This window comes from Paramormyrops kingsleyae, chromosome 17 (genome assembly GCF_048594095.1).
Source record: "Paramormyrops kingsleyae isolate MSU_618 chromosome 17, PKINGS_0.4, whole genome shotgun sequence".
In the NCBI taxonomy this organism is placed as follows: domain Eukaryota; kingdom Metazoa; phylum Chordata; class Actinopteri; order Osteoglossiformes; family Mormyridae; genus Paramormyrops; species Paramormyrops kingsleyae.
Window position 1 is genome coordinate 1902598 of NC_132813.1, and position 138586 is coordinate 2041183.

Genomic DNA, 138586 nt, shown 5'->3' on the forward strand with positions numbered 1-138586 from the left:
GAGTGTTATAATAAACAGCGGAGTCTTAGGGCTGCCCAGCTCAGCGCTCAGGGGTTTTCTGTTACATCACCACTCATCCTAAATCACATCTACACTCTGCACACAACCTGTGAGCTTGTCAAACATATACATTTTGCCTACAGTGTCAGAAAAAAAGTACCAATTTGTACCTTTGAGGGTACAATTACTTGTCACTGGGGCTGACCCTCATGGGCCTGCCAATTGTACCCTATCTGTAGGTAAAGGTACAGAAATGAACTCTGAGGAATATTCTTGTACTATTGGAGGTATATTGTTGTTGTTTGTGCTGCGGCTAACAAAACTATACCAGAGCTGTATCCATTTTTCTGACAGTGCAGGACCATCCAGAGCAGTAATGCAGGGAAACTGAACATGAGAAACCTTCCCTCGCGGTCAGCTATAATGCCACCTTTGACGGTGGGGCTCCGAGCACAGAGCAGCTAAAACCTCCTATCACACCTGCCACATTAATGGAAGACAGGGAAAATGTAGTATTTCTCTCTGCCAACAGTAAAGTAATACTAACATCCGTAAGAAAGTCTGTTAAGACAAAGTCTCTTTAGACAGGGCAGTTATGTCATTTCTTGGTCTGTTTATATACAGCATGAGCATAAAAAAGGTGTGTTTGCATACTATCTGTTACAAACTTTACTTTCACTGCAGAGAGGAGAAAAACACTGTGGTCACATACTAGCTTCCTGTAACAGTATTGACTGAGTGCCTGAAGAGGGTGTGAAGGGCTGAGACTGAGTGAAAGGCAGAGAGTCACAAAACAAAAACTTTAAAAATACTGCTTGTGGCTAAACTGGGGAAAACCCCTTTTCGGTCTTCAGTCATGACATCAGGTATAAATCGCTGTTTTCTAATAATGTTTTTTGGCTATCTTCAATTTTAAATATGCAGAACATTTGTAGCAATGCTGACATGATGGAATTAGACTGGGTTTGGAAAAAGGGGCTTCTTGTCTGAGAAATTAAATATTTTATTTGCATCATACAAAACATATATAGTGTTCACTTCATCTGCAGTAAAAAACATTGTTGATTTATAGCTTTTAAATTATTTACTTTAAACTGTTTGAAGTATTAGTTGATCACTAGTTTGGGGTTAATGATGTTGTAATGTATCACAACACATCCATGTAAAGGGCTTTGGGGTGACTCTGTTGTGAAAGGCTCTATATAAAAATAAACTGAATTGAATTGAATTAATCAGTATCCACCAGATAAGAATATTTAAACTGTTAAACCAGATATCTTCTATTATAGTCAGGTCCTGTCCCCTTCAGAGGTTCACTAAAGGTTAATGTTAAAAATATAATGTGCACACCAACATACTCTGTGTTCTGGGAATTCATGGATTTCCACCATAAAGAAGTTTTACTTCTTTATAAGTGACATCATTTGTAGCAACAACTGAGGCCAGGTAAAAGTCAAAGGTTACCATACCACCAATGAATGAAGACTTTGTTAGTACTATGACACAAGCAAGTTCTCTTTTTGGAAGAAATTACCTCTTTAAACTACGATAACAAAGACAAAAGAGGAAATGCAGACTAAATTAGTTTACCATCATTCTATTCTGTTCTTCAAAATTAATTGCATTTACAATTCATATAAGTGTTGTATACCTAAGTGTAATTTTCAATAAAGACACGTTTTTTGCATTCACATGAACTCCCAATATGTCATACAGCCTTTTCAAGACACAGAAAGGGCCCGAGTGTCTTTTCTCGTCACCATACTTTCCCGAAATCCCCCCATTATCCTACCTACAAGGTTAATGGCGATAAGAACAAATGGTATCGTAAAATATATCTTGGAAGGTGGAAGGATTGTTTTCTATTATTATTTTCAAGGGCGAGTTCATGAATCTAAGGATAAATACTTTGTAGTACACTATATTTTTATTTTAGCTATTTTATTTTTTTTATCTAAGATTACGCAGTATTTGAAAAAATGTTTGATCAATTAATTCAAGTATAAAGATGCCGGGGTAGCTGTCATTGCCCAGCAGAAGGAACGCGCCGTTTTACGGCGTCTCTCCCCCGCCTAGCGGACGGAATGCTAGCGTGGGTTTACGGTGGAGAGACGCCGTAAAACAGCGCTGAGAATAACCCACTGCCGTTATAGCTTTGGCAACAACGTACGCTTTGCAAGCCCCCTCCAGTCCCAAGGTTTTGGTTTTTGTTGTTATTAATATGGGCCGCTTGGTGTTAAACAACGACATTTTCCTCCAAAAAGTAGTTCTCAGCGATTAACCGTTAGTAGATTTTTTTTTCATTCTGCCTGCATATTGCTCAGACGGTAAGTTATTAGAGAGTCCGGGAATACAGTTAGCCCCTTTAGCTGCAGCTAACGAACCACACATAGTTTAGCCATCTATTTACAGGCTAAGTTATTTCACACTGCGGTGCTCATATACAGCTCTAGATAAAGACGTTGATGTTGATTAATTTTCGGATTTATTGTGATTGTGCAGCATTTTTAGCGCCAGAGAGCGGTGTAGCTATAGCTAATTTCGGCTAGCCTAACCGACTCTCTGCCCTCTGTAGTAACGTTTGATTTTTAATTTTTTTACTACGTGTATTTAACTCAGGGTTGCCAGATCTGTCGCTTTTGGACCGTCATGCTCACGCATGCATAACGGAAAATCGGAATGATTATAGGTTAACGACGCGGTAGAGTCGCTAGTTCTGCCTCTGCTTTCTGCCTCTTTGTAGAACAGTATCGGAAGTTTGAGCTGACTTCCTTGTAGACATACCTGTACTGTATATCGTGAAACTTTTGTAATTGACTCTCCTGTAAGTACTGTAATTCCTGTTAATCCTGTCAGATTTGTTACTGATGTCTTTTTCCATAACTGTTCTGATTGCCTCCAGAAGAAGGGGGGGGAGAAGATGCCTCCAAATGCTGAAGATGTGCGCAAGAAGTTCATCCTCGCCACGGTGGAGAACTTCTTTGGCCTGGGGTCGTCGTGGACCCGAGCTGTGGGCTCTCTCACTGGGGCACAGGAAATGGATAACTTTCTGGATGATGTCAGTGAATTTGTCCTGTCTGTGAACAAGTCTGGAGCAGAGCTGCAGGTGTCCAACAAGGCAAGACCTCTGCAGCTTTCTTTCACACAGCCAGCCTCATATCGTGCATGAGGTTCCTCCTGATGGGCTCCATGTGTTGAAACAGATTGATTCCGGTGACAGTGAAGACAAAGTTCTGGTGTTTTTCAAGTTGAGGCCCACTGTGATCACAGAGGAGAACGTTCACCGCAGCATCCTGGTCTCGTCTATGCTGGAGTCCCCCATTACCACGCTGTATCAGGCCCTGAGGCAGGTGTTTGTGCCTGTCCTTCTGAAGGTATGTGTTAAAAGCTGGAGCAGGTGCACCTTGCAGTACAGACAGGGTCTGTACAGCTAATGCATTAGTTTTAATGAAAATACCTGTTTTGTACTTTGAAAGGATGAGAAGTGGAGCAAGACCTTTGATCCCAACCTTCAGAGCCTGTTGAATGATTTAGAAGCTGGTCTGGGTGCAGTAGTTAGACAATCAGACCCAGAGGAGGTGGGAAAGAAGCATTTGAGAGAAGATTACTTCCTGGGTAAGGGCTGACCAAAACCATCCTTCTTATGGTGCTGAACTGATAGTTACCTAACTTACCTTAGTACTTTTTTATTTTTTGTTTTGAAAGTGGTTCTCTCTGGTTATCCTGTATCTGTTAGAGGTCTTCTGTCAGATTTCAATTTTCAGTTTTATCTGTATAGTGCATTTTCACAACATTACATTGTCTCAAAGTGCTTTATATTATCCCCGCCCAGATGCTGTTTGTAGCTGTTTGCTTTCTCGCTGTCTTGTTCCCTAGGTGTCCTGACCCCGGCTGATGAGTATCAGTACTGGGCAGACGTCTCAGCCACAGGACAGAAGACGGCTGCCAGTGACAGGGCGGCTCATTTCTCTGAGCTGCTTCAGCCCTTGGCTAAGGTACCGCCACCGGCTCATCTGTCACTCGGGTAGCTCCTCATTTTAACGTGGGTCGCTAAGACTTCTGTCTCGGGTCACAGGACTACAGCAGTCTGGAGAGTGTAGCCCTAAATGATGCCTTGGAGCTGGTGGAGGTCACCCGTGAGGTGGTGGATGATGTCTGGAGGCAGACTGATCACGAGCCGTATCCCGAGGCTCGCATGTGGCATCTACTGGATGTCATCGGTAAACGAGCAAACGGAGATGGTCTCTTTCACTATTCATCTGCTCTGTAAAATTTACATCGTGTTGATGCATTTATTAGCTATGATCTTCATATCATTTTACCGTAGTCAGTTTGCTGCCCTTGTTTGGTGTAGGAGACCATTCTGAAGTTCCGCTTTTCACCTTGTCACCAATAGGCCAGGCTCTGTGCAGTTATGTTCAGAAGAAGCTGAGCATGCTGAAGCTGTGGGAGGACCCTTTCCTCAACGTGAAGGATTGTCTGCAGTCTGGCGTTGCCATCTGTGAGCACTGGGTGGGGGTCTGTGAGCAAACGACGGGCCAACTCTGGAAGCGGTACACGCCTCACGAGTGGAGGGGCGACCAGCACCATCCCCAGCTGCCTCAGAGCCTGGCTAAACGCCTCAAAGAGGTTAGACTGACTATCTACCTGTGCACCTCTTACTGCACCTAAGGTTTACACACTGAATACCCCATGAATTCATTGGCGTCATTGGCTCTGCCTGTTACTGAGACTTGTGCATGTAATTCCTTTGATTCAGATTTTGACGATCCGTACGGTCCATGAGAAACTGCACCGGCTGCTGCCCCCCGGCAAACAGCCCCTGCTCTCGGGCCGCGCGTTCGAACCGTTCTCTGGCCTCAGGCCACTGCTGTACAACTCCTACACTGAGGTGAGGGATCGTGCCTCTGCTGTTAGGGGAGATCCCTCTTACAGCGCTTCTTGACGGCCCTTCAGCGTGTATTTCCCTGCCGAGCTTAATTGGGTCTTTATGTTTTTGCCAACCGGCCATTTCAGCCACTGTGGAAAGCGGCCATTTTACAGTTTGACCGTTCCATCGCCCCAGCTGAGCAGGAGGCGGCCTCCAAATTGAAGGCCTGGATTGGAGACGTCCAAGACAATCCTCAGCAGGTGCCATCGACCATGCACTCTCACCTTTACCTGTACTTCCTTTTAGGAGCTAGAGCACACATACAGAAATGTTTATTCATTGCTACTGGAAGAGTTTTAGTTCTAGTTTCTCTGTGATTAGTCTTTAACTGGTACCTCTTAGTAATATGCGAACATCCCAGCCGTTATAAAGGTGCTGTAGCTGAATTTTCTCTAATGACCTTGTTGTCTTTCAGCTCCTCCAAGCTTTTCAGAAATACCAGGAGCTTATAAAGAGGCCTAACATCAGCAAGGACCTCCTGTCTGAGAGGGAGACCTTACTTGCCAAACTGCTAGACTATGTCAAGGGTGAGTAACTCTGCATAGAGAATTATAATGAACGTAGTCGTGAGTTCGTGCGTGAGAGTAAAATGTGATGGTGCTTTTGTGGGTACAGGTCTGCACACTGATTTTGAGGGCCGTTGCCATGGCGCTCCAGGGGAGAAGACTGGCCCCCTGGCAGGGAAGAATCTGCCAGAGGTGGTGAACAACATTGTGTGGGTTCGACAGTTGCTTCTTAAGGTACTCCTTCCCTGTCTCAGGTACCCTGTCAGAGTAGAGTTTGGAAACTGCAAGTTTTTGAGTTCTCTGGTTAATTCAATGTGAAATTACATCTGTTTTATAAGATACCTAGAGCAATGGACCTCATTCTTTAAGCTAATTCCAAAGTTTGGTATTTTCTTAGTGTGTCCATGTTGCTGTAGTGTATTTCAGTTGTCTGTTTTGATGTCATACCACACGCAAGTGCTCAAATTATGCAGTTTAGTGGATCAGGGTTGCCAGGTGGATCAGGGTTGCCAGGTGAATCCGATGGCTTATCTCTCCCAGCTCCCAAGCAAAAACATGGACCGTCTGGGAGTTCCACAAAGACTGGGTTCAGAGACACTGGTTTAAAACGCATCGATTCGTGTTGTAGGTGGACGATTCTATTCGCATAGCAGAGGCCCTACTCTCTGACCTGTCCGGCTACCCCTCCTTGGTGAGGCTCTCCAGCGACCTTCAGGAGCAGCTGCGCGCCTACGAACAGGAGCAGTTCACCTCCTGGTCACGGGAGATCCAGACCGGCCTGTCTGACCCCAAATCTGGCATCAGGTGACCATGCGTTCTGCCCCCACTGATTCAGAATGAACCATGACGAAATGGTATTTCCTCCAACCAAATTGCACTTGGTTGCGTCAAGCTGAGTCAGCCACCAAAATGTGTGGTTTTAACCCGAATGTTCATTGCAGCAACACATGCGTAATAAAGCAAAAATTGCATTTTGGAGAAATTGCAATTTTGCAGTATCAGCCCAATATATGTTACAGTATGGGCATCAGATCAAACCAAACCAGTCTATAATTAGACGTTATTGAGTAGTAATGGTATTATTTATTCTTTACTTAACCTGTATTGCCTCACCACATACGTCAGCTACTTGTGTGTTGACAAGTGACTTTCTTTCATGGTTACAACTGGAAAGTGAGTGTTTCTGCCTAGAGCAGCCAGCGTGTCAGTTTAATTGTGAATCTCTCTTTTTCACCTTTAAGTGCTGTAATCAGATAAGTGGTATGTTGCAAGCAATCATTCTGTCCGAAGTGTCTCCCATTAAAGCAAACTCGTCTCTATTTCCTGTATAAAAAAACCACACGTCTGAGCGGAGTTTGGAGGATCTGGTTCTGAATGAATATGCAAGGCGAAGACCTGCCATCATTTATGTGCCACGGTGTGGGAGCGGCAGGTCACCTTACTGTGGCAGTTTGGTAAACCTGGCACCTTCCCTCCTCAATGCAGTCTGCAGGCCAGTAACCGCGTAATGGAGCTGGACCACGCCGACGGAAAGCTGAAGATTCAGTACTCGGACCGGCTGGTGACCCTTCTCAAAGAGGTCCGCCAGCTCTCGGCTCTGGGCTTCACCATCCCTGCCAAGATCCAGCAGGTCGCCAACACGGCCGATAGGTTCTACCGACAGGCCCTCGTCCTCAAGCAGGTAGTCTTCCGTTTCTCCAGCAGGGCCTTCTGACATCCAAAGAGGTGGTGGCCTTGCCTTAATGTCTTCTCGATTCATTGCAGGTGGCTCATTTTTACAACACAATAGACCAGCAGATGATTCCATCACAAAGGCCAATGATGTTGAATTATGCTCTCGCCTTCGAACAAGTGATCAAGGTGAAGTTGACTTTGTGTACGTTCCCTAATGGGGAAACAAGAATTAAAAGTCAGTTTTGACAGTGCACTCTTACTACTTTGCCTTATTGCACACTGGTGTTTAGCTGTGGCCTTTGTTTGTTTGGATTGCTTTCCCGGTGTAAAGCAGAATCCAAAGTCCCACTCACGGGAATCAGGGGGCAGACTTCAGATCACCTGGGACAACCCCAAGGAGCTGGAGCTGTACATCAGCAAGCTACAAACTGTGGCCGAGCGCCTCTCCGTGGAGAATCGGAAACTGAGGAGGCGGCACAAAGACTTCACAGAGAAGGTTTGGCGCTTTCGGAAGGCTGGTGGTCCTCGTTGGTGTTGCTGGACGAAATGCTCCATTCCTTCTAGGGCAAACGGAGACCGATGACGGTTGGTTGACACTCTGACCTTCGCAGGTGATGACGCTGATGAACATTGACCTGTTACGGCACCAGCAGCGGTGGAAGGACGACCTGCAGGACCTACGCACTGGGTTTGCCACTCTGGAGGCCCAGGTAGGCTTGGCTGAGCTGGAAGAGCAATGGCTTTGGTCATGGAGGAAGTTATGTATGGAAATGCTGCTTTAAGCCAGTGTTGAAGGAGAATCCCTGAGATATCAGAGTTGACAGAACAACATTCCATATGTGTTTGAATTTTACCCTGAGAGGGATCTCCAGTTCTCAGGGCTGTTGGGTTAGGGTTTGTATTTGTTGTGTAATTTTTTTTTGCTGAGTGAACAGCATCCTGATATTAACTTCAGGGCTTCCGTCCGGGAGACATGCGAGCCTGGAGACAGCACTGGAACCACCAGCTGTACAAGGCCCTGGAGCACCAGTACCAGGCCGGCCTGGAGGCCCTCAGCCGGAACCTACCCGAGATCCACATGGACCTCACCTTCAAGTGAGTTTAAAGAACCTGCGAATCCAAATCCACAGGCCTGACCCTGTGGTACAGCATGACATGCAGAATTAAGCACGGAAAACGATGGAGGCGGGCAGAGTAAACCCCTGCTTAAGGGAGATGTGATACAGGCCCCTGTGAACCTTGCTGAGATAAGTAGGATTCTTTTTGTGGCTCTTCTCTGGGGAATCCGGATATGTCTCTTGCACATTTTGTACGTATTTTGTGTGTTCCCTAAAACTGCGGCGTTTCCCTTTTGCCTTTCCAAGACAGGGGAGGCTGCAATTCAGACCGCCATTCGAGGAAGTGAGAGCCAAGTACCTCAGGGAGGTTAAAAGGTTTATTTCCATCCCCAACCAGTTTAAGGGCATCACTGAAGTAGGGGAGGAGCCTATTTTTTCCATAATGATTGACCGGAATGCCAGCGGCTTCGTCACCGTCTTCAGCAAGGCGGAGGACCTCTTCTCCAGGCTCACACAAGTGCAGGACAAGTTCAAGGTGCGTTGGGCCTGCCGCTGGTAGGAGGGAATGTAAAAGGCCTGGCTCCCCTTTTGGTATATGTGGAGAATTCCCGGCGTCTTGTCAGCATGGAGGGATTTTACTGCCGTGCCAAGAATAGTTTTTTTTTTTTTTTTGCTTCTTCAGTGATTTGACAACATGGCAGGGGATTCTCCACAGTCAGCAGAGCGTGCTATTTTAGGTAGGGGTTCCCAAACCCTGGTCCACGGTGTAGTGGAAGGGTCTTGGCTTTGCCCCTTTGCTTATTTGATTCTGTTTTGGTAGGAGGAACATGAGTTGGAACTGCTCATGTGAACCAGTATCTTTCTGACACTGTTTGGTGGAGCAGTGTCGTCAGCTGTGGTCCGTGGTCAGCGCTTTTGGGGACCCATTTAGAAGGCCAGTGTTTCTGACAGTCTGGAGCGACACCATTATGTTCCGCTGTTTTGAGTTTCGCTTCCCATAAGCCGCTCATACGCGCCATCAGCTTTTTGTGAGCTAAAGTCACAGTGGGCGGCCCAGTCACATTGGAACACCAGAAGGGAGCAAACTGGGAGCTGTGGCAATGTTCTGATGCTTTCTGCAGGAATGGGTGGTGCTGGGCCAGGTGGATATTGATGGTCTGGTGCAGAAACACCTCCACACCATGCATGACTGGGAGAGAAACTTCAAGGCCTTGAAGACTAGAGGAAAGGAGTCTGAGCGACTTCCCAGGTAACCCAGCGAAAAGGGAATCCACCTGTCTTTAAATGGTGCAGGACTCCCGTGCCAAATTTAGCTCAAAATTAACCCCAGGAAACATAACCAGAGAAATGAGTGTGTCCTTCCGTTTTTCAAAGGAAGTTTATTGAGGTCCCAACTTTGAAGGGGGTGTTTCCCTTAATCCTAGCCTGTATTCTGAATGGAGGAACTGAAAAACTTTCCTGTTTAGACATAAACAGACATAAAGGCAACGCACTTGGGCTGAAAACACATTAACTTTCCCTTTGAGCCTCCTCTGGCTTGGGGCAGACATGCAGGAGTCAGATATTTCAAAGCCCAGTTTGGCATGTGACCAGATAGCACGTTTCAGACTAAGGAATATCAGTGCACTCATCCAGCCACCATGAGGTATGAACTAAATAATCTCCTACGCCAGGGTTATTCAACTCACGGTCCTCCAGGTCCAAGCACTGCTGGTTTTCCAGCCTTCCTTTACCTGTCAGTCAGGTGTGAAGCCTCTGACCAATCAGAATCAGTAATTATTAAACAACTACCTGGGAGAACTGAAAACACGGCCTGGATTTGGAATCGAGGCCCAGAGTTGAAGAACCCTGTCCTACACTGTATGGCTGCTGTATGGTTAGGTGAGAATTCAGCAGCTTACACACACGCACACACACATATATAGATGACTGATACTGGCACCTAGTTCGGAAAGTAATTGTGCTTTTTTTTATTTTTTTAATTAATGCAGTAAAAGTGCCATAATCACCCAAACTCTGCTGGGCTGTTCTCTACCTGCTCTTATTGGAGTTTATCTCCTCAGCACTGAAAGAGTGGACTGTTTAACCATCAACTGCGAGCCTGTGAAGGCTGCCATTGACGATTTGATCCAGAGGCTGTTTGACGCTCTTCTTATGTCTCTGAGGAAATCTGTCCAGGGTAGGATACTCTCTACTTCTGTTTCTTATTCTCTTGCTTGGATGGATGGATGGATGGATGGATACTTTATTAATCCCGAAGGAAATTCAGGCATCCAGTAGCTCAAAGCACACAATAATAGACGTAATAATATACACGGTAATAGAATAAAACACAAGGCCTGTAGATAATGTGTCTATGGCGTGGGGTACAAAAGACTTCCTCAGTCTGTCTATTGAGCAGGACAGTGACGACATTCTGCCACTAAACAGACTCCTCTGCCTGGAGACTATGCTGTGCAGGGGGTGGCTGTCATTGTCCATGGTGACCATATGTGCCTGCGTGACTCTCATTCTGTCATTGCAGGTCACATGCAGGACATCGACAACTTCATCACACAAGCCGTGGAGACGCTGTCCGTCCGGCCGGAGAACATCGATGAGATAGGGGAGGCCAACCGTAAGCATGGACAACTTCTCGACAAGAAACCAGAAGTAAGCATTGTGGTGTTGCGCTCTGGAGAGATATTTACGTAGGCAATTGGATGGAGTGAGAGAGCCTCATGTTCACCTGTGCGATAAACAGTGTGGCTCGAAATGACCATATAGATATTCTTAATCTCTAAACATTAATGAATGTTATGATGACCTTAAAGTCTTGTATCTGCACAGGTTCTCGTGACACGTTTTGGGTCAAACATTCCCACAATTTTATCTGCAACACTTTCCTGGGTTGCAGATCCTGCCGCAGTTCCAGGAGGTGGAGGATAAGAACAGATTGCTGCGCGCGGTGGCGGGCGGGGGTCTCGACTCCATCGGGGCCCTGAGGGCTAAATGGGACAAATTCGAGCTCATGATGGAGAGCCACCAGCTGATGATAAGAGAGCAGGTAACAGGCCTGCTGCTCTCGCCACAGGGGCTGACCTGACCTTCTGCACCACTCATCTGCCAGTGCAGCATGTAAACTGTGTGGGGAATAAATACAGGGAAAGGGTTATGTTTGGCCGACCTGTGGTACCTCACTGCTATGGTCCACTCATTACCATCGCAGGCTATGCTTTGCAAATAAATCCTTGACTGTTACCATGTTTTTAATGGAGATCCTGAAAGATGGTGGAAACTCTTTAGACAGGATCATGACTACCTCAACTTTGCCCTAGGTGGAGGTCATGAAGTCCAACGTGCAGACTCGGATCCAGGCCTACCAGCAAGACCTGGAGAAGTTCCGTGCTCGCTGGGATCAGCTAAAGCCCAGTGATGATGTCATAGAGTCAGGCAATCTGGAGGCCCTTGAGAAATGTGTCCAGACCATCAAGGACAAGAAGGCTGAGTTTGATGAGCTGGAGACCACTCGGAAAAAGCTCATGTAAGGACCGCATGACCCCTCTGTTTTAAAATAACCTGAGACACTGGTGTGTTGGGCTGGCAGGTAGAGTTGGAGTATTTACCTGACATGGTGTCCTGCTCTTCTAGTGAGGACTGTTGCAGTTTTAACCTGGACCCACCTGACTTCTCACTGGCGCTTGAAACCATGAAGGACATGGAAGGTTTGTCAGAAATGTGGTCACTTTACGAGGAATTCCAGAGTGGCCTTCAGGAGATGGCTAAGGAAGACTGGATCACATTCAGGTAAGAAGATGAAAGGACGAATTTGCTTGAAAGCATCTGTGGTCACTTCCTATTGATTTGTTATTTTACTCTAGGAGTAAAACATACGTCTTTGAGGAGTTCCTGTTTACATGGCATGACAGGCTGCGGAAACTCAGCGATCACACCACTATGACAGTTAAACTCCAGCAGGAGGTCGACAAGTACAAGGTAGACCCTGCTTGCCTGATGACGGCACAGGAAGCTGTCCTCTGACCTTCCTCACACACCTGTTTCTCTAAAGACTATGCCAGTTTTGTTAGAGGTGGGTGATGAAAGCCTGAATTCCATCAAATGTCATAAATGTAGGTGCTGGTTCCGGTTCTGAAGTACGTGCGGGGTGAGCAGCTCTCCCAGGATCATTGGCTGGACCTGTTCCGCCTGCTCGGGCTTCCACGGGGCACCATGCTGGAGCGGCTGCTCTTTGCTGACCTTCTGAAGGTCACAGATGCTATAGTGGATAAAGCTCTTGATCTGAAGGTGGGTTCTAAGTACATTTAAAGCCAGTATTCTTTGTCTCAGAAGTACAGTTTCCTGAATGCTGATAAAGTGATAAACTAGAAATAGATATTTTTCTTTGTTTTTTTATTTTTATTTTATTTGAATGATTCTCGCATTTTTATCTTTGCACTGTCCTGGGTATGAGGGTAAACTGGATCCTGCCGTGCAGCAGGTTCTCCAACTTGCAGGGGAAAAATTTTTGGTAGGGTGGTTGCATTATAAGAATTTCGCTTATAATGGACAAACAATTTGGTCCCCAGGGCCGCTTTTAGCTGTAGTTTTGTTCGGCTATAACGGACATGCAGCTCCGCCTACAAGGCGTGTGGCGTGCCGGTGATATCCAGCGCAGATACGTAGTCGGGATTATTAATAGTCACGCATCTGGTCAGGTAAAGTTGGATTACTACTGTACATGTACAATATAATAATCTATACCACAAGTGTGTCTGCTGGGGTGTGGCATGAGTAAATGGTGTCCTGTAGTTGTGTTCTGGGCATACAGCAACTCTGGATATAACGGACTTTGGATATAATGGACTGTTTTGCCAGGTACCATGAAGTCCGTTATAACTGGATTTTACTGTAATAGTGTCTGTGTATCTCATGTGTGAAGTGCAGGTTCTGATAACTTCAGTGCTAGCAGCCAATTCAGGAAGCCCTCAGCATGGTCTTTCTCCACCAGGATCTGAACAACCGTGCACAGGCTGAGGTGAGCATCCGAGAGGCCCTGCGGGAGCTGGATCTGTGGGGAGCCGGGGCCACCTTCACCCTGACCGACTACGGAGACAGCCAGGGCAGGACCACCAAGCTCATCAAGGACTGGAAGGACACCGTCAACCAGGTGGGCGACAACCGCTGCCTGCTGCAATCCCTGAAGGACTCGCCGTACTACAAGGGCTTCGCAGACAAGGTGGCGCTGTGGGAGATCCGGCTGGCTGACCTGGACGAGTACTTGCACAACCTCAACGCCATCCAGAGGAAGTGGGTCTACCTGGAGCCCATCTTCGGCCGCGGCTCGCTCCCCAGAGAACAGGCTCGCTTCGTGAGGGTGGACGAAGACTTCCGGTGGGTGTGTTTGTTTTTAAAACAGGCAGCGATGTATCAACGGTTAGTTCATAGCCAAGATGGTGACCCTCTGCATCGCCTGCAGATCCATCATGGCGGACGTGCAGAGGGACTGCAGAGTGACGTCTCTGGCAGTTCGCGTTGGGGTTCGAAACGCTCTCATAACCATCCTTGACCAGCTGCAGAGGTGCCAAAAGTCCCTCAATGAATTCCTAGAGGTAATTCAGGGCTGAATTGTGAACATATGTCGTGGCTTTCCATTTTTCTCACCGCCTACTCCAACTGGTATGTCAAGTCTCCACGTTTCTTACAGTAAGTTCACGGTATGTATGAGTGATAAGCAGGAACTGACATGGGCTGCCGGTGGAGGCTTACGGTACGTGCCCAGGTGTGAATGATGCTATTTTTTAGGATTCTGTCTACTCAGAATCGACATCCTTGTCTTGTACTCTCCCATTTAATAGCTATTTTAAAGCATTCTTGTAATGAAAAGTACAATTCTATTTCTGCACTCTATCACTTGTGCTAGAATGGTTGAATGCTGTCCTGAGATGAATTGTCCCTGCAATGTCTGACTTGAAACCAGAAGTCTTTGAGTGAGTTTGTAACTTTAGAAAATGACATCTACACCTGCTTGTGGGTGACATCATGAGCATGTTATAGCAAAGACGGTGCAATACTACTCTTGTGTCTTTTTTTTCTGTCTCGGTTGTGGGGGGGGGGGGGGAAACTGAGAATGAGTAAAGATTTCATTTCCTGTTTTAGGACATATTGAGCACGCTTAGATATGCAGGCTGCCCATCTGATACGCAGTGAAAGCCCAGTCCATTGCAGGAAGTTCCCCGATACTCAGAAGCTTGTGCTTGTTTGAATCAATATGCTAAATTCTCCCCACAGTTAAACCCCCCTACCTATTCTCCCCCACTAATATGATTGGACAGTGGCTACAGCAGAGTCAGGGGGTGATGTCATGGGCTGATGTAGAACATCCAGCTAACGCTGAGCTTCCTTATGCGGCGTAGCGCCTCTGTCAGCTCGAGTGACGTGCGGCGCTGGAAACGGCAAGAGGCCAAGGAGCGTAGACGTATGACGTAAAGGTCCACGTTTTAGGCCTGCCCGTTCTCGTCGCCTTCAGACGTACCAGGCCTGAGTCATTCTGGCGAAAATGGAAGCTGAAAAGGGAGAATGCGGCTGACCATGTCCTTCGTCCATCCAGGAGAAGCGCATGGCGTTCCCACGTTTCTACTTCATCGGCGACGACGACCTGCTTGAGATCCTGGGCCAGGCCACCAACCCCTCGGTTATCCAGTCACATCTCAAAAAGCTGTTTGCTGGTGGGTTTCCGTTTCCCCCTTTAGGACACTGTCCTGCCATGCCCAGGAACATGGCCCTCCTTCCTACCTGGGTGTGTGGGTGTACGGATGGATAGAAATGATTCCCCCCCCCTTTTTTTGCCTGGGCCCAGCATGTCCCAAACAGGTCTTCCCATGTGTCATTCTTGATCCCCAGATTTTATTTTATCTGTTATTTTGTTTTGATATTGTGCCACATTTCGTTTCTCAGTGTTCCTGTGTTGTTTTGCTGTCAAACCCCTTTCCAGCCGCTTTTTATTGTTTCTCAGTTGAACTATATTTAGGGTTCAAGGAAATCCATTAGCAAAAAGACGAGATCAGTAAATGCATGGTGTTTCCAAAGTCAGTGGGTAATCGTGTTAAATAATCGTGACCCCAGTGTTGGCCAAAATAACCAGGATTTAGATTTTTTTTCTGTTTGCTGCTGTTATCATTGTCCAAGCTGATGTCATAAGAAGGACACTTTTTCTTGACTGGGGTTGGGTCTTTCTAAAATCCCATTGTTCATGTTCAGGGATCAGCAGTGTGGATTTTGACGAGAGTTTTGAGAACATTACAGCCATGAGGTCCCTGGAGGGTGAGGTGGTCTCCCTGAGGAACACAGTCCGCATCTCTGACGCTGTGGAGGTCAGGCTCTTGTCTTACAGACTGGTACTGGGTTCTGGGCGGTGCCCCTTCCCAGCCTGTGTAAGCGGCATGTGTCTGTCTGTTGGCCAGGTCTGGTTAAACAGTCTCTCCACTGAGATGAAGGTCACCCTGAAGCATCTTCTGTGCGAGTGCGTCACTGCGGGCAAAAGCGGCGAGGTGGATCCGGCACGCTATCCATCCCAGGTAATGCTCCGCATCTTCAAATACTTCATTACGTTTTCGTCAGGTGGAAACTTCTAGACTTCTAGCCGCCGTTCATTTTAATGCTGACGTGTCGAGTCTCAAACCGCAGTGTTGTTTTCCGGTGTTACTGTCAAATCAAACTGACATGCATGTACATATGGCCAAGCCAGCACACAGACAGGTTAGCAGGGTCGTGGTGGGGAGCTCCCACTGACCCTCACGGAAATTATGGTCTGTAACCCCATCCCAAGCAGAAGCTTTGGGACGTCCCCTTAAAATGAATGTTTCTGTAATTCAGTACTATTTATATGGAGAGATTTTCTCAGAATCTGCTCGTACCCTGATAGAGAGAACCGGAGGAGCCCGGTGAGATTCGCCACTTTGACCAGTACATGTGCTTCCTCTTCCTGTGGGGCTGTCAGCTCCTGTTGGCTAATGCTTTGGTCTCTGTGGGGTTGAGTGACCGATAAACAGTTCTCAAAAGTTTAGTTTAGAAGGGTCTGCTTCTAACTCTCAGTACAGTCCCAGTGAGGAAGGGTCTGCTTCTAACTCTTAGTACAGTCCCAGTGAGGGGGTCACCTCGCTACCAGAATTGCTGTCTGTTATGAATGGGGAAGGATGCTGTTTATGATTCAGGGTTAATTTTTACGACTCTGACTCATTTATTCTCCTGTGGTGTGATTAATTCTAGGTGGGCCTGAAGGTTTCTGTTTGGATTCAGTGACAGATTTACGATAGCGTGGTGTGGGGAGCGTGGTGTTCACACCCAGCCAGACTGCGTACAGCTCTGAGATTCGCACAGTAGCACTGTGTGGACACACTCTGGCGCTCGGCTCTTGAGCTCCGCTTTCACAACGGCTCCCACGCATGTAGGGTGACGGGTTTGAGTCCGCTTTCAGATCCTGTGCCTGGCCGAGCAGATCCAGTTCACGGAGGAGGTGGAGAGCGCCATCTGCAGGCAGGGCCTGCAGCAGCTGGAGGTGGAGCTGATGGCCAAACTGGCGCACTACACCAGCGTGGACAGCGCAGGTTAGCGTGCATCCAAATGCAGGCCTCGCTCCTGCAGACAGCGGGCGGTGGAAATGCCTGGGATTCACCTGGGAAAGGTCACTGCAGTGTGAAAGCTGAGTGAATTTGCAGGCCTGCCTGTCTGGTTCTTTCTCCAATTCCTCCACTGGTGGTGATTTTTGTAGTAGTGGTTCCCCCAGGGCAGTTGTACTCTTTGTACAAGGGACACATAGTGGGAATTGAACCTACCTCCTTTCGATTAAGCGGGTTTCCTGTTCATGATTTCAGAGTCCAGCGTGCTGCAGCTGACGCTGAAGGCACTCATTCTGGACGTGATCCACAACCTGGAGGTGGTGAAGCAGCTCACGGAGGAGCAGGTCCATGGCCCCGAGGCCTGGGCCTGGCAGAAGCAGCTCCGCTTCTACCTGCGTCCGGATGGCATCTGCCACATCCGCATGGTGGACGCCGAGTTCCTCTACACCTATGAGTACCAGGTAGAAGCCAGCCTGCGGGGGATTGCTGGGACCTGCCTCAGGAAGTTTAGCATTAATTTCTAAGGAGCTCTAACCTTTAATCTCAAAGGAGTTACAGTTTCTGCAGATGATGGGTTTTTTGTGCCATTTTTGTGACATTTCTAACATGGACGTTTCAAATGCTCTGACCACAAGATGGCAGTACATGTCCAAAAAAGTACAAGGCTGGGTTTTCCCTTCTGTCTGGAGCTCTGCGTGACCCACCCCCTCAGCGGCTCCCCATCATTGTGTAACACTGTCCTGGTCTTACCCCCCAGGGCAACACGGCCAAGTTGGTGCACACACCACTCACTGATAAGTGCTACCTAACCCTCACCCAAGCCATGAAGATGGGCCTGGGGGGTAACCCCTACGGGCCGGCAGGTACCGGCAAGACGGAGTCGGTCAAGGCGCTCGGTGGGCTGTTCGGCAGACAAGTCCTGGTGTTTAACTGTGACGAGGTAAAGCAGAGTGACAGCATGATGACCGACTGTGACCAAAGCACCACCCATTTAGGGCTCTTTGGGGTCCTGATAGCTGGGTTTTGGTAAAACCTGCACCTGCAGCTAGTTGTATAACATATTAGCTCAATAGGCTGAGGATCAAGGGGCACAATGTTGGAAAGTGCAGGATTGCAGAGGGTTAGGGTCCCGGGGCAGCGTGCCGGACTGCCATAGGACGGGTGTGTGCTGTGGCTGTCTGTCGCAGGGCATCGACGTCAGGTCCATGGGCCGGATCTTTGTTGGGCTCGTCAAGTGCGGAGCCTGGGGCTGCTTCGACGAGTTCAACCGGCTGGAGGAGGCCGTGCTGTCGGCAGTGTCCATGCAGGTGCAGGCCATCCAGGACTCGCTGAAGAACCAGCGCAGCACCTGCCAGCTCCTCGGCAGGGAGGTGAGGGCGGGGCTCGGGCTCCAGGCGCCGGCCGTCCCGGCAGGAAGGAGGAGAGTCGCTGACGTGCCTGACGGCCTTCGCTGCAGGTGGAGCTGGACCCCAACTCGGGCGTCTTCATCACACTGAACCCGGCGGGGAAGGGCTACGGCGGACGCCAGAAGCTGCCCGATAACCTGAAGCAGCTCTTCCGGCCGGTGGCCATGACACGGCCAGACAACGAGCTCATCGCTGAGGTGATCCTGCACTCAGAAGGCTTCCGGGACGGCCGGGCACTAGGCCGCAAGCTGGCGGCCATCTTCACGCTGTGCAGGTGAGGATCCGCCCCCCCCCCCCATTCAGGGCCTCAGCTAATGGGGAGGGGGGCATTATACAGGCGAGCATCTATATAGGCAGGCTGGTACCATGTGGGTCCAGCGTGTCTCAGGGAATCCAAAGCAAACCTGATCCTGTCGGCACACGGAAGATGTGATTCCCAAGATGAGTGCCAACCTCAGATGTTTCAGAAACTAAACAGCAAGTGGTGGCAGAAGATTGTCGCTAGTTGGTTGGTTAGCACCTAAGGAATGTGTTTATTTAATATTTAGTGTGGTGACTGGTTGAGGCCAGCAGGGGGCGCTCGAACCTTGGTGGCCCTATGCAAATGTGCGGTTTGAGTGGTGGTGAAGAGCGCCGCCGTCTCTGCCCACCCCTCCCACTCTTACCATCTGCTTCCGCCTCGCACCGCCTTGACTCTGCTGCGTCGTTCTCCGTCTGCCGTCCCCCCCAGGGAGCTGCTCACCCCCCAGCAGCACTACGACTGGGGGCTGCGAGCGCTGAAGACCGTGCTGCGTGGGAGCGGCAACCTGCTGCAGCAGTACCGCAGGAGCCGGCCTGGGGAGCAGGGTGAGCATCGCCCCCCCCCCCAATAGTCCCCCCCAGTGTCTCTGGGGTTTTCTGTACACCTCACTGCCAATATCCAAAAAGCTGAAAGCCTTATCAAACAAGTGAGTCATCCTCCCTGTATTATAACTGAGCCCTTTCGCATAGTGTCTGTGTTCCTCCTTCACTGCTGTAAAATGAGTATTTTCTTTCTTTCTTTCTTACTGATATCAGCCACTTGAAAAAATAACAAAATAAGGTTAAAGTGCACAGCCATCATGCTCAGCCAACATCCTGTGCTGTATCAGTTCTGTGCTAAGGATCCCCCCCCCCCCCCGCAGTGAAGGAGAGTCACGTTGTGGTACAGGCTCTGAGACTGAACACCCTGTCCAAGCTGACTTTCGCAGACAGCGTGCGCTTCGACGCCCTGGTGCGTGACGTCTTCCCTGGCGTGGACTTCAGGGACGTGGACCATGAGGCGCTGAGCGCCGCCCTGCAGGCTGTGTTGGAGGAGGCCAGGCTGGAGGTCATTCCTAGCCAGGTGCGGCTTGCGGATTCTTGTCCTCTTCTGAGAAGTTTTACTTTTGGGTCTAGTAAGACGAACGTTGTTTTTAAGATACTCTCCAGAACATGAGCAGATCGGTTCCAAGCAAGCGGCGTCCATTCAACTTTTCTGCATTGTCAGAAAGGTTGTTTTTTTGTGGGACAGGACGGGCCAGAGCTGAACATCTCGGATTTAGACACATTCTGGTCTCTGAGTCACTGTCTCCAGATGTCTGGAGTTTGGTTGGCTGATACTCAGGTTCCTGTCCGCATTTGTGCCAAGGCCAGACTCGATACTCCTATGGCGAGTGCGGACTGGCCCCCTTTGATGGGATCTGGCAGTATGAGACAGGGCTCACTTGCCTCGCCCCCCCCCCAGGTGAAGAAGGCCCTGGAGCTGTACGAGCAGCTGCGTCAGCGTATGGGTGTGGTCGTGGTCGGCCCCAGCGGCGCCGGGAAGTCCACCCTGTGGCGCACGCTGCGAGCGGCCCTGATGCGCCTGGGCCTTCCTGTCAGGCAGTACACCGTCAACCCCAAGGCCATGCCACGGCGGCAGCTGCTGGGCCACATCGACATGGACACGCGCGAGTGGTCCGACGGGGTGCTCACTCACAGCGCCCGGCAGGTGGTTCGCGAGCCCCCAGGTAAGAGCTGCCCCTGCCAGCACAGCGCACCCTACTGGCAGGGCATTCTTAAAGCAGCCTACAATAGTTAGATGAGCCGTTTCTCAGACAGTGCCCCGTTTATAACGAATAAAAAATTTGGGGACAGCGTGTGGCTCAGTGTGTCTGTAATCAGAAGGTTGCCGGTTCAAACCCAGCCTCAGCACGTCTGCGGGTCCTTGAGCAAGACCCTTAACCCCCAGCTCCCTGGGCGCCGCTACAGGTGGCTGCCCTTCGCGGACAACTTGCTCTACAAAGAGGGACAATTTCACCACGGAGATCAATAAAGTATCGATTATAATTATTATTATTATAATAATTAAAGCGGCGTCCCCACTTCAGGGAGGCTAGAGTTCAGATACAGCTGGAGTGAGCGCGAGTCGGACATGTGACTGACTGCGTCATCGTGCTCGTACACCCAGAACCCCCATTTACCCACATTCCTGAGGCATATTTCTCAAACCACTGCATCACAACTCTGTCTCGTTTTAGCCGCTCGTCCCTCCACTGTATCTCTGTATCTGTGTGACACTCCTGAGCAATGTTATCATGGTGTGGCTGCGTGACGTGCTTCACCGTCAGCCTAAATGGTTCTGCGATAATGAAGATGCAGCGTAAAGCTCTTTGACGTCCTCAGTGAACGAGGACGAGGGCTGGGTCTGTAACATAGGTGACGTGTTCTGTGTGCAGTGCATAGGTGACCCACCAGCAGGACTGTCCAGAGAGCGTCTCTGCAGCTCTGTTCTGTTCTCCATCAGAGGTCAGCTCATGGATTATCTGTGACGGGGACATCGACCCCGAGTGGATCGAGTCTCTCAACTCTGTGCTGGACGACAATCGGCTCCTCACCATGCCCAGCGGTGAGCGCATCCAGTTTGGACCCAACGTCAACTTTCTGTTCGAGACCCACGACCTGAGCTGTGCCTCTCCAGCCACTGTGTCCCGCATGGGCGTGATCTTCCTCAGGTGGGCACCACGTCCCCCGCCAAGCACGTCTAGGGGTCCTCGTCACGCCATTTGACCGCTTGTGGTTTTTCTGTCTTTGTGCCAGCGATGAGGACACCGATGTGAACGCCCTGGTGAAATCCTGGCTGAGGAGTCAGCCTGACGACAGCCGGAATCAGCTGGAAAACTGGATCGGCGACTATTTTGAGAAGAGCCTGGACTGGGTGTTAAAGCAGGTTGGGGGTCCAATCAGACCTTTCTGCCACGTGTGATGTCATTTCCTAGTTGAAAATCGTGGGAATGTGCATTCAGAGGGCCGCAGTGCTCGGTGGGCCGCAGTGCTCGGTGGGCCGCAGTGCTCGGTGGGCCCATGCTGTCCTTGCTCACATCGTCCCTCTGTCACTGTGTCACACTCCCTGATATTTACCTGCTGTCTCGTTGCTTCCTGGCATGCAGAACGACTTTGTGGTGGAGACCAGCCTGGTGGGCACGGTGCTCAGTGGCCTGTCCCATCTGAACGGCATCCGAGAGCGTGGGCAATTTGTGGTCGGCCTCATCCATGGCCTGGGGGGGAACCTCAACCTGAAGTCCAGGCAGGAGTTTGCCAAAGAGGTTGGCAGAACATGCTGGCAGCGGGCGAGGCGCTCTGGGTCCTGCCGCGGACCCCTTTGGCTGACTGCGTTTTCCGGGCTCTTCCTAGGTGCTGGCCTGGGCCAGGGAGCGCCCGCCGGACCCCCGGAGGCCCCTGGACACGTTCTTCGACGCGTCTTCGGGCAGGCTGGCTGCGTATGAGCTGCTGCGTCCCGACGGCCTGTCTGTGGAGGACTTGTGCGACCCGCAAACACCGCCGCTGATCCAGACCCCGGACACGCAGAGGGGACTCGACTGTTTCTGGCCGTGGCTCCAGAGTAACAGCCGGCAGCCCTTCCTGCTGGTGGGGCCGGAGGGCTGTGGAAAGAGGTAGGGGTGTGGTGGGGTCCCGGGGCCCCGGGGCCCAGCTGACATGTGGCCTGTGGCTCTCGCTGATGTAGCTGTCAGTTCGACCTGCCGGCTGTTCGCTTTCACAGGCAGCGGTTTGCACCGTCTCTAAGTCCATGTTTCTTTTCAATGCTGACTGACCATGATTGTTAAGGGTACTTCTGGCCCAGCATCTCCTAAAATGGAGCGGGGGAGGGGGGCACTTTGCAGAACAGCCAGTATGAAGGTGCCATTGTGACCAGCAGGGATGAAACGGGTTCTGATGTAGTAGAAACATTATGCTGTTGACCTTAGCGACCGCGTTATAAATAACACGAGGCCTTTCTCTCGGCTGCCTCGTATTTGATGTATTTCTCTGTCTTTGTTCCCCCCACTTAAAAGGTTAATCCCAGAATCTGTTGATAAATCGCTCTTCTGCTCAGGGTTTAGCCTGACTGTCTGGCTGGGCCTGTTCTGAAGGGCTCACTAAACCGGATTGCAGCTGACCCGCTTTCGGGCCTGGCCGGCTCTGGGTACAGCCGTTTGTTCTGTCAGGATGGTATCTATCATTCTTGTCTAGCACCATGACCCCATAGTTTCAGTGGGGGTCTGGGGGATTCCCCTGTCTGAGAGTGACCCTGACTCACGCGGGGGTCACCCTCTGCTCCCTCAGCATGCTGCTGCGCCAAGCCTTCTGCCAGCTGCGCTCCACCCAGGTGGGCACGGTGCACTGCAGCGCCCAGACGACATCCGCCCACGTGCTGCAGACGCTCTCCCATACCTGCCTGGCCATCAGCTCCAACACGGGCCGCGTGTACCGGCCCCGCGACTGCGAGCGCCTCGTCCTCTACCTCAAAGACGTCAACCTGCCCAAGCCTGACAAATGGGGCACCAGCAACCTCATCGCGTTTCTGCAGCAGGTCGGTGCAGATGCTGCGTGTGTCTGTCTGTGGCAGAGCGGAAGTCCCACAAGCATCAAGCACCCAGGTAACATCCTGCCCTCTTATTGGCCCGTGTCTCTGGTGTGCAGGTACTGACCTACCATGGGTTCTACGATGACAACCTGGAGTGGGTGGGTCTGGAGAACATCCAGATTGTGGCCTCCATGTCACCAGGGGGCACTGTTGGTAGACATGTTCTCTCATCTAGATTCACATCAATAGTGCGCATCTGTACCATCGAGTGAGTTTTATTTTCTTGGGATCTTGACCCATTTCTTGGTTGAATATGATCCCCCAATGTATGAAGTACGAAATCTGTCATGGATGACCAACAATCCTCACACTTATTCAGTCCCCGGCAACTCTGTCAGAGATGCTAACCCCATATTTTCTACATCCCTCCCCCCCCCCCCAGTTACCCGGACAGGGAGCAGCTGCAGACCATCTACGGTGCCTACCTCCTGCCCGTGCTGCAGAAGAGCCTGGGGGAGCGCTCGCCCTGGGGCACACCGGGCAAAGCTCACCAGCTGGCTGCCTCTCTGCTGCAGGTGTACGAGCAGGTGCGTGTCAGCAGGGCGGCGCTATAGCACGACTGAACTGCTGATAAGGAAATCTGCCTTTAGGGAAGGCTTAAGAAATCACATCCGTGTGCGGTGGGGTGAACTGGAAAGTAAGATCCATGTTTACTAATATCCGGCATGTCATGTTAATCCTGCCTTATTCATTATGATTATCAAAGCATGTGGAGTCATGCTCAGACTTGTGTGTGATATGAATGTATTCGTTCTCAGCCCTGTTTTGATTGGTTTTCGCTTCTGTCGCTGGGCCTCGTGCTCTGCTCCGATTGGCCCGTCCTTATCTCTGAGCCCTGGCTGAGTAATAGGTCTGCTCAGGTTTGTTTAGATGGTGTATCAGAGAGAGCTTTTTCCTAAAGCTCTGATATTTTTCAAAAAATAAATAAAAAAAATAGAGGCCGAGTTGAGATTAGGCTGGAATCCAGGCCTTATCAGTCGCCGATACAGGCCTGCATCCTGAGGGGAGCCTCATGTAGCTGCTGGAGAGAGGAGAGGCATTACAGATGAGAAGTGGCTAGACTGAGGGCCGGCACTGGTCACTGCGCGTGCGTGTGCGTGTGCATGTGCGCGTGCGTGTGCGGTGCTGCACACATCCTCAGCGCTCACACTGGCTTCCCACACAGGTGAAATCCAGGTTTACGGTGGATGACCGCAGCCACTACCTGTTCACGCCGTGTGATCTTACCCAGTGGGTGCTTAGCCTGCTGAGATACGACCTGAGCACAGGTGAGCGCCCCAGCTCGCTCTCTGCTGGCCGTCAGACGCTATTGCATCTCCCCCTGTCTGCCGTGCGCTTGCTGCCATTTCTTCTGTCGCCTGTTGTGTAGGGGGGTCACATGACCCCGCAGACGCGCTGTTGGAGGTCGTCTCCTATGAGGCGCGCCGCTTGTTCAGGGATCGCATCGTGGCCTCCAAGGACCTCTCCGCCTTCGATAACATCCTGCAGGCTGTCGTCCGCGGCGACTGGGGCTCCGATGCCCTCGACAACATGGCCGGTAAAGCGCGTGGCACTGCTGTCACATAGAACGTCACATAGAACGTCACATAGAACGTCACAACCCCTGAGACTCTGAGACAGGCTTTACCCCATGTTTGTGAGTTTGCTCTTTGTGTCTTACATCCCCCTACCCCCCCTCCTGGCACAGACACCTTCTACGTGACGTGGGGGGCTGCGCATGAGGCCCGATCTGCTATAGCACCTGGTCAGCCCCTCCCTCCACACGGCAGGCCGCTGGGCCGGCTAAACTCGGCAGACCTGAAGGAGGTCATCCACAAGGTGGGGGGGGGGTACCTGGGGGGTGTCTGCTACTGGGAGTATGAAAGCATTACCGCTCATGAGTAAAACCCCATTATCGCCCCTCACAGGGTGTGGTCCTGTACAGCAGGGACAATCGCGAGCTGGACCTGCTTCTCTTCCACGAGGTCCTGGAGCTCATGTCCCGTGTGGACCAGGTTCTCAGCCGCCCTGGGGGGTCCCTGCTGCTGGCGGGCCGCTGCGGGGTGGGGCGCCGTACCGCCGCCTCCGTCGTCAGCCACATGCATGGTGCCACCCTCCTGACGCCCAGGATCCCGCGGGGATACGGCCTCAAGCAGTTCAAGGCTGACCTGAAGAGCGTAAGAGAGGCTTCCGTGCCCCCAGCAGTGCTCTGCCTCCTCTGCCCGAGGCCCCCTGTGATGGAGTCCCGCTGTGCGACTGCGCCCCCTGCAGGTGATGCAGCAGGCCGGCATCGAGGGCCAGCAGGTGGTCCTGCTCCTGGAAGATCACCAGTTTGTTCACCCGTCGTTCCTGGAGATGGTGAACAGCTTACTGTCATCTGGTGAGCTTTGGCCGTCCGCACGCGTGACCTGTGCAGCACATGGCTGTGGACCCCATCTCTCCCTCACGCTGCTGCTCTGCTGGCCCTGCAGGGGAGGTCCCCGGGCTGTACACCGCCGAAGAGCTGGAGCCCCTCATGTCCCCCCTGAAGGACCAGGCTTCCCACGACGGCTTCACCGGCCCCATATTCAGCTACTTTTCACATAGTCAGTGTTGGTGGAGTCCCCTACGTCACTCCCTCCCTCTCTGACCTGATGTTATGCCTGGCTTGCTGGTGTTGGTCTGTGCTGTCACTGGTCTGGGGTCAGTCAGATGAGGCTGCTCCTCACCCCGATCTCATCCCCGGCCTTGCACGCCTCTCCCCGTGCAGGAGTCCAGCAGAACCTGCACGTGGTGCTGATCATGGACTGCAGCAGTCCAAGCTTCACCATCAACTGCGAGAGCAACCCGGCCCTGTACCGCAAGTGCTGTGTGCAGTGGGTGGAGGGCTGGTCTGAGAGCTCCATGAAGAAGGTGAGGGGGGGCATGGGCATCTTAAAATCCCGCCCAGTCTTTCTTTGTGGTTCCTGCGTCGTGCAGCAGAGGGTGCTCTGTGTGCACTGCACCAGGATGTGCGTGTTCCCGTGTTTCTCTACACATTTGCCAGTTTAACACTGATATTTGTTTGTGAGTTTCTTTGTGCGGCTGAATGATAAACGTTCCTATTAGTGGTTGACGGACGCCAGCTTTGTGCCGGCCTAGCCAAGCTGCTTCGAGTCGCGTCCCTGTCAGCGTGCGACTGTCCTCTGACAAGTAGCTCCAGCAACACCGGGGTTTAATTCCTAATGACAGGCTGCTTGCCATTAGCATGGCAGAGACTCATTTGGAACGTGACAGCAAGCGCTGACATCACGAAGAGGACACCCTCTGCCTACAGCTTCATCTGTTTGTCTCAGCAGCTGAAAGTCCTTATTGAAAGACTTATTGTTTTGTTATGTTGTAATCTGTTTTTTTCTGTATTGTTGTTAAGAATCATCAAGTGCATTAAAGTGAGTCAGTGGAAAGGCCCTGCAGAGTGTGAGAATGTGTGTGGGTGTCTGTCTCAGGGTCTGCAGTGAGTAGGTCTGCATTGGTGTGTGTGGGTGTCTGTCTCAGGGTCTGCAGTGAGTAGGTCTGCATTGGTGTGTGTGGGTGTCTGTCTCAGGGTCTGCAGTGAGTAGGTCTGCATTGGTGTGTGTGGGTGTCTGTCTCAGGGTCTGCAGTGAGTAGGTCTGCATTGGTGTGTGTGGGTGTCTGTCTCAGGGTCTGCAGTGAGTAGGTCTGCATTGGTGTGTGTGGGTGTCTGTCTCAGGGTCTGCAGTGAGTAGGTCTGCATTGGTGTGTGTGGGTGTCTGTCTCAGGGTCTGCAGTGAGTAGGTCTGCATTGGTGTGTGTGGGTGTCTGTCTCAGGGTCTGCAGTGAGTAGGTCTGCATTGGTGTGTGTGGGTGTCTGTCTCAGGGTCTGCAGTGAGTAGGTCTGCATTGGTGTGTGTGGGTGTCTGTCTCAGGGTCTGCAGTGAGTAGGTCTGCACTGGTGATGGCTTCAGCAGTGCTGCCTTCCCATAGATCCCGGAGATGTTTCTGTCTAAGGCCTTCGGGGACGAACAGACGGAGAGCAGTGAGAAGGAGCGCAGGAGAAAGCTCACAGGTACACGCCCCCGGCCCCCCCAGGATGTGCACATGGCCATGAGTCTCTGTGCATTAAATCACCCATCTGACAGGAGGTGTGTGTGTCTGTGTGTCTGTGTCTGTGTGTGTGTGTGTCTGTGTGTGTCTGTGTGTGTGTCTGTGTGTGTGTCTGTGTCTGTCTGTGTGTGTGAGCGCACACGGCCTTTCTTGACGACTCCTCGCATTCTGCCTTCCTCGGCTCATAAAGCTATATATTGTTACCTCGCAGCTTCAGGTTAATCTTCCTGTTGGGGGGCCCTTCAGGTCATCAAATGTCCTTCACCTCTGCTCCCCCTGCTGGCCTGCATGAGTCACTGCAGACATGGGGGTTATCCTTTGCTGAGACTGTAGATGCCATCAAACAGACCCCTTTGTTTTCCTTTCTTTGTTCATGTTCAGCACACTCAGACCTCTTCTCCTCCTTCCTGGCCATCCATGCATCCTGTAAGCAGTACGGTGCCACACCCAGCCACTACCTGTCCTTCCTGCATGCCTTCAGCGCCGTCTACGGGAGAAAGCAGGCGGCGCTCACAGAGAGACAGCGCCACCTACAGGTGCACAATGGGCCAGTCGGCAGTAATGTTACACATTACATAGCACACCAGTCCAGCCATCGGGTTTCCTAATTCTCTCCCTGCTTATTTTGCTCCATAATCTTCTATATGTTTAGATTACATTTTTAATAGTTTTTAATTCTGTCGTGGAAAATGAATAAATGAGACTTGGTTCACTGGGAATTGGGCCAGTTAACCAGTTAAGATGGGACTGAGTGCAAATGAAATCCAGCCGACCTCCTGCCACCACTCCGAAAGTCCCCTCTCCCCCCGTGACCCCCCCTCTTTGATATGCAGGCCGGCGTGTCAAAATTGAACGAGGCAAAGACCCTTGTGGACGAGCTTAAGGGGAAGGCAGCCGAACAGAGCACCCTCCTGAGGACCAAGCAGGCCGAGGCGGACTCTGCACTGCAGGAGATCACCGCCTCCATGCAGGTGCTCAGCCTGGCCACCAGGGGGCAACCAGGGCAACTCGCATAAGAGTAGCCATGTGACACAGACACACATGTAACCAGGGAATCCAACTACTTTTAAGTGTTTAAAACCAATTAGTAACAGATAACGTCGTCCAAACGTGACATTTGGCCTGTATGTGTCACCAGAGCCGACAATGCTGTGTGACCCCTGAGTGATCCAGTCCTGCCGCCCTCTGTCAGCCCCTTTGAGCGCATCTAACAGCTCATTAAATCCTGCCTCGTATATCTTACCTCATTAGGAGGACATCTGCTTCTACCTGCACTCGCTAAGCCCCTCCTCCCATTAACATTTTTATTTATACAGCAGATGCTTTTACCCAAAGCGAAGTAGATTTTGAGAAGGTTCTGGAACAATTGGGTTAAGGGCCTCGCTCAGGTACCTAGTGGTGAAATTACTCTGCCAACCATGGGTGTTGAACTAGTGACCATCTGATCAGAGGCACTAACCCCCAAACTCTCAGCCCCGCAGTGTGAAGGCCAAATCTTACCAAGAAAATCGTAATAGTGTGTACTTTTTCTCGTGTTCAGGCCATCCTGCTCTCAGCTTTAGGTCTCACATTAGTTTTCGCTTATTGTGTGAGTTTCTTTGTACACCTGAAAGATAAATGTTCCTATTAGTGGGTGACGGACGTGGGCTTTGTGCCGGCCAAGCCAGGCTGCTTCCAATCGCGTCCCTGTCAGCATGGGACCAGCTCCAGCAGAAATGGGGTTTAATTTATGACAGCCCCCCATCCCTCCTCCCAATGATTGTGGCAGGCTGCCCCCCACCCCCCCACACTGCCAGAAGCTGCAGTGGCACAGGGACGGCGTTTAAACGAGGCCCAGAACACTCACATTCTGGGACGGAGAAGTGGCCAGACGTCTGCCAGCACGTGGAGGTGGGAGCGTATAGGACCCAACGCGGGAATTTAGTAAACATGTGCGTTTGGGGCCATTTGTGACAGAACGCCAGCGACCAGAAGAGTGAGATGGAGAAGATCAAAGTGAAGATAGCTGATGAGGCAGCAAAGATCGAGGAGAGGAAGAGGAAGATCGACGAGGAGTTGAAGGAGGTGCAGGTAGGGCCGGCCTGCTGTTGCTTGCAACCCATCGCTGCACGTAGTGGGTGCCCCTGCTGACAGAGCTGCTCCCCGTGTCGCCCGAATTCCAGCCCCTGGTGGACGAGGCCAAGCAAGCCGTAGGCAACATTAAGCCTGAGGCGCTGTCGGAGATTCGGTCGCTGCGCATGCCTCCTGACATCATCCGCGACATCCTCGAGGGAGTGCTGAGGCTCATGGGTATTTTTGACACCTCGTGGGTGAGCATGAAGAGGTGAGGCACAGGCAGCCAATCGGAATAAGTCCTGTTACGCAGCATGAACCAAGAGCCCCGCTTCACTGTACTTAGGATTATAACAGCCTTAGCGCTTTGCTGTTTCCCTGTTTATAAATAGTTTCACATTGAGCAAACTCAGCAGTCTCTGGCTTAAATGTTTAATAAACAGAACTATTTGTTACTGTTTGCTTACAATCATCGGCAGTGATTTTTATTCCAATAACTTTGGGAATTCATCTGTTGCTAAAAGCGCATTTTTTCCACACAGTTTCCTGGCTAAGAGGGGCGTGAGGGAGGATATCGCTACATTTGATGCTCGGAACATAACGCACGAGATCCGCGAGAGCGTCGAGGAGCTGCTGCACCGCAACAAAGCCTCATTCGATCCCAAGGTAAAGCAGAGAACCCGCTCCTCCTGTTTTTTCCTTGTATTGCCCCCTACTGGGCTCGCCATGCCATGCATGCTAACGGTGGACGTGCTAACTGCGTAATGCACTGTCGGCAGAATGCGAAACGTGCCAGTGCGGCCGCCGCCCCCCTCGCCGCCTGGGTAAAGGCAAACGTGCAGTACTCCCGTGTCCTAGAGCGCATCCAGCCGCTGGAGAAGGAGCAGGCCGGTCTCCTGGAGTAAGTGTCCTCTATGGCGTTTCTGTCCAGCCAGAAGCATCATTCCTATGTAGATACTAGTTACGACCAAATGAAGCTTTATGAACCATCTGCTGTATTTTCTGACCCCACTAGATGGTGCTCTCTGTTCATAAAAGGCATACCCCAGTAAACCATCTAGTACCATCTAGTGGGGTCAGAAAATACAGAAAATGGTTCCTGTGGCTTCATTTGGCCATGAATAGTATATGCATTCAAATATCTGCTCCCATGATGCATCTGTGCATTTTTGGCCTTCAGCCTGTCCATCTATTCATCCGTCATCTAGTTGTATATCTATGCCCCTTTCTTTCTTATGGTGTGCCATGTGTTCGTCCAGGCCTGATTGTCCATGGCTCCGCGGTTACTCCTTTCCTGCATGCTGCTGCGACAAAATGCTGAAATTTCCATGCTAGGCTCATGTCTGCCCGCTTTGACTCTTTTCCAGAAACCTGAGGAAGACTGAGGGCAGGAAGAACAAACTGGAGGATCAGCTGAGTTCTGTGGGCAAGAAAGTCAATGAGCTGAAGGGGAGGTTCGTGTTTTGAGACACACATAGACACACACACACAGACACACACACACACACACAGACACACACACAGACACACACACAGACACTCAGCCTGGTGCTGCTGCAGTACCGAGAGCCTTTCAGTGACAGCGTCGGTATGCCCCCCCCCGTCAGCGACGTGTTCGGCATTTGTCTCACTAACTGTCAGATGTGAGAGAGGGTAGCCCATGGTATTAATAAAAACAAAGAAAGCCCTTAAATGAAAAACTGTCCTGTCTGTCCAGAGGCCCAGTCTGTCCCCAGCGGGTGAGAGCCTGCTTGAGTGTTTGACCCCCCCTGTCTCCCCCAGGTTCCAGGGTCGCACTGCAGAGGCAGCCAAACTGGAGACAGAGGTCAGCCAGGCTCAGGAGACCATCGGGGCTGCAGAGAAGCTCGTCTACCAGCTGGACAGTGAGAACACTCGCTGGAACGCCCAGGTGTGTGTGTCTGTCTGTCTGTCTGTCTGTCTGTCTGTGTGTTTGTGTCTGTCTGTCTGTGTGTCTGTCTGTCTGTGTGTCTGTCTCTGTGTGTGTCTGTGTGTTATTACATGCACAGCGCACAGCTAAGTCGTACTACAGTTATAGCTTGACTACGCCATTTAATGGGACTACTGTCCTTGTCCCAGTATTCATGCATATGAGGGGAAACGATTTATTGAGCGAAGTCTGACTCCGCTGCAGTAGGTGGTGATATGGCTCCTTTCAGCTTGTTAGTATCGGGCTTTTTCCAGTTGACCTATTATGCCACAGCCGTAAAATAATAACATTAATAATAACGGGTTTGTAGACAAATGAAGTGACACAAGCTTTAATTGCGATCTCGTCGGAAGAACAGATACAAGAAGATCCGGACAGCATGGAAATGAAGTATTTTGTATTAATATACTATGACAAATTATGGAACTATGGAAATTTTTCAAATATTGCCATGTGATTTTGCTGTAATAAATATTGGGCTATTTATAAAACCAAAAAGGAATTCAACATAAATTTTTCACCGACCCGTCTAGGAGTGATTTAAATAACAGGGATGATTATGATTGTCTTGAACGCATGCAGAGCTCATGCAAAAGTAGCAGGTAAACTTTACACTGATTTTGAAACATATAATAGTGATTGTGGAGAATTTGTGATCAACCTGTAACTTTTTACCTTGTGGGGACATTTCTTTTTGGCCCCCACAAGGATAATCTCAATGTTATAAAAATCTGTCACTGCAATCAAAAAAACTAAAAAATACCAGAGTAAGGTCTTGCATTTCTGTTTGGTTACTTATGGTTAAGGTTAGGGCTGGGTGGGGGTTAAGGTCGTCATTGTTGGGATTAGCGTTTTTCAAATAGAAATGAATGTAGACTCCCCATAAAGGTAAGAATCCATGGACTGTGCCTGTGTAATTATGACCGTAATTCGCAGTTCAGGGTCTAACAGCCTGGCCTTCGGTCCTTCAGGTACCTAACCTGAGTACTGAAACATCACGCTGTAGCCCTGGCTGGTGTTAAGTGTTTGCATGATGGCCCATACTGCTGGCATGGTGGGGCAGGCGCTGGCTGTTTTGTTCCCAGTGCTGCAGATGCCGTTGGCCTGGCGCCTTGCCAGCCGGTGCCAAAACCAGGAGGCCCTTTAGGCCCGGCTGAGCGATATATCAGGCTGTGGCTGTGCTGCTGAATCACACACTGGTCAGGAATAATGAGCTCCACGTGGTGCGGAGGGAGCTTCATGCATCACCCCGAAGCACGGCACTTTTGTGGGATAATTGTAATATGTCATCACTCTGGATCACCCTTCCCACGTGATAAATGTATTGCCTTTTTGACTGAAGGATGTGCAGAGTGTCCATCCATCCATCCATTAATACCTCCATTCATCCATCTTCACAACACTTATGCTGGTCAGGGTGGAGGCTGTTCAAGGTATAATACCTTTTAAGTGGTTTAACCCAAGGTCCAGCCCACAGGGAGATACATTCTTTATGCTGAATATTATGTTATATCTTCATTTAAAGTGTCAGTTAATTCTTAGCCCTCTAATCCAGCTCCACGTCTGCCGCTGGACTCCCGGTGGGTACAAGGATGGGCCAGAGAGAGCAGCAGAGTTAGCTGTGTGTGTGTGTGTGTGTGTGTGTGTGTGTGTGTTTGCAGAGACTTAAAAGCAATTAATGTTACACAGTATTAAAAGTGTGCTGCAGTGATAAAGCGTGACAAGCGTGTGAGTAAAAACTCTCTGGTTGTTTGTGTGTGAGGTTCTGGCGAGTGAGCACTGCCTGTATGCCTAAGTAAACGTGTGTGCGTGTGCGCGTGCGTGTGCGTGTGCGCACACTCTCACGTCCTGCCAGGTGGCGGAGATAACGGACGAGCTGGGCAGCCTGCCGCGAAGGGCCCAGTTGGCCGCAGCGTTCATCACGTACCTTCCCGCCGCTCCTGAAGACTTCCGCAAGGCCAGCCTGGACGAGTGGATCGAGGCGTCAGGCCTTCAAAGTAATGTGCCAGATCTGACTGCACTGCAACTTAATTATCCTTAACGAGCTGCCAGTGGGGGGGGGTGCGAGCGAGTGAGGGAGGGCGGTATTGCTGTGTCAGGCTCTTCTTTCGGAAGGTGACCTTTTCCGCAGCTCGGTGGGTGTGACTCACTTAAGGTGTTTTCCTCCTCATAATCTCTCACCGTTGTCATGAACAACCCCTCCCCCCCTTTTAGGGTTTGATCTGAGGCACTTTCTGTGTTCGGAGAGCGAGCAGCTGATCTGGAAGAGCGAGGGTCTGCCCTCAGATGACCTGTCCATGGAGAACGCACTTGTCATCCTGCAGGTGGGCTGGGCCTGGGCACTGCGTGATGATTAGTGAGGCAGGGTGATGGGTCTCCTTCATTGGGACGGTTAGTGCAGCAGATGCTCTGTGAGGTACGGCTGTCTGGCGGTTGGCCATGCCCACTGTACTCCCATTGGACGTTTTCATCGCTCATTGTCCTGCTCACTTACGCATGTGCCTTTGTGCCTGGCTTGGCTGTGAGGTGAAGCGTTGGCTGGCCAATGTGTACATTCACATTTGTGGCTGATTTTAGAATGACGATTTTTAATTTATTTTTTTAATCCCCATTTCTGTGAGTTTCAGATTCATGAATTCAGTCTGAAGCCTCAGGTAGCAGAAGGATATTGTTGCTGTTCCGCTGGCTGAATGTGTGCTGAGGTGTGAATGCAGGGTTGGGGTTAGGCCTGACTGCAGGCTTCCCTCCATAACGTCGTGATGTCAGTGTCTCTTCCACAGTCTCCATTAATCACCTTTCGTCTCTCCATGTCTTCTCCCCCCATCATGACACTGCTGCACTAGATCAATGACCTGAAGTTAAGGGTAAGAGATTCCACCCCCCCACAGGCCCTGCTCGCCCTGCAGTGTGAGCCCCCCCCCCCCCCCATGCCCCCTTTCTTTCTGCCTCTTACTCTGAATCGATCTCTCAGTGGCTATAAGCTGAGCAGTGCACTCCTGTCCAGCTGCACACTGTCTGTGTGGTTTGGGATCTAATCATGTGTTACAGTGGAACTGTAGTTTAAGGTTAGTACCTATTCCAGTTTTGTCACCAAAACTGGTTTTGTCAGACTCCTGCCCTTTGGTTCTGGTGACGCCGCTGGTTTGCTGAGAATCGCTGTGGCCAAAGACAAATGTCCCATCCGTGTGTGACGGCCATGTTTGAAATGCACGTTTGTGTCATTGCTGGCCGGAGACCCTCTTACCTCCTTATGGAATTCCTATTGGCTTTACTGGCGAGCTCTTAGTTTTCATGTCCTTCAAAATGTCATGGTCAGCAGACTGGCAGTCTGTACAAGCCACATTAAGGTAGTTGCCAAGGGAGTCCCTGGCCTGTCAGACACCTGTCAGTCTGCCTTTACAGCACCTCGCAAATGTATGGGATGCGTGTGGGTCTCTGATGCTCTCTGGCTCCAGCTCAGCGTCTTGGCGGCTGCAGGCGGGTGACTGACTGTAGGTCCTCCTGCCCTCAGAGCTGCGCCTGTCCCTTCCTTGTGGACCCGTCATCCCGGGCCACCGGGTGGCTGCAGGCTCACCTGAAGGAGTCCCGCTTGGAGGTGATAAGCCAGCAGGTAGGGGCTCTGCCCTCCAGCCCCCCCCCGCTGTCGAGCCGCGCTCCTGGGGCTCTGTTATCTTCACACCCCCCTCTCCGCATTCCTCCCCCATGCCAGGACTCCAACTTCATGACGTCCCTGGAACTGGCAGTGCGTTTCGGGAAGACGCTGATCATCCAGGAGGTGGACGGAGTGGAGCCAGTGCTGTACCCGCTTCTGAGACGCGACCTCATCGCTCAGGGTGGGCCCCCCCTTTTCCTCCTGCCGCCTCCCCCCTCCCCACCTGGGGTCCTGCAGACGTGCTGTGAGCTTTGGGGCCTCGAGGAATCGTTAGTATGACACGCTGGATGGCGTTTGACACTGACACACTATATCAGCTGCAGGCAAGTGCACCTGATTGCACGGCAACTGCACAGACTTTTATTTTGACTTGCTGTTGTGCCTTTCTCTCTCCGTCTCTCGTTCCGTCTCTTTGTCTCTCTCGCTTGCTCGCTCTCTCTGGCCTGAGGGTTTATCTCCGTCTGCAGCTGTACGTGTCGGCTGATAACCGCCACAGGAAGTCTGTCAGGAAGGCCTTCTCCATTATGCAAATGATGCCAGCTTTCATTGTGTTTTCTTAATGAACACACCACCCGTGTCACACCGATGCCTGCATACTCCCACACACGCCGCTAATGAACACGCCACACGTGTGTCACACCGATGCCTGCATGCTCCCACACACGCCGCTAATGAACACGCCACACGTGTGTCACACCGATGCCGGCATGCTCCCACACACGCCGCTAATGAACACGCCACACGTGTGTCACACCGATGCCTGCATACTCCCACACACGCCGCTAATGAACACGCCACACGTGTGTCACACCGATGCCTGCATGCTCCCACACACGCCGCTAATGAACACGCCACACGTGTGTCACGGTGAGTCCTGCATGCTTCTGCACACACTGTAAATGCATCAGTGGAAGAAGCAAAATGGGCTCATACCCAGAATGTGGAGTGAAAAGAAAAGGGGAAAATGGGGGGGGGGGGGGGGGGAGTGGAGGGAGAGAAGTGGGAGATGGAGGAGGCGGGGCTTAGTGATTGCTGCATTGCAGCACCCCCAACCCTTCCCTAGATGGCGGTCTGACATCAGCATCCGTGCTGCCTGCTCCCTTGGTCAGCATGTTTCACCCACGCAGCACCAGCGCATTAACAAGTAAAATGAACAGCGTCAGGGGCCGGACAGCGTCAGGGGCCGGACAGCGTCAGGGGCCGGACAGCGTCAGGGGCCGGACAGCGTCAGGGGCCGAACGCTCAACACACTGTTTGTGCCCAGCTTGCTCTGTGAAGCGCAGTTCCCATCAGCCTTTGGGGCAGACCCAGTGAGATCGTTCCGGAAGTGGGAGCTCCCTGTGATCGGTCTTTTCTGCGAGTAGGCATGGTACTAACGGAGAATGATCCCGGTCACCATAAATAGGGTGGGGGTGCTTCTGCTGTGGTGTGGTGCCGTGATCCTGACCCGTTGCCATGTCACCCCATCCAGGCCCTCGCTGCGTGGTCCAGATTGGGGACAAAGTCGTCGATTACAATGAGGAATTCCGCCTGTTTCTGGTCACTCGCAATCCCAGTCCCCTCATTCCCCCGGACGCCGCCTCTGTGGTGACCGAGGTCAACTTCACAAGCACCCGCGCTGGCCTCCGGGGACAGGTAGGGGCCCAAGGGGGTGGGGGGGGGGGGGACTCAGGGCTGCAGAATCATCAAAACAAAACATCTTTTATCAGTATAAAGATAAGAGCCATAAAGCAGCAGCTTTAGGGATTGAGGGAAATACTGGCATACAGCCCCCCCCCCCAGAGGGTGCTCTCCATGTGCGAATGGCGCAGGGGGGCGCTGGGTCCCTTCGTCCCTCAAGGAACTTTCTAAAAGTCTTTTAAGGGCATTTTTTATGTGTATTTTTTTACATTTTATGTATTTAACAGACACTTTTATCAAGTAGCAGGGACAAGGGGGGGGGTTGAAGACCTTAATCAGGGGCAAAATGACTCTATCAATCTTGGGATTTAAACCAACAACCTTCTGATCACAAGATCTACAGCATTCTACCCCAATGAGCTGCGCACCACTACTGTACATGTATTTCTGATGAGACGATACCCAATAGCAGCCTGCCGTGTGTCTGATATCATCATGGGTCACCCCCCCAGCTGCTGGCACTGACCATTCAGCAGGAGAAGCCAGACTTGGAGACAGAGAAGACCAGGCTCCTGCAGCAGGAGGAGGACAAGAAGATCCAGCTGGCCACGCTGGAGGAGTCCCTGCTAGGGGTACGGAGTTGCCGTGGTCTCTGTATGGTGTGGTGCTACATAAGCGACTTCCCTCCCATCTCCCTGTCCCCCCCCCCCAGACTCTGGCCACAGCACAGGGCAACATCTTGGAGAACAAGGAGCTCATCGAGTCTCTGAACCAGACCAAGTCCAGCAGCGCTCTGATCCAGGAGGCACTGGCTGAATCCCACCGACTGCAGGTCTCACTGGATCAGGTGAGGGCGGGGGGGTCACCTGACTGAGCCGTCACCGCCACAGCGCCCCCACCACAGCACCCCCACCACAGACTCCTTAGATAACCAGTCAAACGCAGGGCTTTGTTCCTTGGAGAGCACCTTCATTTCTTTGAGGGGTTTTGGTGACAGAGTGCCAGTTAAGAACAGATCTTAAGAGGCACTGAAACTCACTTAAAAGCCTCCAGTCCGAAGCGTTGGATAAAGTTGTCATTTAATAAAACATAACTAAAGTTGAATGTCATGACCTACCGATTAAAGTGGGGAGGCTGTGATGGACAGTGATGCAGGCCCCCAGCTCTGGAGGGGGTGACTGGCAGGGCGAGTGTGATGTCCTGCTTCTCGGGTTCGAGACGCAGCACACGCTTAATGAGCCAGAGTGTCGCATGGTAAATCCATTCCCTAGAGAGTAGAGTACCGCCTTGAGAAGCCTGTGTGTATTCCTGTTGAAGGGTGATAAACGGCTGGGTCCCAGGCCCTCGTTTCCTGCTCAGTGCCTGCGAGCGTCTTGCGGTCGCGCTTCTCCTCGATGTCAGCTCCTCTCTTTCATGTCTGCCCCCGATGCAGCACTGCACTGCCATCTCAGGGCGAACCCGCAGGCTGCAGCACTGCACTGCGCCAAGCCACATGAAAGGGCCGAGCTTCTGAGCCGTGGCAGCAGCTGGGGCTGCCCTGGTGGGGTGACGGCCCTCCCCTACGCCCCCTCAGTTTCAGTTCGGGCTCTTCGCTCTTGAGGAACCTCTGCGGAAATAAGTGGCAGTTAATCTTCGAGTGTCGCACTTCTCAGAGTGAGACAGTCATGCTGTCATTAAGTAACTGAAGAAACTTTTCACAAGAGCCGTTTCAAACTTCTAGCCGCACATGTTTGCCACTTTAGTGAATTTTACTTTCGGAGAGAGTTCGTTGAAATGCCATCAGGACTGTGGTTTAGCTTTGCGATTCTCCAGCCAGCTTCCAGGCCCCGGACTCCGCTCTGAGCTGCAGTGCATCCTGGGAAACCAGCAGCGGCCAACAGGCCTTTCTGTGGCCGTGCTCTGTTCTGGGGTCCGAGCGGCCCGCCTTGTACGCTAGGCTCACAAGTTCACAAACGTGATGCATTAAGTAAAAAGAATTCAATAAAAGAAAAGAAACACGTTTCAATTCAGCGTGAGGCAGGAACAAAGTGCCTGGTAACGTATATGTGAGGGATTGTGGTCCTATGAGCTCTGAAAACAGAGATGTCTTGTTATTTGAGTAACACCGTTTTGGATGCAGATTGTTCCTGCGTACATTGACGGCCCGCAGACAGGCCAGGTTGGGGCGGAGCCTGTGGCCCGGTCACCCCATCACACGCATTTCACAGCTGCATAAATAGTTTATGAATATGCAAGCAACAGTAACAGCCTTGTGTGTTTTTGGATATTATCAAATATTCACCTGCTCTGCGATGGCAATTAATTTAAGGTCAGGAAATAGATTGCCTGCTTGATTCGATGTCGTCAGTCATTTCTTCATCTTCAGGATAGCAGTGACAATTTTTCTCCTCAAGGGGGCACTGTGACATCAGTCCTGATTGGCCCACGCTCTGCTTTCTCTCCCCCACCCCTCCCATCTCCCTCCCCCCTCGCAGGAACGAGATGCCTATCTCCCATTAGCGGAGCTCGCCAGCACGATGTACTTCGTCATAACCGACCTCTCCAAAATTAATAACATGTACCGCTTCAGCCTGGCCGCCTTCCTCAGGATCTTCCAGCGAGCCTTGCAGAGCAAGAAGGTAAAGCGCCGGGCCCCTCGGGGCCCCTGAGCCCCTGCAATCTGCCCGCCTCTGTTTAGTTTTGGGGGTCAGCTGCAGAGTGACTGTGGCAGAGGGGACTGGCCCCAGCTTCCTGTAGCTGAGCCTCCTTGTCACAGCCTCCCCCAATCTTCTTTATCGGGGGGGGGTCGCTTTCTGCAGACCCTTTTGCTTTAGTGCTCTTCATTACAATGTAACCTCCCCTGCAGATCCTGCCCCCATGCCCATCACCCCCCCCCCCCCCCCCCACCTGCCCCCTGCCCTTGGGGTTGCTGGGACAGTGATTCACCTCCCCTGCCGATCCCCTTTATGCAGGCATATGGGGAAGTGGGCCGTCTTTGTCCTATATCACTGTTTGGCGCAGTGCCATGCTTCGGGGGGGGGGGTCCCCCCATCTCTTTTTCACTTTGGTTTATTACTCTTCCATCGGCTTCCTTGATAACCCCCCCCCAAGCTCGTCTCTAAAAGCAGTCGCTAATAGAAAGGTGAGTGGCAAAGCTGATTGCCCTGTTGAGATCTGCGTCTGAGCTCTGCCTCTTTCTAATTGCTGGCTGTAATTAGCCGCACTCTAAGTGAGGTCGGCCTTCAGCACATGCTTTAGTTTACAGGCATTAAGTGCAGAGTACGAGTGCAGCGGAGTCAGGTTCCCGCGCCACTGGCACAGTAATCCATCACTGGCAGTGGACAGCGCAGCGAGTCAGAGCGGCTGGCAGAGTAATGGGGGCGATGTTCAGATTTGGCTGACATATCACCCCCCCCCCCTTCCCCATAGGAGTCAGAAAGTACGGAGGCCCGGATCTCCTCCCTGGCCGTGCGCTTGAAGAGCATGGTGTACGAGTATGTCTGCCGCTCCCTCTTCAAGGTAAACGCATCCCCCCCCCCCCCCCCACACACACTGTCTCCAGTACTGATTTATATGGCAGGATGGTTGGTCAGTAGCCCCTCTCCCGACTCCTCCCCAGGGATTACCTCACACATGACAACCAATAACGATGCCCGCCCACTCGGCTGAGCTGTTCTCCCTGCCGCCTACTCGTAATTGCTTCAGTGAAGTAATTCAATAGTAATTCCCCTTACCTGCTGTTTTAGCCATTTCATTATGCACTAATTGCAATTAGGACACAGGCGCTGGGGCTGCAGTTTTGCTTTTAAGTCTAATAACTTTAATTTAATAGCCGTACGTGTGTCTTGGTGACTGGAAGCGGGATCCCAGATTGATCTTGGCGCCTCTGAACAGAGCGGATCTTCGGCTGTATTTTGATGGCCTCGTTTTACCACCTGACAGGTTCATTTGCAGAGTGCCATGTTCTGGCCCTGCTGAGCTCCTTTTAGCTTAGCCTTTAGTGTTTTTATTGCCTGTGCTTTTTGGGTTTATGAGTCCCTGCTTTGCGGCGTTAGCTGTTGAATTAATTATGTTGGTGATGGGTGGCCCAGGCATTCTGTTACAGGAATGGGGGGGGGCTGAAAGGCCTCATGACTGAAATGTTTTTCAGGTGAGGCGCGTTGGGGGGGTTCCCTATGTGCTGCAAATGGAGCGCTCTCTGACCCCCCCTGTCATTTTTGAAATTGTCTTGAATTTTTCACCTGCCAGTCGGTTTGTCCTGAAACCCGGACAACAGGGAGGGAAAAGATCAACGACGTCATGACACGTTGGTCTCTGTTTCGTTTTCCTAACAGGGGCATCAGTAAATTGCACTTTGACGCTTTTTGTTTTGTACGGTTCGGGTTAAATAATTGGCTTTCATAAACTCTTTGCATAATGATGTACCCGCCGTGGACAAATGAAGTGACACAAGCTTTAATTGCGATCTGGTCGGAAGAACAGATACAACAAGATCCGGACAGCATGGAAATAGAGTATTTTGTATAATATACTATGACAGCAAGCTATTGGAAATTTTTCAAATATTGCAATGTGATTTTGTTGTAATAAATATTTCCCAGTAACCCGTCTAGGAGTAATTTAAACAGCAATTAAGGATAAAAATGATTATGATTGTCTGGAAGAACGCATGCAGCGCTCATGCAAAAGCAGCGGAGGTAAAATTTACATTGATTTTTAAACGTATACTAGATAATCTTGAAATGGAATAATCATTAAAATTTTAAGTTTTTTTCCCTATAACCTAAACTCCCTGTGCTATAATATCTGTGCTAAATTGAAGGTAAGAAAAACCCTGATCTTAATCTAACTGACTAGCGATGTAAGAATTGGATGTGAATAACATACGAAGTTGGTATCAATATTGCACCTTGTCCAGCCCTATAATACACTACCTTTTTTCGAATTCCGTACAAAATACCTGCCTCGCATTGTGATGTCATTGGGCACCGGTACCAGTTTTTATGCCAGTGGAAAACCAACACCTTGAAGTACTATACTTTTGGTACCTTCAAAGCGTTGCTACTTGCTGCGTTGGAAAAGCGCTCTAGTTGAGAGGTGCTTTGGGCAGCCCCTTCTGCACTGTATATTTCGTACATGCTGTACGTTGTCTTTTACAAACGAGATGCACGCTATTTCCTGTGGGCTGTGGTGTTATCCGAAGGCAGACGACGCTGCTGTATGGTGCCAAAGCAACAATGTGACCTCTGCTGTGCTCCATGCTGCTTCTGTGTACCGGATAGCCAGTGTCAGTCCGATTTAACGTGTTTATATACATCCTGGAGTAAATCGACTCCCAGTTGCCTTATCTCGGTGTCTTAGTCCGACTTTAGAAATTCAATTTAGTACGATTTCAGTCGGGCTAACATGTTTACATGTACTTTAAAAGTCTGGTTTTAGTCAGACTTACACAATCATTCAAGTTTCTTAATATGCATGTAAACGTACTGACAGACCCACATGCAGAAATATTCAGATTTCGGAGGGGAAATTCTCCTGTGACGAGATATGGCGGGACGAGACTCCTCTCCTGCGGAGGGACACGGGCCCTGGAAGCCAGCCATAACCAGAGCCGTGGAGGGCAAGCACTTTTGTGAGGACTAATTGGGTCCTGTGCAAATCTCTCTGGACTTTAATGAGTGTTTGCGCACGTTTGTGTGAGTGTGTGCATGTACATCTCTCAGTATGATCCACCTAAAACTTCATCTTAATGACAATAAATATTTGAGAGACAGTTGTATGTTTTGCTGTGGTGCGGTGATATTGGGGCTTGTGCGTGTCTGCGTGGCACGTGTACACGCCCGTGCGACATCACATGGGCCGCCTCTGTGTGCTGGTGCCGCTTGCCGATCATCAGCCAGGCGGAGTCTGCATGGGGACGCGCTGGCAGGCCCTGCGGTGTGGTGGAGCTGCTGGCCTCGACATCTCGCTTCGTCCCGGCCCACGGCGGACTGACACAGGCTGAGATGGAAGCTAGCGGGGCAGTGGGTGCAGCACCGAAGGGCCCCCTTTAACAGAAAGGCCCGTGGGTTAGACCGCAGAACCGCCCTGCGCTCGTCTGGGATCAGGGCTGCTTTCCTGTGCAGACGTGGTTCTCTGAGAAGCCAATCCTGCATCAATCAACCCGCTGTCTGACCCCCGCCCCCCCATCTCTTCACACTGAAACGTCCCGGCATGGGGAGCAGGGTGTGCTGTGTCGGGCCACTGGGCCGCTGCCATGGCAACGGTCGCCCCCGGTTTCCTTCAGCTCTCTTTTATGTAACTTCTGTAGCTTGGGTTATTGGGGCATGGATGCTCAGCGTAAGTATTTTGATTAATTTTATTACTGTGTTAGTTTATCGCGCGTGTGCTAGTATGAAGTATAATTCTACAATGATAGCGAATTAGATGGTGTGATATGTTAGACAGGATAGAGACAGTCATTGTGTTTGCGCAGTCCCCACATTTTCTGGTGTGCTGGGGTGAGCAGAACCACAGTCCCCCGCCCCACCCTGTGTCCCCTTGGTGTCACCATGCCCCCCCCTCAGCGTCACGCGGAGGACATCTGCTACAGTTCCACCTAGTTGATGGAGATGGTATCTGGCTGACATTAAGGGGTGTGGGGGAGGGACAGGACGGGGACACATCCACACTGCTCAGGGTGATTCTGCTGTTCCGGTGACACCGAGGGCCTCGGGGGGGGGCTCACCGGATGGCGGGTGCTAAAGCTGCGGTGGGATTTGCAGGCTCGCTGGTGGGACCTGTGACTCAGTCTGGATGCTTTCATGCGTTTTGGGGGGTTTTCATCCATTCAAATGAGTGGGTTTTTTGTCTTTCAAATTAGTAACAGCTTAAAATAGCTGACCTCTGAGTCCTGATGGAGGCAGGTCTCGGCTCTGGGCGAGCTGCTTACTGACAGACATGCTCGCCCTTCACACAGAGACCTGGTTCATTTTAAAAATGAAGCTCACAATGAAATGAGCTGTAGGGGGCGCTATGAATAAATCGGCGGCACTGGCTCAGACCCCGGGACTTCTCTTGACATGATTTGAGAGGAAGTCGACCTCCACTTGTCATCATGGACTTTCGTTTGCCGCGTTTGTGGGAGGACTTGCCATAATCGAGAAATGGCGCTTTATCATCCACCAGTGGCCCTACGTTGGGTGGGGTTTGCCGTCCGCAGCCAGTCATTGATAGTGGGAGAGGGGGAGAGCCACAGCTGTCCCTGTTAAATGGCCACAACCTTGTTGGTCTCTGGAGGTTGTACCATGCTGTTGGACCAGGTAAGTAGATAAAAGGCCTGGAAGAAATTTTGCATCTGTTCTCCCCGAGTACCAAGATACTGGCCTCAATGGAGGATGTTATCCAGCCTTGTGTATTCAGTGTTAGCCAGTTCTTCACCTGTTGCACCGTGTCATTACCCAGCATTCCCTGGGACAGCCCCGCCCCCAGCAGCCAGTGGAAGATGCTGGCAGCTTCTGTATCCCTACGGCAGATCATCGTAAATTCTGGTTTAATGCGCCCATAATGCACGTCTACGCACCCGTGCAGCCTGTGACACCCTCATGCTAAAATGCTTTCAGCTGTGCAGCCGGTGCCAAGGGGGCCCTGGGTTCTGCTCTCTGGGCCAGATCGACAGCACGAGCTAACTGGGATGACATCAGCATTACTCATCATATAGTACCTTTTATCAGGCCGGTGCCGGAACATTCCGGAACACAAGCTGATGTGTAAATGGTGCTGTTGGGCTTGCGCTTGCTGGTTCTGTTGCATAGAAACATTTCCCTGGAATAATCTAAATGGGGATAAAGGGCAGTGTTTATAAAATGCCATTCTAAGGAAGCGTGCCGTTCTTTTCTGGTGAAGTGGCTTGCTTGAGGTTGCCGGGGGGGGGGGGATTCAAAAAAGGTCACTCTCTGAAAAGCACCATTCAGGAGTGTCCCTTTGTCCCCGTGAGCGGCTAGCGGCAGGCGGGAGGGGGGCGTCGGGGCCATGAATGATTCATGGGTGGTTGCCGGCCTCCTCGTGCCTCGCCTAACCGCTCTGTGTGAAAGGCGGCCAGATGCTTTCACTCTCCTCCCAGGATGCAGATGATCATGCCGTCAGGCTGCTGTCGAAGGAGGGGAGAGGGAAGAGCGAGAGATAGACCCTGAACCTTGAGACCTGCGATGCTGGGTGGTCCCTTTGTGGTCCCTTTGTGGTCCCTTGTCCCGCGGCTGCTTTTACACGCCCATCTCCCCCCGGGGCGTGACGCTGATCTCTCACTAAGAGCTGCCTCCGACTTGCTGATGGAGATGTTGGCCACTTTTGCTGCTGCTGTTTTTACTGACGCTCTTCTTCCTGGAGGGAGCCTCAGGCTTGTCTGTTCTCTGTTAGTGTACCTGTGCCCCCTCCCTGATCTGACCTGTCCTCTAACGCTCTCTATCAGGACACCTCGTCCCTTCCTCCCCGCCTCCGTTTGGCCCCCTGCGACCTCGTCTGCTGTCCTGGACTGTCCGCCTCGCTGCCTGATTAATATGCCTGGTCCTGTCTGCTGGGTCCCCGTCCCACTCAGTCCGTTTTCACTACACTTCCTGTTCTCCAGTGTCTCCCTCTTATGGCAGCGGAATCCTAATATGCGTTCCAGCATTTTCCACCGGGATTCGCTCCTCTTCCTCGCCCTGTATGTTCCACATAAACAGTGCTTTTGTAACCCGTCCCCAGGAATTTGTCGAACTGAAACAAAGGTTAGGACCCATTTTCAGCTTGATCCCGGGTGGATTTCTCCGCAGGCAGACAGTACACGGCCTAATTGTGGCCCATCTTGTTGTGAGTAATCAGGCCTGGGACTTGTGCAGGATGCTGCTGGGCCTTCCTGCATTTTGGGGGAGTGGCGGGGGGGGGGGGGGCATGTAGCTTCCCTGGCACATCAAACTGTGTCTCTCCGCCCCCCCCTCGCCCCAGTGGCTTCATCACTATGTGCTCATTTGACCTGCATCCTGCATCGTTCACATTATTCCTGTCTTTTTCATGCCCCCCCCCCGGGGTCTCTGGTGTTTTGCAGTGTGTTACCAGGTCAGAACTCTGTTGGCTTTAGATAAAGGTGCTTCTCCAGGTGTGTAAGGAAACATGCATCGGTGATGGTATTTACGTTTTACCTGATGTACCTGCCGGCCATGTGTGTGATGTGGCCTTCCTACCACACACTGGCTCCCCCTAGTGGCAGTGACACATGGCGTTTTAATCCCCCAACCAAAGGCTCCCCGCTGGGGGAGACCATTGTTCATCAAAGGAGGGCTGGTTTTCTTTGGTCTGTCCGTCAAGTGCCTCGGTGTCTGAGGGTTTGAGGGACAGACCATCATGACTTACAGCAAGTTGCTGTCGGCAACCAGCAGAGATAATTAGTAATTTGCCTGACATTGTGCCTCTTTCCAATCAGTGAAATGTGTTTGGGATGTGAAGATGTGGTGGCAGGACTGAACCCGTCTCCCTGTTCCCGAGCTCTCTGCTGTCATAACACCTCCTTTCCCTGCGGTTTTCCCGCCTCAGCTGCATTGCATTTGCATTATTGATGAGCCAGCAGAGTCCCTGTGCTGTACAGTAATAAAGGTTCAACTGGCCATTGGTGCATTTTGATTTGCTCTTACCTTGCCTTTCTTGCTCAGTGATGCCCCCTGCAGGTAATCGGTGTCAGTGTCGCCCTGTGGTCTGGACTGCGTACCTGAATCTTACCAGTCACTGTCGAGCCCAGTTTGAGGTCTTGCCTAACCCTACCCTGCAACACTTCAGTTGTTGGGGGTTTGTGTCAAAGTCCTTTAAGCCTGTGCTGAATTATTTTGGTGAGTGTTTTAGATTTTAGGAATTTCGTTTCTGATTTGTGTGGGGGAAGCTGGACTGGCTGCAGTTTGTTAGAACTTTTGGTTTTCATCTTCATTCTCTGCATGTTTTAGCTGTTTGGGACAGAGGACTGTGTATCACGCAGGTGGGACGCCCTCAGGAAAATGCGGGCAGTCAGCCCGATGAACGCCCCCCACCCCCACCCCCCCGTCAGTGTTTTCTGCAGGAAGCGAGAGTGACTGTGAGCCGGCTGTGTCCCACTCCTGCATTTACAGTCAAGCAGAGCAGATACGGCCTCTGGGAGGACAGATAGGGATCTTGATTAGTTGCTATTGTGTCTTATCTCCCAAGGCCAAATCCCCCGTCTGTTTCCTCTCTGAGTGCCAGCGGGGGTTTGTGGTGGTGGTGGGGGGGGGGGGGAGGAGGCAGCCTCTGGTGGTGCTGTGCTGCACACTGCGTTCACTGCCCCACGTTTGTGTCCCCGTCCAGACTGAGGGTCTGATTAGGTGCACCACTGAAAGAGGTTTTGTGATTGTGAGCTGAGGGGCATAGTTCTGGGCCACAGGGTGGGTGGTTTACTGGGATTAAGACATGACTTACATCTGTGGCTGGACAGACCGGTGCCCCCCAGGGGTGAGGCCCCTCGTCAAGACGATCACTCAGTAGTTGACCCCTGACCCCCATCAGGTTGGATGGTATAGTGCCCTCCTCCCTGACTCTGTCCCCTCTCCCCACAGGCTGACCGGCTCGTGTTCGCCCTGCACTTCATCCGAGGGATGCGTCCGGAGCTCCTCCAGGAGAGCGTGAGTAGGCAGGCATGGCTCCCCGTCTGTCCGCTGAAGCCTTTCTCACAGTACAGGAGGATAATTGGCCGTGGGCATTTCCCTCCCGGACATTCAGAGGGTGTGTTGGGATTACTGAGGTGTTCCACCGCCCCGTGTTAACGCTGGTGTCCGTCAGCACGCCTGACAGCATTCGACATGGTTTCCACCCTCCGAAACCTCACACTGCACCTTGCTGCCGCTCAGACCATAGCGGCCCCACAGCTGCTGGGTCACTGATGCTTCTGTCTGTCTGCCACAGGAATGGGACACCTTCACTGGGTTGATCGTTGGAGACGCACTCAGGAAGGGGGTACGTGCTCCCCCAGGGCATTCTGGGTAGTGTGCTGGGCTGTGGTGATTCATTTTTAACGTGTAGCATGTAGGACAGAGACGTGCTCAGCTTTCCGTGTCCATCCCACAGGACTCGCAGGCGTCCGAAAGAGAGCGTGTCCCATCCTGGATCAATGAGGAGCGGCATGCCGCCGCCGCGCTCCTCAGGGTACGTCCCGCTGCTGCTGGGATGCTCTCCCACCTCCTGTTTGCACGGTGGAGCAGCCGGGTCTGTCTTCCATGTAGAGTTTATTCAGCGTTCTCCGCAGGGATTTTTCCATAAGCGCGGCTCCGCTTCAGCTCCCAAGATGGACTTTTTTTCCATCGTGAGCCTGGATGAAATTCACAGCTTCTGACCCATGGCTATTCTGCACAGTCTCTGAGAAAATGGAGTCCCTCACTGCCTCACCACCTAACTGCCACAGCTGCTTACTGCCTGACTGGCTCCCTGCTTCACTGCCTCACTGCCTGACTGGCTCACTGCCTCACTGCTTGAATGGCTCACTGCCTCACCTGCTTACTGCCTCAGCACTTCACCTGCTCACTGCCTCACTTGCTATTTGATTCATTGCCCCATCGCCTGACCACCCGACTGGCTCACTCCCTCACTGCGTGACCACTCGACTGGCTCACTCCCTCACTGCGTGACCACCCGACTGGCTCACTCCCTCACTGCGTGACCACTTGACTGGCTCACTCCCTCACTGCGTGACCACTTGACTGGCTCACTCCCTCACTGCGTGACCACTTGACTGGCTCACTCCCTCACTGCGTGACCACTTGACTGACTCACTCCCTCACTGCGTGACCACTTGACTGGCTCACTCCCTCACTGCATGACCACCCGACTGGCTCACTCCCTCACTGTGTGACCACCCGACTGACTCACTCCCTCACTGCGTGGCCACTTGACTGGCTCACTCCCTCACTGCGTGACCACCAGACTGGCTCACTCCCTCACTGCGTGACCACCCGACTGGCTCACTCCCTCACTGTGTGACCACCCGACTGGCTCACTCCCTCACTGCGTGACCACTTGACTGGCTCACTCCCTCACTGCGTGACCACTTGACTGGCTCACTCCCTCACTGCGTGACCACTTGACTGGCTCACTCCCTCACTGCGTGACCACTTGACTGGCTCACTCCCTCACTGCGTGACCACTTGACTGGCTCACTCCCTCACTGCGTGACCACTTGACTGGCTTACTACCTCACTCAGAAGAGTCCACATTAACTAACATTCAGGGGTAACTCCCCCAAACGAGAGGAGTAAAGCAACACAGAGCAGTGGAGATGGGGCCAACCCCCCATGTGCCTGATAGTCCCTGGCCTGTGATGATAATGCTGTCTGCTGTTGGTCCCTCCCCCACCCAGAGCACGTTCCCGGGCCTCCACCAGATGCTGTGCCTGAGCAACGCAGACCTCTGGCTCACCTTCTCCCGCAGCTCTTGCTGTGAGCAGGATTTTCCTCCTTCCATCGGCAAGAAGATCACTCCTTTTCAGCAGGTGAGACGCCCCCACGCAACACACACACACACACACACACACAGAATCACTGCATGAAAGTATAAAGCTGACGTCTGTGAATTTCTTTTACCAACGTGTCACAGAGGACCTCCCTCTTTTCGTCAGGCAGCCAATCGGAGGCAGTGTATGAGTATGGGGTGCCTGGTGTTTAGCAATGGTTTGCCCACTGTTGTTCTTTGCGTTCCTGTCTTCCCTCACTTCCTGCCGTCTACAGCTCCTGGTGGTGCAGGCCCTCCGGCCGGACCGGCTGCAGAGCGCAATGGGCCTGTTTGCCTCGCAGGCTCTGGGTGAGTTACTGGCCATGACCTCTGCCCCGTAAGCCCCGCCCCTTCCTGTTCCAGCACCCACCCGGCACTCGGGTTAATCCTGTGTAAGGAAGATTAGTCGTTACTCGTCATGTTCCACAGGTTTATATGTGACCTTTAGTGACCTTAGCAGTTATAATTGCCGTCAGTCCTGGCAGCGTTACTGACCAGCTGTTAGTGACCAGGACGACCAGACCATTCGGACAATCGCAGCTTTTTAATATGGTTTCCAGTCAACCAGTTACTTCCCAAATTCATCCATGCCCTACAGTAGGATCGGCAGCCACGGTCCGGACGCTGCAGGTCACTGACTGCTGGTATGTGTGCTGATCCACCCCAATCACACGGCGCGTTATCGATCAGATCCCCACCCTGCAGCTCCACTCTGAGGTCAAGTCCCGGCTCTGCGTGTGTCCCTGTGTGTGTGGTGTGTTCCTGTCGTGCCCCCATCATCGTTATTTGATGGAGCACAGGGTCATTCTGATATGAGGTTTGAATGCTTTCCTGCCGGGTCTGTGTCCACCTTGCAGATTCTTATCTCGCGGGATAACAGACTTATAGCTGCGTGGAATGACAAGGATGTAAAGTTGATTTTTAATTTGACGGCATTGCTTACATGATTCACAGCCCATTATAGCAGAGATTAAATGGCGGCACTCTCCTGTCTGGTCCCCTGTTCGATCGGCTGCTGTTCAGCTTTTTATCAGTGCCGGATCCACATGCCGCCGCCCACTCTGGAGTCCGAGCGAAGTCCCGCACAAATACAGCGTTATGATTAATGTAGCGACAGAAATAGCATCCAAAGTATGTAGCCATGATGAATCGCTGCTCATTACTCTTAATTGGACTATTAGCGTAGCAGAGGAGCCCCTGTCAGCTTTGAACAATGCGGTCGGGGCACCCGGGCCTTTCGTTTAGCGTTGCAGTGCCCGACCCGGCGCAGTTCTGAGGGCCTCCGTGCAGTCGGGGCACCCGGGCCTTTCGTTTAGCGTCGCAGTGCCCGGACCGGCGCAGGTCTGTGGGCCTCCGTGCGGTCGGGGCACCCGGGCCTTTCGTTTAGCGTCGCAGTGCCCGGACTGGCGCAGGTCTGTGGGCCTCCGTGCGGTCGGGGCACCCGGGCCTTTCGTTTAGCGTCGCAGTGCCCGGACTGGCGCAGGTCTGTGGGCCTCCGTGCGGTCGGGGTTTCCATCATGGCCGGTCGCTGTCTGTACCGTATTGGCACTTTTGTCGTGTCCCGTTTTGGCAGCAGGGGTGTCGTGAAAACACCTGGTCTCTCCTCCAGGGCATCTTTGGGAATCTCGTCCCCAGCATGACAATCTCCCTGATTCTGACTTGTCTGTCTTTCATCGTCATGGCGACATTTGCTTCCGGTGTTAAGGGCCATGTTCAGCAGATGGCTTTGAAGCTGGACTCGGGACTGTGTGCTGTAGTAAATATTTGAGCTTAGAATGTAAGGTTCCTGCCAGCTCACAGGCTGATGCTTATGTGACCGAAGCCGAACCTTGGCTGGCCAGCGGCTCTCCAGCCGGCCCCCGCTTGCTAAGCTGTAAATGGACAATGGGAGACCAGCTGTGACTGTTTATCACTACGTAAGTTCATTATGTAACTGGTCATCGGGTCACCGGCTGTAATTGGTCATTGGACCGATACTGATTAAAAGGTTCTTCCTTGTATTTTATGTCCCACAAGGTGGTCATCTGCGTTGCAGAGAACTTTAGCCTCTGTGGCCTGATGAATGAAAGAGTATTTTAAAGTTGCTTGTGTAATAAACTTCTCCTCTCTCTGTATCTCATTGAAACTTTTTTTTAAAAGATATATTTTCTCTTTCCCCGTAGAGGGAATTTCAAGCCGTGAATTGATATTCAAGACTGACACTTCCTAATTAGAGAAGAATTAGCTCAGTCTCTTGTATGAGAATGAAATATATGGTATTAGTCCACATAAAAGTTTTAATTGGGTTGTAAAGCTACTTGTTTGGATGTTCACAGGAGATCAGTAACAGCCCCCTCCCCCTCACCCATTCAGGCATGATCTAGTGGCCTGTAATGCAGTGCCCTACAAGGTCCCGCTAGGGAGCTCATCCTGATTGTCCTCTCACTGGACCAGGCCCTCCCTGACCTGCGGTGTGGGGATAGCACGGCGTATTAATAACATGCGTGTATGCCCTTCATCAGTTGGCTGCCTTTGGCCGACGACTCTCCATGTTGAAATTCTCAGCCGAAGTGATTCGTTAAGTGGGTAACTCATGACGACCGCTGTCTGAATCGCTTCCAGTGGAATGCAGTCACCATGGAAACCGCTCCCTTGCCCGCGCTACGAGGCTGGGCAGACGCCCCTGCCGGTCTCGTGCAAGGTCGCCCGGCTCGCCATGCCAGATGCGTTGTCAGGGTGATGAGCGCCACCTGACCTTCCCAATCCGAACCGAAATGACGTTGATTACTTGTTCGCTTAGTGAATAAAAATATACGTGAAGTTAAGATCACAGTTGTGATGCTTTAGAATACGGGATGTTAACGGTGGAAAATCTGGGGGATTCGAGTCTCTTTCCAGAGGTGTGAGTGATGGAGCCCCAGAATGCACCATGTTGATAAATAAAACCGTGGACCTCCGTGCTTAATGTCCCAAGATTGGACAAATGTAGCATGATGGTCCAAATGGCCCCGGAATTGCAAACACAACGATCTAATGGAAAATGGCTTCCAACGATGAATAATTGAATGGCTTCTCCATGCAGTTGCAAGCAGAGCTGCCTGTATGCATGTACCTAGAGAGCAGTTTAATCACGGCAGCTGCAGCTGGCCGCTCGCTCTGTAATTGGCTATTGATCTCTCAGGACTTGCTGTGGCTGCTGGGATATTCAGCCTGCCGATTGATTCATGAAGTGTAATTTCTCCTGGAAGCTGCCGGATGTTCTTGCGGTTCCCTTTCATGTGGCGTGCGTGTTTCTCGGTGATGGTACATACGTGTTTAGGAAACACGCTTTTCCCCCTGGGTCTGCCTGTGGCCTTCCGGTCGACCCTCTCCAATGCAGCCGTGTGATTTCTGCAAACGGCAGGGTGAGGGTGTTACTCGGAGAAAAGCAAGGAGAACGTGGCAGGAATTGGTTGGAGAGGAGTAAGCTTCCTGTGCTCACGGCAGACCCAGCACGCATGCCGATGCCAAGTCAGCCCTTGGCGGGGCATCGGCCACTCTCTCTCCAGGCCGTCATGCCCCTCTTGCTCCTTGTTGGCTCTATGTACTGACACCCCGTCCATAATCAGGGTAATTGAGAGGGTGACATGGTAGTTTGGACACACACTAGCAGTCCCTCATAAATCAGCCATAATGTTATTAATACCCGCATGTATTATGTGAAGCAAGCAGCAAGTTCAGTAGGTATCTGGATATGTGATATTTATCGGTCTTAATGAAATGGATCTCACTGTCAGCGGGATTGTCATCTATCTAATGAGTCACGCGATTCTCGGCCACTTTGTACCTCTAAAGCTTTCTGCTTAATGGAACCGACACCTGACCGGCTCCATTAGAATGCCTGTCTGCTCGGAGCTCCGTGTGGTTCTGTGTGGGTGTCCCGTCTCAGGGGTCCATTTGGGTTTCTCAGGGTGATTGTTCTGCTTCTGTGTGCTAAATTAAAATGCAACTGTTTTCGCATCTCTGTCTGCATGTCTCTCTATCTGCATGTCTCTCTGTCTGCATGTCTCTCTGTCTGTCTCTATGTCTCCCTCTCTCTGCATGTCTCTCTCATTCCGTCATTCTCCCCCTCTCCCATTCTCTCACTCTGTTATTCTCTCTCTCTTTCTTGACCTTTGCAGACAGGTTTGTTTTTAGCAGTCACACAGACAGATGTGCCTCAGGTCTTGCTGTGTGTTTTGGTGGACCTTCAGTCATGCCTAACCATCACACTGTGGTGGTAATCGCCATCCAGTGCTCTTCCCTCCTCCAAACAAGTAGGACAAGCCCACAGTGGCTGTTCATTACCCGCCTGCAAACTGCACAAGGTTTGTCATAAGAAACATTGTTATAATCCCCTTATTTTGGGTTCTCTGTCTATGGCATGTAGGTAGACAGTCAGGTAACACGCCCAAAAAAACGAAGGCTGAATACCAACCTGTCAAAGAAAGGGCCCCCCGGATGCCAGGCAGTGCCAGTTCAGAGAGGTCCAACCACCCAGGCAGCCCACAGAAGGGTGTCCATCTTGTGAGTCTGTTTTGACAGGCGCTCTGCACGCTCTTCTTGTGTCTGAGAGTAGAGGTCGCTACCCCTGGGCAGGAAACGCTGAGAACCTGGTCGGGATGTAATTCTCAGCTGTGACTGATGTGGATCGGCGGTAATGGGTTTAGAGTGAGTCTGATCGGAAGGAAAGTGCTGGTTTAATGATATCTGAACCAGCTCCCAGAGTGTCTGAAGTGCAACATGAAATCAGCCGCTCTGGCGCCCAGTGCAGTTTGTGCATAGTGACGATGCCTCTGGACCGGGTTCCGTGCCGTAAGGGTTCCGTGCCGCACTTTATAATCCAGATCTCAGTCTGATTTCCCGTCACGCTCATCGCTGTGCACTCCCCCCCCCCCCCCAACAAGAACCTAACAAGGCGAAGTGCCTGTTTTAGTAGGTGACTTTGATGTGAAGAGCCTTTGTAAGATCCCAGCAATGCCCTCGGATGGCTTTAGCGTTGCTATGGAAATCCCCGATAAGGATGACTGACGGCCCCTCACCCTGCAAATGGAATTGCACTTATTACTTCTGCGTTGCGTGTATGTGTTTCAGCTTGTGTGTCGCCTTGCATGCATGCGTGCGTCATACACGTGTTAATGAGAGAAAGTCGACCACTCTTGAGGCTTCTCAAGCACCTGCCACCTTAATCAGCTTGGACACTCCCTTCTTGGGGCCATGTTCCCTGGTCCGTAACAATCCAGGCTTCTGCAGGACGTACCAGCAAACTTTGTAAAGCCCTTTGAGGGATTAATGTCCACATGGCTAGAGACATATTTCCTGCAACTTTGTTTGCAAATAATAAGTTATGTACTGCAATAATATGAAGCTGGCATCAGATGAATAAGATTAAGGGTTTTATTGGTTAATTGTCTTATTCTAACATTAATAGGTGTGTCGATGCTGTAATTAAATCTCTTATCTGTGTGTCAATACATTATAAAAGGATTAGGGAGCGATATCTCCAATGCCGGTAGAGAAATCAATATTTATACTTAACATTGCTTACGGTTCTCTTGAAATTTGACGGTTGCATAAATCATCCTCTGAGGAGTCACAGAACTATGTGCTTCATGCATTTCAAGGTCCAGCTTGTGCAACCCCATTTCACAGAAGTTGGGACATTGTGTAAAATGTTAATAAAAGCAGAATGCAATGATTTACAAATTATATACAGTAAACCCATATTTAATTGAAAATAGAACAAAGACAACATATCAAATATTGAAACTGAGAAATTTAATTGTTTTGGTACAGACATATGTTCAATTTGAATTTGATACCAGCAACACGTTTCCGGGCCAGGGGCATGTTTACCACTGTGTTGCATCACCTCTTCTTTTAACAACAATCTGTAAACGTTTGGGAAGTGAGCGGACCAGTTACTGGAGTTTTGAAAGTGAAATGTTGTCCCATTCTTGCCCGATGTAAGATTGGAGCAGCTTGAAGTCTCCTTTCTGGTATTTCTCATTTCTTTATGTGCCAAATGTCTTCAGTGGAGTGCAGGCCAGTTTAGCACCCGGATTGTTCTGCTACTCAGCCATATTGTAACGTGTAGAAGGTGGTGTGGCATTGTCTTGCTGAAATAAGATGATGTCTGGATGGCAGCATATGTTGCTCCAAAACCTGTATATATCATTCAGCGTTAATGGTTTCCTTCCCAGAAGTGCGAGCTGCCCCAGCAATGGGCACTAATGCACCCCCACTCCAGCATGGATGCTGGCTTTTTAACTGGCTGCTGATAACAAGCTGGAAGGTCCCTCCTATTTAGACCAGAGGACATGGTGTCCATGATTTCCAAAATGAATCTGAAATATTGATTGGTCAGACCGCAGGACAGTTTTGCATTTTGCCTCCGTCCTAAATGAGCTCAAGCCCAGAGAAGTTGGCAGCGTTTCTGGTTTCTTCTTTTCATCCTGCATTTGTGGATGCAGCAACAAACTGTGTTCATAGACAGTGTTTTTCACAAGTGTTCCTGAGCCTGTGCAGTGATTTCCACTATAGAATCGTGTCTGTTTTTAATGCAGTGCCGCCTGAGGACCCGAAGATCATGGCTATTCAGTATTGTCCCTTGCCTACAGTGATTTCCTCAGGTTCTCTGAATCTTTTAATGATATTATGGACCAAAGATGATGAAATTCCCAAATTCTTGGCAATATTACGTTGAGGAACATTATTCTGAAATTGTTGCACTATTTGCCCACATAGTGTTTCACAGAGCGGTGAACCTCTCCCCATTTTCACTGCACAGAGCGGTGAACCTCTCCCCATTTTCACTGCACAGAGCGGTGAACCTCTCCCCATTTTCACTGCACAGAGCGGTGAATCTCTCCCCATCTTCACTGCACCGTGAAAAAAATGGAGGCCTGCTGTGAACTATGGGTTAGGAGAATCGCTGCACCCCTAGTGGATGTGTTTTGTCTGTGAGGGTCTCCATCAGCTTACGATTAAGGCCTGCTTTGTGTGGGGCTCCCCCCGTTTCACCGTTTCCCGCCCTGCTTTGGCGCCTGCTGCTGTCCCCCTCCTCGTCTCGACCTCAGTGACGCCCTCTGCTGCGCAGGCATGATGGAGCTCTCCCTGCCACCACTGAATCTGAAGCGGCTGTATCAGGAGACCCTGGAGATGGAGCCCATCCTCATAATGATCCCTCCTATTTAGACCAGAGGACACGGTGTCCATGATTTCCAAAATGAATCTGAAATATTGATTGGTCAGACCGCAGGACAGTTTTGCATTTTGCCTCCGTCCTAAATGAGCTCAAGCCCAGAGAAGTTGGCAGCGTTTCTGGTTTCTTCTTTTCATCCTGCATTTGTGGATGCAGCAACAAACTGTGTTCATAGACAGTGTTTTTCACAAGTGTTCCTGAGCCTGTGCAGTGATTTCCACTATAGAATCGTGTCTGTTTTTAATGCAGTGCCGCCTGAGGACCCGAAGATCATGGCTATTCAGTATTGTCCCTTGCCTACAGTGATTTCCTCAGGTTCTCTGAATCTTTTAATGATATTATGGACCAAAGATGATGAAATTCCCAAATTCTTGGCAATATTACGTTGAGGAACATTATTCTGAAATTGTTGCACTATTTGCCCACATAGTGTTTCACAGAGCGGTGAACCTCTCCCCATTTTCACTGCACAGAGCGGTGAACCTCTCCCCATTTTCACTGCACAGAGCGGTGAACCTCTCCCCATTTTCACTGCACAGAGCGGTGAATCTCTCCCCATCTTCACTGCACCGTGAAAAAAATGGAGGCCTGCTGTGAACTGTGGGTTAGGAGAATCGCTGCACCCCTAGTGGATGTGTTTTGTCTGTGAGGGTCTCCATCAGCTTACGATTAAGGCCTGCTTTGTGTGGGGCTCCCCCCGTTTCACCGTTTCCCGCCCTGCTTTGGCGCCTGCTGCTGTCCCCCTCCTCGTCTCGACCTCAGTGACGCCCTCTGCTGCGCAGGCATGATGGAGCTCTCCCTGCCACCACTGAATCTGAAGCGGCTGTATCAGGAGACCCTGGAGATGGAGCCCATCCTCATAATGATCTCGCCGGGAGCTGACCCATCCCAGGAACTGCTGGAGCTGGCTGGGGAGACAGTGGGCCGGGACAGCTACCATGAGGTGCGGCCCACCCTTAGCCCTTTGCGAAGGGACACATTCCTGCATTTATTTCCTTATTAAATCGCGCTGACTGTACCCAGGACAGCTCACTTCCCCGCATGTGTGTTTTATTTGAACAAATAAGGTAAAATACAGGTACGGTAGCAGAGTCCTAGTAACAGCTGGCTTGAGGCAGCCCAGTAGGACGTCGGCTCCAAGCTTAATCAAAGCGCAGTGATAATGGCTTTGGAAGGTGCTCTTAATCTGACCTCCACGCAGACATCCAGACGGCGTAACAGAGCACTGAGGTCAGACGGAGACAGAAGCATATTAAGCAGAGATGACAGCGATAAGTCCTGCCAGATACCCTGGCTTTTAATCAGCGTGTCATTGGCTGTTAAGCGGCACGATGATTCCGGATCTAACGCCTGCCCACATGAGTGCATGGGGCCTCCGTGTCTCGCATGCTGACAGTCAGGCGGCTCCTGTGTAAACTGGAGGCTCACGTCCAGATGTGCTGCTCTTATAGCACGGCAGGATGGAAGCTGAAATTTGACCTCTCTGCCTCTCATTATCTGCCTGTCCTTTTCTTTACCGTGCACGTCTGTAACCCTCTCGCTGTGTCCCCCCTCCCTCCCTCCAGCTGGCTATGGGTCAGGGCCAGGCCGACGTCGCTGTCCAGACCCTCAAGGAGTGCGCTCGTAATGGAGAGTGGCTGTGTCTCAAGAACTTGCACCTCGTCACCGCCTGGCTCCCCCTACTGGAGAAGGTGGGCATTTCGGCTTTGTGTAGCACCATGTTGATTGGTGACCTGGTAGTTCGACCTGCACAGGGTGTAGCGTGGGGTAGCTGTGTCTGTGGGAAGGCCTGCTTTCTCTTTCTCCCTCTTTCACGGAGGGGATGAAGGCAGGTCTGCCTGTGGAACTCTGCCGTCTCGAGCCACTGATTTCATTCCCTATTTAGCTTTAATTGCATCCACCGTCAACCAGGCAGTAGATGTAAATTTATTCCAAGTTTCCTCCTTTTTGCACTTTCTCACAGAGCCTCTGTAGCCACAAACCTCAACCCCTTTATTTGTGGCAAAAGTCCAGGCAATGGACGCCAGTCCGATTTACACGCCTCTGACTGGGATGACGTCCTCCGCGGCTGGTACAACTGTGGCTGCCACTGGCTCTCCAGAGCCCGGCTGCAGGCCACATGACAAGAATCAGCGGGTTCAGGCCCACTTTTACCCAGAAAGCGTGTCTTTTGTCTGCCCCCCCCCCTTTTTTTTTGGCTGCCCCCCCCCCCTTTTTTTTGGCTGCCCCCCCCCCTTTTTTTTGGCTGCCCCCCCCTCCCTTTTTTTTGGCTGTACTCCCAGTCCCACTGAGCTTTGCTGCCTTTGAAGAGCAGCCTCATGTTGGTTCCTATGGTTATGCCACAGAACCTTGTTAATTTCAGCCCAGCCACCTGCCTTTCTCCCTCGGATCGGAATCTTCACCATGCACCCAAACTCAGGACCCTCTGGCCTGTGTGTGCAGTATTAGATGTCCCCACAATGTGATAAAAACCTATCACTCTGACCTTGTGGGGACATTTTTCCAGTCCCCTCAAAGGGAAACTGTGAATGCAATCAAAAAACTAAAAATGTCAAAAATCTACTGAGTAGGAGTACAGTTATTATAGCTTGGATTAAGGTTTTCCCATAGGAATAAGTGAACAGTCCCCCAAAAGATATGAACACAACCCTGCGTGTGTGTGTGTGTGTGTGTGTGTTTGTCTGTGTGTGTGTGTGTGTGTGTGTGTTTGTTTGTGTGTGTGTGTGCGTGTGTGTGTGTGTGTGCGCGTGTGTGAGTGACTGAAAGAGACCCTCTCTCTGGGTCTTCCCTCCTGTTAGTGACTCATTCCCTCCCTGCTCTCTCAATCTGCATCTCTCTCCAGAGAATTCAGAGCGATGTCATTATCAGGCACAAACGCTTAGCCATGATCGGCAGTGTCAGCTTCGCGGGGGGTGGGGGTCTTTAAAGACCCGAGCTGGGTGTGGGGCAGGTTGGCGAGGTGTCACGGTGCCACCATTTGGGTGAGGAGGGTTTCCTGGAGCCTACAGGCATCTTTATACTTCCAGCCCTGGATGATTGGTGTATATTTTTTTATTCCAAGTAAATTAAACATGTGCTGACATGCTCAGTAGTTGGGTTGAGTTCTTCACACGTGGGGCCTGTGCTGACTTCAGTACACCTGCAGTGATGGTGCTCATGAATATTAAAGCTGTCCTGCTCCAGAGGATCATGGAAAAATGGCCCCTTAGCCCACCTTAGGAAGATACAGGCGGGTGGTCTCTCCAGAACCTCCGTTTAGCAGAGCAGTGTCGCGCAGGCCCAGAGCAGCTCTATGAATTTGTTCTATTTTTGATCTATTGAGTTTTTGGGTTGAAGTTCTGGGACGTGGTGTAGAATATGCAGAATGCATGGGGGTGAAATGTCTCCATGCCATTGGTGGAGGTCTCCCCCCCCCCCGACCCCATGTCTGGATGCTTATAAACGGCTTTCGTGTTGGTTCCTCAGGAGCTCAACGTGCTTCGACCCAAAACTGGGTTCCGCCTGTGGCTCACAGCTGAAGTGCACACCAAGTTCTCCGCCATCCTGCTGCAGAGCAGCCTGAAGGTCACGTACGAGGTAGGGACCAGTGTCCTGGCTAAGAGGGGCTCTCTACCATGAACTGTGCCTGCCTTCTCCACGATGTTGGCTTCCCTCCCCAGGCCCCCCCCGGCCTGAAGAAGAACCTCATGAGGACTTACGAGTCGTGGAGCCCGGAGCAGATCAGTAAGGGGGGCTCGGTGGTGCGGGCCCAGTCGCTCTTCGGCCTCGCCTGGTTCCACGCCGTGTGCCAGGAGCGGCGAAACTACATCCCCCAGGTGCCGCCCGTCACCTGGTGCCTACCTGTGTGTGGCCACCATCGCTGTAATCATTTACGTTTAACAGAGGTGCAGGTTTCATTAGAGCGCAGCTGCCTGGCATCACGTCTGGAAGCCGTCTGCAGCAAAGCTCCAGCCCTAACCTTCCATGGCCAATTAAACAGGCTGTAATTGCTGGTGGATAAGGCAGAGGGGGGGGTCTGAGATGGGAGGAGCCAGGGAGACCCGCTAAATGGTGGCTGTACCTGGAAGTCACCAAGAGACATAAAGCTATATTTATTGGTACAGTCCGAGAACCACGGCTGCGCTTCATGGGCAGGTCACCTGGTCAGAGCCATATTAATACCAGCCACACTGGCCAATAGCGACGCTTGGGTTCTACTGTCCTTATAATGTGGCATCTGTAAGAGGGGAGGCATGAGACCACGTCTGCCGGGCCGCCTGTGCAATAATTATATCCAGCCATTATTTAGATGTTTCAGATATAACACTTAATTAAATTGCCAGGCTCTGAGTAAGCCTGCTTAATTAATTAGCAGTTATCTCTTTCGTTAAATTGATGTTGGCAGCATTCGTTTAGTGAAGGTTAGGAGTGTATTTTTACAGGAGTGCAGTCAGACCTTAATTACTGAACATCTTATCGATGATCTCCGACTAGATACCAGGCTCTCTAAACAGGAACCAGCTGGCTGTTTCTCACATATTATCATTATTATTATTATTATTATTATTATTACATTAAGTTTGTTAGGTACTGAATGTAGATAATTTAATTCTAGGTATCATTACACATTTATCCATGAGAGCCTGACTCCTGGCTGACCCCCCTTAATAAACCCCCCCCCCCCCCCCGAACCATCAGACTGAGAATACAGCCAGTCCCTGGGTAATATTTACCCCCCGAATCTATCACTGTGAGCTCAGGAGGGATCCAGGAAGGACATAAGCACTTGGTTTAAATGTCTCATTTACGGCTTGCTGTACGCAGGGGTCTGATCCTGCCTGGCCTGATGCTAATGAAGCTCTCTTGCCGCCATTACGCCACGGTAGCGGGTTAGCGCTTGACTGATAGCCAGGCGTCAGGCGGTAAATAAAGGGGGGGGGGGTGGATTCATTTGGAATTTCTTATTGTAATAATTTAGAAACTCATTTGTCTGAGGATTTGCATGGTGAGTGCGTTCCCCTTGCCTGGAGCGGGGATGCAGGGCTAGGTGGGGGAATATGGCCGCTCCTGATCCTGTTATTAGGGGGTGCAGGGCTAGGTTGGGGAATATGGCCGCTCCTCATCTTGTTATTAGGGGGTGCAGGACTAGGTTGGGGAATATGGCTGCTCCTCATCCTGTCGTTAGGGGGTGCAGGGCTAGGTGGGGGAATATGGCCGCTCCTCATCCTGTTGTTAGGGGATGTGTAGGTGATGTGCCATTCTGTAACTCTGTTGCATCACATTTCACATCCACTGCTGCTGGCGCCGTGCTGTAATTACGCCCTGCATTTGCGCTTCCGAGGTGGTGTCTGTCTGGCTGGATAGCCTGTCACTCTGTGTTTTCTGAGCCCAGCCTGTATATTTGTTGAACCTACGTAAACAAAGAAATTCCTCTCCTTCTAGGGCTGGACAAAATTCTACGAATTCTCTTTGTCTGATCTCCGTGCTGGGTTTGAGATCATCGACAGGCTTTTCGAAGGTAATGGCAGGGACTAAGCTGAGTTTGTTTAACATTAAACCTGTTTAATTTAACATTTGCTGTACTCCCTGTGAAGCTGTCCAGTGGCTCACATCCCTACTGAAATGATCAGCAGTTAACATTTGCTGCAGTCTCTGTGAGCCTGTCCAGTGGCTCACATCCCTACTGAAATGATCAGCAGTTAACATTTGCTGCAGTCCCTGTGAAGTTGTCCAGTGGCTCACATCCCTACTGAAATGATCAGCAGTTAACATTTGCTTCAGTCTCTGTGAAGCTGTACAGTGGCTCATATCCCTACTGAAATGATTAGCAGTTAACATTTGCTTCAGTCTCTGTGAAGCTGTCCAGTGGCGCACATCCCTACTGAAATGATCAGCAGTGGTGGTGGGACCTGGGTTTGCTTCCCTCTGGTCCTCTGGAGTCGCAGACCGGCGTCCCCTGCTGGTGGGGAGGCATCGTGTCAGCCAGCTGTGGCACCAGCGCCCCAGCCTGCTTCCCTTTCCTTTCCTCCCAGTAGCCTGGAATTTGTACCCGTTGAACACAGATGTCCACTGTGGCTTTCTTGTTTTCATGCTGCGGCCTGGATGAATTCCCAGGCGTTTAAACCACTTTCTCAGTTCAGCTTCCGGACAGTTCCGCATCGCCTCCTTTTGTTATTGAGCTGAATGAAAGCAGGCGGGCAGTGAAGCCTCCATTCAGACCTTTTTCTCCTATATATCCGGCTCATCCTGCTGTGTGATTAGATGGTTGATGATGGACCCTGTTAGCTTGTTATTGCTAAGCACGCCCCTAGTGGAGAGTGTGTGGAACTGCAGCCCCTGTGATCCCTGACTGCAGGAGCCAAAGACGTCCAGTGGGACTTTGTACGAGGGCTCCTGGAGAGCGCCATCTACGGCGGCCGCGTGGACAACCCGTACGACCAGCGTGTCCTGCGCTCTTACCTGGACCAGTTTTTCAGCGCACGCCTGGGTTCTAAGGCAGCGGCAGCGGCGGCCTTCCCAGCGCCGATCAGCCTGCCCAGCACCTGCAGTGTCCTGGTGGGTCGGCCTGTTTAGCAGTTTGGAGAGTCTCTCTCCAGAACCAGAATGCCAGCCACTGAAGTCACTTTGGCCCAGGAGTGCTGGGATTTGCATTCAATTAATAAAAAATGACTATGACTAAAAACATATCAGCATCTTCGTACACGGAATGAGTCCCATTTGACCCGGTGCCCAATTTCAGGATTACCGAGGTGCCATGAAGAGCCTCCCCGAGGACGACCGGCCTGCGTTCTTCGGCCTGCCGGCCAACATCGAGCGTTCGGCCCAGCGCATCTTCAGCTCCCAGGTAGGCCGAGTCTGCGGTCATGTGATCGCCTCGCCCGCGGTCCCCCTCCCTGCCCGTGGTCCCCCTCCCCGCCCGCTGGCATTGGCTTGGCCCAGGTTAAATCTCTCAGCAGCTCTCCGGATTGGAGAGGTATCAGGATGTAAGGAGCTGAGTCCCTGCATTCCATGCGATCGCTGAGCTGCCAAACACTGCATTCGGAGCGGGAAGGCAGCGCCGGGCTGGGGGGGGACACAGCTGTTTCCTGTCGGTCGTGACCTGAGGCATGTTTGTCCCGCTCCCTTCAAAGCCATGTAGGTGGCTGTGGGAGCCCCCATCTCTTCCTCATCTCACCGGCCACGCAAGTCCTCCGTTATACACAGCCCGACATTTTTAATGCTGAAATAACAGTGGTGACATTTTCAGTAGGACTTACTTTCATTGAACGTTTCCCTCACACCACGTCACCCTGTATGGGCTGCGGTTTTACATTTAGCCCGAGATACTGGGATTGTCACAAGCGAGCTGTAGCACCTGCAGAGCGAGCCGCTCTTTCCCCAACAGCATGAGCGCGTGCGTCAGCATTCCACTCATCCTGTGTCCCATGCGCCAAAGACCAAGGCTGACATGCTTAACCCCAGGGGGCGGGGGGTCTGTAACTGGCAGGGGGCGCTCTCACTCTCTCACTCTCCGTGAACTACAAGCATCCCAATTTTACTTTATCAGCAGTAATTAATTACTAAATGTATGTCTAAAATTAGACAGCGGAGTAAAAGGTATTCCTTTTCACATTGTGACCCCCCCCCCCCCCCCCCCGTACGTGCTGTGTGTACTGCTGCACATGGCTGTATAACTCTCACTCTCAGAAAGCATCTTGCCTGGTCCACGTTTCCCTGTTTTGTTTACCGCAGTCAAGGAAGATCTGTTTTCAAACTGCCTTGTTACCTGTAACGTCTGCAAATGCTATCATATTGTCTTCATATTGTCACTCCTAGAAAACTTACCTGTCTACATTTGGGTCATAATTTTTTTTTTTTGCTGTAGTGATTCATTTTTTCATTTTCTTCAGAAGGAGCAGAAAGGTGTGCGACCACTTTAGGGAAGGGTGGGCACAGCCGGCGCCCCCCCCCCCCCCCCCAGTGTGCTATGGTTTATATAAGAGCTGCAGTATTAAGTCAGTTTGTCTTTTTCATCTATCCCGGAGGAACAGAGGAAGAACGCCCCCCCCCCCCGACCTTTATCCATAGTGTCCCCCGGCGGGCATGGTGAACTGCAACGGGAAGTAAGGCATGGTGACGTCACGATGCCACGGCTCCGACGTGGGCCTCGGAATGGGGGGGCCACGCACTTCGCTAATTACTGACCTGCGAGGAGACGTTAGTATTGGCTAGCATCCCGCCTTCATTCCCCCAGGGAACTGCCAAAGGCACTTATTTAGCAGGGATGCGGTCCGGTCAATTTATGCAGAGTCGGGAATCGGAGCCCTACTGTGAAGATGCTGCGGGGGGCCAATTAGGATGCTGTGCTTCTTAAACAGGCAGACCTGTACCTGGGGGGTGGGGGTAAAGGTCTATGGAGGGAAGGGGGAGCTCGTCGGAGCTCTCCAGTAGACAAATGGTGTTCTGTGTTGTTGGCAGCCTGCTTGCCTGGGCTCCATGATAATGCCGTGATCACGCCTGGCCTTCCAGCGGCCCGAACAGGAACACTGCTCTCGGATTTGCCCACATGGATTCCTTCTATACCGCCTGAGAATCATTTACGGAATTTGCAGTCAGATGTTGAAGGTTAACAGTTTCAGAATGAAAGATTTTCATTCCAGACCTTTTACTTAAATATCACTTTGTAAGAAGTGAGAGCCTTGCACTATTAAGCGCTGTAAGCACACACTGCACCACTTCCTTATGAGTGTCTAGCTGGGGGGGGGGGGGGGTTTCACTTAACATTGCTCCTCGAATGTGAGAATTTCCCCTTGACAAATGATCCATCTCATGTCGCATTAAAATTTGCGCTTGACCTGTGCTTCAGGCTGGGCCATGCAGAGGCCACTTACACTGAAAGTGGCACATTTCACGCTTTTCACAGCCCCCAATTTCAGCAGGGCAGCCGAGGCGCCTCCTGCAGTCACTCAACAGTGTGTCCCTCTGCAGGTCAAAGGTCGTGCTTCTTGACAACACGATAGCCGAGTTTCTTTTTCCTGAAATGTAACCAGTGGCCTCAGTGAGCCTCCTCACCCACCCTATCGAACAGGATAAAACACGATTCCCAGCTTTAGATGGCTGGCTTGGTTACCATGTCGACCGGATTGTGGAGGAGTGCATGCTGCATGTATGCTGACGATTTCCTGCATTTCTCACGGTCTTTGAACATGTGCTTCCTGTCTCTCTCCCGGGGCCGGCAGCATTTTAGCGCTGTGACGGGTAAATGCCGCGAGGAGGCTAAGACGACCTCCGGCGCTGCGGCCGTGGTGGGAATGTGCTCCAAACCGCAGTCTCGCCCCCCTCTGGTCCTGTGTGTGGCCTGCATGCATGTCGCATGTTCCACGTGCTTATCTGTGGCGGTGATGCAGACATTAGCAGGTGACACCTACCAGTGTGACGAGGGCTTCGGGAGATGGGAGAGGATCTGAAAGGGGTTACAGCAATGACTCAGTAAATACGAGAGAGAAGGATGATGGGGCGGGGTCCTCTCAATAATGGGGAGCGGGGGGTCCTCTCTTAATAATGGGGAGCGGGGGGTCCTCTCTTAATAATGGGGAGCGGGGGGTCCTCTCTTAATAATGGGGAGTGGGGGGTCCTCTCTTAATAATGGGGAGCGGGGGTCCTCTCTTAATAATGGGGAGCGGGGGTCCTCTCTTAATAATGGGGAGCGGGGGGTCCTCTCTTAATAATGGGGAGCGGGGGGTCCTTTCTTAATAATGGGGAGCGGGGGGTCCTCTCTTAATAATGGGGAGCAGGGGTCCTCTCTTAATAATGGTGTCGGTTGGTGTTCAGATAATCAAGGAATATGAATTTTCATCCCTTGCTTTTTAACTATCCCATCTAAGGACCGTTATCTGGAGGAAAATGACACTTGTAACTGTCCTAAGATACATAATCACCCTGAATGCTGTACACTGATGATCCGACAGAGGTTGAGCTATAGAAAGTATATGTGTTTACTGTAATGAATGAGAAAGTGGTTTTACTTGGGTGTTTGTGTCAGATGTGGAGTGTGGGGCTCTGTGAGGCTTCCTGCACTGCTGTGGACGTCACTGAGGCTCTAACAGGGCACCCCCATTCACCGTCCCTTTTTAGGAGATCAAAGGGACACGATCTGAAACTGGCTGATTACTGCTCCTCCGCCACCTTTACAGCCCCCAGTGGCAGCCAGGGACTTATTAACTGGAATCCTCAGAGCTGCCCAGTCTCAGTGAAATGCAGTGCTCCCTGTTGGGGTGCTTTGTGCCTTTTTATTCTTTTTTTACATACTATAGAGCATTTTTACATGCAGACAGTTTATGTCTTTGTTATACCCCTTTTGGACACACGGGGGCATAGCGATTTAAGACAGGTTTGAGTTTTATTGCCATGTCTGCACTTCATTCAACGTCAGCCTTCCAGGTGTCCCTGTACACTGCATTTCATAGCCCAATGCTTTTTGGTGTGACTCCACCCCAATGGTCTGTGACTCCACCCCAATGGTCTGTGACTCCACCCCTATGGTCTGTGACTCCGCCCTCACTGGTCTGCCTGAACCCGTCCCACGGGAGACGCGAAACCCAGAGTCCCTGTGCCGTCGGCCATTCAGCGCTCCGAATTGCTCACGGCCCGAATCACATCCTGTACTTTAATTATCCTATGAATCAGATCTGTTCCCGTGAAAAAGATTTATTGCCGGTATGACCAGGGCTGCAGTAGCGACTGTGGGGGTGTCATCACTGATGCGCGTCTGTGGTCTTTGCGGGAAGAGGCGGAGCCTTGGGATTCCTCTATGAAGAGGCTTCACTCACCCACTATTCCTGGTCATGCAGAGACAGGAGCCAGGCCTGAAAGATGCTCTCTGGGCCCAGTGACACTTTAAATAACAGTCTCGGGCAGTAAGGCAGCAGTTCCAAGTTAGTTACATGCCGGTGGTAAGTTAGGCCCTCAGGTCCAAGGGCAGTGCTGTTGTACCCTGAATGGCTGCAGTGAGATTACTGTCATCACTTTATGCAGGTTCTTGGGACGGTGATGATAATGTATTGTAATGCAATAGTGGTTATAACGGTGTGTTACTGTGACGCTGTGATATTCAGTCTTTCATGGATTGGCCTGCAGGGGGCACCATTCAAGTTACGAAAATGCACAGCGGGACATGGAGCCAGTCTCCCTTCCCACGGACTGACGCAGTGACCCGTTGAACCGGTACCATGAGCAGCAGGAACGTTTGCTCATAAATCCTCGGCCCGCTTCTGATTTACCGGGCAGACATGAAACGCTGCTGGTCAGGGGGGAGGCAGGGCCGGGGTTGCTGGTCTGGAACGTAATTAGAATTTGGTTGTGTGGGATGATACATCGCCTGTGCTGCAGCCCCCCCCCTCCCCCAAGAGCTCTCTCTAGGCCTGCAGCCCCCCCCCTCCCCCCCACCCCCAGCAGGTCTGCCCCTTCGCCTCCAGCCGTGAATTAATTTCGTGAATAATCTCTCTACATCACTTACACTCTCGGCAGACTCACTTGTCAGGCTGAAGTAAAGACACCCGGGCTCATAGCGCTGATACGGCCAGGCTTAATTTCACTCCCTTCTACCCCCCCCCCCAGGTCATTTTGTGCTTCAGGGGGCTGTTTGGGTGCCTTGGAAGTGCCTGGATGCAGGACGCGGTGGCAGTTGTGTCAGTCAGGTGACAGAAGGATGCCTTCGGCCTTTACGGGTCATTTATTACGCAGCTGCCTTAATGCGGGACGTCAATTCGGTATTCGGGCCGGGACTCCGCCCGAGCACACATCCCATCATGGCACACATCCCATCATGGCACACATCCCATCATGGCACACATCCCATCATGGCACACATCCCATCATGGCACACATCCCATCATGCTCTGCTTCCTTGGGGTTTGATGTTTTTATTTTTTAATTGTAGACAGCATGATTGGGTATACACAGAAAGTAGGTGCCCGACAGCTCGTCTGATTGGGTATACACAGAAAGTAGGTGCCCGACAGCTCGTCTGATTGGGTATACACAGAAAGTAGGTGCCCGACAGCTCGTCTGATTGGGTATACACAGAAAGTAGGTGCCCGACAGCTCGTCTGATTGGGTATACACAGAAAGTACGTGCCCGACAGCTCGTCTGATTGGGTATACACAGAAAGTAGGTGCCCGACAGCTCGTCTGATTGGGTATACACAGAAAGTAGGTGCCCGACAGCTCGTCTGATTGGGTATACACAGAAAGTAGGTGCCCGACAGCTCGTCTGATTGGGTATACACAGAAAGTAGGTGCCCGACAGCTCGTCTGATTGGGTATACACAGAAAGTACGTGCCCGACAGCTCGTCTGATTGGGTATACACAGAAAGTAGGTGCCCGACAGCTCGTCTGATTGGGTATACACAGAAAGTAGGTGCCCGACAGCTCGTCTGATTGGGTATACACAGAAAGTAGGTGCCCGACAGCTCGTCTGATTGGGTATACACAGAAAGTAGGTGCCCGACAGCTCGTCTGATTGGGTATACACAGAAAGTAGGTGCCCGACAGCTCGTCTGATTGGGTATACACAGAAAGTAGGTGCCCGACAGCTCGTCTGATTGGGTATACACAGAAAGTAGGTGCCCGACAGCTCGTCTGATTGGGTATACACAGAAAGTACGTGCCCGACAGCTCGTCTGATTGGGTATACACAGAAAGTAGGTGCCCGACAGCTCGTCTGATTGGGTATACACAGAAAGTAGGTGCCCGACAGCTCGTCTGATTGGGTATACACAGAAAGTAGGTGCCCGACAGCTCGTCTGATTGGGTATACACAGAAAGTAGGTGCCCGACAGCTCGTCTGATTGGGTATACACAGAAAGTACGTGCCCGACAGCTCGTCTGATTGGGTATACACAGAAAGTAGGTGCCCGACAGCTCGTCTGATTGGGTATACACAGAAAGTAGGTGCCCGACAGCTCGTCTGATTGGGTATACACAGAAAGTAGGTGCCCGACAGCTCGTCTGATTGGGTATACACAGAAAGTAGGTGCCCGACAGCTCGTCTGATTGGGTATACACAGAAAGTACGTGCCCGACAGCTCGTCTGATTGGGTATACACAGAAAGTAGGTGCCCGACAGCTCGTCTGATTGGGTATACACAGAAAGTAGGTGCCCGACAGCTCGTCTGATTGGGTATACACAGAAAGTAGGTGCCCGACAGCTCGTCTGATTGGGTATACACAGAAAGTAGGTGCCCGACAGCTCGTCTGATTGGGTATACACAGAAAGTAGGTGCCCGACAGCTCGTCTGATTGGGTATACACAGAAAGTAGGTGCCCGACAGCTCGTCTGATTGGGTATACACAGAAAGTACGTGCCCGACAGCTCGTCTGATTGGGTATACACAGAAAGTAGGTGCCCGACAGCTCGTCTGATTGGGTATACACAGAAAGTAGGTGCCCGACAGCTCGTCTGATTGGGTATACACAGAAAGTAGGTGCCCGACAGCTCGTCTGATTGGGTATACACAGAAAGTAGGTGCCCGACAGCTCGTCTGATTGGGTATACACAGAAAGTAGGTGCCCGACAGCTCGTCTGATTGGGTATACACAGAAAGTAGGTGCCCGACAGCTCGTCTGATTGGGTATACACAGAAAGTAGGTGCCCGACAGCTCGTCTGATTGGGTATACACAGAAAGTAGGTGCCCGACAGCTCGTCTGATTGGGTATACACAGAAAGTAGGTGCCCGACAGCTCGTCTGATTGGGTATACACAGAAAGTACGTGCCCGACAGCTCGTCTGATTGGGTATACACAGAAAGTACGTGCCCGACAGCTCGTCTGATTGGGTATACACAGAAAGTACGTGCCCGACAGCTTGTCTGATTGGGTATACACAGAAAGTACGTGCCCGACAGCTTGTCTGATTGGGTATACACAGAAAGTAGGTGCCCGACAGCTTGTCTGATTGGGTATACACAGAAAGTACGTGCCCGACAGCTTGTCTGATTGGGTATACACAGAAAGTACGTGCCCGACAGCTTGTCTGATTGGGTATACACAGAAAGTACGTGCCCGACAGCTTGTCTGATTGGGTATACACAGAAAGTACGTGCCCGACAGCTTGTCTGATTGGGTATACACAGAAAGTAGGTGCCCGACAGCTTGTCTGATTGGGTACGAAGAGAATGCAGTTTGGTTTACCCCTCCCCCCTACACTGCCTGCCCTACTGCACCTGGTTTACTGCATGAAAATACATTTTCCATCCAATTCTTTGGAAGCCTGCTCATCTTGCAGGACTCCAACTTTTTACATGACTAAACAACCGTCTGCTCCCCCCTCCCCCCCATTCGGTTAAGGCCACCTCTTTACCCACACTCCACACTAAAGGGGGGCTTTAAATCAGAATCACGTCAGCTCCACCCCCCCCCCCCCCATCCAAGGCTGAAAAATCGTGTGTTGTTGGAAGGTTGAGCCACAGAAAACGAGAGCGATTTGTCAGAGGAAGGTGGAAAATGAACCTCGGCGTTTGCACTCAAGAGAAAGAGAATCAATCACAACTAAACTGAACAGAGCGGGAGGCTCCGCCCATGGAGTGTGACAGCGGCAGGCCGGGTGTGATACGGTCTGTACTGCGTGCTTTGGGGATTTCAGTGCTGCTGCATCAGTCCTTCACCGTGAATGCTATGACTGACAGCCAGCTCTTTGACCTTAATCTCCCCTGCGATCCACACGTCACTCTCCTCTTCCCGCAGGTCATTTCCCAGCTCCGAGTTCTCAGCCGCTCTGTGACGGCTGGCTCCAAGTTCGATCGGGAGCTGTGGTCCAGCAGCCTGTCCCCTGTGCTGAACCTGTGGAAGAAGCTGAACCAGGTGAGTCCCAGGTGCTCCCTCCGTACCATGTCGCTCTTTTCCTCATTCCTGACTCCCCCCGGATGTTAGGTCACAGTCACGCTGCTGAAATTGTCAGTGCAGCAGCAATCTCCCAGCCTCCAGCTTTCAGCTGCTGGTGATCTCAGTAACATCAGATCGCAGCCAGGAAGGTGGAGAGCTCTGACAGGGAGACCTCACTTCAAAGGCATAGCAGGAAGCATACATCTGTAAAGGGACAGGAAGGGAAGATGGGTTTCTGGGCTGGAACGGTGCTCTGTCTTACATCTAGCATCCAATGAGGAGGCCAGATTAACATCACATGGCTTGAAGATGTCATGACATCACTGAGTGACTTGACTGCACCGTGAAAGTAGTCGGAAGAACTATATATTCGATGGCTTTGTATTTATGTTTGGTAGGCTTGCCTCTCAGGTGAGACGTGATGGACCCGGTTCCTGTTAGTGGGCCTGTTTCTGGCCCGTTCCTCTGTGCCTCTGTTTCTAGTGCCTTCCCCTGAGGGTTCTGAGACCACGCTATGGAACTCCATCTGCCAGGGATGCCCGCGGGTTCCTGCTTTTGCCTCTTTATTCTCCTTTAAGTGCTGCTGGACTGGCATTCTTGGCAATGTCATCATTTCTGCAAAATTCTGAACATTTTGTTTTTGCTGTGAGTGACAAAATGAAATTTCCCCTGTTTTTGTAGGGCTCATCCCTCATCCACCAGAAGGTAGCGCCACCGAGTGAGAGCCAGGGGTCCCCGGTGCTGTCCTTCATTGTCCTCGAGCAGTTCAATGCTATCCGCCTGGTCCAGAGCATCCATCAGTCTCTGGCAGCACTCAGCAGGGTGATCCGCGGCACCTCCCTGCTAACGGCTGACGTGCAGAAGCTGGCAACGGCGCTGCTCAACCAGGAGGTGCCGCCCTCTCTCTCCGTCTGTCTTTGTCTGTGCCTGTCTCTGTGTGTCTGTCTCTGTGCCTGTCTTTGTCAGTGCCTGTCTGCATGTGTCTGTCTGTGTCTGTATGTCTGTGCCTGTCTCTGTTCCTGTCTCTGTGCCTGTCTCTCTCTGTCTCTCTCTCTCTCCATCTGTGCCTCTTTGTCTGTGCCTGTCTGTGTGTGTCTGTCTCTGCGCCTATCTGTGCCTGTCTCTGTCTCTGTTCCTGTCTCTGTGCCTGTGTTTGTCTGTCTCTCTCTCTCCTTTTGTGCCTGTCTATGTCTGTGCCTGTCTCTGTGCCTGTCTTTGTCTTGTCTTTGTCTCTGCCTCTGTCTCTGTCTCTGCCTCTGTCTCTCTGCATCTGTCTCTGTGTCTGTCTTTCTGCATCTGTCTCTGTGTCTGTCAGTCTGTGCCTGTCTCACACTGTCTGTGTATCTCTCTGTCTCTGCGTGTTTGTGTCTGTCCCCTTCTCTGTGCCTCTCTCCGTTTCTGAGTTACTCTCTTTGTCTCTCTCTCTCTGTGTATCTGCCTCTGTCTCTGTCTGTTCCTGTCTGTCCCTATTAATCTCTGGGCCTGTGGGCCTGTCTGTTTTTCTGCATCTGTGCCTGTCTGTGCTTTTGTCTGTCTGTGTGCCTGTTTATGTTTGTGTCTGTGCCTGATGGGCATATAATCATGGTTTCAGTCAGAGTGTAGTAACAGGAAGTCAACACAGAGATTGACGTGTAAATTTGGCCCTAGTCAGGCTGTGCCCTTTATCAGTCCATCTGCTCCGTCTAGTATGCAATATTTGACAAATTTCTCTGGTCGCAGAGCCTGGTGGAGACCATGACATGCCCAAATGGGTCCCCACTGCCCTGCGCGGCATGGCTGAGGTGCCGATTAACTACACACACGTTCCGACTCGACTCCTACCGCAGTCTCGTCCCGCCTCACGCCCGGCTCTCCTTCACACAAAACACCAATTAGTTAGTCGTTGGCACGGGCCGCTCGTAAATGAGAGTGTAGACGGCAGCGTGCCCTCGTCTCTGGGCTGTCAGCGCCACTGATGTGGCATGGTGCCAGCGCAGGCCGTCATGGCCACATAATCACCCTTCATGGCTTTATTTTTTCTGTGACGCCAGACAGGGGGTGAGGGGGCGGGGCTGAGTCTGACTTGTCCTTGGTTTCATTTCCTGCCAAGCAACACAAAGACTGAATGGATATGGCTTTTAAACGCTTCAAGCTAAGTCAGGAGAAATTAGTTTCTTAATGTCAGACAGCGTTTTGATCAGGCGGAACAGGACACCCTGCTCCTGAGAGTGGAGGGACCAAGGAGAGAGCTACAGAATGTAACAGCCAGGCCCCTCCCACTTCCTGCATGTTTGCAGTTCAGGGTTGCCCCCTGAAGGTGGCAGTATCCTGGTCCTCACCCTATGCTGTGGACTTGGTAGAGAGACAGTTTGTTTCAGTGGCTGCAGAAGATCACTTTAATAACCAACAAAGAACAAAATTCCCACAATCCTCTGCAGTTTGAGTGGTTTCTCTGCTTGTGTCTCCTGACTACCGGGGGCGGGCACTGCTCTGGATCCTTGTGTGTGTCACCTGAGCCCCCTGACTCTGTTTCTGCACCCCTGTACATCCCCCACAGTGCCCCCAGAGCTGGCAGAGCAAATGGGAGGGGCCAGAGGACCCCATGCAGTACCTGAGGGCCGTGGTGAGCCGTGCGTTGGCCATACAGGTAAATGTACCCATGTCGCCTTGCACCTTTCATGGTGAGGAGGGAGCTGCACCAACCCGGTGGGGCTGTAAGATTCCATGTGGGGCTCCACCCTCTACACCTTCGTCGTTAAACTGAACCACCTGTGAGCTTTTTACGGAACATTTTTGAAATATTGTTCTTAACACCTTTTGTTAGCCACAGGCCTGGTAAAACATGCTAATAAGAAATCAATGCAACAGCCTTAAAAGGGATTATAGCATTAGGGGTGCTGACCTGGAGTTCAGCCTCGCAGGGGGAACATTGTCTGTGTGCCATGAATGACTCATTCTTGGCGATTGTTCATCAGGGGAATTACTGCTTCGCATTCCCGGAAAAATAAACACTTACCATAATATGCGCTTTGCATGAGCACGTCGCAAGAAATGCAGTGCTATACTTATTAGTGAAGGAGTCATGCAGCTTCAGGATTTCCAGTCGAAGAAGGAAACATGTTACTGTGCTGAATGTGTGACACTGCATTAAAAGCGCTTTTCAAGAGTCCATGCTGTCAGGCAAGCCCGCTGTGTTACGATGCGCCGCATGCCGTATTGCGTTGTACCGCACGCCGTGTTACACTGTGCTGCACGCTGTGTTACGCTGCGCCGCACAACGTGTTGGTGGGGCCTATTGCAGCACCGTTTTGGACTCTGTTTTTCTATTCTGCTAAGAAGGTTTTGGTAGAAACCCAGGGAAAGCTGATTGAACAACAGCACCCCCCTTCTTAAGCTGGCACCACTTTGCAGTGCGGCCGCTGGCGTGGGGCGGGCTGCCTCCGTGTGAATCCGCACCCTTTAATTCGTCCCCACTAAAGTCACTTCCTGAGGTGTGTCACCGTTTCCTGAGTCCACAGCAAAACCGGGCGCAGCTTAAAGGAAGGAAGAGCCGCCTCTCTCCATTCTGACGTATCCCCGTCCTGGTGCTGGTGGGAGCAGCAGGTGCATTTGCCGCATTTACTGCGACGCCGGGGCCACTGCGGGAGAAAGCGCTCTTTCCTGTTTGTCTGTCTCAGAGAAGAGGGACCTCTAGAAAGACTCCACACTGCGAGTAGCTCAGATTCAGTGTGTCGGCTCGGTCTGCCTCGAAGTGACCCCCCCTCCCCCCCTCAGTCCGGCCACCAAGTTGGGCCACTGAGCACTGGCCTTCTTGCCCCAGCACCATACACACCATCTTTCGGAAGCCTCTTGATAGAGATCAGATTAAAGGGGAGATAGAAACATCTACATAACCAAAACAATCTATCCTTTTTCTTTGTTTTTACAGTAGCAGCAGGGCATGTTTCAAATCGCAAGGCTGAATCTTATTTTGAAGTATCTGACCTGGGGGGCACTTTCAGCATCTCCAGGTACAGCAGGCTGCTGTCGGTTTGCAGAAACGTCTTTGTCATAACCAGGTGGTGAAAGCACCAGTTCCACGTCCCCCAATCTCCAGCTTTCCTCAGCATTACGCAGATGAAGGTTTGTCAACACGCTGCACCCATGTGACCTTTAAGAGCCCCTAGATGTTGACCAGGCATTGCGTCATTCTTAATTTAGCCACTTGTTTAGCAACTTGGTAGAGTCCATGTCTCTGCTTTTCGAACTGAAAAGGGAGACGCTTTCCTCGTCTATGTCACCTTTCCACCAGTGGGGGCGCTAGAGGTTCTGCAGCCGGTGGTCTCAAATTGGGCCACCAGGGTGAGTTTGTTCCTCCATATGTCGGAGTGATTTTTCTGACGGGTTGGTGCTGTCTGACCCCTCATTATCCCTCCGATGACCCCCCCCCCCCCCACCGCTGGACTGAAACCGCATACCGACCTCCGAGCTGCCTGCTCCATCTGCTGCACCAGCCTCAGTTTGGTCCTCAGGCTGTTACCAGCTAAGCCGGCTGCCTGGGTTTAGCTGCCCTATCTGCTGTTGGGATGGAACCATGGGCTGATCTGGGATCAGCGGAGTGGGGTGTGGCTCGCCGTCATTACAGTCTCTGTCCAGTCAGTGTGCCTGCGTTTGCCTCCTGTCCTGTAATGAGACTCCAGGGTCTCCCACCTCAGCCTAACCCCCAGCAAAGCAGGCGGGCAGGTGGGCTGTGAACACAGGTGTGCATGCAGGGACACAGACACACACAGACACACACAGAGACACAGAGACACACACAGACACACACACACACACACACACACACACACATACAGGTATACAGTACATATGAGGACACCCTGACAAATCCCTGGTTTATACGGACACAGACACACACAGACACACACACATATGTTTGTATCCATATCTTTGTGGGGACTGTCCATTCATTTTTATGGGCAAAACTCTACAACATCTCAGCAGTGACAACCTTAACCCCTTCCCTGCCCTAGCCTTAACCAAAAATAACCAAACAAAATACAAGACATTCACAGATTTTTATTAAATTTATTAAATTGACACTGGAAAAATGTCCCCACAAAATAATGTTTGTTACATGGTGGGGACATTTGGTGCAATTTACAGCTCTGGAAAAAATTAAGAGGCCACAGCAACATGTTTAGTTTCACTTGTTTCTAAATGTATGGGTGTGCGCCTGTGTAAAATACGCGCTACAACGTGGTACTTCTGTTTCTCATTAATGAAGGGCGACGTCTTTCAGCCTGGAAGCAGCCTGCTGCTCAGCATAACCTCTGCCAGCAGAACCAGGATTAAATTGGGATTTGAAGATTTCTTAAAAATATATAGAATGTCCTCTTATTTTTTTCCAGAGCTGTGTACATGTACACACACTGTTCAATTAATCAAAACACAAAATCAGGAAAATTGAGGAGGTGATGACTGATAACATAAACCTATTGAGATTTTATATGAAGAAATTTTTTTTTACCACTGGAATATAACGCAGACATGCACGTGTTCGGGTTGGACATGGCGGGAAGAGGCTGAGGATGTACTGGGAATCAAAGGCCTGTTCATACTGGGATCTCGTGGAGCTGCTGTGCATGCACCTTCACATCACTCATCTGGCGTCGGCGCGTGGCCAGCAGTGCGGAGCGACGGGAGGCAGACACAGCCCTGTCATCTTAGAGGCAGAATGAATCTCTCTGCTGACAGCCGTGCTCCAGCTTGCAGGGCTAGAGGGCTGCATCGGCAATGTGGGGTGACTTTGAGGGAGATAAGCCAGCACCATGCACGCGTGTGTATGTGTGTGCTTGCGGAAGTGCATACACGTGCTTGTGTGCGTGCGTGCGTTTGCATGTGCATACGTGTGCATGTGTCCGTGCATGTGTGCGTGCGTGTGCATGTGTTTTGTGCGTGTGTGTGCGTGTGCATGTGTGCGTGCATGTGGGTACGTGTGCTTGTGTGCGTACGTGTGCATGTGTGCGTATGTGTGCCTCACTGCTCTGATTGGGTCTCTGCCATCTCACGCAACACAGGCCTGGGTGCAGAGGGCGGAGAGACAGACCCTCATGACGGAAACGCTGGACCTCTCGGAGCTGCTCCACCCCGACACCTTCCTAAACGCGCTGCGGCAGGAGACCGCCAGGTATTGCCCTCCCCCTCAGCCACACCTTATTCTGCCACAGCATGTGTAACCGTGACAGACACGTGTGCATGTTCCTCCACGTGTAAACACAGCTGTCCTCACACCCAGGGCCTTGGGCTGCTCTATGGACAGCCTGAAGTTCGTAACATCATGGAAGATCCGTATTCCAGGGGCTAACCTGCAAGTGAAGGTATCACCGAATCCCGATCCACACTGTCCCCTGTGGGCCTGAGACGGTTAATCAGGAGCTCGCTCCGTGCTCCGCGATTCTGTGCCTGGACTCTCTTCTCCCTCACGGTGTCCACAGGCAGCTAAGAGGGGCCTGTTGACCACTGGTGGGGGGCTGGGCCATTTTAGGGCACCCTTCCTCCTCGGTGTGGCGGGGCCTGCCATAGAAGGCCAGGACTGCAGTGGTTGCATTGGTGGGGTCATTTTCAGTAGCATCAGAAGCAGTGCCCTCCAGTGACATCATTTCAGCACATCTCGCCCCCTACATTACCTCGCTCCCCACGACACCCTCCTGGATAATCTCACAGGCTATAGCCATCCTGCGAGCCAGGAGACGTGTTTATCCATCTTTTTCAGAATCGCAACGGTGTCGGCAGTGTTTCACAGAGCAGAAGGAAGGTCATATTTCATCTATCTGCTGTTCTCATTGCTACACGTCGTCAATCCTTCAATTGTGTCGCATTGACGGGAGACGTGTGAAGCGATGCTGATACCGGCCCCGAGACGCGTATGAGCGTGAATGTAGCGTGAAGGTAGCGTGAATGTAGCGTGAAGGTAGCAGTTTATGATGAGGGGACCTTAGCCTGCTGTAGCTTCTCAGGCACTTTGTTTGCTTGACGCTTTAAAAATTTTCCATCCTTCCTTGAAACCCCCCCCCCCCCCCCCCCCCCGCAGTTGCCTTCACAAAGCAACACGCACACAAATGGTCATGCAAACGTGTGAACACACTTGGAGAGCTCCATTCTGGAAGGCGTTGAGGGGTAGGTCTTCCCCTCGGAGGTAAAGGCAACTGCCCCCCCACACCCAGATTGGAGGGGAGTAAGGGCTGTGTTTCCATGGTTACTCACTGTTCCCGTGCCGGGACTGTCGTAGACGCATTGTCTCCTCTGGCAGTGCGCCGGCCTGACGGGCTCAGTCTCCCCGTCCTCTGGCAGTGCGCCGGCCTGACGGGCTCAGTCTCCCCGTCCTCTGGCAGTGCGCCGGCCTGACGGGCTCAGTCTCCCCGTCTTCTGGCAGTGCGCCGGCCTGACGGGCTCAGTCTCCCCGTCCTCTGGCAGTGCGCCGGCCTGACGGGCTCAGTCTCCCTGTCCTCTGGGCCTCTTTGCCAGCCCCGTCACACGCCTGTCGATGGCCGGGAGACTCTGCACCCGGCCGCATCCCGCATGAGTCCACATGTTTGGGACAGTATGTCCTCAGTAGCCTCTGATTGCATCAGAAACAGCAAGTATGTGTGTGACTGAAGTATCAAAGTAATCAGCCGGGCTGGGCGGTAAAGTTGCAAGTCTAGGCTGAAACTGGGGCAGCTTTCGCCGGAAACTTCTGACACATATGGTCCGGAGCATCTAACTGCATCCCCCCCCCCCCCGCAACCACCACAGGCCTTTTAGCAAGAGCTGTTACTGTATTTTAAGCAATCCCCCCCCCACAGGTGGATGGACTGAAGCTGGAGGGCTGCAGTTTTGACGGGACGCAGCTGAGCGAGAACCAGCACGACTCCCCCAGTGTGTCGGCAGTGCCGTCCTGCTGTATGGCCTGGATTCCGCAGGTACGCCCCCCCCCCCCCACACACGCACACCCACACACACAGAGGGCCTTATCTTCCCCGAACATCCCAGCATTCTGCCTCCGCACCGTGCTGGGTGCCGGTTGACTCTGGGTCAGGGTTAGTGGGTGGGGGGGGGGGCATTGGAATCACCGTGGCGACTACGATAATACCAGCTGCCAGCTCAGCTCCATTAGGAGCGTGAAAGGAAGGCACCATGTTATTTGGACCCTCCGAACTGTGAAGGACTCTTAGCGCAATCTGGAAATGTCGGCCCACCCGTCTGGAATCGCGGCTCTGCTGCGGAATGCCAGACCCAGCCTCCGAGCGGCTCCCTCTGTCCTGGAAAGCTTCATCCGCCGCTCCTCACCGATTGATTTCATGTTGGATGTAAACGCTTAAAGCCGTTTGGGGATGGCCAGGGTGAAAGACCCCCCCGGATCACAGCAGGAAACATGGGGGAGAGACGCGCCGTTTGCCTTTTGTCTCAGAGGGAATAGCAGGTGTTTTAGGCGGATGAGGAGAAGCATGAATCCCAGGAGCAAATCCAGAGAAGAGCTACAGGAGACAGTTCCCTCTTTCCATTGTTCCGCTGCCGTTTGTTTTTCCCCAAGGCCACGCCTTGCTCTCGCTTTCACACTATTTCACGGAATGCTCGTGAACGCACGCTCCCTGGGGCCGCCAGCGCGGCCCCGCCCCGCTGCACCTGCAACTCCTCTAACTCCTAAACCGCTTTACCGCTGATTTCCAGCAGGGCGGCGCCGTTATGCGGGGTGCCATCTCGCATTTGACGTAGCCCTCAGCTCAGGATAATGAGTGTCCTCGACGACGGTCCCTGGGAAGGTGAAGGCAGATGGAGCGGAGATGGGGACGGGCTCTGCACCGGCCGGGAAAATAAAAGCGACCCAGCATAGCTGATTCAGCTACTGCTGTTAGAACAGCCAGTGCAATTAAGATTAATAACGTGATGATGATGCTGTAACAGCTATTTATTTACTCGTTATTTACTCACGCGCTTTTACAGAGGGTGTATCATGCATCTATTTTACTTTGCTTCAATTTGTTTGTCTAGCCATCTGGATAAGCAGCCCCCCCCTTGGGGGTCCAACAAGTGCCTTCAGTTTTGGGCAGCCCCACCCTGACCTTTGTTCCTGTCCCCCAGAGTGCCAGCGCCTGCTACGGGCCGGAGGAGAGCATCTCTCTGCCCCTGTACACCAGCGCCGAGCGTACGCGTGTGGTCTCCAGCGTCCAGCTGCCCTGCGCAGGCAGCCCTGACCGCTGGATCCAGACAGGGGCTGCCCTCTTCCTCTCGCAGCAGTGAGGGCGGGGCTTCCGCGCAGCCAATGGGAGCCCCCAAACTCCCGCTAGACCAGTGCCAGGCAGGCAGGCTGTGTGAGTATACAGTGACTGCATCAGGACCACAAACTCATCTGTCTGTACTAATGTTTATGATGCAGCTCCTGACTGAATGTTGCCGATGTAATAGTATAAATATGAAGAGTTTTCAATGTATTTTGTGATTCTTTTCATTTTAACTGTTTCCAATAAATATTTCCAAAAGCAAGAAGCAGCTGTTTGATTTCCTGGGTCAGTCCCTAATGCCAAAGAGGTTTGTATGTGTAGCTGTGTGGGCTTGTTGCGTATGGACCCCAAGCTCGCCACGCTGGTACCTCGCTTCAGACGAAGCGTCTGCTGAATAAATAAGCGTGAATGTCTGCTTTCATCAGATCTGCGTCACAGAAGGTACCAGAAGGTCTCTTACTGTGTTCCTTGCGGGCGGCGGGCGGCAGCAGTGTCTGTCCTCGAGACTGCTGGGGGTGACACGAAGGGGGCGCTGTTTGAAAGCCTGCAGCTTCATTCTGTCCCTCAACAGAAAAGCCCTTTGTGGTGCAGTGAGAATCCCAGAGCCACTCAATCCTATAGGCGACAGGCGGCCTCCTTGGATGCAGACCTCTGAGGGGGGGCTGACTTGCCTGCTGATTGAGTCCAAGTCAAATTTCCCTATGGGGACAATAAAGCATCTCTCTGTCTGTCTATATCTTATCTAATTTCTTTTTGCCTCCTATGGGGGGCGCTAGTGGTGATGCTTGCCTAGGACGCCCCACGGGCTAGGACTGGGCGTGTATTCCCAGGACACACACAGTGTGGCGCTGTGACGCACCATCGCAGGAAAGCGTTCCCGTTGGTATTCTCCTTAGTGACCAGTCTAATGCATTAAACTCTGTGACATCATGCGGCGGCTTACTGTTCACACGGCGCCCTCCTGTGGAGAGCATCCCTGTGCTCTAGGGTGTGCTCAGCCATGCCTCTCGCCTTGCATCTTAATGCACATCCTGACTTATAACTGAGAGAAGATTATCCACTTTTGCATTATATTTATAGAAGGAAATGCAGTGGTGCAGAGCTGAATGACATCCTGACAGCCGGATACGAGCATCCTGCTCTGACGTCTAGCATCTGATAGTGCCTGTCAGCGACGGGGAATAATCATTCCTGGGGAGAGCAGGGCAGAGCATCGCCAGGCTTGAAGGCCCGTCCCCTCTGGGCCTGTGGCTGCGCTCCTTAGCGTCTCTGCCTGCTTTGTGCTTCAGCCATGTGATGGTGGGCTTAACTGTAAGTATGGGACTGATATATGGCCAGGCTCACATGTGCAGGGTGTGATATGGGCCTGGTGTAGCGTTTTCTGCATGCAGTATCACTGGCCCAGGCTGGGGTGTTCTGCATGCGGTGTCACTGGCCCAGGCTGGGGTGTTCTGAATGCTGTTTCACTGGCTCAGGCTGGGGTGTTCTGCATGCGGTATCACTGGCCCAGGCTGGGTGTTCTGCATGCGGTATCACTGGCCCAGGCTGGGGTGTTCTGCATGCGGTATCACTGGCCCAGGCTGGGGTGTTCTGCATGCGGTATCACTGGCCCAGGCTGGGGTGTTCTGCATGCGGTATCACTGGCCCAGGCTGAGATGTTCTGCATGCGGTGTCACTGGCCCATGCTGGGTGTTCTGCATGCGGTATCACTGGCCCAGGCGGGGGTGTTCTGGATGCTGTGTCACAGGCTTTGGCTAGCATGTTGTAAGTGCAGTGCCACAAGCCCACGCTAACCCATTCTGGATGTGATCTCTTGGACCTGGGCTAAGCTGTTCTGGATAAGGTTTCATAGGCACGGGCTAGCATGCTCTGGACCCAGGCTAACATGTAGTTTAGGTATATTCTGCATGCAGTGTGACGGATCTGGGTAGCATGTTCTGCATGTGGTGTGATGGATCTAGCGTGTTCTGGATGAGGTCTGAGACTTTGCAGCGGTGTGAACAAATTCAGTACAGATGGGAGGAGAGAACCTCAGCTACAAAGACAGTGGGAACAGCCTGACAAATGGGCATCATTCAGGCAAATGCATCATGCTCTTCATATCGGCCAGAAACATACAAGGGCCCACCCATCCTATCTGTTATTAGACATCTGGTAATGGATTTTTCAATGGGTCGCATAATTTCCGTGTGACAAGCTGCTAGCGAGGGTGGTGATCATCCTGTTGGCTTTGCGGGAAGAGTTCTGATGAGTAATGGATTGTGCTTGTAACACACTCTGCATTATGTGACACCAAAGTCAAGTGCTGGAAATTAGCATGAAAAACATGTTCCCAGTCAAGGGTATCCATTGGGGTTATTGATCTGGCTCTAAATGCATTATACATGTCAAGCAACATAAGCCCTACCGTTCTGAAATAGAAAACCAGGATGCAGGTTACAGTTTAATGAGGTAATGCGATCTCAGGGCTTAAATTAGGCTGTAACGGGGCAAAGTTGCTGGAACGTACATCAAGGAGTAACAGGGAGTTACTGCAATGCTGCCATTGTGAACGTCTCCATAAAATGCTGGCTGCTTTCTTTCAGGGTAGCTTGGCCAGGACATTGTTTACGTTAAGAAAGCCTGGTGATTCCTGGTGGAGGCGATAGTGACTCTGAGTGTTTGCTTTGTGGATTTGCTTTCATCCGCAGGCCACATCCGCAGCCACTAACCTCCCCCCAGTGAGGATTGTGACTAGCAGACTAGTTAAGCTAACTAGGTCCTTTGCCAGTCGCATCATCACCCCAGAGGACTTGCACGTGTTCAGTGAGCTCCAGTGAACATGCTGAAGGCTTGAGGAGGCACAGTAGCTGACAAACCTCAATTTCTAAGTGCTGCAAGATGCATAAAGCACCGTCTGGGAGGCAGGAGTGCTCCTATCGACACCTGTCCCCTCGTTTTACAGCATGCAGTCTTACCCCAGGGAGCCCCAGCCCAAACATTTGCCTCTTAATTTGTTTTGGAGGGAAGCTGATGCGTCACACTGCGCTGTACTTTATGGTTTCCAAGAAACCTCAAATCACAGTGTGCCAGACTGAATTATAGTCACACCAGTGTCCTCCACCCAGTAAGGAGATGCCTCTCATCCCTGTGCATCAGTGACTTATTTTGGACTCTGTGGTCGCTAGAATTGGAAACCGTAGAAATGTATACTTGTACTGTATTAAATAAGCAAGGATATGAGCAAACTTGTTCGCCGCTCCTGTTTATGATGTTTTTTGTTAATGCACCGGTGCCTCGCTTTCAGAGCCACGGTCTCAGTTGTCGTGCTCTGAGCGCTGAATAATTCACCGATGTTCTGCAGTCTGCCCCAGACAGCAGGGGGCTTTTGCATACATGTCATGCTCTTGCCTTTTATCTCACCTCGCCAACAGGATTTGAGATTATCCTCTATCAAATGAAGAATAAAGCCCAGAACCTGGGCTACGAGACACATCCTCATGTCTAGCGGGAGAGCTTTTGTGTTTCTCTTTAATTCCTGTTTTGTTTTATTCCCTTTAGAGATTAAGATACCGTTCGCTCTACCATTGACTGCTCACAATCTTCGAAAAGGTTTGTTATGGTCTCAAGGCAGCTGATGAAGTTTGTTAGGGTCTTGCCTATGGCCATTGATGAGAGACCTTTGGACTCTTCTGTTGGATGCAGGTAACCAAGTGCTTGGTGTTGTGTTACTGCACCTTAATTGCTCTCTAGACTCTATGATGGGCTGCTCTCACACAAACGTTTGTTTTGAAGTCACTGTCAGTTACGCTGCGTCTCTCCTGTCAGGTCACTTAGGATGATACACTCAAAGGGAAAAAGGGCAGCTGTCAGCCATAATAGACACATCAACAGCATCTCCAGCTGACAGCAAGGCCTGGAGATGCTGGACTTCGACCTGCTTCTTTCATCAGTGCTGGCCGTGTCACCTCTTCAAAGCATACCTGCTCTGTCTGTGTACCAGTAGATCAACAGTAATGTCTCTCCTCCTAGGACTAATCCAGATGGCAAGGCAGAATTTGGTTGCCTGCTGTTAAATCACCGGGAGCGTTATAAGCCCTGATAGTGCCTATCCATTGCTGAATCTTGGTGAAGATAAGAGCTGATTGGACGGAGCAGAAGGTTGACCGCAGAAGGATTCTAATTGCACAGTATTGCCTAAGCACATGACTGGACCGGTTATTTGCCCAGTTGAGCCTAGTTTGCCTTAACAGGAGGTTCGACCTGTAAGTTATTTGAAGAGTGTCAGGTTCCAGCTCTCCCGAACTGGGAGGTCGGACCTACACGGAAGATCGCCAGTGTGCTGGTCTGAGCCCAGTGATAAGTGTGGAGACAGAAGCGCTCAAATACGGGAGACGGCTGGCAGGTAATTTCAGGCTGTCAGCAGCAGTTTGCGGAGCAAGTGAGGATTCAGCCCTGAGAGTGCAGGAGACCAAGGAGGTCAGTGTCAATCTTTCCCGGCTTTGCCAATTACCGGGGCCCTTGGCGGCGTGTGATGTGCGAAAGGCGAATAAAGGAGACTGCTGTGTATGACTGGGTGGGGGTGGGGGCGGCAGAACAGAGGGGGGAGCCCCACCTGAAAGCTACAACAAGCTGAGAGATATTCATTAGCGGTGATACTGAAAAAAGTGCCCTTCAGTGGAGATGGGAATAACGGAAGCCCCACGCAAGCCGGGAACGTAGCGCCTCTGAAAACACGGATCGTGTTTGTTATGTTCCTCACAGCCGGCCGGATTCAGCTGAGCGTGCGCTGGCAGGTTAGCTGTGGTGGAATAAAGCATCCATGGAATGACTGGGAAGGCTTGGGAATCACGCCACTGTCTCGCTTTAAAGAGCGGCAGTCGGGAGCCAGACCCGCACTGCCAGCCGGAGCTTCGCCCGCCCGCCCGCGCGTCTGCGGCGTTACCAGGGCCTCCTTCCTGTTCGTCTCCAGCTGCGGCCCTCCTCCTCCTCCTCCTTCCTCTCTCCTCAGAGCCGTCTCCCCTGTTGACAGTGTGTTTTGTAACCCGCCAACACTTTGGTTAGCATTGCTGATGTTGCAGTTTTTTTTTTTTTTTTCTTCTTGCCTTTCTGATTTTAATTTATTCCTTTTTCTAGAAGCCCCCCCCCCCCCCCCCCCCCCCCCTTTCGCGGGAGGGTTTTGAGCGCCAAGCTGAATGAGGGCTGTAGCAGTGCCCCACCGTGCAGGTCAGTCCATGATGCTGGTTTTTTCTGCACTGTCATCTTCGCGGTGCAGTGGAGCCACGTCAGGCACACCTACCTTTCCCGCCATGACCATTGCAGTCCCGTCGCTCCTCTGATCGCTGTGGCAACTTCAGTCCACTTATCAGGAGGGCTTGTCTTGTGCTGTTGTCATGGAGACCCTGAATGGAGTACGGCAAAAGCCTCATGGAGTGGAGTAGACCTGTATTCTGGCTGACACTGTCTCAGCTGATCTCTCACGGCGCCACTGTTTATTGAGAGAGAGAAAGAGAGAGAGTGTGTATGTGTGTGTGTGTGTGTGTGTTCCTTCACATTTTCTCCAGTTTATTTCCAAAGTTGATGGCACTATGCTTGATAAACTAAGTCTGAATCCAAGTAACGGCTAACGTAACTAACGACTAAGCCAACCTCGCTCTCCAGCACGTCTTCCTCAAGAGTAGGCCACTAACTCAAGTGTGTAGGTCGATTCTTCTCAGCGTGAAGCTCCATGTCCTTGTTGGCGGGATGAAGGATCTGGATCAATCTACGGAGCTCTAAGCACATCAGACCGACGACTCGGAGCCTCATAGCATCACACCTTCCTGGGCTCGTCCTTCTCAGTCCGAGGGCGTCTATCACCCTCAGATGGATATTAAATTATCTGCTTCATAATGGAAGCTCCCAAAATGAATTAAATAGATGCTCTGAATTCTATTAGCTTGTCCATAATGTATATTAAAGCGAATCGTATGGCGGATAAAGAAGATGGAAGCTGGAACAGTGCAAAGCCTGGAGCCGATTGACGTGGAAGTTTTAATTTAAAACGTGTGTGACCATGAAATGGTGCGGCACTCAGTGTCATGTGTCTGAAAGGAGCTTGAGACGCGGTGGTTGGCGTCTGGATGATGAGCACCCCTCCCCCCCCGTTGTCATGGAGACTAATTGAATGGCTTTGTGCGAAGCAGATTATTTAATTACTTCATGCGACGCCTTTTAAGAGATTAACATTTCGCCGCCAGGTAGGATTGGAGCCACAGGGATGGTGTTACTCCACCGGGACAGCATGGCGAGGATGGCAAATGCCACACCGGCCTGGCAGACAGCGGGCACGGCGTACTGGCGCCAGACATGGGAGGGCCTTAAAAGCCCGGACGCTCCTGCCAGTGTCCCCGCTGCTCTGTGTCTCGCCTGGTGAGTCCAGCACATTAATGTCCCATGTGTGGTTCTATACGAAAAAAGAAAGATTATAAATTGCAAAATTACGCCCTTTGAAAAAGGAGTGACTTATTCATTGAGGTGAAAATGTAAAACGGATGTAATTTGTAATTTGCGTGACATTATCGGTTCTCCTGTGAGGAGCAACCGTGTCGGCCACTGTGCTGTCTTCGGAATGTTCCACAGAATGGATGACCGCATCCCCGCAGCACCGATGCTGTCGTGGCGTCGGCCGCAGCCTCGGGCTCCCAATCTTCTGCGGCCTGTACTCCGTGAACTTCATCTCGTTCAGCCTGAGCTGTTTAATTATTTGACATTCCCCCGACCCCTTGCTCCCACTCTGCTCCCTGGGTCTTTATCCCTCTGAAGGCGCCTCCTTAATCCCACCGCCGCGATGGCAGGCAGATGGGGGCCTTCCCCTCCGGCCTCTCTCTCTTTTCCTGGCAGCTGATCCAACAGCAAGAACGTGAGAGTCACCTGCTTACCAAAAAAACTCTGGCTCAACAAAATATTTTTCAGGAGGAGGTGAAAGGACCTCCTCTGAGGAGCGTCCCCCGGCTCATGTGAACGAGGTGAAAACAGGAAACCTGTGCAGCATCCTGCCTGCGGCGCTGGGTGGGCCGGCCCTGACCTCACCCCGCGACCCCGGGTGGGCCGGCCCTGACCTCACCCCGCGACCCCACGCTGTCCAGGCAGTTGGGCGGAAATTCCCAGCAGGATTTCACATTCTTGGAAAGCTCTGCTGGTAAATGCACCTGTGACTCATGCAGTTTGTACCAGTCCAGACCAGCTGATAACTGGATGTTTAGCCATGGAGATGGTCAGGGTTTGGCTTGGATCTGCTTGTGCTTGAATGTTTGTTTTCAATTGGAGAAAACAAGAAAATGCACCTCCTCGGAATGTGGGGGCGTAAATGCGGGGCGGGGGGGGGCTAGCATTTAAGGAAATGAGCCTGTAACTGCGAAGTCGGTGATGTTATACCTTCCGTAGGTGTGAGTGACGCATTTCAGTTCAGGAAACCGGCCTGCTGGACCCTCCATATTCTCTAAGATTATCGCCAAGTCTCTTAGCAACAGAAGGGCAGGAGCGTGGAGGAGTGGGAAACGGCTGATTTCATTTACCTCCTCTTTTTTTCAACGAGCTTATCGTCAGGAGGGAACGTCGGCAGTTTCCACGGAGTTTGTGTTGTACAGCGAGGTGCCTTTTCATACCCCACCTCCCCGTTGTCTGTGGTGTGGTGCCTGTGGAGGTTTTTGCTGCCCTGAAGTCAAACCACACACCTCCCTCAGCGAAAGGTCAGCCTGGGTTTAATCCGATAAGTACCTCTGGACGCATGTGTTTTTACTGGCGGGAGTCGTGCACAGTGCCCTTTGCATACGATTCCCTAATTAATGCCGTAATTCAAAGGACACCAGATTGTGTGTAAATTTGCAATTATGGAGCAGGGTCCGTTGACAAGGCCATAACAGAGGTCTCTGTTTAATTATTCACCGTGCTGCTCACAGATACCAGTGCAGACCCACTGAACCCAGCTTTAGGTCCATGTAGGCCTTGTTTTACAAGCCAAACATCAGAGCCGTGTGGGTCATGTGACATTGGACTGATGAGCCAGGCCACTGCACTGAGGGAGCAAGGTCACTGTCCCTGTCACTTTAAGCTGCATCCTGGTCTGCTTTCATTCTGTTGTTTCATCCTTGCTTGTGGCTGCATTTTTTATTCACAAGGTATTCCTCGTTTTCAGTGGTAGCCTTCCGCAGCGCATCGGGCCTCGTAAAGCATGCCGTGGTCTCCCAGTGGTCCGAGCGCTCGGCCCTTTTAATTCCCTGCGTGTCGTCCGCTCATCTCCGGCTGCGGCAGAGCAGCACCCGTGCTGCCAGGATGCATTTGGAGATCGGCTTGTCACCGACTGTGGGATCGTGATGGACTGAGATTTCGCACAGGAGGTGGAGCCACAGCCGAAGGCTGCAGTGCTAAACGATTCTTTAGTGTCTACAGAGGCAGCAAAAAACAGCAGAATGTAGAAACAGCCCGGCCGCCATAGACGATGCACTTCTGTCTTCCAACAATAACTTGTAAAGTGCTACATCATCATGCCAAACACATGTATCATCACTTTCATCTGCACACTGTGTTCCTCTCCCAGTTTTAAATATAACTCCTTTCTGCACCTCAATGGGGCGTTATAATTATTACTAATATAAAAAATAACAATGCCAATGTTGAGTGAGCTCCCTGCCTATTGTAGGTCCATCTCAGGCTGTGTCTGTGATCATTTCACACTTTTATTTCCGTGCCAGTGCTACGATTATCGTATGAAACGTGTCTTATGATGTGTCACCTCTTGTTACGTGTTGTTCTCTGAGCTGAGGTCGTCTGTGAGCTCCTCCACGGAACATTGGGTCTAAGGATGCAGGCTGGCCATTGGGTTCCAGGAGATGTGGGGAGGTGTGAGAGAAGGTGTCTGAGGAGGTGTGGGGAGGGGCTGAGGGTGTGAGGGATAGTGTGTGAGGTGCAGGAGGTGTGAGGGATGGTCTGTGAGGAGGTGTGGGGAGGGGCTGAGGGTGTGAGGGATAGTGTGTGAGGTGCAGGAGGTGTGAGGGATGGTCTGTGAGGAGGTGTGGAGAGTGTGTGGTGTGTGTGTCAGGAGGTTTGGGTAGGTGTGTGTGAGAAGATGTGAAGGAAAGTTTGTAAGGAAATGGGGGGGTATGATTGAAAGTGTGGGGAGGTGTGAGGGATGGTTTGTGAGGAGGTGTGGAGAGGGTGTGTGAGGAGGTGAGGGAAGGTGTGTGTGATGGTATGTGAGGAGGTGTGGGGAGGTGAGGGAAGGTGTGTGTGATGGTATGTGAGGAGGTGAGGGAAGGTGTGTGTGATGGTACGTGAGGAGGTGTGGGGAGGTGTTAGGGATGGTTTGTAAGGAATTAGGGGGAGGTATGACTGAAGGTGTGAGGAAGTGAGGTGCCCATTCCCCTCCTTGCACCCCAAGCTTCACATACAGTGTATGCATCACACAAGCCATAATTTAATGAACTGTCATCCAAGATGGATGGATTAAATGTGGATTAAATGTTCCTCATTGCTTTGAAATATTTTGCTTTTGATGAAGTCATCAAGAATAAAAGAACAAAGCTAACATTCGATTATCAGCCGAAGTCTCCCATTCTCCACTTTGCTGGCCGTCTGCTGTCAGATCCCCTCGGCCAATTGACATCGAGAGGTTTTTATCAGCCTATCAGCTCAGCCCTGGGATCCTGAGCCTGTAGATATACACTGAAGGTCTTTATGCTGCAGCCATGGAAAAAAACCCTGGGAGTCTGTGACTGTTAGGCGGCGTCTGGCCACTCAGATGTATCGACGTGATAATGGAATCCCAGCTTGTCTCTCCAATGTGCTGTGACGTGTTATGGCCCCTGGTTGGGGGGGGGGGGGGGGGCGTGCTGAAAGGTGAGGTTAGCTTACCTCCCTGTCTGCCAGAATGTGTCTGTGTGTGTTTGCCTTGTTTTACAAACGTCCAAGACCTGTTGACATTAACAGACTGTTTGAGTAGCATTAGCTGGCATATGCTCACCGGTGAAATTTTCACAGTGGAGATTTACTCTTCTGACATTTCAGAGATGGTGTTTAACCGTGTAAATATATCATAAGACTGACTGCATGATGTATAAAACCCACCAGGCCAGGTACAGGAGGACAGCGAGGGTCAGGAATGTCTTCTCAGCCGTGACTCTGTGACTAATTAGCTCTTGAGTTAATGGTTTAAGCAGGGAGGGAGGGGGGGGGGGGGGCTGTGGCTGGGCTGTGAAGAGACTTGAATCTCAATGAAGGTAAATAGAGCCACCATGCAGAGGAAAGCACAGTTCATTTTGTGTGGGACCCCCCCCAGCCGGGTGGGAAGCTACCTCATCTTAGTGTGAGCCCTGTTCGGCCAGCAGAGATGCCCACCTGCGGAGCCTGCCTCCCCCCCCCCCCCCCCCCGGCATGCCGTGCTGTGTGAGTGAGCTTACTGGGCTGCTCTGCGGACGCTTGCAATGTCGGCTGAGGCGTCTGTAAGGACGACCTACAGCACAGCCCACATGGCAGGAGTTCTTACCCCAGAAGCCCGCTGTGGCCCAGGAACACGCTGACCAGTCGGAGGCGGGACACGGGACACAAAAACAGGAAGGAGGAATAGGACAAGTTGCCCTCCTGCATGCAGAGAGGCAGAGAAAGGGGAAGAGAAAGAACGAGGGAGTGTGTGTGAGAGAGAGAGTGAGAATGAGGTAGTGAGAGTGAGGGAGTGGGAGAGAAAGTGTGGGAGAGAGAATGAGTGAGGGAGGAAGCGGGAGGGAGAGAGAGAGCCCTGCATTAGCAATAACCAGCACTTTTATTGGAATCTGCGTGCTACAGGTCTCTGTCCATAACCGCTATGCCACCTGCAGGCCTTCTTAGGCACAGAGCTGATTTTCACTCTGGGGTTATGGGTTATGCACATATGTATGGTATTGATTTATTAGTCAGGGTAAATAATCATTTAAAAAAACCACCTATATTTAATCAGGCGGCTCACCTGGTCCACACTCCCCCCAGGCCAAGAACAGACCTGTAGGGGCAGCACTCGCTACAGGGCAGCAGAGTCCTGGGGATTATCGGCCATGGAGGGTGAAGAGCAGATGGAAAATGTGTGGGTAATGAAAGCTGACACAAAGCTCACTCGTACCCTGGGGGTAAGAGAGGCAGCGAGGCGTGGGCAAGGCCCAGCTCCCCCCAAGCTGTCTGGGGAGGCGCAGGGGCTGCAGTATGTTCCTGAGCCTCTCTGAGCCAGTTACAGTTACTCTGCAACAGTAACAGCAACTACACGTGACTGTGAGGCAGCAGAGGCGAGGTCATGTAAGGTGCTTGTGGTGGGTGGGGCTAAGGAGGTCTGGGCTTGCTGGGTGGGTGGGTGTGACCAGACTGGGTAGGACTGTACTGAACTTGGTAGTGAGTGTGTGTTGGTGGTTGGCGGGGGGGGGGGGGGGGGTCTCCTGGGCATGTAAACGCCATGATCAAAATCGCCAGGAGATAGAATCTTTACTTTCCTTTTTCCATTTAAATTGCCATTTAATAGCGTCAGCAGACAAATAAAAGTTTGTATTATCGTAAATCTGCAAGACACAGAATCATAAAATGGGAAGAAAGAGGACAATGCTGAGGAGAATATGCGCAGAAAGGCAGTGCGCTGAATGCATATGAGAGGTGTGTCAGACGCTGTGAAAACTGTCTGCGACGCCTTGTGCCCCCAGCAGCCGACAGACAGCCACCTGTGATCAGCTCGTATCTTCTTCGCTCTGCGAATCCTCTCTTTCTCTGCCTCGTCTGCCTCTGTACCAGACTGCAGTGGAGTCAGGCTCACTGCTCCTCACTGGCCCCTCCCATCTCCCCTTGCTCCTCTGGGTACCAGCCCCCTCCCTGCGTGTCGGATGGTGCCCCATCCTTAGCTGCCATTTGTCCTTCTGAGACATGCTGCTTCACCATTGTGATGGTGGGCTAGGACTTACAGGCAGGGTAGTCAGCGTCTGTGGGCCTAATCACAGCCTGATCTCAGACAGATCACGGATGACTCTGCCAGATCACTGATGAATCGGACAGGTCACGGATGACTCTGCCAGATCACTGATGAATCGGACAGGTCACGGATTACTCTGCCAGATCACTGATGAATCGGACAGGTCACGGATTACTCTGCCAGATCACTGATGAATCGGACAGGTCACTGATTACTCTGCCAGATCACTGATGAATCGGACAGGTCACGGATTACTCTGCCAGATCACTGATGAATCGGACAGGTCACTGATTACTCTGCCAGATCACTGATGAATCGGACAGGTCACGGATTACTCTACCAGATCACTGATGAATCGGACAGGTCACGGATTACTCTGCCAGATCACTGATGAATCGGACAGGTCACTGACTACTCTGCCAGATCACTGATGAATCGGACAGGTCACGGATTGCTCTGCCAGATCACTGATGAATCGGACAGGTCACTGACTACTCTGCCAGATCACTGATGAATCGGACAGGTCACGGATTGCTCTGCCAGATCACTGATGAATCGGACAGGTCACTGACTACTCTGCCAGATCACTGATGAATCGGACAGGTCACGGATTACTCTGCCAGATCACTGATGAATCGGACAGGTCACTGATTACTCTGCCAGATCACTGATGAATCAGACAGGTCACGGATTACTCTGCCAGATCACTGATGAATCGGACAGGTCACTGATTACTCTGCCAGATCACTGATGAATCGGACAGGTCACTGATTACTCTGCCAGTTCACTGATGAATCGGACAGGTCACGGATTACTCTGCCAGATCACTGATGAATCGGACAGGTCACTGATTACTCTGCCAGATCACTGATGAATCGGACAGGTCACGGATTACTGTGCCAGATCACTGATGAATCGGACAGGTCACGGATTACTCTGTCAGATCACTGATGAATCGGACAGGTCACTGATTACTCTGCCAGATCACTGATGAATCGGACAGGTCACGGATTACCCTGCCAGATCTCCTTCCCATCCCGACCCAACATGCAGGAGATTGGCGGGGCTGACAGGGAGCGGTCCCGGTCCCGGTCCCGGTCCCACACCACTGTTCATTTTGATAGCATATTTTGATTTAGTTTTAGTCTTAGCCTTTTGATGAAAATGCAATTTAGTTTCAGTTACTTTTTTCGTTTTGTTTTCATCTAGTTTTAGTCAACTAAGATTACAGGATATTTAGTGTACTAAATCCACAATACTCGGAGTCAATTAAACGAATCAGTTCAATAATAGTTTAATGCATCATTTGAGAAATTTCACTTAAATTTCTGTGCAGAGATGCAATCACAGATTGGTCTATCCCTGTCTGCACTAGATTGCCGAAAGTAACGTATGTAAAACTGTTATTATGGCATAACGATTCAGGTTTGAATATATGCAGCCTTAGAGGACACAGATTGTAATATGAAACATTCCACTAATTCTAAAAAGGGTTTACAAACTTTATCACGAAATAAAATATAAATGACCAAAATTTAGTCTCAAGCAAAATAGTTGCATATAACACATCTTCCTTCATATTATAAGAGCAAACAGCAGTACATAGAACTTAAATCAAACTCATGTGTCCTATGTCAAACACATAAACAAATATCGGACTGAACTCAACTGGGTTGTGTTCATTTCTACACCTAGTTCAGTACATAACAGTGAACTTATCAAACACATTAACTGAACTCTTTGTACTATTTGTTTCTGTTCATTTAATTTCCTTTCAAGTTTTTGGTGTTTTCTCCCATCATTGTAACTCCACACCGCTTGCACTGAGTCTATTTCATCAAATGTGAAATGTATCCACATGCCAGTTTATCTATATACCTAAAGCTGACTGTGGCACAGACGAGGCTTGGTTGGTATCTAATTTTTCATGCCATCATTCAATCCAGAGATTACACAACAGTATACAGTATTCTGACCATATTTTCAAAAGCAGCACTATTCCAGTACGTTTGCATCCATCCCAAGGGGCGGGGGGCCCCAGGATAAAATTTGCCCAAGCCTAGCACAGACAGAGTGTTTACAGATGGATTTTAGAAACGACCGCATGGTTTATGTGTTTGAAGCCAGTTAAATCAACATTATGCAATCATGCATAACTACATCTAACACTACTGACTGGAGCCGTTTCAAATTCGTCTCGTCCTGATATTTTTGTCACATTTTTATTTGTTGATGTTTACATTTCATCATACATAGTTTTTGTCATCAAAAATAAATTTTAATTATCTAATTTTCGTCAATTAAAAATCATCATTGATGAATCATTTTCATCAATGAAATTTACACTCGTCGCACACGTATGTAACGGGAGGGGCTGAAAGGGAGAAACCCCATGGTCAGGTGATGGGCGGGGCAGACGGGAAGCGACCCCACACACAGGTGTCTGGTGGGGCCGACGGGGAGAGACTCCATGGTCAGGTGATGGGCGTGGCAGACGGGAAGCGACCCCACACACACGTGTCTGGTGGGGCCGACGGGGAGAGACTCCATGGTCAGGTGATGGGTGGGGCAGACAGGAAGCGACCCCACACACAGGTGTCTGGTGGGGCTGGCAGGGAGAGACTCCATATCCAGGCTATGGGCGGGGCAGATGGGAAGCGACCCCACACACAGGTGTCTGGTGGGGTCGACGGGGAGAGACTCCATGGTCAGGTGATGGGCGGGGCAGACGGGAAGCGACCCCACACACAGGTGTCTGGTGGGGCCGGCAGGGAGAGACTCCATATCCAGGCTATGGGCAGGGCAGACGGGAAGCGACCCCACACACAGGTGTCTGGTGGGGTCGACGGGGAGAGACTCCATATCCAGGCTATGGGCAGGGCAGACGGGAAGCGACCCCACACACAGGTGTCTGGTGGGGCCGGCAGGGAGAGACTCCATATCCAGGCTATGGGCGGGGCAGACGGGAAGCGACCCCACACACAGGTGTCTGGTGGGGTCGACGGGGAGAGACTCCATATCCAGGCTATGGGTGGGGCAGACGGGAAGCGACCCCACACACAGGTGTCTGGTGCGGCCGACGGGGAGAGACTCTATGGTCAGGTGATGGGCGGGGGATGACTGCAGAGTTTGTCCGGCACTGCTTGCTATGAGTGAGCACACCCCCCCCCCCCCCCTCACTCATTATGGTGTAATTCTTAATTTCCTGCCTAAGCCTCTCAAACACCCGCCCCCCTCCCCCCCCTATAGCTGGTTGGAGAGAAACATAAACAGTCTGGATAGAGGAGCATATGGTTTGTTCTGCCCCCACCCTTTGATGACTTTAACAATATAATGATGCACCTACCTAAGGCCCTGAGGCTTTCTGGGTGTCGGGGGGCAGGACACATGCAGGGCAGAGCGCCCTTTACTGGCCGTGGTCTCAGACCTCACAGTGCAGGACCCAGATGGCGCTCAAAGGAGTTGCGACCCTTTGGCATGTTGCTGTCTTTTCAGGACACACCTCCCATCCCAGGATGCCGTGGGGCTGGTGATGGCAGGGAGATTGAGTCCCCCCATCCGGATAAACATGAGCATCACCGGGTTCAGATGCTAAGTCTGTGATCAGAAAGTTGCCACGGTGTTGCCACATGTCTGTCATTCTCCAGTGGGACAACCTCATCTCATCCACTCTCAGTATGGTCTGCTCCTGTATCCTTTTAGAACCTGATGTTCATTGCGAAAAGGTAAGTCATGTAATTCTGAAGTTTGCCTGTAAAATCCCAGAGGAGGGTGGGATTGCTGAATATTTGACAGCCTAAATGTGAAGCCTTACACCATGGCTGATACCTCTCGTTTGACAGCAAAGTGTTTTTTGGCCCCACTACGCTTCTGCCTGCCCGTCTCCTGGGTCTTCTTAAAACGTACGCTTTTAACACTCGGCAGAAGCACAGCTTTGATTTCCTGCGATTATCTGGTGAGAGATTCCAAGAGAGATGGTCCCGACCTCTCCTGGCTGGTGCGAGGCCCCCCGGAGGCAGGCAGACGCCATGTTGGGCCCCCGCTTTAACTGCCGGCTCTTTCTGGAAAGCATGTGATGCTGTGTTGATGTTTCCTGCTCCATTCACACGTGTTATTGTTTCCCGACGCCTGACGTCTTTTTGACAAATCGTTTGTACACACCGTGTGGGCAGAGAATAGCTGTACAGAGCCACGCTGACAGACTAATCCCACACGCATGTGGTGATGACTTCGTCCCGTAGAGTAACTGTGGCATGTTGGGTGACAGCGTGACTGATGCCCCCCCCCCTTAGTCTCAGACATGAGTGTGTCCAGGAGCACGATCATTAATGGAAAACATTAAAGGACACCCCTCCCCCCTAAAAACGGTAGGGCGTTTGTAGATAAATGGGGGCGTATTTTGGTCAGGTGTGAGCAGAGTCCCCAGGGTGTCTGTGTAATAGGTTGTTCAGGGGACGTGGGAAGTGATCGATCAATTTGATGCCAGAACCAAACGTCTCTCTGCATGGGGGGCATGAATACGGGGTGTGGAGCCGGCGGTGAACGTGTAGGTGAGCCAGTCAGTTTGTGGATAAGGCCAAAGTGACAAGGTGAGAAAGCAAGGTCAGATGGCCCTGGGAGCAATTGGGGGTTAAGGGCCTCACTCAGGGGCCCTGCTCAGGGGCCCAGCGGTAAAATCACTCTGCCGACCTTAGGAGTTGAGCCAGAGACCTTCCAATCACAGGCACAGCTTCCAAACCCACTGAGCCACAAACTGCCCCTTTACAATCTTTACTGCAAAATGTCGGCATGAATCATCACGTTTCCTATTCAACATCAGATGTCATGTAATGGAATTTTAAATTGCTTAATGCTATGAATACCTCACAATATATTTATTTCTCGTATATTGGAATTATGTGTTTGTAGTGTGAGAGGCGTTTTAGACAACCTAATTCGAATTGTTACTGAAAAGTTTGATTTCTGGCTATTGCTAGTTTGGGTGTTGACTGTGTGTGGACACTCTTGCGCACGTGTCCTTTGAAGGGGGGGGGGATTCTGTTCGCGACACAATCCTACTTACATCTGGATTCCCGTGGCACCCGCTGAATCAGCCGTTTGATGTGAATCGGCTGCCTTCGTGCCTGTTCTGCATTAAGGTGGCACGTGTGCTGGGACGCAGCTCTCTGTCTGATTCTCTCTGCACTTTTCATGTCAGTATTTACCTGAATGGAGCTTCTGCAGCCATCTGCATATCTATCTTATTTGTGATTTGAATCACTGCCAGTGTATGGCATGTTTGTAAACATGCAGGTGTTTGTAAACATGCAGGTGTTTCTTCACCTTCTTTCTTTTTGTTTTTGTTGTTGTTTATTTGTCAATCAATTTAATCAATTAAAGATATTGATTAAACTGGCCTGTCAGTCTCTGGGTCAGTGAGGGGAGGGCGGGTAAATGATCCCCCCCCACCACCACCACCCCATGTGAATCCCTCCCCGCGTCCCCTGTGGGCCATTAGCTGCCATGAGATGTACTCACATCCTCACTCTTCCAAATTTGGTGACACATGTGACACGTGACCCTGTGTCAACAGCTTTTCCATAACCAGCCAGTCTAGACTATTCTCTGCAGTGGAGGTTGAAGGGTCAGGCCCTTGCAGCGTTATAGACCTGCCAGGGTCAAAGACAGGGCCCACTGGATGTCCCCAAGGGTGGTGGCACTTGCAGAGAGGGTGACACCAGCACATTTTTGTGCAGCCTCTCCCGATGATGTAGCCAATGAAAAAGGGGAATATAAATCTCATTCTGCCTTTGTGACTCACTGAGCCCCTGCAGCCGTGGCCCTGGGTTTGTCTTTCAGTGACTCATCCTCCCTTAAAGGGCCCACAACACTGCAAGGCCCCCCTCTGAGCAGAGGGGCTTATTTGAGAGTGTCTTTATTCCGGCAGCAGAGGGATGCTGCCGGATTTCCCGCATTAGCGATGGTGACTGGCAGCCAGCACGCGACGGAGGGCAGCAGTGATAAGGGAGCAGCTGAAATCCCACCGAGAGCCAGACAGATTGGCTGGTGACGGGCCAGACGCTCGCCGCGCGTTCCGGCGTCTTCCGAGTGCCACCCTCCCCAACCCGAAACTGCTCGTCACATTGTTTTGTTTTGGATCATCCTGAGTTGGACTTTTTTGCTCTCAGGGAATGAAGCTTGCAGCTGGCGTGAAAAAGCAAGCCACTGGAGAAGGTTCCAGAGGCAGGCAAACTTAATCCCCCCCCCCCCCGTTTTTAAAGCCGTTGGTGAAAATTAAACTTCTGCGTGGTGAGGAAATATATATAAACTACAGATAAATGAGAGGAAATCCCAAAGGCTTTGAGGGAGGGAAGTACTTCAAGATGCCTGAACTCTGCAAGAATCTGTACCATTTGAGCAAACCCATTTTCACAGGCTTATCAGATGTAGAATTAGCCTGGTAGCCTGTGGTAGCCTTGAGCTCACAGTGAATAATTACACTAAGCTGGAGAATCAGCGTTCGCAGGTATCCACAAGATTTTATGTGTCTGATTATCTCTTTCTGGATTTTTTTTTCCTACACCCAAAGGATTGTTCCTTGCATTCCCACATCCTTGGAACTCACTGGAAAAATTAATCGGATGCCCTGAGGATTTCGTCAATCGATTCCCTTTGTGGCTTGTTAGGTTCTATATTTAGCTCTTCAGTTGTCAGAGAAAAGCAGTTGCATCTCGTTTACTTCATTAGCCCTGATTTCCCTGGAGAGAGTCCTCAGTGTTACAGTGAAGTCCAGTTTAAAAGGCAGGCCGGTGACTCAGCACTGCTCCTGTTCGCTTCTCTGCCTGGCTTAAGAGAGCATTAATGCAGCGATTTAAGCTGCGCGCACGAAAATGGAAATGCACATGCTTTTAACATAACCACTGTTAACCGCTCTGCTGTTTTATGTCGAGAAGAGCGATGTTCTTAGCAGCTTTCCACAAAATTTCTTAACTGAACTAATAATAAATGTAAAAGTATTTCTCTGTCCACTTGCATGAACTGGTGTGTGCCTCCCTTGTGCTGATCCAGTTCCTGTAAAAGGAACTTATGGAAAATATCGCCATCGACAACGATTTACTTCCTTGAAGACGTGGGCCGCGGAAAGGAGGGAGCAGATGCTGTTGGGAGTATCTTCGCCAGCAGGGGGCAGTACGCCCAGCGATGCACAGCACCTTTTACAGCATTACGCTGTGTCTGGTATGGACGTGATTAATATTGCATATGAAACCATACAACAGGGTCACTCAGGATCTATTTTGATGTTTTGGGTTACGCAGGTGGTCTCAGTGCTTATGTAAGCCCCTGTTTGTTTGTTCCTCGGCTCCTTCCACCGGGATCTGGAATGTTCCAAAAGCCTCTGATTCAGCACATATTCGCAATGCCCATGCCAGGCCAGGTCACGATCGGCATCTTCCCATTCCGCTCAGGTCTTCCGTTAGGTTAGGAATCCCAATGAAAACACAAACTCTGTAAACCCCCCCCCCCCACAAAGTGACAGAGAGCTGCTTTTGTGCTGTTCACATGGACTGACTGGACTGGACTTATTAACTGCCCTTACTGGAAACACTGCTGGGCTATAGGTACAGCTGGACCCCAAAACTGGAGGACTTAAACCCCTGGACTACAGGGGTGTGAATCCACTGACCGTGGTGGTCTGAATCCCCTGACTATTTAGGACTGAATCCATTGACCATTTGGGACTGAATCCGCTGACCAGGGGGTCTGAATCCACTGACCATTTGGGACTGAATCCGCTGACCAGGGGGTCTGAATCCACTGACCGTGGTGGTCTGAATCCCCTGACTATTTAGGACTGAATCCATTGACCATTTGGGACTGAATCCGCTGACCAGGGGGTCTGAATCCACTGACCATTTGGGACTGAATCCGCTGACCAGGGGGTCTGAATCCACTGACCGTGGTGGTCTGAATCCCCTGACTATTTAGGACTGAATCCATTGACCATTTGGGACTGAATCCGCTGACCAGGGGGTCTGAATCCACTGACCATTTGGGACTGAATCCGCTGACCAGGGGGTCTGAATCCACTGACCGTGGTGGTCTGAATCCCCTGACTATTTAGGACTGAATCCACTGACCATTTGGGACTGAATCCGCTGACCGTGGTGGTCTGAATCCCCTGAGTCACCTAGAGGGCCAACTGAATCTCCTGACCAGGGAGGTCTGAATCCACCGAGCAGGGGGGTGTGAATCTGCCAAGCAGAGCAGACTTAATCTCCTATCCAGGAGGGTCTGAATCCGCCAAGCAAGGTGGGTCTGAACCCAGCGAGCATGGGCGTGTGAATCCCCTGACCATGGAGGTCTGAATCTCCTGCGCATTCCAGGCATCACTCAGCCTTGCCCTTGGTGTATGGGCGCCGGGACCTGACTCAGGCACTGTGTCAGAGCCGCAGCTGAAGCATATTGATTTTAATGCGCTAACTTCCATTAGCCAGCTGCACAGGGGACCTCTGGCCTGGCATTGCTAGTCCTTTAAAAATTATTTTATTTTACCAGAATCTTTTATCCAAAGTGATGGGTAAGTGGGTCAATCAGTCCCCAAACAAAATGGCGTTAAGGGCTTTGCTCTGACAGTGAAATCACTCTGATGACCCTGGGATTTAAATCAGCAACCATCTGATCACAGGACAACGTCCTGTCCTGCTGAGCCACACGCTGCCCCCACAGCTGCTAAAAGGGGAGTCTGAGGTAATGGCAGCATAATAGAACCCAGTAAGCTGTTTGCTGGGTTCAGTCTTGACCCAACACTAATTACCCCACCTGCATCATTTTGGTGCTGAGGTAACAGATGAAAAGAGGCAGACAAATCACTCGACAGCCATGACTGTGTTTTATACGCTCGTTTATTGCTTTTTTTATAACAAAAATATCTCTCCACTTATTCCCTTTCATCACAGAGCAATCTTTACATTCCATCAGACAGGGAGCACTAATTACAAGCGTGTCTGTTTACACGGCGATCGGAGCGGAAGCGCCTTTGTGGGAAACGTCTGCAAAGTCGGTGGCAGGCAGGCAGGAACAGCACATGGGAGAGCTTATTTTATTTATCACAAAAAGCTGGGGCCTTTAATGAAAGATGAGATACTGAATAAATGATTAACAAGGCTGCTGTTTTTCAAGGGTTTCCCAAGGATTTCACAGAAACACAACGGCTCATGGACAGATATGGCAGCGTGAACTTAAAAGCGTTTCAGTTTAACACTGGAGGGCTGCCTTTCTGTGAGGAGCGATTTTATGACTTCTTTATTTTTTTACAAAAAAAAACATGCAAAGGTTTTTTTGAGAGTGGCCGCTCCTGGGATACAGTGGGAAATAAGTATATATATAATAATATATAGTAGGAAATTTCTGGCCAGACTGAGTGCAGCACAGGAGTCCCCAAATGACATGTCCTATGTGTCTAAAATGACAGGAGTCCCCAGATGACATGTCCTATGTGTCTAAAATGACAGGAGTCCCCAGATGACATGTCCTATGTGTCTAAAATGACAGGAGTCCCCAAATGACATGTCCTATGTGTCTAAAATGACAGGAGTCCCCAGATGACATGTCCTATGTGTCTAAAATGACAGGAGTCCCTAGATGACATGTCCTATGTGTCTAAAATGACAGGAGTCCCCAGATGACATGTCCTATGTGTCTAAAATGACAGGAGTCCCCAGATGACATGTCCTATATGTCTAAAATGACAGGAGTCCCTAAATGACATGTCCTATGTGTCTAAAATGACAGGAGTCCTTAAATGACATGTCCTACGTGTCTAAAATGTGGACATATTTTAGACACAACACGCAGGACGCAGGGCTCATTTTTATTAGCAGTTAAGTATCAGGGGTCAACTCTATGATTTAACCCTTAGGGGGACTCGGCCTCCTGAAGAAATACAGGACGTTACACCCCCCCCCCCCCCCATAAGTAAATCTGCAGAGAGGAGGAGGGAGCCCCACTGTAATGTCTGCCACGCCAGAGGAACGAAATGTACATGGAAATCCAAAATGTATGTGAAAAGTTGCTAAACGGTTTTAGAAAGACTATTTTTCCTGGTGGCTGAGACAAAAAATGGGCATTTAGAACTGCCTGTATTACATATGTGGGCAAAGCGAAGGATCCCATTTTCAGGGAAAGAGGAAAACCAAAGATGAAAATGCCTCTAAAGGAAAGTAACAGACGCCTGTGTGTCTGAGCTTCTGTCAAAGAAAGGTAACTTCCGAGGCAGGGAAGAGGCTGTCAAAGAAAGGTAACTTCCGAGGCAGGGAAGAGGCTGTCAAAGAAAGGTAACTTCCGAGGCAGGGAAGAGGCTGTCAAAGAAAGGTAACTTCCGAGGCAGGGAAGAGGCTGTCAAAGAAAGGTAACTTCCGAGGCAGGGAAGAGGCTGTCAAAGAAAGGTAACTTCCGAGGCAGGGAAGAGGCTGTCAAAGGCCCATCTGCCCAGGGCTCTTATGGACAGAAACAGTACGACACGTACATAGGCGCCGTATATAACCATAAGGGCTGCGTTTTGTCCCTTATGGCTTGGAAATACCATCTGTTCATGCGCAAGTCGCAAGAGAGCCAGCTGCCTCTCGACATATAAGATGGCATATTACATATTTCATGTTCCTCTTCTGTTTACCGTGCTGGTTGTACACATCTCTCTGGGTTACCCAGGGTCCATGTTTGCAGGAGTGGGCCAAAGAGAGTTAGCACAGACAGAGAGAGGGGGGGGGGAAGAAGCAGTGAGGGCCAGCTAACCTTAACGGACTAACCGAACTGTAGGGCTTGGGAGGAGCCAGCTGAGCTGAAGAGGGAGGGGAGGTAGAGTGAGGCATCTCTTATCTCTTATTCTCTTTCATGATTAACATAGGCTGAGTTCTTCTTTTTCCCAGCTACACCATTAATCATTATTAACACTCTTACCAATTAGCAGCAGACCTCCCCGCTCAATGTAAGGCACGCAGTGTTAATGACCACTCGTCCCATAAAAACCGGAGGTGCACAACTAGTAACAGCCTGAGGCCTGACACCCCAGTTCCCAGTCAAACGCAGGCTAACACTGACTGGCAGGCAGGTGCTGGGTCATGGTTTGGGTGTGAGGGGGGGGCATCCAGCTCTCTCCCCTCAGTTTCCTCACTGCTCTTTTTCTACCCCTGAACCTTTAATTGCAACATCATTTTCTGGGTCACCAATGAGCGGCTCCATTTTTTCCTACGAATGGATCGTTAATATCAGGTCACTGTGAATCTAGATAAATAGTCGACTCATAACCCAAACAAAGCTCAGGGAAGGTCGATTAGGGCACCACCGGCAAAATCCTTCCAGGAAACAACACTTTGTTTTGAGGTTTTGGAAAATGTTTAATAGAAATATCAACTACTTCATATAAAAGAAATATCTGGTAGCAAACTGTAAAATGTGGAGGCCCTGGATAAGTGGCAGTGAAGAGAAAAAACTGACAATAAATAAGTGGACGTCTTAGAGTTTGAATATTTTATGGCGTCGGTATTAATATTCAGAGTCAAGCGAATCCAAATGCTGTATGAGGAAATGTTTCACTAGGAATCTGCTTAGGATGCTGAACGTTTGTGAGAAACACGGCACCTCTAATGAGCTCGCCTTTGATGTGTGAGGCGAGCGCCGGAGCGGGGGGCGGGGGGCTCGACCCAGCACACAGGCGGTGAGGGTCCTACCTGAGAAGACAGACATGCACACGCACACACACACGCACGCACAGACACACACGCAGGAAGTGTAATTTACTACTGCAGAATGCCAAAGTAATGAAATAAATATTACTGCTTCCCAGCGGCAGCGTATTAATCGTGAGACGCTTTCGGCGAGAGTTTATTGTCTTAGAGTTCGATCGCTCGGACAGACTATGCATTCGTTTATCCGGGAAGCGTTCAGACACGCACGTGACAGAGGTTACAAAGCGGCACACTGCTCTCAGGGGACCCGCGGGAGACGCTGCCCGCGTCAGACAGCCTGAGAGAAGCGATCTGCATGGGCAGAGGGCGCTGTGACAGTCTGCTGTGGGGGAGACTCCCAGCATGCCCTGCTCACCGGGGCGGCCGGGAGTGGCAGACGCAGTCGCACTGCTCGTGGTGCTGGAGGTGGATCTCCTCCAGGACCCACTGGGCTCGGGTTCGTTTCCGGAAGAAGCTGGGTTCCGGGGAGAACTTCAGCACCTGGGGGGAGGGTCAAAGGTGAAGGGTACAACAAGCGGATCTGGTTAGTATACTGCAGCTGCAGTGGCATGTCCCATACAGTGCGGCGGTGCCCTGAAACGCGTGTCGGCTGCAGCGGCATGTCCCATACAGTGCGGCGGTGCCCTGAAACGCGTGTCGGCTGCAGCAGAGACAGACCTCATGGGATATGAGTTTGACGTATGTGACATTATAAAGGGCAGAAAGGTGTTTAATTCCACCTGTTCACCATTAGTGTCAAAATATAATTTCAGCAGTTACTGCTGGGTTGGGAGGTGCTGCTTCACCTTTCCTCACCAGTAAGATGTAGAAGATACTGGTTATCTGGCAAGAGTCTTGTCTTGTGTTCAGGTTCACATGGAAGTGTCAGCGTTGAGTAAGCCTGCATGAAGCTGTTGATTCTGGGCCCCCAGGTCTTTACAGTTTGCAGTGGGAGGTTTAAAGGAGCTGTGTTTGGATAACGAGCTGGGAGGGAGTCTGCGAGGGGGGGGGCATGAATGCTCAAAGTGATCGAAGTCTGAGTTGCGCTCATTACACCACGACGACAACATGGCTGTGGGTGTTTCTGGCAGAGAGCCGTAAGGGTGGCTTCTGGGTATTTCCCTGCCTCTACTGAGCTCTGCAATACTAAGTAATGAGCTCCCGTCACTAGGGGGCGCTGCGAGTGGTGGCAGCCGCACCTCGTACAGCTTGTCTGAGGTCTTGGAGGGGCTGCAGCTGCAGCTGTTCCAGCCGGAGGTGCCGCAGGCGCAGTTCCCGCCACAGCGCAGCACCAGCAGGCAGCGCGGGAAGAAGACGGCGCTGGTGACACGCAGCTCCTCCCGCAGGTTCACGGAGAGGTTCCGGGGGGTGCAGCTGTACCGCTTCACGTCCTCGTTCAGCCGGTCCAGGTCGACTGTGGGGGCAGGAGACACATGACCAGCTCAGTCACTCTGTTTTTATATGCTTTTATACAAGTTGATATTTTACCAGCTATTTAGCCAAGTGCCCTGATCCCACCCCCCCCCCCCCAAGACAGCTGTAATGCAAGGTGGGCTTCACTGTTTTCACAGGCAGGGTCACTTTCTGGTCATACATTTCTGACCTTTGTTTTTTCTCTGAAGGTACCTGTGATGTTTTCTTCTGTGGGACATGAATTAGTCACTTTCAGAAATGTATGACCTGGTTCCAGGCGACTGGTATAATCCCGATACACCTCCCCCACACCTGTGACTGGGGGCCCACGTCTGGTGGACCAGGGAGGTCAGGACCTTGTTATCGCGGAGGGTCACTGATCTCCTCATCTCTCTGAAACAGCATTTAGAAGGACTTCTCCATCCACAATGATATCCGTCAGCATCTGCATGGGAGAGCTGGGTGATGGTCGATTGTCTGTAGTTTCCTGTTGACTGTGGAACTCACCAACAGTGTATTCCAAGGGCAAATATTTGCTGAGAAAGCTGTGGTCTCATTGGCCGCCATGCCGGGGGTTGGGGGAATGGCGGATTGGGGGTGAGCCGGGAAGGCGAGCTCAGCAGACTCCCTCGCGGTGCTTTTGTTTTCGCTCGGCAAAGAATCAACACAGCTTCTGCTCCTCAGGATTCCCTGAAGTGCTGAGGGAGCTTGGCGTTACGAGCCGGGCTTACGGTTCCTTCTGAGGAGATCCGGCGAGTCCCAGCTGTGACACTGCTGTGAGATTCCAAAGCGACATCCCCACATCGCCCTGGTTCTCAGCACCCTGTACGTGGCTGTCTCTCTTCCATCCCAGTTTCTCCATTCTCTAGTCCTGGGGTGCAGCATGTGGCTCAATGGACTAAGCCTCTGTGCCCGTGATTGGAAGGTTGCCGGTTCGAGCCCTGGCCTCGGGAGAACAGTCACATGTCCATGGGCTCTTCAGCAAGGTCCTTAACCCCCAGCTCCATGTGGAGGGTGGCTGCACTTTGCTACCAAGCTTGCTCTCTATATCAGTGTCTGTCTGTCAAGGAGGGGGCAGGCAAAAAGAGAATTTCTTACTCACTAAAGTATTATTATCATAATCCTTGCTTCTGTGTTTCAGTTTGCTGAGTGCTGGCCGCAACCCTGCCCTGTCTCCCCCCCCCCGTCTCCGTCCCCTCCCACCTTGAAGGGGGCCGGTTCTGTAAACAAAGCCTTCCCCTGCTGCCAAGTCTCAGTCACGTGGTTCCACTTCTCTGTCCCGCCTGGACACTTCCTTATAAATTTATTAGCACTTATAATTGACTGTGGATAATAAAAAAGCATCAGTATATAACATAAACACTGCAGTTATTATCTCAATCTCTGGCTGCTTCTCTTGTTAAAACTCCACAGTGTTTTGTGGCCACTGTCTTGGGCTGAGTGCAGGGTGGGGGGTGTCTTGTCAGATCAGGATTGGAGGGTTGGCCCACAGGGGGCGTCACCTTTGTGCCTGCGCTCGTGGTGATAGGCCCGTGGCCGGTAGTGGCCCGCCTCCCAGTAGATGCCATCCATATCATCCTGCCAGGACTCAGGGTTCAGGTGCTTCAGCAGCTCCTCCACCGTGTCGAAGGAGGCGACCGTCTGGTCCAGGGCGGCGACGGCGTTCAGCGGGCCATCCGTGACGGCGGTGGGGGGTGTCGACGGGCCCTGTGCGGAAGGCAGGGGGTCATTACTAGGACAAACCGCAGGGATACAGACAGGAATGTCAATGGCAGGGCCGCTCAGAGAAACTGCACTGTGGAAGGTATAGGTCACTCCTCTTGGTATAGTACAGGGTATATAAGATTTCCCAATGACCAAAGCATCAAATGCGCTCGATGGATTTTTAAGTGTGTTTTCGGGACATGGGGCAAAGCAGCCTTGATGGGAGTAACAGGTGACTTACGGAGATGGAGAAGGTGACGGCCTCCCAGTTCCTCTCAGATGCTGAGGCTGGAGCACCATCCTAAGGGGTGAGATGGCGTAGCTGAGCACAGTGACCTGCTGGTGTCATTGTACCTCTATGATTAAAATGGTGAAACACAGCCTTAGTGATGCCGCTATGTGGCCCATAACAGGACATCCTGCATGTGTCTCTACGTGTCCCATCATTCACTGTAATGGTGACACTGGTGTCCCTATAGACGAGAACGTTGTCACCATGGAAGAGGACACTATTACAGTGTGGGCATGGTCCCTCTGAGTGACTCTACGTTATTTATTAGTGTCTTTGCCTGATAGACAGAGGGGGAGCAAACTTACCCACCCTATCAGAGCTAGAAGAACCCTTCGTGGGTGAGAGCAGCCAAACCCGGAGGCCTCTCCTGATGTGAGCCACACACATACACAATAAAGGGTGACTCGTCTGCCCATGTGACTCTCCGCTGCTCAACAGAGGCCCAGCTGTGACGTTTAAGTGTTTATGTGCTGCATCCTGTCCATAATATCCTCTCTGCAAACTTCCTGAAGTTCTATATGATGGCATTTCCTCATAGTGCCTAGACTGATGCTTTCAGTCAGTGGTTTCCATGCTCAAGAGTCTTGACTGATGGCATCGCGGTTCGGGAACCCGTCTTCACGTCCACGGCTGCCAACGACGCCAACATGTCGTCTGCCAGGCTAATGTCACCTTAGCCGCCACTCCTGAGACGTCTGCTGTCTTGGTCATAGATGGTCCTGCTACCCTAAAGGACTGGCCAGCTTGGCCATCCTGAGGCCCTAAGCATGATGGGAAGTTAACTGCTTATTTAACCATGCTGTCGTGGACGCCTCTGCTCTGTACCCGTCATCCTCAAGCACTTCCTGTGTTTTGGCAATAAGCTGCGCATAACAGAACATAATCACATATTCTGCGGGAAAGGACACCTGAGTGCTCATAGCACGGGGAAGCTAATTAAGGTAATTACAGCTTCAGCCTCGATGAAGAATAATGTGAAAGACCGCCGGCGCCCGGCCAGCGGTACAGGGCAGGGGGGACCTCCTCCTCCTCCTCCTCCTCGTATGATTCAATGTCGCGAGCAGCTGGTCGACATTACGCAGGCCCATAGATTCCAGTTTGTTTAACTGGTTTCCCAGAGATGGTGACGCATGGCCACACGCCCAGCTTGCTGGGGGCTGGCGGGACCCCGCCCTGACTCCTGTCCTCGCTGACCGAAGCCCCTGGCAGCAGCTCATGCCTGGTTGTTAACCCCCCCCCCCCCCCCCACCCCCCCACCGACCAACTCAGGGGTGGGAAAATCCGAGTTACTGGCAGGACAGGCAAAAACATTAATGTTTCCCCCCCATATCGCTTTCATCACTCAATCGTTTGCAAATCATGCTCCTCATTGTGAGTGAGGGCGAAGTTATACAGCCCCCACGGGGTCACCTGAGCCCCCCCCCTCCCCTAGAAGTTGGTTTTGACTTAAAGGGCTCCTTTACCTGTCTGATTGGGGATAAGAGGATGTTTTACATCTAAATATCCAGCAAATTCCAGCTTTCAGGTAACGCATGACAGGCTGCGTGGAACACCGTCGTCTGTAAGGCCGCACACTGTGTAGGCGTGTGACGCTGAGGAAGAAATCACCCCGTGGGCCACGCCGCATGCCACGACCTTCCTGACGCACGCCATTCCCACCGTGATCCCACCTTGCCGTCGCACACCCTCTGCATGCTGGGTTACGGGGTGGGGGGGGATTTCAGGATCAGCCAGCGAGACGCAGGGGGGACAAAGGGAAGCCGTGACCTCAGAAGTGCCCTGCCCGGCTGCTCTGACGGGCCACTTCGGAAACGGACTGTGCATCTGTCATTGGGAGGGCCGGATGACTCATGGAAAAGTGGGGGAAGGGGTGCTGACCATGTGCTGTGCAAACGTGTCGTGTGACCACCGCAATTTGATTACACTCCACTGGCCTGCGGGCCGTCCGGTGACGCGGAGTCGGACGCGGAGTAGGACGCGGAGTAGGACGCGGACGCCCGTGTCACAAGGCAGCCATCAGGCGGGCTGGATCAGGGGCCAAACTGCTGCTCTGTCACACTATTATTTCAGAAGCCTCTACAGATCAAATCAGATCCCTTAAAATGCCACTAGGACATTGTGTCATGGCCCCTTCACTGTTTCCGAGAGGGATTTATTACATGTTCCTGTCCCCAGCTGGGCCGTTTGTAAGGACGATGGGAAAGAGTCACTACCGGAATGTTCCAATAAGTTACGAATGAGCAAACTCGGACCCTTACCACCAGAGAGTAGTAGAGTTTGAAACCAGGCTTCACCACAAAGTAGTCGTCTGACTTGAAGGTGACCTTGACAGTGTTGGTGTTGGAGGTAATCCTCGGGGGGGTCTCTTTCTGCCCGCACCACCGTCCCCAGATGATGGTGCTGGTCTCCGATACGTCTTCCACCTCCACAAAGTCATACCTGTGAGGGATTGGTAGAGACCTCCTGCACAAGCTGCTGGAGAAGTGCCCACTCTCCTGTAATCGCTCAGTCAGCTCACGAAAATATCCTTCTGTTACAGCTTCTGGAAAAGCGACGTGAGCAGGACTGCAAGACACCCGGGGATGTAGGAAATGGCCCCTCATTGCAGCAGCAGCAGCACCTGCCCTGGGTTTTTGACCCTATGACCTACTGGTTACATGTCTGCTGCTTGTAGAAGATGCCACCTAAATTGATGTACAACGTGGGCCAGATTGGTTCCCAGGGTCACTTCAACATGCCAGGAGGTTTCCCAACCTCCCCTCCATGTGGCCTGGAAGGGGCACCTGATTGGCCAGTGATAAATTGGACCACCCACCCAAGGAGAGCTTTCTAAAGGAAAAATACTTTTCAGGTTCAGTGGGGCTGAGGGGGCTGACAACAGAGAGTGTCTCTGTCTCTCTCTCCATTTTTCTGTCCATAATGATCCTCAATCTCCTTGAGGCAAAATTCAATTGGAATAATGTCAACAAACCCACAATCCATGACTGTATATGAGGATGTAAGTCTATCTGCTGTGTGGAATCATCACCACGGAGTTTTCTAACTCCCCACCCACCCCAGCCCCTCACCTGCACACGTCATTCTCCGCGTCCTCCAGGCCGAAGTGGCGGTCGAAATCCAGCTGGATGCGAGAGTTTTCCTGCGAGATTAGCTTCCAGGAGAGCAGCACGTTGCGGGGGTAGCCATTGGGGTAGCGGGGGCTCTGGATGTGTCCCTCCCCCAGTACATGGATGGTCTCTTCATTCCGGTACAAGTCTGTTAGCGGCCACGACTAAATTAGTGGGTTTAAAATAAAGGAGAGACAAACAAGGACAGCAGGAGCGCAAGCAGGACACTCTGGAAGCTTCTACTACACAGAAGTTCTGTTCATGTAGAACAGGGGTGGGAAACCTGACCCATGGAGAGCCGCTGTGGATGCGGGTCTTTGGGATGACCTCTCAATAAGCCAGTAACAAAGCAGAGGTTCTCAACTCCAGTCCTGGGGACCCACAGTTACTGGCTGATTGAGAGGTCATCCCAAAAACCTGCACCCACACCGGCCCTCCATGGAACAGGTTCCCCACCCCTGATGTAAAAGAAACCTCAGCCATGTCGATTTATCATAGAGAGTGTAAACACTGGTGACATTTATTTCAGTGCAGTGAGCCTCCACTCTGATCCCAGACAGTACTTTCATAGAAAAACATTGTTTCTTTCAAGCCACAAAGCAAACTATATAAAATACTATGTTAAAGTGATAAAAACAGGACAATTGTGAGAATGTATGATCCATGTGGTGTATGTGTTTATTAGTGTTGATAAACACAGTGTACAGAGGCACGGACAGGCACTGACCACTTTCCGAAGACCCTGATCACGTACGGAGGCAATGACTATGTATGGAAGCACAGACAGTCAATGACCACGTACCGAGGAAGACAGACACTGACTGTGTACCAAGGCACAGAGAGGCACTGATCGTGTACCGAGGCACAGAGAGGCACTGATCGTGTACCGAGGCACTGATCGTGTACCGAGGCACAGAGAGGCACTGATCGTGTACCGAGGCACATAGAGGCATTTATCGTGTACCGAGGCACAGAGAGGCACTGATCGTGTACCGAGGCACAGAGAGGCACTGATCGTGTACCGAGGCACTGATCGTGTACCGAGGCACAGAGAGGCACTGATCGTGTACTGCCTGCACCGTGTTTTTGGTGGGAAATGTAGCTGTGGGAAGTATTTCAGCAACAGGCCATCCAGGCAGATCAGCTACGAGCTACAAGGCAGAGGGGTGACTGTCACTGACCTCTTACATGTAACCTGACCTCTAGCTTACACAGAGGAAGCTGACATCCTAAAATCTGCAGGATGCTTGCTAAAATACTTCATTTTCCATAAGTTCTTTCTGTGTTCTCACTCAGAAGGAAACTTACAGCCGGCTTCTCACTGTTTCCACGGTGATGCCAGGACCTGAAACTCACCGGCATGCCCCTTTGGAAGACCCACCTGCATGGCATGACATCGTTTACATTATTATGACGTGATGACAGTCTCCTTTTAAGTGCGGCTGCCTTGTCATTTGAAACCTGGCAGGTGCAGAATGCCTGCGGCTGGCAGGATGACTGACAGGGTGAGGTTCATTACCAGTCAGGCTGACGGGATGCGACTCTCACGCAGGCGATGCACGGATTCGGCAGAAAAACAGTCGATCAGCCACATTGCGAACGACGGCTCCGCTCTCCTGGCTCGACCCAAATCCAGCAGTAAAATAATGACTCGCAACTGGAATAATACTGGTGACTCGGAAGAAGCACATCCTGAAGGGTGAGCCGCTTAAGGGCAAGACGGAAAGCGCGAGACGGCAGGGAGGCGGTGGAGGCAGCCAATAGACTCTTTGCCATCTCTGACACTCGGTGTCCCCCTGTGTCACACATACGCTGCTGTCCCCAGATCTCGACAGGGGCGCCGTATAAGTGCTGGAAGGCTCAACTGGACAAATCATTCAAGAATCCCGGGGGAATGAAAAGCCGCCCTTAAAATTGAGTGGCAATGAAACCGAACAGCCCAGAATCAAGCTTGATGACTGGGATTTAGAACCGGTGTCCTGAGGAACCGCACTCCAGCCTCATCTTCCATTATCAAATGCAGGATAAATGAATAATCTTCCCATGGCTCATTCATGAGTCCATCGCGTTCTGTGGTACTTTTAGTACCACCTAATCGAGTACATCATGCAGAACCGGCCATCACCAATGAACCAAGGTAAAGTTAAGGAGAGAATTATAATGGGTTAGTCCAGTGTTTCCAAACCTAGTCCTTGGGGAACCCCGGACAGTCCAGTTTTTGCTCCCTCCCAACTCCCAGCCAGTCAGGAACACTGAATACCTGGTACAGGTGCGCTGAGAGCTGAGAGGAAGCAAAAATGTCGACTGTCCAGGGTTCCCCGAGGACTGGGTTGGGAAACACTGGGTTAGTCGAACAGCCCTAAGGGTGATGTTGCACTCAGTGTGAGAGTCATTTCTAAAATGCATCACGAGGTGAGCTGGATCCGCTTTGTAAAAACCCTGACGGGCACCAAGGTACGGAACCCAAGCTGCAGATCTGTATGTGTGGCGCCAAACCCACCTCCACCGAGCCAGAAGCAGAGCCCTGCCTCACCGGTGCTGTTCTAAAGCCCTGTTTGTCTGCTGAACCTGAAGCTGTGATTCTTTACTGGGGATAAAAGTGTAGGGCCAGATTGACCCCCCCCCCCCCCCCCCCCGCCAAAGCCGAGGCCTCCTCTGCTTGCTAGCCAGTGTCCAAGTCCTTATCAGACAAGCAGATCCAACAGGAACAAAAGCAGCTTCTCCGTGACGTCCGTCCGTGTTTTCAGAGCTCCTGCTGGACCATGACGGCCTGCGGCTTCCGGAACCATCTCTGTGATGTTTATATCGAGCAGCTTTGTTAAGCTCGCATTTCCTGCATCCCTCATTGTGGGCGGTGGCGGTGTGTCATGCACGTCTGAGACTGGGCTGGGAACGCTGATGAGGTATTTCTTCACGGTCAGTGGTCTTTCAGCGGGTGTGTCCTCTAGCTCTCTTACTGTACTGAGACATCCTCTTGTCCTCTTGGTTCATGGTTCAGTGTCCATCAAGGGCACTCTTCATTTTAGAGCAACGGGGAGCAGTGGGTTAGGAATCTGGCTTCAGTGCCCGGACAACTTCTGCTGTTGTACCTTTGATAAAGGAAGCAACTTCAGGTAAATTATGAAGCCATTCCGAAAGTCAGGCGGGATGATAGTTCTGCGGCTAAAGCCCCTCATGAGGTCCTCATGCAGTTCAAGGTGCTCAGCACTTTGTGGGGGCGTGAGCTGAGTGTCACGGAGACTTTCACGGGCTCAAGACCAACGTCTGAGGGCCACAGAGCTGGAGAGGCAGAAGGTTCCTGAAATGAGGTACAGGTGATGGTACAGGTGATGGTACAGGTGATGGAAAGGCACTTTGCTGTTGGTGTGTTAGCATTAGCTACAAGGGGTGTGTGTGTGTGTGTGTGTGTGTATGTGTGTGAGAAAGAGAGAGAGGTGCTGTCTTTCACATGCTGGGCCCTCAGTGTCCCCCCCAGACACTATGAGGGCCCAGTATCAGAGCCGCCCCTCTACAGAACCGGGCCGGGTTAGGCGTCATGGAGACAGGCTCTAAAATAAAATGCTGAAAATAGTGGCACACACGGGAAGGGTGTGGTTTGCACGTACGGGTGTCGCACGTGAAGCCGACCGCTAAGCGTGAGCCTCACACGGTTATATTTGGCTCACGTGTCCCGCCGCATCCCCAATTAGTTGCACAATCTTCACTTGAATAACTATTCCAGCGTGACGCCACTAGCAGCCAAAGCGTGGCTCATTTGCGGCTTCACACCGTTTCCAGTCACACCCCGGCTTTTGTTTTTATTTCGCTGAAGCTCCTCCTCGCAGACGTGCATGGCCGCAGAGACGTCTGCTGCAGTCGCGCATGGCTGAGGATAGGAAAAGTGGCTGGTCCAGAATGCATTTCTTCACCTTGCCACCAGGGTTCACCAGCATTCGGCCCAGGATACTCTGGAAGGAACCGGAAGGTCCGCTCATCTGGCCACTTCCAAAGTCTACAGGATCGGGGGTGTCCTGTACTCTCTGGGAATGATTTTGTCATCATTTTAATGCACATGTGTTTAACCAGCCTCACCGCCACCCCCCTTTACCATGGCTTACAATGACTCGGCCTGTCGCTCAGAGGAAAGGTTCCGCGTTTGCTGCATTTATTCGGTACACATGCATACCGAACCGAAAGACCCGTACCGAAAATGTATGTGTACCGTTATACTCCTAATACAAGTGCCTGCTAAAAAAATTAATTGGCCACCCTGTAGCATCATATCAGGACTTTAACGTCAGGCATGAGGAATGCGAGCTAGCCGACAGCAGGCAGGCCTCTGATAAACGCCAACGTAAATAAATGAGGAAAAGCCTCTTTAAGCCGTGAGTTACGACGCCCTCAGGTCTGTTACTTTGGTGCGGTTCTGTCGTTAAGCCCGCAGTGCCGCACAGCTCGCTCACAGACGTGACTCACGCTCTTACAGCGCGAGCACGCGGCTGACAGTCTTATCAGCAGGGCTTCCTGCCGTTAGAGTGTGATAAACGGGGGGGACGCGCTCCCGTTATGGACACAGACGCGGCCCTCAGCGAGACGGACTACTGCAGCGCGGCGCAGGCTTATAAGGAAAAAGCAAAGTGCCATTTCACTCATCATCCGGGTCGCTAGAGTGTCGATGCTGGCAACTTCATTGCTGGCATAAGGAGGATAGAAATACCCCTTTTCAGCTGGGGGGGCACAGTGTTTGGCTGCAGAAAGGTGACCCCCCAATGTCAAGCATTCTTGTTGACAGGGTTGTTACTCTCGAATTCCCAAATGCCCTGCCTGTGTATTAACAGCGAGAACGAAAACCTCACCTCCTTTCCTGTGATTGGCTGAAACCCTTAACTACTAACCTGCTACACTGCCTCGCACCCCCCCCCCCAAGCAGAGCAGCTCCAAGCATTGGAGACGTCAGGCGGGGCACACGGGACCCCCCCCAGCTGACAGTACAATCCATCTCCGTTACCCAACTTAATGAAAAACAAATTCTCCGGCAAAAATGCAGAGTAAACAAGGCTGGGGGGGTGGCTTCTGTCCCCATATAACCCCTACTGCAATATCAATATCTGCTCGCACGCTATACATCATGGCGGCCCCCAGCAGCGCAGGGGACGCCATCGATCTCATGGCGCGTGCTGCACATGTCACAAGTTACATTGCAGATGAGAGCTGATCCTGAATAATACATCAGAGCAGAGATATGGGCGGGTGTCTGTGCACCAACTGTCTGCCAACTTCACTCAGACTCCGGTACTGACTCCGAGTCATCAGGCCGAGGCTCCATCCCAGAAGTAAAAACACACTTTGGTGAATTAATTTGACATTTACTTGAGCTAAATCACCCGATATTTAGCTACAGCCGTCTATGTTAAGGCAGGGTGCACACACACAGACACACACACAGACACACACACACACAGACACACACACAGACACACACACAGACACACACACACAGACACACACACACACAGACACACACACAGACACACACACACAGACACACACACAGACACACACACAGACACACACACAGACACACACACACAGACACACACACACAGACACACACACAGACACACACACAGACACACACACAGACACACACACAGACTCTTTCCTTCACCTCTCGGGGGAGAGACACTTTGCCCCAGAGCTGCTGTGTATGTTCTGGATTGATGACTCTGCCCTGACAGGTGGAGGGAGGTCCTGATTAACCCCCCCCCCCCCCCCCCCCCCCCCCCATAGCCCAGAAAGAAAGGGGGAGTTCCTGAAATGGCAAAGGAGAGAGACTCTAGCAGTGGGGGCACGTATAGCGCTACCCTGGGACAAAGCCAGCCGGAGAGTGAAGATCTCTAATGGGGATTGGACGGGTCGGCCCAGTATCAGGCAGCCTGTAGCCGCCATTTGGTCCCAGCTCACGATTCAGAGGGACCGTGAGCCCTAACTAAGCTCCCATTTGTAAAATGACAGTTTCTCTAAATCTTCGCTTTGGTCCTTCTCCCTCAGATCCCGTTCCTGGACGTCTGATCCTAAGCTACTGGACCAAATACCCACAGATGCCGCTTTCCACAGGAGTCCAGGGAGGAGATTCCAAGGCCCATTTCTCAGAACCGGGCTGGCTTTGGCGGGTCTTGAGAGGGTGACGTGTGGAGAGCCATAATGAGGGATGTGAATAGCGTGAGGGTTGACAAGGGGGGGGGCATTAATCACACGTCTTGTGGGGGATGTAATGGCTTCTCAATTGATGCCTGTCATTTTTGTGGATCATGTAAAGGAGGAGATCTGTAAACCATGGGAGACCCCCCCACACACGCACACACACGTAGGGTAAACATATCCTTATGGGGACCGCTCATTCATTTCAATGGGAAAAATGCTAACGCTATCTATGACAACCTTAACCCCCACCCTGCCCTAACCATAACCATAAGTAACCTAACAAAATACAGGAGTTTTTGCATTTTTAGTTTTTTCATAGCAGTCACCGATTTTTATAAAATAGAGTTTTCCCTTATGGGGACCAGGAAACCGGTCCCCATAAGGAAAAAAAAACAGATATTTATCACGTTATGGGGACATTATGTCCCCATAAGGATAGGTAAACCCGCTCACACACACACACACACACACACACATTCTGGCTCTGCCCCCCAGTGATGTCGCCCTCAGGCCCTCTCCCATGTTCCCTGTCTTCACACTTGATGCAAAAGTCCCTTTTTAATTACAATCCTAAAATGACGACACCTCCCTCCATAGCCCCATTCCCACCATCGCTGCTCCCATGAGGAATCAGAGGCCCCCTGTCTGGACTCTGGCTGTAGTTTTCTAGGCTGGTGTTTGTTTGTTTTTTGCCTCTTCTGGATGTTACTTTGATCCCCACAAGGGAACCTATGGTTTAAAAGCAAATCCCAGGAAGTCACATCCTCCTGAGTCTCAGTTTATGGAAAACATGTCTTGAAATTGCCCTGGAGTTTCAAATCCTTTCCATAGGAAACCCAGGGCCTCCGGTGTGGTCTAACAGAGCTCTCTGACAATGCCTCAAATAGAAGAAAGTGCTTCTTTAACCCAGAGGACACGTTTCTCAGAGTCTGAGACACCCCCACCGCCACCCCCACCCTTAATCACCCCTTAGGGGGTATCATCTCCACCTGGGGGCAGCCCTCTACTGACCCAGCGAGGGCAAGGGAAATCGGCCCCACACCCCACTGGGACACTCCCAGCCACCAAAGCATTAATCTCGTTCTGGTGCTGCAGCCATGGAAGGTCACGGGAGGCCCATCCGGCCTATACAGCACCGGCCATCTCCCACAACACCCCCCGATCCAGCCCAGACTCGAGCTGGCGTTAGATACGCATATCAAAGTGACTCACAGACATTCACCACCACAGCAGAGCGTGAAACGCATGCGCCGGGTCTGTGCCACGAGGATGCCAAGAAAGTGCTAGAAAGTTATGAGGTCTGGGTTTGAGTCCTAACTCATCGCTCATCACAGCTTCAGCTCTGACACAGCAGAAATATGCATCAGTTATCCTCCCAAACTTTGAATTTCCCTTCTGAATTGACTGACAGGAGACTCAGGGATCAGACTGGAGATGGCAGAAGGGAGCAAGTGTCACCCCCACGCCAGCGGTGTGTCCGCAGGGACTGTCTCTTGGCACAAGGCCAACGGCTCTGTCCCTCAAAACGGCAGGGCTGCCCCCAGCTGGAGAGCTGCCATTGAGGCTCGGAAATCATCTAAACCAGTGTTTGCCAACCTGGCCACCAGGGACCCCCAGACGGTTCTCGTTTTTGCTCCTTCCCAGCTCACTGCTGGGAGAGGGAGCGTTTTGGTCCCTCTCCGCGAGCTGGGAGGGACCAAAAATGTAGACTGTCTGGGGGTCCCTGAGGATCAGGTTGGCAAACACTGATCTAAACCACAGCAGGTAAGAAAGCCTCACGGCTATTAATGACAGGGCTGCACATCATTAGCAGCTGCACACAGTCCCAGGGGGGAACCCCTTCCGAGTGTAACCTGCCCTGAGAGCCAGCTAGAGGGGCCGGTCTGTGTATGTCCCGCTCATCCTGAGAGCCAGCTAGAGCGGCCGGTCTGTGTATGTCCCGCTCATCCTGAGAGCCAGCTAGAGCGGCCGGTCTGTGTGTGTCCCGCTCATCCTGAGAGCCAGCTAGAGCGGCCGGTCTGTGTGTGTCCCGCTCATCCTGAGAGCCAGCTAGAGCGGCCGGTCTGTGTGTGTCCCGCTCATCCTGAGAGCCAGCTAGAGGGGCCGGTCTGTGTGTGTCCCGCTCATCCTGAGAGCCAGCTAGAGGGGCCGGTCTGTGTGTGTCCCGCTCATCCTGAGAGCCAGCTAGAGCGGCCGGTCTGTGTGTGTCCCGCTCATCCTGAGAGCCAGCTAGAGGGGCCGGTCTGTGTGTGTCCCGCTCATCCTGAGACTCAGCTAGAGCGGCCGTTCTGTGTGTGTCCCGCTCATCCTGAGAGCCAGCTAGAGCGGCCGGTCTGTGTGTGTCCCGCTCATCCTGAGAGCCAGCTAGAGGGGCCGGTCTGTGTGTGTCCCGCTCATCCTGAGAGCCAGCTAGAGGGGCCGGTCTGTGTGTGTCCCGCTCATCCTGAGACCCAGCTAGAGCGGCCGGTCTGTGTGTGTCCCGCTCATCCTGAGACTCAGCTAGAGCGGCCGGTCTGTGTGTGTCCCGCTCATCCTGAGACCCAGCTAGAGCGACCGGTCTGTGTGTGTCCCGCTCATCCTGAGAGCCAGCTAGAGGGGCCGGTCTGTGTGTGTCCCGCTCATCCTGAGACCCAGCTAGAGCGGCCGGTCTGTGTGTGTCCCGCTCATCCTGAGACTCAGCTAGAGCGGCCGGTCTGTGTGTGTCCCGCTCATCCTGAGACCCAGCTAGAGCGACCGGTCTGTGTGTGTCCCGCTCATTCTGAGAGCCAGCTAGAGCGACCGGTCTGTGTGTGTCCCGCTCATCCTGAGAGCCAGCTAGAGCGACCGGTCTGTGTGTGTCCCGCTCATCCTGAGAGCCAGCTAGAGCAGCCGGTCTGTGTATGTCCCGCTCATCCTGAGAGCCAGCTAGAGCGACCGGTCTGTGTGTGTCCCGCTCATCGTTGGCAGCCGCAGAGTGGCTGAATTCCAGGTATTTATGCCACTCAGCAGGCCTACTGTCAGAGACTGAAAGGAGCGCTTTGTTGGGAGGGGGGAGGATTTGGGAGGTGAGCTGCCCCAGGTGATTCAAGTGATGGCAGGTAGGCCAGCAAGTAGGGGCTGTTAACTGAGTATGGCTGGCCAGCTGTTAGAAGATACCTTCTTAGGCTGGTCTGCAGCATCTAGCAGGCAATTGAGGATTATGAATTGCTATCAAACACTAGGGAAATGAAGAAAACACTACAGTAGCTGCTGTCAGAGGACACCACAGTTACCCCGTCTGCTTGCAGCAGTGATGCACCTTCTTTATGCTTTTAATCTCTTTACATGTTTATGCTCCACCAAAACTGAAAGAGGATCAGCGAACCAACAATTGGATATCCCAACAAGGACAGAGAAGAAATAGAATCTTCCAAAAGCACCCAGATCAGAGGGGATATCCCGACAAGCACACAGAGCTGAGGGGATATCCCGACAAGCACACAGAGCTGAGGGGATATCCCAACAAGTACACAGAATAGATGGGATATCCCGACAAGCACCCAGGTCAGAGGGGATATCCCGACAAGCACACAGAGCTGAGGGGATATCCCGACAAGCACACAGAATAGATGGGATATCCCAACAAGCACACAGAGCTGAGGGGATATTGCAACAAATATTCAGCAGAAAGTAAATACAGATTAGTGCCTCCAAGAATAGTTAGTGAGCAGCAGTGTGTTACAGTGTGTAATACAGGCTTAATCTGCTGAGCTTCAGTAATGCCAGTTGGACATAACATAGAGACACCATAACGATCATAACGGCACGATCTCCTGCAGAGAAAAAGCACAATCTCGCCACATCCAGGTGAATCAGAAGGTGAAGGACATACTTAAGTTTCAGCAGCGGAGGCGGTGAAGCTCTCGGGGGGAAACAGCGGCGGCCAAAAATGAGCGCAGAGGACGCAACCCCCCCGAAGGCCATGCAGCCGGGTCCCTGCCCCAGCTCTCTCTTCCCATGTATTTACACATGGAGCCAAAGTGTAGCTGATACAATGGTATTTACATCTCTCTCTGACAAAGAAGTACAAGTCCGCGAAGTGTAAGTTTGAGACTTTTCAGACGTTACTGGGAGCTGCTGCCTCCAGGCTGACCCTGGACCCATGACGGCCGGACTAGATGATGATCAACTGTGTCTCCCTTTGGGGACGGACCGGGTATGATAGCCGAACAAGAGAACTCCTCTGAGAAAGTGTATGTTACAAAAACAGCCATTAGAAAGACGCAAAGTTGTACATGTAGGAATATGATCCCGTATTTCTGTTATGCATCTGTAGATTTATTACAGTTATTAGGCGGCTGCTCCTCGCTGGCCCCGATGTACCCGAGCGTAAAGCGGCGTGTGAGGAAGGGGAACCGCCGCGACTGAGCCTGCGGGGCGCTGATAAGCCCCCCCGACATCCCAGGCCGACCACACGGGGTCATTCGGCTTTTTTAGTTTGTTACCTAAGCTTTGTTTTACAGGCAGATTACAAAGTAATAACAAAGACAGTGTATAACGTGTGAAAGTGAACTTCGTCAAAGTCCTCGGTCATGCCAATGACAGGCGTAACGTGCCCGTGAACGCATAAAGAATATGTTTTAATAAGCCTATAAACATTTTACAGTATGTTTATCATCGCAAGTAAATTAAAAAGCGAAACACATATACCACATGGAGACATCAAAAACATTTAAACTGTGCCTTTCATATGCAATTTATATTAGTAACGGAGCCGGTAAGTTCAACAAGTTAAACGCACTTTGTTCAAATGAATCTGAACGCAGAAAAAAATCTATTTTTAACGCACTAATAACAAGCTTGACAAAGGCGTAGAAATAATCTCTCATTACCGCAACATGAAAATACGTGACAAACACAGTGTCCTGCAGCCGATCATCCCCCTGCAGAATTAAACGTGCCATGGCTTATAAATAACTAACAGTTTGCGGCCGGTTCGGACTCACCGTCGCGCCGCGGATTGGCGGCTCTCAGCGCCTTGGCTGCCTGGGCTTGGGCTTCCGCGGCTCGGTACGGAGAGCCGGCGATCGCCGCCGTCACCACGAGTACCAGAAACTGCATCTGGCTCGCCCGTGTGTCCCCCGAGGAGCGGCTCTACGGATCCCGACTCCGGTGTACTGACTTAGTGATCTTTGCGAAGTTTTCGGGACTTTCTCACATAATTACTCTTGTGAAAAGCGCAGGTTGATATTCTGCAGGCAGATGGACGGAGGAGACAGCGGGCACCCTGCTTTACGCGTGCAGATAGGATGGGGTCGAGAAAAAAGCACACCAAAATATTTATAGGATGTTTTACCGACCAGATGAAGTTAGACAGACGTGCACAGGGACACCAGTCCTGGTTAAAAGACCGCAAAACGCAGCCCTGCAGCATCCAGATATCCCGGTGTAAAAGTTACGTAGGCAGTGAGGTTTTCCAGCAAACATCCACCACCTCCTCCCGATCCCGACTAGGAAATACGGCAGTGGGAAAATAAACCCCCGAAGGAAACTTCACTTAGGGCAAAACAAAAGGAAAGGGCCGGGGTGACCGCTTTTACGCACAAGGAAAAATATTTTCACAGAGCAGGACATATCTGGATAAAAAAAACAGCGCTCTTTACACGAAGATGGACTTATAAAGCGCCTATAAACAGGCACTGCGTTTTATAAGTGCATTTTGTGGCGTGTAAAAGAACACTGGTGTTTGTTGTTCCTTTAAGTGGATAAACGTAATTATGCTCTTTTATGTACACTATCTGAAGCATAAAATACACGTTCACTGTTTTATGGGATATGGATCCATATTTTTCCTGCCTTTTCTGCCCTTTGAATCCTGCCATTAGTAAATAAGAGAAATCTTAAGCATGAAAATGGCAGTAACTACACAACAGAAACTTGAAATGTCAAGCGTCCCATTTAGTGGGGGATCAGACTGAGAGGCTGATTTAGTGTAAACAGGCAGGGCCAGATCTAGCTGTAGGCACAATAGGGCCGGATCAGGAGAGGGGGACCCCAGCAAAATCTACCGAGGAGGAAAACCCCCCCGCCAACCCAGCTTCCTTTTTGCCAGCCCCCCACCCTGATCGGCAAAATCGACTAAGAGGGACCCACCAATCTCCCCCAAAATTAAGTTTCTGTCTAAGGAGCTTCCGATGGGCCCTGTAGAGAGACTGTCTAGTGATGATGACAGAGAAATACAAAAGTATGATTAATGTGATAAAATGAAAAACAGTAGTAAACATTGGACGAGGGCTTGGTGTAGTCAACAGAATCGAGAGCCTGTCCTGTGGTCTGTGTGGATCCCAATGGCGCCGTCCTTTGGATGAGGCGTAAAACCGAGGTCCTGACACTCTGAGGTTGTAGAAAATCCCTGGGAATCTTTCAAAAGAGTAGGGGTGGTACCTGGCTAAATGGTACCTTTTCAAATCAGGCCTCCTAATCATCCCCTGTAACTGATTGGTGAGTTCTCTCCCAGTATCTGATTGGTGAGTTCTCTCCCTGTATCTGATTGGTGAGTTCTCTCCCTGTATCTGATTGGTGAGTTCTCTCCCAGTATCTGATTGGTGAGTTCTCTCCCTGTATCTGATTGCCGAGTTCTCTCCCTGTATCTGATTGCCGAGTTCTCTCCCTGTAACTGATTGGTGAGTTCTCTCCCTGTATCTGATTGGTGAGTTCTCTCCCTGTATCTGATTGCCGAGTTCTCTCCCTGTATCTGATTGCCGAGTTCTCTCCCAGTATCTGATTGCCGAGTTCTCTCCCAGTATCTGATTGCCGAGTTCTCTCCCAGTATCTGATTGGTGAGTTCTCTCCCAGTATCTGATTGGTGAGTTCTCTCCCTGTATCTGATTGGTGAGTTCTCTCCCTGTATCTGATTGGTGAGTTCTCTCCCAGTATCTGATTGCCGAGTTCTCTCCCTGTATCTGATTGCCGAGTTCTCTCCCTGTATCTGATTGCCGAGTTCTCTCCCAGTATCTGATTTGTGAGTTCTCTCCCTGTATCTGATTGGTGAGTTCTCTCCCTGTATCTGATTGGTGAGTTCTCTCCCAGTATCTGATTGGTGAGTTCTCTCCCAGTATCTGATTGGTGAGTTCTCTCCCTGTATCTGATTGGTGAGTTCTCTCCCTGTATCTGACTGGTGAGTTCTCTCCCTGTATCTGACTGGTGAGTTCTCTCCCAGTATCTGATTGGTGAGTTCTCTCCCTGTATCTGACTGGTGAGTTCTCTCCCTGTATCTGACTGGTGAGTTCTCTCCCTGTAACTGATTGGTGAGTTCTCTCCCAGTATCTGATTGGTGAGTTCTCTCCCTGTATTTGATTGGTGAGTTCTCTCCCTGTATCTGACTGGTGAGTTCTCTTCTGCTCCTTCGCCACCTCAGCTGCTCTGTGGTGAGCGTACTGGTGCAGAATGGCTGCTGCTGGGTGCTACACAGTGCTGGTGGTTGAAGCGGCTCCTCATTGGTTCTGTAAAGTGCTTTAGGTGTTTGAAAAGCACTATATAAATGTAACATTCATTCTTTTTTTTCCATTCTTAAAGTAGTAATTTATAGTAAAGTGACATTCAAGATCAGTGAATGTCAGTGTGAGTGGAGGTTAATTAAAGTGGGACGTCCTGAACCACAAAGTAACGGAAAGAAACAGACCACCAGCTACTCTGCAGCGGTGCAGTGAAGCAGAGAAGAAACGCAATATATGCATTTTTGCAAAACGACAATGCTGCATCCACAACAGCCGAGTGTGTATAAATATTTTATATGTGGAATTTCTGTGGTTAGTCATCTTATCTTCTTAATCTGATATTTTATTATCATCATCTTCTCAAAGTCTTTGAAATGACAAACGTCATTGTTAGCAGATTTGGCAACTGGATTCTCTCATGCAAGAGAATGATGTCATTTGGTGGATTTTCTGAGTGATGTTTTGAAAGGCTTTGCTGGGATAAAGTCATGAAATTGTCTCCTGTGAAGGGAAAAAAATAAATAACAAATGGGAAGGTATCGCCCCCGAGGTCACAGCCGTAGATTGGGTTTCTAGCCAGGGGTGGGGAGGTGATATTTTGAACGAAATCTTCTGCAAGAATTACGAGAGACTTTTCTAGTCATCACTTTTCTCCCAGTGGTGTTCAGCTAATGCTTAGGAGGAGAGCATGATGGGATATATGAAGACTAAAGTAATGTGGCGATTAAAAGTATCATTATGAAAGAAGTGTTTCAGTCAAAGACTGTGCCCATGATGTCGGGCGCAGGTGTCAGAGGGGGGGGCAGGTCAAAAACCTGATATTAAATCTCCCACAGCCTAGATTACTGTATTAGCCTGCGGTGGGTCATGCAGGCCAATTGGTAAGTACCGGGATTTAGAATTTAAACACAGGATCATTAACCATTCTTGGTGTTGATGTAAGACCAGATCCTGGCATGCGGAGTGATGATTTATGCACAGAGATTCCTCTGGAGTTTCCTGGGAACAGTGGAAATTAATACCACATGGTGATTCTCATTCGTAAATCAGAGGTGGCCTGCCGGAGAGGTAGACACACCCGGCCGATCGGGGTCGAGCCGTTACTCATTGCATTCGTGCCATGGCAGTAAGCTAATGCTGGCAGCGAGATTCTCACTGAATCAGCCTCCAGATCCATGAGTCAAACGATTAAAGCTCCCATCTTACATCCAGCAGCGTCATTGAACTGAGCTGAGTTTGTTTGAGAGCCACGTCCTGCGCTGGGGTCCAGCCATGCATTGCTTTATTGAAGGGGTGGGCAATCTTATCCAGAAAGGGCCAGGGTGGGCAATCTTATCCAGAAAGGGTCACTGTGTATGCCGGTTTTTGCTGCAACTCCCTAATTAGATTACTAATTAGAGGACTGATTGATTGAAGAATTCTCATACCTGGGTTTGAACAGCTGACCTAAAGGTTACCCCAAAAACCTGCATACACACCGGCCCTTTGCGGGTAAGATTGCCCACCCTGGCCCTTTTCGGGTAAGATTGCCCACCCTGGCCCTTTGCAGGTAAGATTGCCCACCCCTGCCCTTTACGGGTAAGATTGTCCCCCTGGCCCTTTGCGGGTAAGAATGCCCAGCCCTGCTTTACTGTTTCCTTTGCAGAGCCACAATGCAGCACCAGATAATACCTGTTCATTCCTAGGCTGTGATGCTTTATTGGCACGTAGGTGATCATTACTCACTGAGGGGCCAGAGTATAAGTTCAGCGTTTATTTAGTTTTTTTGGGTTTTCCGACAGCTTTGTGGTCCGTAAACTTCATTCTTAGAGCCAAACAGCTGATCTGAGTTTATTTCTGTCCGAAATGTGTTCCAAAATAACTACATAGAATGACAGCTCTCTGCAGATAGAGGTGTGTGTGGCTCAGTGGGTTAGGACCCAAGATCAGAAGTTTGCAGGTTCATTACCCGCAGTTGGCAGGGTGATGCCACTGTTGGGTTCCTGACTCGTCCCCTAACCTCACTGGCTCACTTTCTTTTTGGTTAAAAGCATCTGCCAAAATGAAAAAATGGTAATGTAAGTAATGCATCCAGCAGTCTTTAACCTTTATCCTGGACTGTGGGGGTCCTGGGAGCACAGGGCACAAGGCTGGAGTCACCCTGGGTGCGATTTTTGGGCTGGAGGGTGGAAATGCAAACTCCACACACACAGAACAGAGGTGGGATTGAAACCCACAACCACAGAGACTGTATAAAGTTCTGGGGTAGATATACTATCAATGAGCTGCATTGCGATGCGCCGCCGTGAGACATGCATTACCAGCTGACCGGCGACGCGGTCCTGCGCAGAAGCCTGCACCAGCACATGCCGCTCCCCACACGGCTGATTTATTGCAGTGCCGCTGGCTTCTGTCCCACGTCCTCCGAGACTCATGCTTCGTCAGGCAGTGATTGAAAATCCCAGCTCCTTCGCCGGCTCTCCCTCTAGATGAATTATCAGAGCTAACGATTTTTTTCTGATGCTGTCTTGTAGAGATGAGTGGTAAAATGGACATGGCGCGCACAGCTTTCTGCTCTTCGGGGAGTTATTGGGGGCAGGAGCCTTGTGTCTGGGCCCCTTCGGTTTATGTACATCACCAGACCGCACATTGTGCCAGGAGCTCCTTAGTTTGCTGTCCCTGTGTCCCCTGTCAGTTTCGCAGCTGATTTCAGGGTGAATTGCAGGTTTTGGTGACTGAGAATAACGGTTCTCCCCATAAGGGTGTTTGCTGCAGGCAGTGTTGTGGACAACCACTGTAGGACCCCTGAGGGGCCAGCATGTATCAGCTGCACTGTGAAGGTAAGACACACAAGCATGAGTGTGTGTGTGTGTGTGTATGCACACACACATACACACACACATATATATATATATATATATATAGGTGTACTGTATTAAAATACATTTTTGCCCAACGATTGGTTTATCGAAGCTGTATATACATATGGAGTGTGTGTGTGTGTGTGTGTGTGTGTGTGTGTGTGAGCCAGCGGGTTTACCTATCCTTATGGGGACATAATGTCCCCATAACGTGATAAATATCCATTTTCCAAACTCTATTTTATAAAAATCAGTGACTGCTATGAAAAAACTAAAAATACAAAAACTCTTGTATTTTGTTAGGTTATTTATGGTTATGGTTAGGGCAGGGTAGGGGTTAAGGTTGTCATAGTTAGCGTTAGCATTTTTCCCATTGAAATGAATGAGCGGTCCCCATAAGGATATGTTTACCCTACATATGTGTGTGTGTGTGTGTGTGTGTGTGAGTGAGTGTGTCTTATGGTTAAGGTTAGGGCTTGGTAGCGACTAAGGTTGTCATGTTGGGATTAGAGTATTCCCCATAGAAATGAATGGAGAGTCCCCACAAAGATATAATTACAAACCTGTGTGTGTGTGTGTGTGTGTGTGTATAGATATATTTAAAAAGCAGGGTCACATAGTCCCTGGAGAAATCAGTAGTTAAGGGCCTTGCTCAGGTGCCCGATTCTTTGCCAACTCTGGGATTTGAACCAACAACCTTCAGGTGATAAGAGCAGTGTGCTAACCCACTGAGCCTCAAACCACATCCTTCTCCAGTGTGAAGCAGGCTGGTGTGACTGGTTTAGACATTTTTCGCATGCGCCTCTTACGCTATGTCCCTGAGAGTTTGACGCGTAGCGAGAGCCAGGCGTGAATCAGCACAGTAAAACCTGCTTTTATAATGTGCCCCAGAGAACCTAGCGAAGGTGCGACAGGAACAGCGTCACATGTCGCCACGGCAACTGTTAGTGTCACACAGTGTTAAACATCAGCCAGAGGCCAGTAGCAGCGGAAAAGCTATTCCACTTTGTAGGAGAAGAGACAGCCTGGGGTCCAATTTTGACCGGCTGCTCCTCTCGGGGTGAAAGCTCAGCAGATCCCAGCCCGTCATGACAGCCTGCCTGCAGTGGAGCCCCGCAGTGGCTGTATCCTCAGCAGGCACCAACAAGCAGTTTAGACAAAACACTGATTTAAGCAGAATCCCCCTTTTCAGATAAACAGCACAGGAGGCAGATATTTGTATAGCGTCTCCACAGAGAGTTTCTCTACTTTGGGGCTTATTTGACATCTCAGGACCAGCAACCCACTCTGCTCTGGCTGTACCTCCATTTTTATTAAACAGAGAGAGGAGCCAGTCAGGTCTTTCATGTGAAGGTCACCGTTTTAATCGGGGAGATGGATCCATGCCAGACTTGGCACTCTTCTGTTTTTAATTTTTTTTTTTCTGAGAGTTTGGCTGCACGTCAGATTGTAAACATGAACGCGGTGGTAAACACGAGGCGGGCCCCTGCCTTTAACGTTGCGACCTTTGAGAAAACGTGTAGCTGATGAAGAGATGACTTTTAAGCAGCAGAACACGGGCTGGCCTGCACAGGAATTTGACCTTAAGGTTCTCAGCGCTGTGAAGAAGGTCTTTAACTCCCGTGCTTGTGCTGTGACGGGTTTCTCCTGAGATGAGGGCGTGTGCAAATGAGGACAGGGAGTCCAGGCTCTGGCCCTGTTCCTCCTCCATGATCACGTGCTGATCTCATCGCTGTGAGCTAATGCGGGTTAGCTTGGGGTCACCTCTTGAGGGAAGGGCACTCATCCAGGGTCTGGGCCTCATTCGCCCCAGAGAGTATCCTATGCTAATCAGCGAGGTGCAAATGAGGCATGCGAGTCAGGCAGGTAGTGAGATAGCATGCCAGGCATACTCTGGAAGCTTCTGTCTTTTACATAGCCCAGCTGAGATCAGGAATGGAGCAGGAGGAACCCCCAAATCTGGCTCTGACCAATCGGGGCCAACCCCCTCGGATTAGCGATTCTCTTCCCATCGGCATGTTCTCCTCATTCAAAGGACCATGCCGTCAAAGAGCTTCACTCAGAAAAACATCTACGGTGTAATTATATCCCATCCTGCAAAGAAATGTGCAAGTTCACAGACCCTGCAGGGGGAGGTTAGAGGAGGAGGTGCAGGGCGGGGTGGGGGTGGGGTTCCTCAGTCATCTCCTTTGAAAAGGTCTCTTCAAGGCTGCCTCGGTCCAAAGAGGAGGGCCTTTGATTCACTCGTGGCAGGAGCAGGTGGAAAGCCGTCCATCAGAGGCAATGTTCAAAGCTCTATTGTTACCGGCCGGGTCTCGTCCCGCTCCGTCAGACACCCAAGGTCACCAAGGGTAATCTTCAACATACGCCATTGGGCATTAATAGCCGCAGGCGAAAGAAGTGCCTGAAATCAGAGGCCTTGCCGTGACATTAATTAGAAAAACGTATAAGAGGCTCGGCTGCTGCCGTCGGGTTCAGCCCAGCTGCGGTTTTTAGGGAGCGTGGTCATTTTTCAATAAGCGCAATTCTGACTGATGATCTCAGCTCCGGAGGAGCTGAAATGTGCTCAGTCCGTCGCGACAACACAGGCACCCGCTGTCAAAACACACCCCCGTCTGCCTAAACACTGACACACCATGATCGGGGGTGGGGGGGGGGGGGGGTGCAGCTCGCGGTCCGGGAACAAATAAAGCAGAACATCCCCACTGTGCGTCTTGCGGCTAAACATGCAGCATCAGCGGGTGCTTTGGAACAGGAAAGCGCCCGGCATCCAAGGGAAGCTGCGCATTGACTGCAGCTGGAAATGCATTTACTCATAAACAGGAGTCCTGGGAGTGAGAGAAACGGGACTGTGGGGGGGGGGGGGGGGCAGAGCGGCACTCAGCTCCGCGGGGGACCCTTACACTTAGATGGATAAAAAGATAATGCCAGGCTCTAAACCAGAGGTGGAGATTTCAGGTCTAGTGAGTATAAAGAGTCACAGTCACAAAGTACTCAACTGGTTGGTTGAAACACAACCTTGGTCTAGATTTGTACTCTCTGGAGCTGAAACCTCTGCTCTAAACTGCCAATTTGCTGTCAGAGACCGTCGGGGTGGCTTGAGGGTTTTATTTAAAGGGCCGCCATCCTTTAAAATCATGCAGCAACGACAGTAAGAGCAGCAGCCAGATCCTGTCCTGCAGGCCGCAAACTGGAGGTCCCGTGCTCAGCCCTCCTCCTGGGACCGGCACCCGATCGAGAGCGTAAGACCAATCTGACCCATTTATGATCACAGGCTGAGCTGAGGCCGTTCGCCTCCATCAGATTCCTTAAACTCAGGAGTTTCAGTGATTAGGGTCAGGCTGAGAATGAGTTTAAAGTTCTCCTGGTTTGCTCTGTCCAAATGAGACACTTTCCCCACTAATGGTCTCATTGTTTCAGCCACATTAATGACTAATTAAGTACTCTTGTTTAATTCACAATTTGTTCAGAGTAAAATTAAATAATTCAAATCCAAAATGCTTGCCTTCAAATGAACCGTATGAAACAATTTTCCATTGCAGTGGAATCTCGATGATATATGAAAATAAGATGAAAACGACTCTAACTAGTCTTGTTACGGTATTTCCAGCTGGATTATGGTAATAAAATTAATTCCATAATAGAGGCTAATTAATTTGATGTTGTTGTTGTGGTGTGTGTGTGGGGGGGGGGGGGGGGTAGGTTGCAGAGATCACATCTGGGGACCAAAGCATCCCCAAAGTGCGGGAAAATGTGAAATTTGCCTACTTTCAGGGACATTTTTTCAGGTGCCCATTTGGAAAACCTCAATTTTATAAAAATTTGTGAATGCAATAAAAAAGTAATAATGCCAAAAGTCTTGTATTTGGGTTGGTTACTTATGGTTACTGTGAGGGACCAGCAAGCAGACTCAGGGGCACAGAATTAGTTACTAACCAAAACTTTACTGAAAATCGAAAAATCATCAAAATACAAAAAGCATATCCAACAAAGGAAAATCCAGGGCCCAATAAAATGAGGTCAACCAAACAGAATGAAACCAAAATTAAAGCAAAGCATAACCCAACCTACACTAAACATAACTGACCTAACAAATAACACACTGGGGAAACATATATACTGGGTGATCAATCCAGCAACACACACAAGGGGGGAACACTACCATAACATTTATACCTACATGCCACTAACTAAATAAACCCCATAACATATTGAGCCCATACAATTATACAAATATTTATAAAGAAAAACCTAAATCAAAAAATGTTAACAAAGAAATAAACAACTATGCCACAACCCAGCTCCTCATCCCCCTACTGTGGGCACCTGTTGGTACTGCCAATGGGGATTAAAAGGGAACCATGACCATCCAGGCCGTTTGTCCGTCGGACCAATAAAATGCATGCACCACTTCCCGTTTCACCCCAGGTAACTGCAACATGTTGTTGTGGCCATCTCAGGCCATCACAGGCTCCCCCCCTTCCAGACTCACGCTGAAACAGCGAGAGAGATAATCCGCCATGATGTTATCCTTACCAGGAACATGGCTCACTGTGAACCGAAAAGGCTGCATTGCCAAGTACCATCGTGTAATTCTGCTATTGGAGTCCTTCATCCGTTGCAGCCATTGGAGGGCTTTGTGATCTGTCTCCAAGCTGAACTCCCTACCCAACAGGTAGTACTTAAGAGAGTCCAACGCCCATTTCACAGCCAAGCATTCCTTCTCCACCGTTGCATACCGGACCTCCCTGGGGGACAGCTTACGGCTAATGAATGCCACTGGATGCCGATTATTCACGGGTCCCTGCAGAAGTACGGCCCCAATCCCCCTGTCTGAAGCATCCGTCTGTAGAATAAAGGGCTGATTAAAATCTGGACACTGCAACACAGGGTCCGTACCCAGAGCATGCTGGATGTCCCGGAAAGCAGCCGTTGCCCCCTTAGTCCATCTCAACTGGTTAGGGCATCGTGATCCCACCATATCTGTTAACAGAGCAGCCCTAGCAGAGAAGTTAGGGATAAACCGATGGTAAAATCCTGCCATGCCGATGAAAGACCTCAGCTGTTTCCTAGTCTGAGGTAGGGGGCAACTTTCAATGGCCTGGACCTTTTGGACTTGTGGCCTAACCATCCCCTTGCCAATAACAAAACCCAAGTACTCTACCTCAGGCTGGGCAAACACACACTTTGATGGATTCACGGTCAGGCCTGCCGAACTAAGACGCCCCAGGACTGCCTTGAGATGCTCCAAATGTTCTTCCCAGGAGGCGCTGTAAACCACAATATCATCAAGGTAGGCTGAAGCAAAGTCTGGCACACCCAATAACACTTGGTCAATCAGTCTCTGAAATGTTGCCGGAGCCCCATGCAAACCAAATGGAAGAACTGTAAAATGGTATAGTCCCCATGGCGTCCGAAATGCAGTCAACTCCCGTGCTGATCCTGTCAGTGGGATTTGCCAATACCCCTTACACAGATCAATAGTAGTTAGATATTTTGCTTTCCCCAATCGTTCAATCAGTTCATCAATCCGAGGGGTGGGATAAGAGTCAAACTTGGAAACAGAGTTGAGGTACCGAAAATCAATACAAAACCGTATCGCGCCGTCTTTCTTAGGTACCAGTACCACAGGGTGGCACCACTCACTCCTTGAGGGCTCTATGATTCCTAGGGATAGCATCAACTCCACCTCTTCCTTCAAAGATGACTGCAGCCTTTCGGGGATCCTGTAACTCATGCGTCTCACCGTGACATTGGATTTCAATACAATATCATGTTCAACCATTTTTGTACGACCAGGCGTCTGTGCAAACACCTCGGGTGTACATAAAGCTTCCACCTGAGACTGCTGGTCCTGAGACAAATGTCCCAATTCCAAATCCCCTATAATTGACTGTGGCAAGTATTGATCCTCAGTTTCTTCATCCTCCTCGACCTTCCTTATTAATAATACCTCTTTCTCCGACCTTGAGACCCATTCCTTGAGAAGGTTCACATGAATCACCTTGCTGGAGCGCTTCTGTCCTGGCATCAAGATTTTATAAGTGGCTGGCCCCATCTTCTTCTCCACTTCAAAAGGCCCTTGCCACTTTGCCAGCAGCTTACTCTCCTGACTTGGCAACATTACCAGCACCTTCTGACCAGGCTCAAAATTCCTTTGGCGAGCTGACTGGTCATACCACCTTTTCTGTGCCTTCTGAGCCTCTGCCATGTGCTCCTGGGCCAGCACTGTCATTTCCTCCAGCTTATCACGCATCTGTATTACATAGGAGACAATGTTGACCTGCTCTTCCTGCCCCTGGTGTCCCTCCCAAGCATCTTTGAGAAGAGTCAGGGGTCCTCTGACCTCCCTGCCATATAACAACTCAAAGGGGGAGAAACCTGTAGAGGCCTGTGGTACCTCTCTATATGCAAACAAAAGGTATGGCAACCATTGGTCCCAATCTGAGCCCTTATCATTCACAAACTTCCGTAACATTTGTTTTAACGTTTGGTTAAACCTTTCTGTCAAACCGTCTGTCTGAGGATGATATGGTGTCGTCCGCACACCCTTAATGCCCAGCAACCGATAAACTTGCTTAAGCAATGTAGACATAAAATTTGTACCCTGGTCTGTCAGAATCTCCAGAGGAAGTCCTACCCTTGAAAACTGCACTAAGCAAGATGCCACATGCTTAGCTTTAACAGACCTCAAAGGGAAGACTTCTGGATACTTGGTAGCATAGTCTGTGATCACTAACATAAACTGATTCCCTGACTTACTCCTTTCCAGAGGACCTACTATGTCCATTCCCAGCCGTGAAAAAGGAGTACTAATGATGGGAAGAGGCTGAAGAGGGGCTTTTAAGGGGCCCTTACTTGAGGTTTTCTGACACTGAGGACAGCTTCTACAAAATTGTGCTACCCCTACCCGCAAACCAGGCCAGTAAAAGTAGCGCTCAATGCGTGCGGTGGTTTTGTGTTTCCCCAGGTGGCCAGCCCAGGGAATGGAATGACCTAAAGAGAGCACAGTCTCCCGCACCCCTTGTGGAACCACCAACTGCTTAACTGACCCTCGTTGACGGTAGAGCACACCCTGCTGAATAAAGAAATTCTGTCCAGCTATCAAATCCCTCTCTGCCCCTTTCTCCCTAGCCTTCTGAAAACACCAAGTTAAACTCTGATCTTCCTCCTGCATTTTACCCACATTGCCAGGTAGCTTCAGACCTAAACACAGTTCAGGTTTGACCTCCCCTGTTGCTCTGGTGGCTGAATATTCCAACTTCTCTCGCCTCTTCTGCCTTCGTGACTTGCGAGACCTCCCGGGTACAGTCTCCAGGTCAGCATTATAAAATGGCAGAACACCCAGAGTTGAGGATGCCTCCTGAGACTGCTTTGCCTGTGATCGAGTCACTACATTACACATAGGGGTAGGTTGCAACAAATCAAAAAGCACTGGCAAATCACGACCTAATATTACCGCAAAGGGGAGATTTTCAGCAATTCCTACCTTTAAAAGATAGGTCTGCCCTTGTACCTTAACATATACATCAGATGTGGGAAGGTACCTTTCATCCCCATGTACACAGCGAACAGGGACCCTTTCTGTAATGCCCCCCACATAAGGTGCATATTGTTGATGAACAAGAGTCTGATCACTCCCCGAGTCGATAAGGGCTTGTAACTTCTTCCCATTTATTTCCACAGCTATCATCCTCATAACCTGTTCAGCTCTTGGCTTTAGCTGTGCCTCCTGCCTAGGAACAAAGCACATCTGAGTAATCTTAACAGTGTTCTTGGGACAGACGGGTTTGGTATGGCCTTCCTGGCCACAGAGGTAGCAAATAGGTGGCTTACCTAGGCCCCTTGAAACACTAGCTGGAGGAATTTCCTTTACAGAAGGCCTACCTACACCAAAATTCAGCCTCTGCTGATGTGAGGGGATTGCCTTACGAGTATCCCTTCCCATCCGCCAAGCATTTTGGGTCCATGGCTGGCCTTTTTTTCTGGCTGCCACAAATGCCTCGGCTAGCATCGCTGCCTCTGCTGCAGTCCCAGGATCACGCTCCTTCAGCCATACCTGTAGCTCAGGGCACAACATTCTCAAGTACTGTTCCAGGACAATGATTTCCCCAACTTCTTCCACCATTTTCCCTTTAGGCTGTATCCACTTCCCAAACAGTTCCTTCAATCTGACATACAATTCTCTAGGACTCTCATGTCCTTCCACCTCCAAAGAGCGGAATTTTTGCCGATAGGTTTCAGAATTAATGTCATATTTCTTCATTATAGCAGCCTTTACCTGATCGTAATCATTTGCTTGTTCCAAATCCATGTGCACGTAAGCACTCCTAGCTTTACCAGTTAACAATGGGACAAGATGAAAAGCCCAGTCAGACCTGGGCCACCGACAGGCTCCTGCAATGCGCTCAAATGTAATGAGAAAGTGCTCAATGTCATCAGAGTCAGATAATTTCTGTAACTTGGGTTCTCTATACATTTGTGACTGACCTGGCCCAGTATCCTGGATGTGGAGACCTTTCACTGGGGCTTCCACTTGAGATGGTAGATGCTGGACATTGGCTTCCACATCCTCCAAGGCTAGAGGGTCTGCATCTGCTCGGCATGGACCAGGAACAAGAGAGGTGCGGGCCTGAACCTCCAACTGCAAGAGGCTGAACTGATGTTGCAGAGCCTTAAACCTCTGCTCTTGCTGTGCCAGTTCTCTGCCACGCTGAGCCTCCAGTACTTCCTGCTTCCCCATGTATGCCCGGAGAATATTAGCTAGATCCACTATCGTTGGACTCCGTTCTTCCTCCTCTGGTCCCAGTACTCCACTCAATGGTTCCCCAGTTGTTCCATCTTCTTCTGTTGTCATCTCTGCTGCAAGTTCTTGCATGGCTACCCCCCGGCTTCCCTTTCCTCTTCCTCCACGGCTCATAGCTCTCATGGCATTCCCAACGAAAACATAAAAAAAATGCTAAATTGTGCCCCTAGCTGGTTTATCCCACTTCTGACACCACATGTGAGGGACCAGCAAGCAGACTCAGGGGCACAGAATTAGTTACTAACCAAAACTTTACTGAAAATCGAAAAATCATCAAAATACAAAAAGCATATCCAACAAAGGAAAATCCAGGGCCCAATAAAATGAGGTCAACCAAACAGAATGAAACCAAAATTAAAGCAAAGCATAACCCAACCTACACTAAACATAACTGACCTAACAAATAACACACTGGGGAAACATATATACTGGGTGATCAATCCAGCAACACACACAAGGGGGGAACACTACCATAACATTTATACCTACATGCCACTAACTAAATAAACCCCATAACATATTGAGCCCATACAATTATACAAATAATTTTATAAAGAAAAACCTAAATCAAAAAATGTTAACAAAGAAATAACAAACAACTATGCCACAACCCAGCTCCTCATCCCCCTACTGTGGGCACCTGTTGGTACTGCCAATGGGGATTAAAAGGGAACCATGACCATCCAGGCCGTTTGTCCGTCGGACCAATAAAATGCATGCACCACTTCCCGTTTCACCCCAGGTAACTGCAACATGTTGTTGTGGCCATCTCAGGCCATCACAGTTACGGTTAGGGCTGAGTTGGGGTTAATTGGTGTCATGATTGGGATTAGGGTTTTTCCCATAGAAATGAATGTAAGGTCCCCATTTAGATAGATACATGGGTAAGTATGTGTGTGTGTGTGTAAACATCCTACAAAATAAACATGCACTTTAAGTAAAACCAAAACAGCAAAATGAGTAGAAATGGAAGTTTTAGCGGGTGGAAAAGGCTCACTCAACAGGGCTGAGTTTCAGTGAAATGTGAGAGGAATGTTCTGGCCCGCACCCGCCCGGCTGTCTAAACCCAGACGGAACCCCAGAACGACCAGGGGGGCCTTTCTCCTGGGCCGCAGACCGAACCCTCCCCTCAGCACGTCAAAACTGGGGAGAAACAGCCAGCGGAGGTCTGGGATTATCACCCCTGGAAACTCACTACATCACGCTGAACCCAAACGGCCTGTTGGCACGGTGCCCACGTGACAGTCAAGCGCTTGTCATGTGACAGCTGCATATTTGTCATGTGACTCATGCATCCAAGCTGCTATCCTGTCTTCCATTTAGCAGATATCCCCCCCCCTTAAAATAAAAACCAGAGAAGATGAGACTGTTTAGGATAATTTCAGCAGCATGCCGTCCGCTCGCCAGCATGTTCATTACAGCCAAACTCTGCTTCCAGCCCCCTGTGTCTCGCAGTGGCAGTGCCCCCTACTGGCCATTCCTACTGGGATACATTTTCACACAAGCTGGCAGGCAGTCAGGCCTTTGGGCTGGAAGATAGAGGCAGTAATGAATCACATTTAGCGTTGATTACAGCACCGGTGCACACGGAAAGCCTGCTGTGTAATCTGGCTTGTGGGAGCGTGTCATTGATCCTCTGGACCAGGGGGGGGCGGGGGACACGCTGGCATTGGGGATATTCCCCAGAACAGGACCCGTACACCGCCAGCTTCCTCACTGTCCCTCTCCTGACGCCAACCTCTATGTCATCACACTAAGGTGAACTGAGAACCTGTGTCTGGTGTCACAGAAGCGGGGAGGAGGGACCGGACTTGTCCCACTGCATTTCCCCTCCGGGGGGTGGTGCTGTCCCGTCTGTGCTACTGGTGCAAACCCCGGGATCAGATGATGAGCGTAGTCATCATCTATGTGGAGGTGAGAGGTACAATGGTGGGAGGTGAGGGAGTGCAACTGCAACCTGCGAAATCCAGCAGGTCTTTGGCTGAGGGCGTTACTCACACATTGTGGGGGAAATCATCAGGATGGAGCGGTGGGCGGCTGGGCCGGGACGTCCTGCCAGGACCTGTGACATCCCTACTCATCCATCGTGTGAAGACTCCACTACTTCCTGTGGCATTGTGGGTAAGATGACTTTGTGTACCTTCACCCCACCATGATTTGGCTGAGGAGGTGCTATAAATAAGCCCGGTTGCAGAGGGTTAATTAGACCCAAAACTGGGCCCTGGGTTTTATGAATGAAGACCATGGATCCTCTATGAATACATTTTTTTTGCCTGCAGTTTTGTGACGTTATGTAACTGTTCTGAAGCGTTTTGAATCGAACATGACTCATCTGCTCTGAGACACAAAATCAAATTACCCGAAAAAGGAAGCAGGAGCTGAAAGTGCGAGACCAAGGTTGTTATCCGCATTCTGTTTACCTGTGACATTTACTCCAAGCTGAAGTTACGAGATGCAGCAGCGACACCCACATCACCTTTATTCGCTCTGGCTCTGATGTCATTGTCCCTTAAATGACACAACCTTGATTGGATAATGCTTCTGGTTGGAGAGCCCTGGAATCTGTCCTTGAGATATCACATGTGCTTTCAAAAGAGGCGTAACCTAAAGACCAGGGGAGAAAGAACAACAATACTGGGCGGGATTTCGAGTCCAAACCTTTTGACTTGAGGATGATGGACGGACAGGTCGAAGGCAGCTTTTTCAAGAATGGCGTGTGTCTTACGTGATTCCATAAGGCACATATAGATGCTGCAGTCGGAATAGTATCAGGAAAGGGCTCCGTCTGGTCCTGTCAGACGAGCGATCTGCAGCCTGCCTCCTGGTGGAACAAGAACGTCTGAGAGCCAGCTGTTAACATCAGGTCTGATACGGTTCTCAGACGTGAAGATAAGAGGAGATCCCAGGTATGATTTATTCAGAAAAACTTCCTGTCAGAAGCATTTTCCTCATAAATTGTTTACAGACCTGTTGGTGGCGCACAGCTAGTTATGGAAGCCCATCCGTCTC

General features: G+C 51.0%; 2 protein-coding genes across 2 annotated transcripts; one reads left to right on the top strand and one right to left on the bottom strand.

Moving 5' to 3' along the window:
• The first annotated feature begins 2115 nt into the window (after positions 1-2115).
• dync2h1 (dynein cytoplasmic 2 heavy chain 1) lies at positions 2116-80398 on the top strand. Its single transcript, XM_072701748.1, has 91 exons — positions 2116-2327; positions 2903-3118; positions 3204-3374; positions 3477-3615; positions 3877-3995; positions 4076-4220; positions 4397-4629; positions 4760-4891; positions 5017-5130; positions 5346-5457; positions 5546-5670; positions 6065-6240; positions 6922-7117; positions 7201-7296; positions 7445-7606; positions 7722-7820; positions 8066-8205; positions 8475-8703; positions 9290-9417; positions 10232-10347; positions 10693-10820; positions 11065-11214; positions 11486-11691; positions 11799-11954; positions 12029-12143; positions 12282-12452; positions 13156-13538; positions 13624-13756; positions 14755-14872; positions 15405-15517; positions 15608-15721; positions 16621-16750; positions 17018-17223; positions 17520-17702; positions 17950-18132; positions 18219-18442; positions 18899-19014; positions 19332-19531; positions 19913-20177; positions 20954-21161; positions 21247-21376; positions 21597-21752; positions 21841-22100; positions 22771-23017; positions 23128-23279; positions 23454-23598; positions 24237-24339; positions 24441-24608; positions 24759-24889; positions 24979-25227; positions 25322-25430; positions 25522-25635; positions 25800-25942; positions 27014-27095; positions 27515-27669; positions 27967-28104; positions 29090-29203; positions 29296-29456; positions 29728-29851; positions 29965-30086; positions 30553-30639; positions 30968-31094; positions 32989-33130; positions 33348-33457; positions 33977-33997; positions 34645-34743; positions 34843-34966; positions 36257-36420; positions 36918-37037; positions 37118-37252; positions 38880-39023; positions 39814-39903; positions 46956-47021; positions 47302-47352; positions 47464-47541; positions 48749-48880; positions 49116-49188; positions 56863-57023; positions 57646-57771; positions 59546-59656; positions 59740-59895; positions 61502-61577; positions 62415-62614; positions 62799-62903; positions 70783-70899; positions 71602-71811; positions 73457-73546; positions 76959-77068; positions 77177-77258; positions 78726-78842; positions 80002-80398. Exons 2-91 carry the CDS (start codon positions 2921-2923, stop codon positions 80158-80160), a joined length of 12918 nt encoding a protein of 4305 aa, XP_072557849.1. The 5' UTR covers positions 2116-2327; positions 2903-2920; the 3' UTR covers positions 80161-80398.
• A 20542-nt stretch (positions 80399-100940) lies between these two features.
• On the bottom strand, positions 100941-121973 carry pdgfd (platelet derived growth factor d). The gene is made up of 8 exons (XM_023792679.2): positions 121796-121973; positions 121442-121687; positions 110256-110442; positions 109446-109626; positions 107137-107196; positions 106694-106898; positions 104978-105192; positions 100941-104279 (listed from the first exon to the last, which is right to left on the bottom strand). Exons 2-8 carry the CDS (start codon positions 121554-121556, stop codon positions 104151-104153), a joined length of 1092 nt encoding a protein of 363 aa, XP_023648447.1. The 5' UTR covers positions 121557-121687; positions 121796-121973; the 3' UTR covers positions 100941-104150.
• Between the last annotated feature and the right edge of the window lie 16613 nt (positions 121974-138586).

Coding starts and splice junctions, on each gene's coding strand:
- pdgfd (XM_023792679.2), bottom strand. CDS start 121,556: ATGCAGTTTCTGGTACTCGTGGTGACGGCGGCGATCGCCGGCTCTCCG. Junction 110,443..121,441: donor CGCCAATCCGCGGCGCGACG/GTGAGTCCGAAC, acceptor GGCCGCTAACAG/ACTTGTACCGGAATGAAGAG. Junction 106,899..107,136: donor CCGTCACCTTCTCCATCTCC/GTAAGTCACCTG, acceptor CCTTCCGCACAG/GGCCCGTCGACACCCCCCAC.
- dync2h1 (XM_072701748.1), top strand. CDS start 2,921: ATGCCTCCAAATGCTGAAGATGTGCGCAAGAAGTTCATCCTCGCCACG. Junction 3,616..3,876: donor GAGAGAAGATTACTTCCTGG/GTAAGGGCTGAC, acceptor CTTGTTCCCTAG/GTGTCCTGACCCCGGCTGAT. Junction 11,215..11,485: donor AGCTGATGATAAGAGAGCAG/GTAACAGGCCTG, acceptor ACTTTGCCCTAG/GTGGAGGTCATGAAGTCCAA.